The sequence below is a fragment of the Leucoraja erinacea genome, chromosome 16 (genome assembly GCF_028641065.1).
Source record: "Leucoraja erinacea ecotype New England chromosome 16, Leri_hhj_1, whole genome shotgun sequence".
NCBI classification, from domain to species: Eukaryota; Metazoa; Chordata; class Chondrichthyes; order Rajiformes; family Rajidae; genus Leucoraja; species Leucoraja erinaceus.
The window spans coordinates 27777599-27893202 of record NC_073392.1 but is presented as its reverse complement, the minus strand read 5'-3'; the positions used below and the strand labels follow the sequence as shown (position 1 = coordinate 27893202).

Sequence of the window (115604 nt, the reverse complement as noted above, 5' to 3'; positions counted from 1 at the left end):
CCCACTCCTCTGATGGTCCTCCCATTCTTCTCTTAGTCCCTCCACCCCACTAATAATTCTCCCACTTCACAAATGGTCCCCCACTCCGATAGCCCTTCCATACCCAATACAACCCCCCTGCTCCTCTATTGGTCCTCCTACTCCTCTAATGGTTCTTCCACTGCTCTGATGGTCTGCTCACTCATCTCTTGGTCTCCCCACTGTTGGTCTCCCTATTTCCACGAAGGTCCTCCCACTCCTCTAATGGTCTTCGATGGTTCGCCCACTCCTCTAATGATCTCCCCACTGACAGCCATTCCATACCAATGATGGTCCTCTCACTCTTCTGATGGTCCTTCTACATCTCTATTCTCTGATGATCCTCCTACTCCTCCGATGGTCCTCCCACTCATCTGATGGTCTTGATAGCAAGCCCTGCCCTCTCTCCAACAACCCCGCCCCCTCCATAGACCCCGCCCCCTCCACCACACGCCCCGCCCCCTCCACACGCCCCGCCCCCTGCCGCCCGTTGACTGACGCCTTGTGAGCACGTGGGCAGGGCGACGCGATGACGTGAGGACACGGCGCTGGCTGGCCGTGCGTCGCGAGCCGGGTTTGAAAGTAACGGCAGGCCAGGAGTAGGGAGGGGGCGGGGCCGCCATGGCTCAGAAAGACAGTGTGTGCTCGCGCTCCTACTTCGTGGTCGTCATGGTGTTCGTGCATGTTTACATCCTCAACGTCTTGGCCCTGCTGTTCTACGTGTACTACACCAGCGACAGCGCGCACACAGCTCCGGATGGCGGCGGAGGAGGCGCGTCCACGACGCCTGGGCAGGACGCGAGTGCGCGGCAGGAGGTGGCGGAGCCGGAGCGCACTGCTGCCAAGCTGCAGCAAGAGGCGTTCACCCGCCTGCACCGCCTGGAGGGCATCAAGGTGAGGGGCGGGGCTTGTAATGGTGGCGAGGGGCTTGTAGGGGCGGGGCTTGTAGTGAATGGATGGGAATTAGGACGGGGCGTCTGGCGGGGCGGGGCTTGCAGTGCTGTGGGCGGGGCAGTTGGGTATCTGGGCGGGACTTATGTTGGTGGGCGGGACCTGTGGCGTTGGGGGGGGGGTGGTTTCCTGCAAGGGGAGGGGCTTGCAGCTGGGTGGCACTTCATTTATTTATTTATTTGATTCTTTATTTCAAGCAGAATAAAAGAATAAAAAGCAAGTGTGAAACAGCATACAAAAAACAAAACAAGAATATTTATAAAGTGTCATAAACAATATATATAAATAAATGAAATCGTATGTGTCCGATCATAATGGTAAGGGAGAGGCTTGTGTGGCGGGGGGACAGGGCAAGTGGGGACTGGGGCGGTGCTTGTAATGGTGGGGGATGGCCTAGTAATGGTGGAAGCAGGGCTAGCTGCGTGGGGCGGGATTGTGGCTTATATTGGTTTGGAGGGGCATGTTGCAGCAAGGACAGGGCCTGTGCATTTCGTTGTCTCTGTACTGTACACTGACAATGACAATTAAAATTGAATCTGAATCTGAATCTGATCTGAATCTGTGGGGGTTGGGGCAGGGTGAAATAGTTGCCCCTTAGGTTCCTATTAAATCTTTCCTCTTTTGCCTTAGACATATAGTCTGGTTCTTGATTCCCCTACCCTGGGTAAAAGACTGTGCATTCCACCTATCTATTCCCCTCATGAGAGAGAGAAAATAAATGAGAGGAGAGAGATAAACAACGAGAAAACAAGAGGAAAAGAGAGAGAGAGAGTCATTAGGGGAAACCGGTCTGAGGGTAATTATTCATCCATAAGACACGAATAGGGTGATTTCACGAAAGGTCACTGGAGCGTAGATCCGCACCCATGTGACCGAAAATCTGAAGTGGAGTACATGCTATACATCTGGTACATGTTAGTGAATGGGAAAACACGCACTTTCACACCTGTTAAAAACATCGAAAACAGCCAGTTTTTGAGCTGCAATTTACTGTGCCAGTCGGGGTGACCGTGAGGCACAGCTACCTAAATTTACAGTCCAAAAAAAAGATAGAAACTAAGGTAAATTCAAAAGGGAGCTGAAGGTGCAAACCCAGCGGAAATAACGAGCGGACATTTGCCGTGGAGATTTAACGATCTAAAATATCGGGAATTATCGCGTTTGCTCGCTGCATTTCATCAAAAGTAAGGCATTATTGACTTTTTTATCTTTATTCATTTGTTATATGAAAAGTTTTAAAAGTGAAAAATCCCTCAGTAAAATTGCAAAATCGCCCATGGTTCTCAGGTGGGTTTTAACATGCAAAATGAAAACGCATTGATAGTTTACGATTATTTAAATGGTAAATGTAGCTTCAGAAGCGTTTTCATTTTGGCGTCTTTACTTCACTGAGGACACCCAAAGCCTGCTTCCACGCTATTGCCGCAGAGGGAGGGTGGGGAGAGGGGTGCGTGATGAGGGAGAAAGAGAGAGACCGGACCACAGCCTCCACTGAATCCCCACCCCCTCCCGAGGCCGCCGCCGGTGGTGGGGGACACGATGGACAGTTACTGTGAGGAGGGGAGAGAGGAATTTGTGCGTGAGATGGGAGAGGTTGCTGCCGGTGGGGCAGGAAGAGGCAGAGACCAACCTGCGCGGCGCTGACTGAAGGAATCTGCGCATGCACGGTTTATAAGATTTTTAAACCTTGATAACTTTTACAACATACCACCAATCTGAACGAAACTTGGTGCACTTGCAGCACAGAAGAACGGCGAGTAAACTGGCAATAAAAATCGTAGCGCTATCACATACCGTTTTTGCGCAAATAAAAAATCCCCGCAAACCGGAAAAGCACAAGATCAGAGTTTTAGTTATATACTAGACCAAGTGCAGACCCGTTGGGTCTGCTCCCCCAATTGTGTGATCCCCCAACCCAATATTCCGCCATGCACCCGTCTCCTCCATTGGAACTGAGCCCGTTCCCAAATGTAAGATTGCAGCCCTCCCCTGCCTGCTGCAGCAGTGAAAAGTTCAGTGTTCCTCTCTTGCAACGTTGTTTCGAAGTGTGTTGGAAGCTGATGTAAATGGAGAAGCCTGTTTATTTTTGAAATACTTGGGGGGGGGGGGGGGAGAGGATTTGATTAAAAACAGTACTTCAACACGACAAAATGAAATGAGGAGCGGATACTTAGAAAGAAAAGCGAAATCTCTACTGAAAGGGAAAATATCTCGGAGATTGAGCGTCCGGTTTCGGAGTTGCGGAGCGTCAAAGGAAGAAACGCGGCGGACGCCGTACGGCGGCAGGCGGACTGATTTGAGTTTTATATATATATAAAGATAGATAGATTGTTATCTGAGATTTCATTTGGTTCAGTATTTTTTAGATTTGTCACATTTTATATTTTCTGTTAAGTAAGGTTGTTTTTCTTTCCTTCAGGTTGGCCATGTGCAAAAAGTAGATCTTGTCCCAAACAAAGTACACTACATGAAAACGCTGAGCTTAAAACCACTTCTCTTTGGTAAGGATTTGCACAATGTTTTGGATCATTTCAGATAAATAGAATCTGAATCCTTTTCTTAGTGTATGTGAAGCCAATCTGATCTCTTATAGTTGTGTCAAATTATGTAGGAAGGAACTGCAGATGCTGGTTTATACCGAAGATTGACACAAAATGCTGGAGTAACTCAGTGGGTTAGGTGGGAACCCTTCTTCAGACTCGGTGTCTGAAGAAGAGTTCCAACCCAAAACGTCATCTCTTCCTATTCTCCAGAGATGCTGCCTTTCGTGTCTATCCTCAGATGTGTCAAGAACTATGTGTGCGGACGTGGCGCCGACGGACGTGAGGCCGAAGCAAAGAAGTCGAAGCCAAAGTACCGAATTGAAACGAGGCCGAAACGCCAATAAACCGAAAGAGTCCGAAGACGAAACGCCCACTAACCGAAAGGATGGGGCGCCTAAATGCAAACTAACCGAAAGGGCGGGACTTGTCAGCGATTGGTCCAGACCCCCCTCATCCATCACATCACTGTGAAGGCATGAACATTGTCCCACACCTCCGCTCCACCCGACCCGCAGCCCGCGGAGGGTGGCCGTGGGAGAGTGGGGGCTGTACACCTTCAGCCGCTTTCAACTTGGTGCTTGGGTACAGATTGCCCAGTCACCTATGGCTTGTGTGGGAAAATGAACCCCAATCACTGACAAGTCCCGCCCCCCCCGGCAACATCATGTCCGTTATTGGACTTTTCAGTTGAGCGGCAGTCGGTCCTTTGGCTTGTAGACGACGACGCCTTTCGGGTAGGTGGCGTTTCGACAGAGCGGCCATTCGGTAAGTTTGCTTTTAGGCGACGCAGCTTTTCGGTTTGTTGGCTTTTAGGCGTCCCGCCCTTTCGGTTAGTTTGCATTTAGGTGTCCCATCCTTTCGGTTAGTAGGCGTTTCGTCTTCGGACTCTTTCGGTTTATTGGCGTTTCGGCCTCGTTTCCATTTGGTTCTTTGGCTTCGACTTCTTTGCCTCGGCTTCTTGTCTGTCAGCGCCACGTCCGGGTACCCAAAAACTAAGCCCAGAAGGGTCTCGACCTGAAATGTCACCCATTCCTTCTCTCCAGAAATGCCGCCTGTCCCGCTGAGTTACTCCAGCTTTTTGTGTCTCCTTCGATTTAAACCAGCAACTGCAGTTCTTTCCTACACATTGCTGCAGAGTTGTTGCCTTGAAAATCCAGAATTTTGGTGTCTGTTCCTGCAGGCTCAAAATACCAATATCCTTTATATCGTCTGCCAGCACCTTTTCCATGCTCCTGTCTGTATTCTCTGCTGTCTGTGAATTTCAATCTGTCTTCGAAATGGGGGAAAACAGAGAAAGTTGTTGCAGGAATGGGGAAAGTATTGAAATATATCAATTTCAACTGAAGCTTTTGTGCTTCAGGTATGACATTTATCAGTTGCAAATCTTACTGCACAGCACTTTTGCTTTTCGTTTTTAAACTTTGTTTTCTCTCCCATACTGAAAAACAAGAGTGGTACTAAATTGGTTAATTCGTTTAAAAACTCAGCACAGCCTAGAAATTCTCTCATGTGTGCATCAAACATGTAAAGCAGTATTACTATCAGTGCAATTGTATTTATCCAAATTCTGCTTCCATAGGAAATGGAGTAGAGTACAACACATAGCTGCTTCTATATAACACGTTTTAATCTGTGGTCACTTGCGCTGAGGTTGGTGTGGAATAATCATATTTCTTTTGCAGTAAATTCAGGAGTACGTATACAACAGCGGGTTCACCACGTAACCCGTTACAGTACTGGCGCTTTTATCTGCACTTTCTCTGCAGCTGTAACACTGTATTGTGCATGGTTAGATTGTAATCATGCATGGATGATTGACCTGGAAAGGACACAAAGGTTTTTCATTGTATTTCATTGTATTTCAGGGCACAAGATAACAATAAACCAAGGGTCAAGTGAGTCAGGAATGTTTTATTGTCATATGCACCAAAACGGAACGGTGACATTCTTACTTGTAGCAGCACAACAGATATATAAACATAGAGCAATATGTAACCAATACCACCATAATCTTCGCAGAACATTGTCCACCATACTTGTTGGTTTTGGGCATCTTATTATTGATGCGAAGGAAAGGGCACAGTGAAGATTCTATTAAGTTTAACCAGGAATAAGGGGCTAGGGTTATGAAGAATGGCTTGAAAATTAATCTTTAGGATGTAGAAATAAGGAACGGCAGATGCTGATTTACAAAAAGAGACATAGAGTTCTGGAGTAACTCAGCAGGTCAGGCAACGTCCTTGGAGAACATGGGTAGGACCCAGTTTGAAGAAAGGTCCTGACCCAAAACATCACCTATCCATGCTCTCCAGGGATGCTGCCTGACCCGCTGAGTTACTCCAGCATTTTGTGTCTTTTAATCTATAGGATAATATGAATAGCAACAATGTTAAAACAATGTGAAATTTGTGAAGATAAAATAGTTACGGCCTTTGAATATAAGCAATTTAACCAAATTATATGTTAGTTTGATCAACGTCTTTTCTACATCTGCTTGCCTCAATCTAGGTGCTGCAAAAATGCAAGTTTTGGATATGAATTGCACAGTAGAGGAAATACTACTTAGTGCCCATGTAGAAATATGCCACTGTTAATGAGGATAGGAGTTTGGCTCACTTATACATTTCTGATTTGAATTTGCTGTAAAGAATAGATATTGATACTGCAAAAAATAAAGTTTTTTTAATAGGATTTTTACACTTGCCTAAAAATACAAATATTTACAAATATATAAATATACATTTTAATATTGTGAACGGCATCTATAATATTTCCATTTTCTGGCAGCAAGCATGAGATTTTTGTCACGCCTTTGCCATAAGTACACCTTATTCACCATAATTTTGCCATTCTGGATTCTACCCACAATCACAAATGTCCCGGCGTGCCTTCCTTGTGTCATGTTCTGGACGCATGTGGCATCCAAATCAAGCCAGCGCTGAAGTTTGGGATGAATCTCTGTCATGAGGAGGGGCCCATGTTTGAAGACCTCAAACTTGCTATCAAGCTCAAAATCCGAGATCCGGGAGAAACTCGTGTTTCTCTTTGAGATTCTGATTTTCACGGCTGTGGAAGATGAAATAATATTGTAGATAAGTTTCCAGTGTAATCAGTCACAAGGGTTTACTTGCAAAAGCATGGACTTAGAGATAGTCAACATGGCTTTGCTACATAGAACACAGAACATTACAGCACAGGAACAGGCCTTTTGGCCCACAATGTCCATGCTGTACATAATGCCAACAAACTAATCTCCACTGCCTGCACTTGATCCATACCTCATCGAAAAGCCTCTTAAATGCCATGATCGTATCTGCCTATACTAATACTCTTGGTAGCACTGTCCAAGCACCCACCTCTCTCTAAAATACTCATCCCTTTGTAGGGAGAGGTCCTAGCGCACAAATTCAATTGAGTTCCTTGAAAAAGTGATGAAGATGATTGATGAGAGTAGGTCAGTGGCCATTCTCTACAAGGACTTTACTAAGGCATTTGACAAGGTGCCTCTTGGTTGGCTTGTCTAGAAGATTAAGTCACATGGCGTCCATGGGGTAAATTAATAAAATGAGGGATTAATTCAACAGATGTACTCATATCCTTAAATTAGTAAGAAATGTCCAGCAGGGTATTTGGGTAGAACAATTATTGACTTATTTACTGATTGCCTTTAATTCTAACTCTACTGAAATGCATTTGCCTCTGAAAAATAAGATAGTGCTGAAAACATTCTGTATCTAGCAATCTAATTTGCTCTGCCAAACATGTCGTCTCAATTTCATTACCAGTTCAGCTGATTCAGCCAAAAGAAAGAATGCTTGAACTGATTGCAGTTTAGAAGATTAGCGATGAGTTTATTGAAACACATAAGATTCAGAAAAGGCTTGACATAACGGATGCTGAGAGGATGTTTCTCCTCTTTGAGGAATCTGGAACTAGGAAGCAGGTTCAGAATCAGGGATTCCCCATTTGATAGAGATTAAATGTATTTATTCATATTGTGTATCGTTGGCATTCTCCACCTCATAGCTGTGGAGTTCATAAGTTATAGGAGCAGAATTAGGCCATTCGGCCCATCAAGCCTACTCCATTCAATTATTGCCAATCTATCTATCTCTCTCAACCCCATTCTCCCGCCTTCTCACCATTACACCATGCCACCCTTACTAATACCCAATAATGGCCTCCACAGCCACAGATTCACCACCACCCTCTGACTAAAAATATTCCTCCTTATCTCCTTTCTAAAGGTACATCCTTTCATTCTGAGGCTGTGGCCACCTGGTCCTAGACTCTCCTACTAGTAGAAACATAATCTCTACATCCACATGGAGTCAGTCAATGACTCATTTCAAGATTAGGATAGTCAGATTTTTGTGCTGAGGGAGAGCCAAGAGTTATGGGGAACAGGCAAGCAGGCGGATATAGGGCGAAAATCAGCTTGGGCCTTATTGAATGGTGGAACTGCTTTGATGAGCCATACAGCCTAGTTTTGCTCCCATTTCTTTTTTTCTTGAAATCTGCAAACCGCATTCTTTGTGTGTCGCTCACACAAAGTTGCAAAAATATTTCTAATAAAATATTTCGATATAAGAGGCAATTTTCAACATTTCCCTGACCTGTACTTACCAAAATCATGCGAACAAAACGTATTGAGTATTTCTTTTGATGAGGTAGTTTCTTCCAATTCACAATCTCGACAGCTTGCTTGGGGCACTGCTGTGTAATGGGTGGAAATGCAGATTTATAATTAGATACAGGAAGCACATGTACCAAGCTCTACAATGAATTGCTACTGCCATTTCTCTAGGTTTGAGGAAGAGCAGTAGATACTGGCTTTCTTTAAGATCTTTGATTTTTCTGTTAATCCATCTACCTATATTGTTGAATAGCATAGAGGGGATTGTTTTTCTTTTGAAACTTGCTACAATACCATTTTATAAATAATTCATAGATAAATTACATGGAGAAGAAGGCCATTCGGCCCTTCATGTCTGTGCCATCCAAAATGAGGCATCCAGTCGGATGCAACTTTCTTGCACGTGGTTTGTTGGCCTGAAGATTGTGGCTCTACAATTGCATTTGAATAATTTAAAAATGCAATCAGGGTTACTTTCTCGACCACTCCTTTGAGTACTGAGCTCTTATCACTGCCAGTTATTTCTTGGTGAGAAACAGATTCCATCTCTCCCCTCTGATCCATCAACAGTTACTTTAAATCTATGTCAAATGGTTTTTGACTCGTATGCAAAGGGAAATGGGTTATTCCTATATATCTATCTACACCCTTCATTACATATGATGGAGCTAATAGTTAAATCTAATAGTCCAATCTAAATTTGGAGTATTTCTTTTCCAAAAGCATGGTCCAGTAGAACAAAAGAATGGCTCGGTGACAAGACTGAATGACTTTGCAAATTATACGGAACACAATATGGAGGACAGGTTGTCTTTTCAATAAAGACATTAAGATGGCAGCCTGCGTGTGTTTCTTTTCAAGGCCATATGTGCTTCTTTTCAAGGCCATAAAGAAGCCAAGATTGAAAAAAATAGCTGACGCTCCAGAGATAAGTAATAATTTGTTATTGGATGAGTTTGATTTTGACCCAGCTTTCCTATATTCTGAAAGGCTGCAGAATCTTTCAGTCATGCCATATTCAGACTTGGTAGGAGTGTTTTACTGATAAGAAAAATGTATAATTGTGCTAACTTTCCTTTGTTCTGTGAGTGGAGCCCGAGAAGCACTGAGCAACGTTTGTGCTCATTGTAGATCTTGCCACTCCCGTCTGAAGAATCAATTAAAGATTGCCATGGTTTACCTTTAACATTTGTTGCTATCTGCTTTTTAAGAAACAAACTTTGACACATAAGTCTTCACTCAGCCTTACCTGTCCTACAGACCAAAACCCAGCTGTTCCAAGCTCTCTTCATAGCTAAAACTTTCTAGTCCTCGCAGCTCTTTTACAATCATATATTTCCTGTAATATGATGATCAGAACACATGCTAAATGCAGTTCTAGCATAAATTATCTCCTCTTATTCTAGGTCTTGACTAATAAAACAAAGCATTCCTTATGTACTTTAACCATCTTTATTGACCACACCCATAATATTTTAATAGTATGTGGATAGGCACTGCAAGGTTTCCCCAGTTCTGCCAGATTACGCAGTAGCCTCCATTTATTGTTTATTCTCTTTGCTTGTAATGTAATACATTTGGAAAGGTACGCCATTTTGCTAGATTGCTACTTTTCCTCTCTCAAAACAGTAATCTAAAACATTCCTGCTCACAACAAACCACGTTCTATTTAAAAAAATGATTAAATAAGTATTTTCCCTACACTTGCATCTAATTCATTAATATATAAAACAAAAGGAATGACCAAATATCTGACCTCTGTGACCCTGTCGGAAAAGCATTCAAACACTATGCTTTGCGTACTGACACCGCATGCAGTTTCCATGGATATATACGCTTTTACTTTTCAGATCAGTCTGTTTTTAATTGAATTGAATTGAATTCCTTTATTTCATACCTGCAGTCATACATACAATCATACAATAATAAACAACACTAAACACAAATTAACATCCACCACAGTGTATCCTCCAAGCACCTCCTCACTGTGGTGGAGGCAAAAATCTTAGGGCTGCAGTCTCTTCCCTCCTCTTCTCCCTCTGCACTGAGGCGATTCCCCACCGGGCGATGGCACAAACAGTCCCGCGGCTCACCGAACCCCGCAAACGGGCCGGCTCAAACACCGCGGCCCGGGGTGGTCGAAGTTGCCGCCCTCCAGTCCAGCAGACGCAGCCGCTGGCCCGCAGCTGAACCCCGGACTCAGGTCATAGCCGCCAGAACGCCGTCCCAGCCACCCGAGCACCGTTCCAGCCCCGAGCCGGATCGCCCTCACGTGAGGGCCGTTCCTCCCTCGAGCTGGGCTGCTCCGACGGGAGTGCCGTTCCTCCCTCGAGCTGGGCCGCTCCGACGGGAGTGCCGTTCCTCCCTCGAGCTGGGCCGCTCAGACGGGAGCGCCATTCCACCTCGGGCTGGGCCGCTCCCGACGGGAGCGCCACAGTCCCACACGGGAGAGTCTCAGCCCCTCGCCAGACCGCCCTCACGGGAGCGTCACAGCCCCTCACGGGAGCGCTGTTCCAGCCCCGAGCCGGGCCGCCCTCACGGGAGTGAGCCCAGGGTGAGTCCTGACTGGCTGCCTCCGGAGTCTCGAGGTCGCCAGCTCCGCCATTAGGCCTCAGCACAGACGGAGGCAGAGAAGGGGGATACGACAAAAAAGTCACATTCCCCCGAAGGGAGAGACAGCAAGCCCCGTTTCAAACCCCCTTTGTCAACCCTCTGGCTTGTAGAGAGATAAATACTTTTTTGCATATCTTTCATTAATTGTTCTTTATCTTTCTACATCATTGTCTATATCTTTCGTTCCCTTTTCCCTAACTAGTCTGAAGAAGGATCTCAACCCGAAACATCACCCATTCCTTCTCTCCAGAGATGCTGCCTGTCCCGCTGAGTTACTCCAGCTCTTTGTGTCTTTCTTCTGATTAGTGATTACGTGCAATGAGCATTGTAGATGCCATGTATTGTATTTTATTGTATTTGCCTTCCAAATGATCAAGCCGAACAAACCTTTTCATATTTTATGTTTCCTCATCGTAACCATGATACTGCAAGCACTCATTTCAAATATTTTAATGGCTACAGTTGGAATTGGAAGCTGATTAGAATATGTTGTGTCTGTTTTATTTTCTCTGCAATATACCATTAATTGAAATCATTCAGTTCATTCATGACTACTTACTCTTTTTGTGAGATGCTGTCCTGTTGTTGATCAAGGATAAGCACATGCCATGGTCAGTGGGGAACCGATCACAATTCAATATGTCAGGCCATGGGTAGCCATAACAAGCCATGATGGGAGCACAGCTGTTCCTCACGGCCACACAGAGACTGTGGCAAGGGTATATAAGCCTTAAGGGGACAAAAAGGAAAAAAGTGAAGATTAATTATTTGTTGCATTACCCTTTCACCACGTTCTCTTCCTTCAAATGCCAATGTTTGTGGCAGTTAAGACTGCACAATTGCTTCTTCCGTCCCTTCGTACATTATTAATTTGCTTAATTAATCCAATAGATATGCACGGTATATTAGGTGAATTCCACAGCAAATGACAGCCATGAGATCATAAAACAGTTTTTATCTTAACAATACTAGATTCTTATTAATCTTATTTCAAGTATAACAATTACAGTAAAGCAAAGTATTTCACTTGGTATACTGAAAGCTAATACCAGCAAGTTTATGTTCTTAAATGTAGCTTTAAGAAAAAACAGGAATGGTGAAGTACTGTGATCTTGGAAAAATGTTCCATAGCAGATGGAGTGGTTGTAAGTTTGGTCTATAATGCAGAGTGGAAAGTAGAGGACTCCTGCAGAGACTAAGGTGAAAGGTGTAGAGGGAAGGAGCACAAGGTCACTGATCAAATAGGCATTGCATGCAGACTTGTAGTGGAAACCTGTGGATATGGTCAGTCTGAAGAAGGGTCCTGACGCAAGACATGCTCTCCGGGGATGCTGCCTGGCCCATTGAGTTACTCCAGTATGTTGTGTCTTTTCTTTGTATATGGTCAGCATTTGTTTGGAAGAGGGGAGGAGAGAGGCCGAGCTTGGAAATTCTAGGTTTTCAGTGGAGGAGATGTAAGTGAGCATCATTGGACTATTGTTTTGCGTTGGATTGGGAGTCCAATGAGATGTACAATTTTAGCTAAAGACATCATTAGACCATGTTCTCATTGAACTTGATTGGAAATTGGGAGTGGTTGGTGAAACTAAACTGAATGCTAATAGAGAAAATGTAAAAACAAGGAACTGCAGATGCTGGTTTACAAAAAACGACACAAAATACTGGAGCAAGTTAGCGGGTCAGACACCATGGAGAACATGGATAGGTGATGTCTCTGGTTGGGAACCTTCTTCAGTCTGAAGAAGGGTCCTGACTTGGGACATCACATATCCATGTTCTTCAGAGATGCTGCCTGAACTGCCGAGTCACTCCAGTACTTTGTGTCTTTAAATGCTAATAGATCCCGTGTATAGCTTTTCTGAAGGAAATTGTCATTTTTGCAGCTGTTATCTTTGTATGTTATCTTTTACTTAGTAACATGTTCCATACATGGCTGCTAATTAGTGATTTTAATATTGAACCTTGTAAAGAAAAAACATTTTAACCCAGAGCTTTATGTCAGATATTTATGCTTGACGGATGCTATGCTCGTATTAACTTTACCAGAACAAATCAATGATTAATCACAAGAAAGATGTAGGTCAGATATTCGGGATAATGCAATTGTCACATCGGGGAGCTTAGAAATCAGCTATTCATTGTACAAGCTTTGTAAATGTAATTTCTGTTACACGGATCAAAGGGAATAAGTGTCTCTGAAATGTTTTGTAGACACTAAAGTACATTTACAAAAATAAAGTTTATGAATGAGCCCTTGGTGATTTTCTGCAGAGCTATCCCGGGTTATTGACAGATTTGTGTAGAGGACGTACCATAAATTTGATTGGATGAAGGATGTTGTTGAAAGAGGGGGGGGGGGAATCTCCCCAAAATGTCTATTCGGAGAATGCTTAAAAATCAGCTGAAAATTATCAGTTGCATAATGGCGTAATTAGTGGACCATTATGCAACCTCTCAGCACAAATGGTTCTGGTTCAAACCTGACCTTGGGTGCTGCCAATGCGATTTTGCTGTGTGGGCTTCCTCCAGGTGCTCCGTTTCCTCCCACATACCAAAGACATAATGATTAGTTGGTTAATTGTGCACTGCAAATTGCTCCCTAGTGTGTGGGTGATGGGTGGAATTTGGGGTTGTTGATAGAATGTAGGGAGAATAGGATTAATGTAGGATTGATGTAAATAGATGGTTGGCACAGATTTGATGGGCCAAATGGCTCATGTGACTGTTTCAGTGACTTTATAACTGAAATATTGTTGCTAAATTTGATTATTCCATAAATACATGAAAGTTAAGAACAGGAGGCAGTTATTGTTTTTTTGAACCTGTAAGACCATAGAACATAGAACAGTACAACACAGAAACAGGCCCTTCAGCCCACAATGCCTGTACCAAACACGATGCCATTAAATAACTATCTCCTGCAAGTGATCCATATCCCTCCATTCCCAAATGCCAATGTAAAAGCCTCTTAAACGCCAGTCATGTCTGCCTCTACCACTACTCCTGGGAGCGCATTTCACGCACCCACCACCCTCTGTGTAAAAAAACTTGCCCCATGTATCTCCTTTGCCCCTCTCACCTAAAGGCTATACCCTCTAGTCCATGACATTTCCTCCCTGGAAAAAAGGTTCTGACGGCCTATCCTATTTATGCCCCAGTATTTTCTATGGTTCTATCAGGTCTCCCCTCAAATTCTGATGCTCCAGCGAAAACAATCCAAGGTTATCCAACCTCTCTATTAGCTGATGCACTCTAATTTAGGTTGTATTCTGGTAAACCACTTCTGTACCCTTAAACATCTTTCCTGTAAGAGGCTGAGCAAAACTACACACAATATTCCAAATGCAGCCTAACCAAAGTTTTATTATGATGCACCCGTATATATGGCCATTTAAATAATTAACCTTCCTGTTGTGTCAAAGTGGATAATCCTACATTGCTCAACATTATACTGTGTCCGCCATGGACAATCCACTCACTCAATGTTTTTTAAGCAGCAAGGATAGTTCTGTAAGCTTAAATGAAAGCATTGAACCTTTCTTAACTGTTTCTCAGTTTGAGTCAGACCATGCAAGTTTCACTCGCCACCAGTTTAAACACTTCCTCTCACTCTGTAGTAAAATTGTTCAAGGTGCCATCATGAAACGCGACAGGATTTAAAACACTGCATAAGACAACTTTGTTCTGCCTGTTTCTAGCTATTATTTCACAATGTTTGGTTTTGGTGTGTTCAGACGTTAATAGGTGAAAGTTGCACGAGGCTATCTGTTGAAATGCCACCATCAATTGGTGCTAAATGCTGGAGTAACTCAGTGGGACAGGCAGCACCTCTGGAGAGAAGAAATGGGTGATGTTTCGGGTCGAGTCTGAAGAAGGGTCTTGACCAGAAATGTCACTCATTCCTTCTCTCTAGTGATGCTGTCTATCCCGCTGAGTTACTCCAGCATTTTGTGTCTATCTTCAGTTTAAACCAGAATCTGCAGTTCCTTCCTACATATCAATAGGCGCTGATCAGTTGCTTTAATGCTTCTTACCTGTCCAGGCACACGGGCGCGATGAGAGAACAGAGGAAGATCCTGGCATCAGGGTGGCACTCTCTGGCTAACAAGGGTAACCAGCTGGATGATTGCTGGATCACCTCGGCCATCGTTTCATGCTCCAGAATGTTTGGGATCCTCATCTTCGAATAGCCAATGTCATGGCATAGAGCCATGGCCTTAGGGATGGGCACACATCGGGTGGAGGTGGCAAGGGCAACAAACAAGCCATGAGAAGTCACAAGCAGCAGAGAGGTCACAAGCAGTTTGCTTTCCATTTTGTTCACTTTCCCCCCAATCCCAGCTCTCCCTGAATCTTGAACAAAGCCAAAGAAGCAGCAGCAGCTTTGTGGGTCAGGGTCTAGTGGCCAAGTGTTCTCAACACTGCTCGGGCCATTTTATAGAAGAGGATCTCTGCCTAATCCCTGCTCATTAGGTTGAACAAGGACAATGCCATAGTTTTATTTACCAATTGTTTTGTGTTTTTCAGTGGTGGAGACAAGCTGGGATCAGCAGGTAACCTTAATGGGAGCAGGTGGGGGCTGCCATTGTACAAGGCTTCGAATTATTAACTTGGTTTTATTCATTATGTGGAAGCAATCGGTGGTGACTGTTTGCCTCCACACGCTTCCCGATAATTACCCGGAAGTGAAATGTCACATCTGGGGATGGATTGTGACTACTTCAAATTAGATGCGCTTCTTGTTTATTTTGTGCAGCGAACCACACATGTAACACCATCGCGTTTAGACGAGTTCAAATCCTAGTTACTGTGTGGCACCTTTTCTGGGTAAACCCATTCGTGTCACTTTCTGCTCGGAATTCTTTTGCAGGCAACGTACGACTTCTCATGGTTGCAGAATTTTGAAATACGTACTTTTGGTTATATGCAGACTATTGATCTCGAGACGGGCCCAAGATGTGACGGCGTCAGAGAAAGTTAAACGTTTAAACATATCAACAATTTACAATTTATTAAAGATTTCACTGGGACTATAGATCCATATTTTTGGGGGGAGAGGTGATCAATTCTGCAATTAATAAAAACATTGCTGTTTTAGTAGGTAATATTAAAATACCACCCAGCTAAATGAGCTTGCAGGATTCAAAATCTTCTTATTTGGTATTTTCTTGAAGCAAGTTGACTCCGGTAGTTATTTTAACACTTCATTATTGGGTTATTGATAGGGGACGATCAGCCATGATCACAATGAATGGCGGTGCTGGCTCGAACGGACGAATGGCCTCCTCCTGTACCTATTTTCTATGTTTCTATTAAATATTTTTTATGTGGTTTTAAAATACGCAATAAAATATGCAAAATACTTTCTGCAAATAATGTGGATTTTGCGAATTAGATTCCCATAACTATTATAAATCTGATCAGATTGAAATTCAATACAGAGTAACCATATATTCCCGTTGCGATTGAACTGTGTAATGGTTCTTTCGTGGTTGGGAATCCTCGGGAGAATTGTGTTCAATACTATCACTGTTGCAACATTTTGACTTCACTGAAATTGCTTTGTTACCATTGAATGTGTTTTGACAATAAAACTAATGTTTGCTACAAAGCGAGCTCAATCCCTGGGGAATTTGACGTTACATTGGATATCGTCGCGGGGATCGGGGATGAATGTAGAGAACAGGGGTTCTTTCCTGTTCGCTGCATTCATCCTCAATGTCCGCGAAGCTCAAGATTTGTTCCGGAAAGTGCATATCCCGCTTTCTGACCACACCGAACTACGCCAAGTTTTTTTAATTTAACAAGCACGGCAGTGTAAATTAAAAACTCTTTTGTCATTTTAATTTTATGAGGACTGTAGCTGAACATTTATTTCCCGCTGACCTGACTACCGAACAAAAGAGGACCTGCCAGGAAATTCCAGAAGGAATATTGAAAATGTTTCAATATAGAATTTTGGTTAGACTGCATTTGGAATATTGCATACAGTTCTGGTTGCCCCCATACAGGAGAATGTGGAGGTTTTGGAGAAGGTGCAGAAAGATGTGGAGGGTTTGGAGAAGTTGCAGAAAAGGTTTACCAAGTTGCTGCCTGGATTAAAAGATATCAACAATAAGGAGAGGTCGGACAAACTTAGATTGTTTTCTCTGGACCGTTGTAGGCTGAGGGGACATAAAAGTATGAAAGGCACAGATATGGTTGACTTTTTTCCCAGGGTGTACATGCCAAATACTGTACGATGGCATCACTATCAAGTAAAAGTGGTAAAGTGTAAAAGAGAATTATATTTTTTTTCGCATGTGGTGGTGGGTACCTGGAACACATTGCCGGAGCTGATGGTGGAAGCAGATATGATAGTGGCATTTAAAGGGCCTGTCCCACGGGCGTCATTTGCGCGTCACGCAGGTGGAGCGCGAGGATTTTGAGAATCCCAAAATCCTGGGGCGCCGCGCGCTACCGCTCGTCACTGCATACTCCACCACGCCTCACCACACGCCATGCACGTGTAATGCACGTCATGCACGCGTCACGCGCGCGTTGTGCGCCATGACGCGTAAATGAAGTCTCGTAAATGACGCCCGTGGGACAGACCCTTAAGAGGTTTTTAATATACACATGAATATGCAGGGGATGGATCACGTGCCGTCAGAAGGGGTTAGTTTAAGTAGGTGTCAAGTTTTGTACAGATATTGCAGGCAGAATTGTAGTTCGGTATAGATATTGCAGGCTTTACTTTTCTATGTTTTATGTTCCATAATGTGAATTTCTGAAAGCAAATTGGTTTTGAATTTAAAATCAGACGATTGGACCTGAAATGTTAACTGTTTCCCCTTCCACAGAGCATTTTGGAATTAACATCTGTTTTGAATGTAATTCAACTTCTTTTCCTTGGGTTGTAGAAACCTTTAATGACTAATGTTAAATTGGATAGTTGTCTGAACTGGTGAATGTCCTTCTGAAGTCCAGTACAAGTACAAGTAGGAGATAGGTGCCCTGCTCAATCATTTGTATTGAAAGCTCCATTGACACCCAGGTGTTGGCATCATTGCATCAGGAAAACGTTTGGACATTATCTCCCTTTGGATATCTATCATGAATACATTTGCCCCAGATTTCTCATGTGGGTCAAAGCAAGACAGCATCTTTCATTGATGGTTTTGTTCAGCGTTGAGTGTTCGCTGAGCTCCAAAATATCAAGGTGGCCAATTCACTGCGGGTCATCACATCATTGGTGTGATATTGAGAAGATTTTAAGTGGCATGGTTAGCATTGCCTTTGAATGTTAATGGGATGTGTCTAAACTCTTGCTGGAGATGATCAGTACATGTGTAGGAGGGAACTGCAGATGGTGGTTTACACCGAAGATAGATACAAAATGCTGGAGTAACAGCGGGTCAGGCAGCATCTCTGGAGAAAAGGAATAGGTGACGTATCTGGTCGAGACCCTTCTTGAGACTTCAGTCTGAAGAAGGTACTCTACCTGAAATGTCACCTATTCCTTTTCCGCACAGGTCAATACTTGTGCCGTCTGAAGAAATGTCCTGACCCGAATCATCAGTTTTCCATGTTCTCCAAGGAGTTAGTCCAGCATTTGACCCACTGAGTTACGCCAGCATTCTGTGTCTTTCCTCTAGTACTTGGCATTTGCTTGGCTTTGAATATTATTTGTTATTCATCATGTGGGATGATTCTAAATGGGAATACCAAAATCTGTTATTGACAGTAATGAGATTTGTGCAAATTACATTAATGTTAAATTTAAACATCATCCAGTCACCCAAGTCTCCACTGCAATATGTAATAACAAATCGTGGATGATGTAAACCATGCTGTTTTAGCCAATAGCCACGCGGGGTCACTTAAGCATTTCCCAAGTGTGTACGGTCACACTCCTTTCTTTGTTATAAAAGTGTCTGGCCAAATCGTTGGCCACTCTCTAGGTTTTATAAAGAAGTAAATGTAAATTCCATGTATCACTTTTCATAATCTCAGACATTGCTAAACTGTTCCGCAGCCAAGTGCACTCATTATTACAATGTGCACGATACTTTATTGAAGCGTCTTGACAGGTTGACGTGGCTGAAGTGATATTTGAACCAAAGATCTTAATGAATGAAGCCTAGTCATTGGTTGGTATATTGATTTTGTTTTTGCATTCTGTAAGGTTGGAGTTTTAAATCATAGAAGCTATTTGTTTCTTACTTTCCCCTCAGAGATCGCAAACTTCCTTTCAGAGGAAGAATGTAAACTGGTTATCCACCTCGCAAAGTTAAAGGGACTTCAGGAAAGCCAGATTATGCCATCTGACCTTCAACAGGAGGCCATCGATGAGATGGACATTAGCAAAGAGGAAATCTTCAACCTGCTTGACTACAACCAAGATGGGCAGCTACAGATGACAGAGGTACATTGGATTGCATGAGAGTATTTCCTAGGGATTGTGGTTCTTGTGATTGAAAAATAATTATGTAACTTCTTGTTCATTGTGTTTGATTATTACTACTGGTGCGAATTAAACACTTCCTACTTGAATAATCTGTCACCATTATGTATTGTGATCAGGCACAGCACTGATTAGGTTCAGACCAAAGCTAACTGCATACTATCCATGTATCTTATGCAAAATGATTGCCAGCTGTTCTAATTTCTCATGAATCTGGGTAACTTTGCCAATTCAGTCGCTTCGGAACTGATATGAGGCGTGACACAACCTATTGTCAGAGGGGACTGCAGTGGTAGTCGCACACTGAAGACCTTTCTCATTCAATCCAGCCTGTATCTATCTATATTACTAAATCTCTGATCTTGACCGCTTTTGGCCCATTGTGCTGCGATTTCCGACAGAACGCCGCGACCTACGGCCGTCATTTTTGGCCACCTCGCTCAGAGCCCCTCTCCGCCTTATGGGTGCGGAGGATTTTTCCCATCGATGAAAAAATCAGAGAGATATTAATATATTTTTTTAATTCACCATTCCCTCTGCTGCCCCTGCTGGAGGGAGGGGGAGGGACTATAAAACCAGGAAGTGGTGTGCCTCACTTAGTCTCTGCAAGATGGATGAAGCCAAGGGTCACGTCTCTCTGAGCTCTGAATAACACTGAACAAATGTCTACACAACTGTGAGTACCCTTAATGTGGTTTGAAAATGAAAATATGGTTTGTTTGAAGTAAAAAGGCACTGCCTGCAAATAGTTGTTTGGGTGCTTTGGCTTGAAGTTGAAAGGCACTCCTTACTGCAGGTGAAATGGTGGCTTGGGAGCTTTGGCTTGAAGTTGAAAGGCATTACTTACTGCAAATGGTGGCTTGGGTGTTTTGGCTTAAAGTTGAAAGTTGAAAGGCACTTCTTACTACAAATGGGTGCTTTGGCTTGGTTGAAAGGCACTACTTACTGTAAATGGTGGCTTGGGTGCTTTAGCTTGAAGTTGAAAGGCACTACTTACTGCAAATGGTGGCTTGGGTGCTTTGGCTTGGTTGAAATGCACTATTTACTGCAAAAGGTGGCTTGGGAGCTTTGGTTTAAAGTTGAAAGGCACTACTTAGTGCAAATTGTGGCTTGGGAGCTTTGGTTAGGAGATTTAAAAAAATCACCATTCTCTCTGCTGCACCTGCTGGAATGAGGGGGAGGGACTATAAAACCAGGAAGTGGTGTGCCTCACTCACTCTCTGCAAGATGGATGAAGCCAAGGATCACGTCTCTATGTGCTCTGAATAACTGAACAAATGTCTACACAACTGTGAGTACCCTTAATGTGGTTTGAAAATGAAAATATGGTTTGTTTGAAGTAAAAGGCACTACCTGCAAATGGTTGTTTGGGTGCTTTGGCTTGAAGTTGAAAGGCACTACTTCCTGCAAATGGTGGCTTGGGTGCTTTGGCTTGAAGTTGAAAGGCACCACTTACTGCAAATGGTGGCTTGGGTGCTTTGCTTGAAATTGAAAGGCACTACTTACTACAAATGGTGGCTTGGGTGCTTTGGCTTGAAGTTGAAAGGCACTTCTTACTGCAAATGGTGGCTTTGGGTGTTTTGGCTTGAAGTTAAAGGCATTACTGCAAATGCAGTTACTTCCTGTTTGCACTGTATATTAATTTAAGATAAAATGCTACCACTTACTGCTGTGATTTATGGCCATCTTACTCAGTCCCCCCCTCCGCTGAGCAGGTGCAGAGAATTCTTCCGATCAATGAAAAATAAAAGTGTTATTAGTGTTTAAAAAATGTTGAGAATCTCTCTCCTGTCAATCACGCCCTGAAAGCCACACCTTTTCCGGTGGGAGGGGGAGGAGTTATAAAACCCGGAAGTGTGGGTGTGGCTCAGTCTCTGCATGATGGGGGAGGGAGAGGTCATGACTCACTCTGAGCTGTGAATCAACTGAACACACTGAATGTCTACTGAACTGTGAGTTTGGTGTTTTGTGTGGTTTTATGGTGGTTTCACCCTGCATGAAATGGTATGAAGCTGCACTTGAATTTTGTGGCCTTCGACCCTGCTTGAAGTGGAATGAAACTGCACTTGAATTTGGCGGCCTTGCATCCTGCTTGAAAGTGGGTGGCTTTGCACCCTGCTGAAAGTGAAACTGCACTTGAATTTGGTGGCCATGGATCCAGCTTGAAGTGGTATGAAACTGCACTTGAATTTGGTGGCCTTGCACCCTGCTCATGAAATGGTAGGAACATGGATTTGAATTTGGTGGCCTTGCACCCTGCTTGAAATGGAATTTCAAGGAATAGTCATGAGTCAACTGCCAGCCCACCAGCCGTGAGTTAGCTGCCAGCAGATCAAGCTTGAGGGACTGAGCTGCCACCCCAAGAACCCGTACCAGCACTCCAGAAAGCCCCCCCACTGGCCACCAACATTGGAATTGGTGGAGAGGTGGAATATTGTGTCGGGGGACCAGCCCTCCCGTGTGAACATGGGACCCAACGGGTCCCACTTACTCTAGTATTAACTAAAGCCTAAGGAATGACTGCTTGGTTTTAAGATTTCCAGCAGCTGCTGTTTTTCTTTGACACTTTATCTTGGTTTTAATATTTTCATTAAAGATGTGTACGAGTGAATTAAACTTCAGCCCAGAAATGTAAATCTTACATATATGGTGCAAACATAGAAACCGAAAGCCTAGGGACCAGACACAGGTAGTCAGGCCATTCGGCCCTTCGAGCCTGCAGCGTAGATTTTAATATGGCTCAGTGCTGATCATCCAACTCAGTATCCGCAAGTACCTGCGCCTTCTCTCCAGTTACTCCCTGATCCCCTTAGCCTTCAATGGGCCATCTAACTTCCTCTTAGGAGATAATAGGGAGGGTTAGGCTGGCCTCGAGATGACCCTAGTGGCAGAGAGTGTAGAGATTCACCACTACTGACTGTGTGGGCAGAACTTTCTTCTGATTGCCCGGTTTTCAAAAGGATTGTCCCCCTTATCCTTCCAACTGTGACCCCTTGTCCTCCCCGACTTCCGCTAACATCGGCGACAAGTGGCAGTCGCCCCTGCATCTAGCCTGTCCAACCCGAGAATTTTGCGCCCCTATAATCCCCTCTCAATCTCCTAAATTCTAGAGAGTATAAACCAAGTCTATCCAGAGTTTCTGCATAAGACTGTCCTGACATCCCAGGGATCTCCGTGCTGGTGCAACCGTCTCTGTCTCGTCACCTGACGTCTCCGGTCACCCCCCTGGAATGGAGCTGAGACTGGGAACTCTACCAAAACTGTACCCCCTACCTCTGCAACTGCAAACAACCCCACAGTTCCAAGTCTCAGCTCCTGTACAGGGGGTGGCCGGAGACGTCACAGCCTGCCATCCTAGCTTCTGTCCCTACGGGACAGCGGAGAGGTCGTGTTCCATCTGGAATTCCCAATGGGCTGGGCTGCTGCTGGCTGTGGGTCTCTGGGTTCTCCGTGCTTGCAGTGGGCCTGGGGGTCGGTGTCCCGTTGGTCCTGACGTCTCCGGTGACTGGCACTGGCTCCAACGTGAAGACAGTGCAAAGCCCCCGCGCCGGTGCAATGCGTGGGGAGCTGGAGAGGGGAGGGAAGGGGTCACACACATGGCGGGGAAGCAGTGGGGTGTAGGTGGGGTGAAACTGAATGGAGCGACAATTTGCTGCTGCCTGCCCGCTGAGTTTAAAAAGTTCCCACGCAAGACTCACGATACACTGTGTATCGTGAGTCTACCGTGGGAACTTTTTAACTCAGCGGGCAGGCAGCAGCAGATTGTCAATTATTAACCCTCCCGCGCAATATACCCTCGCCTTCGCTTTTATGAATGGGGATTTAGTTCCCCTTTCTTCGAGGACCGACCAGAGGTTCGGCTGTCACCTCTGCGGGCCGCCCTCGGTGAACGTTTTCAAGGACCTTTCTTCAAGGACTGAAAAAATTTCGCTATTCGGAGATTTTCGTTATTTGGATCTTCGGATAAAAGGTTGTGCACCTGTATGATAATAATGCTCCCTGAAGTGGATCATACCATATAATAATTCAGAGAGTGGTGAGTATATGGGATGTGCTACCAGAGGAGGTTGTTGAGGCAGATACAATAACAACATTTAAAAGACTTTTGGACAGGTTCATGGATAGAAATGGTTTAGAGGGATATGGACCTAATGTAGGCAATCGGACTAGCTTAGATCAGGCACCTTGGTTGGTATGGACGAATTGGGCCGAATGGCCTATTTCCATGCTGTATGACTAATAATGTCAGTGGTTAAGCATCACAAGGTCTAGGATTAACAAATAATTAACAATAAAGTTTTCCCAATGGCTCATCAGTCAGTTTATGTGTGAATAATAACATATTTTTCAGTATTTTTAATCTTTGAAAACATTCCAAATTTTGAAGACTAATCCTGAAAATAATTATGAGACCCAATTGAAGATGCATTAAATCTTGACATGATGTTAAAACAAATGGATATGTGGGTTTGTGTATGACTCACACCAGCCAATTCTATTCTTTTTGTGTTGATGTTACTGGTGCAAGCAACCAGAAACATTGCTCTCTTTTCAATGCACATGAATATGAGGTGAGGGTGCTTTTCAAAATAATATGACTATTATTTGGATAAAATAGAAACCACAGCTTTTGGTTATTGGATCCCGCTAAGTTTGGGAATTTCCTCCCTAAACCTCTTTGCTTCTTCATCTTTGGAATCCTCATTACGATCTGCTATTATTATTGACCTGTTCGTCAGTCACCCTTTGGACCCTTCATCATCTCTGTGGTAAAAGTGCTATATAAATCCAGTTTATTGTCACGTATAATTTAGGCAATAAAGTGGTAGCCAGAAAAGAAGCTCGTTTTGGATGCATCTTTCCCCATATTGCTGGATCTTATTTCCATCCCAGTCAGCATTTGCAAGATTTTGCCACCCTCCCAACTTCTAAATGGTTTACAATCACCCTTTGAGTCATACAACAATACACCATGGTGTTAAACATCTATTATCTTCATAAATAAATAAAAACTAAATGTTGGAAATGTTCAATGGGTCAGGTAGTATCTGTGGGAAAAGAAACAGGTTAACATTTCAAGAATGGGATCATAGGTCATAGGAGCAGAATTAGGCAATTCAGCCCATCAAGTCTGCTCCACCATTTGATCATGGCTGATCTATTTTTTCTTTTCAACCTCATTCTCCTGCCGTCGCCCCTTAACCTTTGATGCCCTTACTAATCAAGAGCCTATCAATCTCCGCTTTAAAAATACTCAATGGCATTTGGCTTCCCCAGCCATTTGTGGCAATGATATCCACATATTCATTATCCTCTGGCTAAAGAAATTCCTCCTCATCTCCATTCTAAAGGTACATGCTTTTATTCTGAGGCTGTGCCTTTATGTCCCTTCCTTCATTGTATCTCAGTGTATGTGACAATAATAAACCAATACCTTCATGTTTCAACATCATCTGTTATTATTTTGGATTTCCAGCAACCATAGATTTTTTTGAATTTCATTATGTCCATATGGTTTGCTATATTAAGTGAACTTTCATTACTGTTGTTGTTCACTGAGGATCTCATTGAATTCCACTTTTGAACATGAGGACAACAGAGAGACATGACAGAAGAAAAAAATCAGCATAAAGTATTTGGCTGGCATGTTGGCAAGTTGAAGCCAAATTTAGCCAGATTTATTATGTGAATTCATTCTGGTGTTTGGTGGCTACTGACAAGAATACATCAGGTTATTTGAAAAACATTATACAATAATTTATGATATTTCAGTCAAAGTTGCATTTACTAACCACACTAATCCTACACCATTTACCTTTCTAGAAAATGCAATTATTTAGTATCGAACACTGTTTTTAAAGATTGTATTATTTTTAATAACAGGTTTTGACGCACACACGATTTGGTGATGGTGTCTGGATTACTCCTGAAAATATTCGCGAAATCTACACAGGACTTGAAGCTGACCCTGATGGGAATGGTGAGAAACCGTAATGCAGGTAGAGAGACAAAAGATGCCAAGGTCATTATTCTTGGAACAGAGGAAATTTAATATTACTCAAAATAATGCAGAATTTTTATTGAGTAGATAAGCGGACATTATTTTTACTTGGAGAAGGATGGGTCACTAGAGGCACAGACTTAAGTAGCAAAAGAAACGTTAAAAGAAATTAGCAATATTTTGTAAGCTGTGACTGACTTTTGATCTCTAATTCTTTAAAGTTAAAGCTTATTAATTTCTACATGTGTATAAAAAATGGATGATGTTATCAGGTAAAGTTATGACAGTCCTAAAGCAGTGTAAACCAGGTTGTGAGGAACTCTGCTTCATTTTTAATGCTGCTGCAGCAGTGTAGCCAGGACATGGCTGAAAATCACAGTCTAAACATCTTTTCTCTGGATACCTGGATTGTGCTGATTTGAATTGCTCTCAAAGCGCCCAACCAATTTCAAGAGAAGAACAAGCAGCTAGGGAAGATCATCATAACTGTAAATGGCCTTTTCAATTAAGACACAAGGAACTGCAGAAGTAGTCTGAAGACTTGGTCTGCAGAAAGATCCTGACCAGAAATGTCACCATGTCCTCGAGAGATGCTGCCTGAAACTACGAGTTACTCCAGCACTTTGTTCCTTTCCATCTGGGCTTGTGCATAAATAATGACCAACTACTAGAACAGAGAACAGTAGAGCACAGGAATGGGCCTTTCGACCCACTATGTTTGTGCCGAACATGATGCCTACTAGTGAACTTAATACTATCGCATCTAAGTACAGAACGACCAATTTCAAAATTTGTGAGCTTCAATTCAATCATGGCAGATTATTAAATTCATTAATTTTGATCATCTGAAAAATTGACATGTCAGTGGTTAGCCTGTTATGACAACTCAACAAGTTTGCTCTTCCCCTTAAAGGAATGGAGCTTGGCATACCCACTAGGTCTGATCATTGAACACAGAACAGTAGTATAGCATGGGTATGGGCCCTTCAGCCCACAATGCCAAACATGAGGCCAACATAAACTGATCTCACCTGCCTGTACATGATCCATATCCCTCTGGTGGGGCTTCGCCCGAAGGTTTGGCGGTCGATGGGGTCTGGATCCACCCGAAAGCTTGCGAGACGGCGTAAATGGGAGGGAGCTGGAGAAGTCGGATGTAAGGAGCAAGGACCGGGGTAATGCCTCGGGTAGGCTGCAGGAGGCGCCCCCAGGACACAAAGATGGCGGGGAGAGGAGAGGGATGTTGGTTCACGGGAACTGCTCCAGTACATCGAGCGGGCGGGCCGACAGAACTTTGAACTTTGAATAATGGCGCCAAAAATGCCGGTGCCCGCAGGTGTAATATATTTTTACCGTAAAGGTCAGGGAGAAGCAACAGTCAGAAGCAGCAAGAGCGAGTATTGGCTGAAAGAAGGTGAGTCGGAGGAAACAAAGATTTAAAAAGAGTCAAAAACCAGGTTTGAGTGTTTACCGTGAAGGTCGTAGAGAAGCAGCAGCCAGAAGCAGCGAGAGCGAGTATTGGCTGAAAGAAGGTGAGTCAGAAGGAACAAAGATGTAAAAGGTGCACCAAAGGCCCAGGTTCGAATCATTTACAAATTAGCCCTAAAGTAGTTGATTATGAAGGAGATAGAAATAAGTGCAGCTGTAGCGGAGCGGCCTTGTTGAGGTGAAGTGCCTTGGTGAGTAAAGTGCAAGTCTTTGGCTCGAGAGTCTTCGGCGAGGAAGCTGAAGACGTCTTGGACCGATTGCTGGGCATCCTCAAGGGGGAAAGGGAGCAACCGGAAGTGGTTGTGCATGTCGGCACAAACAACGTCGGGAAGAAGAGGAAGGAGGTTCTGCCACGTGAGTTTAGAGATTTAGGAGGAAGGCTGAAAATCAGGACCTCGAGGGTGGCTATCTCTGGTTTGCATCCAGTACCTCTTGCTGATGGGGGCAGGAACAGTGAGATAGGGGATCTGAAAGTGTGGCTGTGGAACTGGTGCAGGGGATAGGGATTTAGATTTATAGACCACTGGGATCTCTTCTTGGGTAGGGGTGACTTGTATAAATGGGACAGAGGTTGTACCTTAACTGGAGGGGGACCAACATTCTGGCAGGCATGTTTGCTAGTGCTACATGGGTGGGCTTAAACTAAATAGCAGGGGGAGGGGTCGACAAATTGGAAGTATAAGAATGGAGTTAAAGGGAAAGACGTCCAAGACGTTCAATCGGTCCAAGACATCTTGGACCCTGGCACCAGGGAGGCAACACACCATCCTCGAGTCTCGCCTGTTTCCACAGAATCTCCTATCGGTATCTGACGTTGGTCTCTCCAGTTGAGCCACAGTACCAGGATTTGATTGAAAGACCTGTCCGTCGCTCGGACTGGAAGTATCGTCCGTCCCGACAGCTTCCAAGAGGGTGTCCCTGTTTTCAACAGGTGCAGCCACCGGGGTCTCAGGCACTCCACACTTACATCTCTTCCTCATCGTCACCCACCTTCACTCTTCTTGTATCCTTGGTGTAACAATGTCATTGTAGGTCTGTCCAGGAAGCTCTCGGTTTCCCAGATGGTCCTGAGATCATCCAGCTGCTGTTCCAGTTCTCTAACACGGTCCTTCAGGAGCTGCACCTGGACACAATTTCCACAGGTGTAGTTGTCAGAGGCACCAACAGTGTCCCTGACTTGAGTAGGGGTGACCTGTACAAATGGGGCGGGTTGTACCTTAACTGGAGGGGGACCAACATTCTGGCAGGCAGGTTTGCTAGTGCTACATGGGTGGGTTTAAATTAAATAGCGGGAGGAGGGATCGACAAATTTGAAGTATAAGGATGGAGTTAAAGGGAAAGAGTACAGGAAAAGTTGCGAAAGACACCCGAATTAATGGGACGGAAAGTTCAAGAAGGGATAAGAGAGTGAAGTCGGGTGAAATAGGAACCAGTGTGAGAGGGGAAGTGAATACCGAATTAATGACTGCGCAAAGTATAAGGAATAAAAGTGGATGAACTTGGGGCTCAGTTAAAGATTGGTAGGTTGTGGGAATTACGGAGACTTGGCTGCAAGGGGATCGGAGCTGGGAACTGAAAATTCAGGGTTATACATCCTATATACAGGAGCATAGTCAAAGCTTCTTTAGGTATGTGAAAAGGAAAAGATTAGTTAACTTTTTTAAAGCAAGGCGGGAGAGAGAAAGCAGGGAATTATAGACCAGTTAGCCTGACATCGGTGGGGAAGATGCTGGTGGGGAAGATGCTGGAGTAAATTATTAAAGATGTAATAGCGGCGCATTTGAATAGCAGTAACAGGATCGGTTCAAGTCAGCATGGATTTACGAAGGGGAAATCTTGCTTGACTAATCTTCTGGAAATGTTTTGTAACAAATAAGATGGATAAGGGAGTGCCAGTGGATGTAATGTATCTGGACTTTCAGAAAGCCTTTGATAAGGTCCCACACAGGAGATAAGTGGGCAGAATTGGAGCACATGGTATTGGGGGTAGGGTATTGACATGGATAGAAAATTGGTTGACAGACAGGAAACAAAGAGTAGGAATTAAAGAGTCCCTTTCAGAATGGCAGGTGGTGATTAGTGGGGTGGCGCAAGGCTCAGTGCTGGGACCTCTGCCTCAGAAGGCAATGGAGGCCGATTCACTGGATGCATTCCAAAGAGAGTTAGATAGAGCTCTTAGGGCTAACGGAATCAAGGGATATGGGGAGAAGGCATGACCGGGGTACTGATTGGGGCACTTCCATGTGCCTGTCTAGGGCTCTGCTCCAAATAGAGAAAGTTACGTTAAGGTAGGGCTGTTCTTTTTTTATCTGGCACAAAATGATGGACCAAACAGCCCACTTCTGTATCATAAATGTTCTGCAATTATATGATTACTGCATGTTTAAAGTTCCAAATGGCCTATGCTGAATAAGGGGGATGAATGGGTAAGCTCTCTTTTTCTTTTGAGATGCAGTGGCTCCATTTCTGATTGTAGCTTTTAATTCCAGATTGTTTCAGTAACTGAATTTAAACTCCTCAGTCGTCAGTTCCAGATTAAAACTCATCTCCAAATCTTAGCACAGACCACGGGGTGACCAGTCAAGTGACAAATGTATTAGGTTACCATATTCCCAATGAAAAAATTGCAACTTGGAAAGCGTGAGAGTAGGGGTGAGGATGAGTTTGGGAGTCCAGGGATGCTGAAAAATAGAGGTTGATTACAAGAAAGCTTGCTTTGTGTTGTTACACATCTGACCAAAATCTGACCATTGACTTTATGGTTTAATAAGGCTTAGATTAGAGTGGACACTTCTACAGTTTTATAATCTATTAGATTTACTTCATTTGATTTTGAGTAAATGGAGCATACTTGTGTGCAATCGGGCTTCATGAAATTATTGTACTGCCTGGGGTCTACAGAAATATAGATTCAATAATTGATGCTGTCATTTCTGCTCACTAATTGAAGATGAGAACTCTGAAGGGGGTTGTTTGAATAGGGCCACAATGTATCCTGGTGTTACTACCCTGCTATTACCGAGAATGACACTATTGTCAACTAAACACAGCTGTGTTTAATACAAATTTCCTGTTTCAGTTATTCAGCAGAGAAAATAGTTCTGAAGTAAGTTTAGATGTAAACAACCACTTAGGAAGTTGCATTAATTACATTGTCTTCATTTGTAACATTCTCATCCACACTTTCCCACATCAGTCCTTCTATTGTTATAGAGTCATACAGCATGGATCCAGGCCCTTCAGCCCAATATGCTAATGCCGACCAAGATGCCCCATCTACACTACTTCCACCTGCCCGCGTTGGCCCATATCGCTCTAAACTTTTCCTATCCATGTTCCTGTCCAAGTGTCTTTTAAATGTTGTTGTAGTCGGCAGCTCGTTTCCAATGCCCCCACCACCCTTTGTGAGGAAAAAGGTGCTTCTCAACTTCCTATTAAATCTTACCCCTCACTTTAAACCAATGTCCTCTAGGTCTTGATTCTCCTGCTGTACAAAAGAGTTTGTGCATCTGCTCTGTCTATTCCCCTCATGATCTTATACACCTCTATAAGATCATACCTCCTGTGTTCCAAGGAATAAAGTCCGTGCCTGCCCAACTCCTCTCTCTAGCTCGGGGTCCTCGAGTCCTGGCAACATAATTCTTAATTCTTCTCTGCACTCTTTCTGGCTTAACATCTTTCCTGTAGCAATGTGACCAAAACAGAACACAGTACCCCAAATGTGGCCTTACTCCAAGTTGGCCAGTTATTTAAAGTTTATTATTTTGTTCTCCAGATTAAAAGCCGGTCCTCTTGTTGAGATGGAATCCTTTCATCAAATTTGGACGTTTTCAAATTTCAATGCGTTTTGGTTTTATTTGACCTGACTATATCATTTTTTAGTTTTTGTCTCTATTTTGAGAACCAAGGACGGGAAATGTATAAGAATATGGCAATGGGGTCATGACTTTGACTTTAATGACTTTGTCATGACTTTAATGAATGGTGGAAAATACACTGATTATGTGATGTGATTTTCAAACACCCAGTGTTTTCCTTTTGTATTTTTTCAAATTTCCAAATATGTCCATATAATATATGCCACACATTCATTGATGCATCATAATTATTGAACTAATATCTTATAAAACACAATAGATGTCTCCATATAATAATGTATAGTATTTATTTAGCATATATTGAACTATTATATTTTAAGTAACAATAGTTGTCCAAGAAGTGCCTGCTGTGTGGAGGAGGTCTTTGAGGTGAGGAGATTTGGTTCTACATGTCATCAGATTTTTTTTTTCCCTACAATTTCGAAATTCCTAAATTTCTAATGCATTATAATAAACAAAAGTTGTTTTTTGCTATTTTTCTCTGAAGAACATCTTCGGAAGTTAGGACAGGGTGGCACAATTCAAGTGGGGCAATATTTGCAAGTGGTTCAGCACTCAAACTAGTTTGAATATTTATATCCTATTCAGCGTTAATCATCCTCATCCCAACCGAATAGTTATGCAGGGAGCTTAATGTAAATAAGGTATTAGGTGGAATCGGTAGTCCATGTTAAGCTTTCAGGCCCCATGGTGAGTTTCAGCCATAGGAGGCACCACATCTATTGTGGCATTTAGAGGGTCCACTTCATTTCACCGAGGGAGGGCGTACATCCCAGTGGCACGTTGCCTTAATCCTCTGCTGCAAATTCTTTCCTGCTGGGTTACAGATAATCACTGATTATCTCTTTTTTAGGGTTTGCAATGTGCAGATAAATTTTGCCAATTCTTTTCAATCATGAACACTATCCCCTCTCCCTGACGTGTTCGGGGAGTTTTTTAAGAAAGAACAACATAACATACAGCTGCTTGTTATTACTTCACATCCTGCCCGTTCTAGATTTGCAAGTGTCGGAAATGAATGGCACCAGGCTGTTGGTTTGGAATTGGAAGGAGCCCACTTTTGGGTAATCTGGCTCAGAAGAGCACATTGCACCCTAAGCGACAGATAGTAAAATAACCAGGTTTCCTGGAATACGATAACTTATCAGAGCAGACATTAATGTAAACAGAAGATAGACACAAGTGCCGACTTAATTTAGCGGTATCATCTCCGGAGAACATGGATAGGTGGCATTTCGGGTTGGAATTAACCCAAAACATCACCTATCCATTTTCTCCAAAGATGCTGCCTGATGTTGAGTTACTCCAGCACTTTGTGCCTATCTTTGGTATAAACCAGCTTCTGTAGTTCCTTCTTATTACATTAGTGTAAACAGTATTGTGCTCACTTGTGATTCCCTTTACCATTGTAAACGCTTCAATGCTTGCTGTCATTTCACTTCAGGCAGAGCGGTTGAAAGGGTGTAATGAAGTGTTAGAAGGATTGGTGGGAAGGGGTGTGGGGAGGCATGGGAGTTGAAATTGGTCAGGAAGGCATTGCAAATGGACTTTTAATAATATTGAAACTCCAGAAACTTGAGCACACATACTAGCCTCTGCAGCACATTCCACTTACGCGATTTTTTCGGCGACTTGCCGGCACCCGTCATAATCGCAGCAGGTCGCTGAAAACTTTCAACGTTAAAATCCAGTGGCGACCAGAAAAAGGTACGAGCATACTGGCGTCACATGTCGACATGTCACGGGGTGACACCTATATTGCCGTGAGTAGTCGCCCAAAGAGTCGTACCTTTTTCTGGTCACCGCTGGATTTTCAACATGTTGAAGATTTTCATCGACCTACTGCGACTATGACGGGTGCCGGGAAGTTGCCGAATAAATTGCGTAAGTGGGACAGGCCCTTAAGAAAGCGTTAAGAAGTGCAATCTTTAAGATAACACGTTAAACTGTGGCATTTCCCACCCTTTCAGATGGCATAAATATCCCACAAAACCCTTTGAAATGCAGCAAGATTGTTATCTTTAAGAACTGCAGATGCTGGAAAAATCGAAGGTAGACAAAAATGCTGGAGAAACTCAGCGGGTGAGGCAGCATCTATGGAGCGAAGAAATAAGCGACGTTTCGTGTCGAGACCCTTCTTCAGACTGATGTGGGGGGGGGGGGGCGGGCAAAAGAAAGGAAGAGGCGAAAACAGTAGGTTGTGGGAGAGCTGGGAAGGGGAGGGGAAGGAGGGAGAAAGCAAGGACTACCTGAAATTATAGAATTCAATGTTTATACCGCTGGGGTGTTAAATACCCAAACGAAATATGAGGAGGGACACACTCTGGCCATGGAAGAGGCCCAGGACAGAAAGGTCAGAGTTATCCAGTATCTTAATCAATACTTCCCCCCGACCACCAATGCATTATGGCTGGATTTGTCCAACATTGCAATCCTTGGCTCTCACCACCACCTGCACTTGTATGTGCTGGGACATAAATTAAACTTTTTTTGTGGAGTTAAAGAAAATCAGCTAAGATCTTACATGGTAAGAGATATTGTACTAATTTTAAAAAGTGTATCATTCGATAATTTTATATCTATTTGAAAATAGTTACTGAACAAACATACTTGGAACCTAGATCAGCACAGCTCGTCGGCCTACAATGCCTGTGCCGAACATGATGCCAAGACCAATGCTTAACTGCCTGCACATAATCCATATTCCTCTATTCCCTGCATTTCCATGTGCCTATCCAAAAGTTCTTAAATGCCACTATTGTATCTGCCTCAACCACCACCCCCGGCAGTGGGTTGCAAGTATTGTCTACAAAATACACTGCAGTTACATACTAAATTCACCGTGACTGCACTTCCCAAGCCTGTGACCTCTGCCATCAAGACCCAAGAGAACATACCACCCACACATTGCTTATCATCCTGACTTATAATTCTCTCACCAGTCCTTCGCTGGGCTAAATCCCGGAAACTAACAGCACTGCGTGAATATTTGCATCTGAAAGGCCACATCGGTTCAAAATGTGGTTCATGACCATCTTCTTGTGAACAGTTAGGGTTAGCTAATAAATGTTGGCCTCACCATCAAGCTGATTGTAAAAAAATATAAAGAATTATCTGTCCTTTAATTCATTACAGTTTGTCTGATCTACTTGTCCATAGATTGTTTGCTCTTTTCTTGCAATACGATTGTGTCTACAATTCAGAGTCGGCTGTAAAATGCTTTGGGCTATCATGTAATTGTGGAAAGTGCTGTATCATTGCAAGTTCTTTCTTTACTGATTGATTTTTTTGCTAAGTCTGTTAAGTGGTGTGGAATAGAGGGAAGGAGGCAACCAAATCAAGGGGCAGGACTAATAGAATAGTAAAACAGGTTAGGAGGCAAAATAGTCTGCTTTTGTCCCTAATTGGCCTATATAATGTAGCTCTGTATAAACTGACACAAAGTGCTGGAACAATTCAGCATCTCTGCAGAATGTGGATAGGTAACGCGAGTCTGAAGAAGGGTCCCGACTTGAAACATCACCTATCCATGTTCTCCAGACTAGCTGCCTCATCGGCTGAGTTACTCCAGCACTTTTTGTCTTCTTTTGTAAACCAGCATCTGCATTTCCATGTGTGCACATCTCAGCATAAGTTGCTGTTTCTTAACGGAAGGGTAGATAAATGTAAGGACTAAAAACGATCTGTGTTTCAGGTTTGCTAAGCCTGGAGGAATTTAAGCAACTTAACACAAATGCTTTCCAATCATTTTTACGGCACCGTGGGGTGCAAAAGACCGAGCTGGTTCGCAACAGCAAGCACACGTGGCTGTACCAGGGCGAAGGGGCACACCGGATCCTGAGGACCATTCGGCATAGGTGAGATTCCAACCATGGGTTCTGTTGCATTTGGCAAGATTGCTGTTCATATTGAAGTGATTTGCAAGCCAGGAAATTGTGCAGTCGGCCATTTTTCTAGAATATCAGTCGCAAATGGCTGAGTGCAACTGGTGTTTTTTTGACAGCTTACAGTAATGCTTTTCATTTTAGTTTAGTTTAAAGACACACAATGGAAACGGGCCTGTCAGCCCAATGAGTCCAGACCGACCATCGACCACCCTCGTTCATGCGTATCCCACTTTCTTATCCACTCCCTACACACTAGTGGCAATTTTACAGAGGGTAATAAACCTACAATCCCGCAAGTGTTTTGGATATTGGAGGTAGCTGGTGCACCCAGAGGAATCCCAAGTGATCACAAGCACCACAGAGACTGCACCCGTGTTCAGGATCGATCCTGGGTCTCTGGCGCTGTGAGCTTTCCCTGCTGTGCCACTGTGCAAGAATTGAATTGGCTTGAATAATACCCACACTGCAGCAATAATGCTAAAGCACTGATGTCCATGCTGGTGAGGCCAAGCTTATGCCTTTAACAGAAATAACTCGCATCAAAAGTGCTGTACTAATGCAAGTCTCTTATTTGTTAATTATATTATGCTAATTAAAGCGACATAGAATGAAGGGAATGTTGAAGGCGGTGGAAGGACAGAAGGCAAATAGAATTGATGTGCAGATCTAATTGAATATGTATTTTGCAAGCTGCTGACATGAGTGTTATTGAGTTCCATTCAAGGCAATGGAATAGTGTTGCTCTTCCAACTTTTCTGCAATCTTGTAGGGATCTGATGAGGGTGTGTTTTATCTCCAAGAAGTGGCAAAAAAGCAGGCTGATAGCTGATTGATTGATGAATACAGCTCTAACTCTGAATAAAGCTGAATTAACTCTAGAAATTAATAACTTCACAGATGGCATGGACCCATTGTCCACATTTACTACCCATGGTTACAGCGCCCTCCATAATGTTTAGAACAAAGACCCATCATTTATTTATTTGCCTCTGTACTCTACAATTTGATATTTGTAATGGAAAAAAATCACATGTGGCTAAAGTGCACATTGTCAGATTTTAATAGAGGCCATTTTTATACATTTTGGTTTCACCATGTACAAATTACAACTGTGTTTATACACAGTCCCCCCATTTCAGGGCACCATAATGTTTGGGACACAGCAGTGTCATGTAAATGAAAGTAGACATGTTTAGTATTTTGTTGCATATCCTTTGCATGCAATGAATGCTTGAAGTCTGCAATTCATGGACAGCACCAGTTGCTGGGTTTCTTCTCTGATGATGCTCTGCCAGGCCTCTATTGTAGCCATCTTTAGTAGTGAATGACAATAAATAGCATTCCATTCCATTTCCATCTTCAGCTTATGCTTATTTTGGTGGCTAGTCCCCTTCAGTTTGCTCTTCATATAAAAGGCATGCTCAATTGGGTTCAGATTGGGTGATTGACTTGGCCACACAGGAATTAACCATTTTTTAGATTTGAAAAACTCCTTTGTTGCTTTAGCAGTATGTTTGTGATCATTGTCTTGCTGTAGAATGAACTGCCGACCAATGAGTTTGGAGGCATTTGTTTGAACTTGAGCAGATAGGATGCGTCTATACACTTCAGAATTAATTATGCTACTACCATCAGCAGTTGTATCATCAATGAAAATAAGTGAGCCAATACCTTCAGCAGCCATACATGCCCAGGCCATAACACCCCCACCACTATGTTTCACAGATGAGGTGGTATGCTTTGGATCTTAGGCAGTTCCTTCTCTCCTCCATACTTTGCTCTTGCCGTCACTCTGATACAAGTTAATCTCCCTCTCATCTGTCCACAAGACCTTTTACCAGAACTGTGGTTGCTCTTTTAAGTACTTCTTGGCAAATTGTAACCTGGCCATCCTATTTTTGCGGCTAACCAGTGGTTTACATGTTCCAGTGTAGCCTCTGTATTTCTGTTCATGAAGTCCTCTGCAGACAGTGGTCATTGACAAATCCACACCTGATCCTTGAAGAGTGTTTCTGATCTGTCGGAGAGCTATTTGGGGATTTTTCTTTATTATATAGAGAATTCCTTTGTCATCGGCTGCCTTCCTTGGCCTGCCAGTCCCTTTGCGAGTAGTAAGCTCACCAGTGTTCTCTTTCTTTTTAATGATGTTCCAAATAGTTGATTTTGGTAAGCCTAAGGTTTGGCTGATGTCTCTACCAGTGTTATTCTTGTTTCTCAGTCTCACAATGGCTTATTTGACTTTCATTGGCACAACTTTGGTCCTCATGTTGAGAAACAGCAATAAAAGTTTCCAAAGATGATGGAAAGACTGGAGGAAAGACTAGGTGCTGAGAGCTCTCCTATACCTGCATTAAGGAGGCATTTAAACAAAGCTGAGTAATTACAAACACCTATGAAGCCATATGTCCCAAACATTATGGTGCCCTGAAATGGGGTGACTATGTATAAACTGTAATTTCTACATGGTGAAATCAAAATGTATTAAAATGGCCTTTATTAAAATCTGACAATGTGCACTTTAACCACGCGATTTTTCTTTCTATTACAAATCTCAAATTGTGTAGTACAGAGGCAAATAAATAACTGATGGGTCTTTGTCTCAACCATTATGGAGCGCACTGTATATTAAGCCCGAGCTTGCATGGCCCGGAATAGCAGTGCCTCATTTACTGGCTCAAAGCATCCAAACACCAGAGATGAGGCTTGTGTTGTGGTAGGATCTCTTGCATTGCATTGAAGAAGCCCTATTCCTGAAACACTTCCAGAGGTCAGGGCAGGAAAAAGCTACCAGGTTTTATGAATATTTTTTGCAGCAAATAAGCAATGAATATTCACATATTTATCTTTTAGAACATAGAACAGTACCGCACAAGAACAGACCCATCAGTCCACGATGTCCGTGCCGAACATGATGTCAAGACCAACTCTTACCTGCTTGCACATAATAAATATCCCTCCATTCCCCGCATATCCATGTGCCCATCTGAACGTGTCTTAAATGCCACTATTATATCTGCCTCAACCACCACCCCCTGGTAGCACGTTCCTGGCACTCGCCACTCTCTGTGTAAAAATAAATTTGTCCTGCACATTTCTTTTATACTTTGACCCTCTCACCTTAAAGCAATGCCCTCTAGTATTTGATTTTTCCACCCTTGGGAAAATAGTTCTAACTGTCTACTCTATCCACACCTCTCATATTGACATATTGTCCAGCTGGCAGTCTTTTAAACAAGGATTGTCAGCTGGATTATGAAACTATAAATAGTTGAATGAATAATAACATTCTAAAGCTATAAATGAAACAAAGTAGAGATATCGGACTGGTGAGAGGTCATTGTTACAGCGTGTGACAGTTATTGGAGACCAGTCATAGCCCCAGCAATAGCATCTTACATAGGACAGCACAGCAAAGGAACAGTCCCTTTGGTGCACCATGTCTGTGTCAAACATGATGCCAAATCAACCTCTTCTGCCTGCACATGATCCATATCCCTCTATTCCTTGCACATCAGAAAGTGTTGGCTGTTTGACTTGGGATTAAGGAGCTGCAGACACTGTAAAACGTCATGAATGGAGAAGATGCACAGAGGCAGTCACTGCTATAGTCTAAGAAGGAACTGCAGATGCTGGTTTAAACTGAAGATAGATACAAAAAGCTGGAGTAACTCAGCGGGATAGTCAGCATCTCCAGAAAGAAGATATGTGTGACGTTTTGATCGAGACCCTTCTTCAAACTAGATTAGTTTAGAGATACAGTGTGGAAACAGGCTCTGCGGCCCACTGTGGTGGTGACCAGTGATCGCCCGGACACTAGTTCTATTCTACAGACTAGGGAAAATTTAACTTTAGAGACATTAGAGATACAATGAGGAAACAGGCCTTTCAGCCCACTGAGTCTGTGCCCACCAGCGATCACTCTGTACACTAACCTACACACACTAGGGACAATTTTTACAACTTACCAAACCTAATTAACCTACAAACCTGTACATCTTTGGAGTGTGGGAGGAAACCGGAGCACCTGGAGAAAACCCACGTGGTCACAGGGAGAACATACAAATTCTGTACAGACAGCACCCATAGTCGAGATCGAACCCGGGTCTCTGGTGCTGTAAGGCAGCAACTCTACTGCTGCGCCACTGTGCTGCCCTGTCGTTGGTCAAAGAAAGGAGGGTATAATCAAATCAGGCTCATGTGATTACTCAAGACTTTGTGGTTGAGGAGCTTCAGCTCTGGCATTTGTCCAGCAGTCAATAAGGATAGTGCAGCCTGCAGATATAGAGAGACTGCAAGGGCGGGATGAGCAAAGTGACCACATCGACGTGGTAGAGAGACAGGTATGTGGTAGCTGTATGGTACAGTGTACTCAGGGGTTACTTACTGTTTTCTGCATCCACTAGTGTGAGTTGTTAAACCTGTGAAGCCTTCACTACGCCATGGCATAGGACATCTCTTGGGGCTGGAGGGGAATGGAATTTAATGTACAGTTCAGGGTGATGCAAGAGAAAAAGATTTTGACTGATTGGGTATGGGCGTCAGTCCTAGGGAAGGATAGAGCTGCTCAGTTGGGACACAATTAAATTGACTTGTGTGCTGACATTAAATATATTTGGATTTGAGAAGTGGATTTTTGGACCATTTTTGGGTTGAGGGCAAAGATCAAAAACAGCTGTGATTTTGTTGAATAGCTGAACAGGGAAAAGGACTTTACATTTTCTTTGTGTTCCGAACTTATCACGAATGTGAGATGCATTTGCACATTTGCAAATTCAGGACCTCTGTTGGTTCTATTCCTCCACTTCTTGGCAGTCCCTTGAGGGTGACCTGCTTTCAGTCCAGTTTTCTGAATTTGGGGTAAGTGATGTGGTCATTGAGGAAACTGCAGATGCTTCCACAGCAGGGTATGAGATATCTGTTGAGGGTGGGTAGGTAGGTGTGCCTTTTTCTCTGTTTATGTAGGATTTGTTTGTGACCCATTGCATAACCAAGGCTTGCAATACCATTCTAATCGCAGCTACATCACTGAAAGACTATGGGCCAGAAATTCCCAAAAGTCAAATTAGAATGAGGCATTTCTTTCAAGGTGAGTTTGAACATTGAGTCACAGAGTTATAGAGTCGGACAGTTCAAAACAGGCCCTTCAGCTCTATGCCACCCAAGATACCCATCTTCATTGGTTCCATTTAACCTAAATCCCACTAAACCTATCCTATCCATGTACCTGTCCAAATGTATCTAAAATGTTGTTATTGTACCTGCCTCAACCACTTCCTTTGGCAGCTCACTCCATATACATTTCATCCTCTTTAAATTAAAAAAAAAAAAGTTGCCTCAGTTTAAATCTTTCCCCTCTCACCTTAAATGTCTGCCCTCTAGTTCTTGACTGCCCTACCGTGGCTGAAATACTATGTTCATGTATCCTTTCTATGATTTCATACACTTCTATCAACCCTTTGTCTTGTATGCTCCAAGGAATAAACAAATGCCTTCCCAATGGATTCAGTTATTCCTGATGGATCTGGTCTGATAACGAGAGGCTCAAGGCAGTGTATAATGGCCTGGGCAAAGCTGCCAGTGGTTGTTTATTGTTCCTGTTAATTTTGAGTTTTTTTAATTGAGGTGGTGGTGTTGGTGTTATATATGCCATGCCTTGAGATGTCTGCTCTGACTCGTCCAGGTCTCAGAAGTAGATATTAGGGCAGGATTCTATTCTGTCACATATACCTTTTTGGAGGAATCCATATCTTCCAGAGATACCGCCTGACCTGCTGAGTTACTCCAGCACTTTGTGTTCTGGGCAAGATCTGCAGTTGCTTATGTTTCAACCTATTTGTCTTTCTGGTCATATTCCAAAGTGCATTCTAAACCCAGTGTAAGGTAGAATAGAAGCTTTCCCTTAAAATGGTCTGTAAAGCAAAAGTAAGATTAATATTATACTCACACTACAGAACTTTACAAATGCAAACATCTCTGCAGCTCCAATTGATAATGGGGTGTGAACAGAATAGTCACAATGCATTGAATTGACCACTGGAAATGCATTGAAAGGGAGTCCATGGTTATGCAAAGTAATTATTCGTTGTTTGCTCTGTGACTCCTTATGAGATTACAGGTACTTATTTGACACTCAAACAGTATCACGTTATTTTCCTGAAGAAAGTGTTTAATTATTTAAATGTATGTACCAAGATGCTAGAAAGGCAGTACCTGTATGATGTAGAAACTGCAGATGCTGGTTTATACCTAAGATGGACACAAAATGCTGGAGTAACTCATTGGGTCAGGCAGCATCTCTGGAGAAAAAGGAATGGGTGATGTTTCGGGCTGGGACCATTCTTCAGACCGAAGGTAGGGGGTTGGGGGGGGGGGGGGGGGGGGGATTGACAGTCCTGAAGTAAAAATAGCCATGGCCTCAAATGGAGGTGACGTGGAGGTTCTTTTCTGAAAATATATTTTATTCATGACATTTATGAGACTTTGCATTTACTGTACCAAAGATATTACATCTACTAACCATATTTAGATTATATCAACATAACATCAATGTTTCATTCCCAAATATTCCATCAGTGACAGGTTTGAGAGATTTTTAAATGAGGACCTGCTCCTTTGTATTCATTGGAAGAGAACATTATTAGGTTAGGTATTATTAGATTAGATTAGAGATACACTAAATCCATGTCACCCATCGATCACCTGTTCAAACTAGCTCGATGTTATCCCACTTTCTCATCCACTCCCTACTGGATAACTGGAGACACACGGAATTGCAAATGCTGGAATCTTAAGCAAAAGTACTTGAGGAATTCAGCAGGTCAAGCAGTATCTGTGGAGTGAATGGAGAGAAAGGTCCTGATACAAAATGTCATTTCCCCCACAGATGCTGCCTGATCCATTGAGTTATTCCAGCACTTATTCCAGCTTTTTGATGTTGGCGATAACTCAAGAGTCAAATCAAGAGTGCTTAATTGTCATATGTACTGAAAACAGAACAATGAAATTCTCACTTGCAGCAGCATGATAGGTTTGTAAACACACTCATAGACGACAAAATAAAATACAGTTAATTAAAAATCCTAATATTAGTGCAAAAAAATCCCCAAGTCCTTGGGAGTTCATAGTTTAGTTGGTGTTTGTAGCGTTCAAGGGCCTGATGATTGTTGGGAAGAAGCTGTTCTTGAACCTGGAGGTCACAGTTTTACTGTACCTTTCTCTCGATGGGAGGAGCAAAATGCTGCTGCCATCGAGAAGAACTCCTGCTTTACTTCAAAATAATTGCATGGGATCATTTATATTAATCCAAAATAATTGTTCATACTTTTGCACCTCTGACAGTGAAGCCTTCCCTCAGCACTGCACTGGAGTGGTCAGCGCAGATGACCGAGGTGTGAGAGTATTATCCACTGATCAGGGGCGGCATGGTGGCACAATGATAGAGTTGCTGTCTTATAGTGCCAGAGACACAGGTTTGATCTTAACTGTACGGAGTTTGTACGTTCTACCCCATGACCACATAGGTGCTCCGATTTCCTCACACATTCCAGAAACATACAGATTTGTAGGTTAATTTGGCTTTGGTAAAAATTGTAAATTGTCCCTAGTGTGTAGGATAGTGTTAGTGTGCGAGGATCGCTGGTCTGAGAGGACTCGGTGGGCTGAAGGGCCTGTTTCAGTGCTGTATCTCTAAACTAAACTGATCTCAGGTGATGTGTCTAATCATCTTTAAATGTTATCTTTTGTTAGAGTGATCAGGTTGACGCAGTTACCTCCGGAGATAGTGGAGCACAGTGAGCCACTACAGGTGGTGAAGTATGATCAAGGCGGGCACTACCATGCTCATCATGACAGTGGTCCAATCTACGCAGAGACCAGCTGCTTCCATACAAAGCTAGTAACCAATGGATCCACTCCATTAGAAACCTCCTGTCGGTTAGTGACCACTTCTAGCAAGTTTATGCTTTGTTCCTCTGCAGAATGCTTTCTGTGTTTTCCTTTCAAAGCTACTGCCATCCCATTCATGAGCAAAGTACAAAGTCCTTTAATAACTCGGCAGGTCAGGCACCATCTATGAAGTTCAAAAGTAATTGGAACAGAATTAGGCCATTCGGCCCATCTATGCCATTCATTCACGGCTGATCTATCTTTCCCGCTTAACCCCATTTCCTGCCTTCTCCCCATGACCCATGACACCCTTTTTAATCAAGAATCTGTTAATCTCTGCCTTAAAAATTATCACAAAAAAAATAAAAAATTATCCAATGACTTGGCCTCCACCACCATCTGGGACAATGAACTTCCTCAAGAGGGTGTGGATATGCAACGTTTCAGGTCAAGACTCTTCTCCAGACTCTTCAACATTGTTAGCTTCAAAGTGCTCATAAGTGATAGGTCTATTCCTCCTTTTACTCTCCAGTCTTTTCTTAAGGGGCTGACCAAATCTGAAGAAGGGTTCCAACCCAAAACATCGCTTATCCATTCCCTGCACAGGCACTGCCTGACCTTCTGCGTTACTCCAGCATTATGGATTTTACTCAAGATATCAGCAACTGCATTTTCATGTGTCATCATCCAATTCATGTTAGCTTTGAGAGGCTAAGATCAGATAGGAGCCTTTATTTCTTTGTTGCCCTGCAGTTTTTCTTCTTCCATTGCGTCATGGACAATTCGATAAGTCAGCATTTCACTTTGTGCTGTAACATTATTGACTTCAAAGTGCACATAAGTGACAGGTCTAACTCTCCTTTTTATCTTCAGTCTTTTCTTAACCTGTTGAAGTTAAGCTTTATGAAAACCCACTCCCCACCCCCCTGCCCCCTATCAAATTATCATTGACATGCCAAGGGCAAACTCTCAGTGCAAAGAATGTATGTGCTTAATGTGTCCCTCTAAAAGCTGTCAAAGTTAAGCCATGCACCTCTTACCAAACTGAAAAAGAAAACTTGAGGATGTTGTACATCAGTTTATGGTTTTTCAAAGCATAAACCTTTACTCCTTCCGCTTTACACTTTTTTAAAGGTAGATTGGGGGTTGTTGGGGCTCCTTAGACTTTGTCAAATTATATGTCTGGAGGTCATTGAGTTGTTCAGCAGGGAAACAGGCCCTTCGGCCCAACTCATCCGTGCCCAGTATGGTACTTAACTGAGGTGTTCCAATTTGGCAGTCTGTGGTCCAGATCCCTCCAAACCTTTTCATAGCTAGGGGATCAAAACAGCACATAATACTCCAAGTGCAGTACCATCATGAATCATGATGCCCCATTCTTGCAGTCTATGGAAACACAAGAGACTGCAGATTCTGGGATCTGGAGCAAAATACAAGTTGCTGGAGGTACTCAGCAGGTCAGGCAGCATCTGTGGAGGCAAAGGGATAGTCGATGTTTAGGGTTGAACTGTATCAGTCTTCCATTTTATACTTAATTATGTAATTTATTTTATACAATTAAGGAAGTCAAATTATTTTTTAAGCCTTTTTGACTTTTACCTCTTACAATATTTAAGAAAATGATGTCTCACTCTGTGCATAACCCTCATCCCCACTCCTGCTGCAGATATGTGACAGTGCTGTTTTATTTGAACAATGTTTCTGAAGGAGGGGAGACGGCATTTCCTGTGGCAGACAACAGGACGTATGAAGAACTGGTAAAAGAAAAACTTGTTTTCCTGAAAGCTATTATACAATCAGAGAACAATTGGCATTTAACTTTATTTCTGGTATGTTAGCCCCAGGATTTGCAGACTAGGTTTAGGGTGTTGGCTACCTGATTTGTTGGGCTGGCCATTTTTGATTTTATCTAAGTATTCAAAAGTCAAGAGAGATTAATATATATCAATAACAGAACACTGAAATTCTTACTTGCGACAGCTTAACAGGCTCGTAAGTGCAATAACATGCAGGAAGTATATAATGAAAGGTTAGTATCGTGTAGTGCTCAAGAGCTTGATCGTTGCTGTTCTTGAACCTGGTGGTCATGATTTTCAGGCACCTGTACCGCGATTTCATCCTGCCCTAAATGAACGCCATGACAAATTGATTTATTTTCCATTTCTGCCCAGTTTCCTGGAACTCTGGCCTCGTTAGTGGGGTACTTGCATTCAATGTACTTGTAGATGCCATTGTTTGCATGTGTTTTGACAACAAACTTTTAGATAATAGAGGTCAGAGCAGATCAGATCAGCCCAGCCATCAATTATCTAACCAACACCCATATATGTGATTCCAAGTCATGGTGATAAAATTATTGGACAAGACAATATAAAGTGCTGTTGATTAGAAGCCAGATTGTGAAAGTACTGCCCTGTTGTTTGGAAGCAGAGCCTTTTTCCTGAGTGATATTATCTAGTGTGGGGGAGGAATTGACAAGAATGTAGAGGGATTAAAAAATGGGATTAATGTGGGGTTAGTGTAAATGAGTGATTGATGGTCAACGTGGACTCTGGGCTGAAGGGCCTGTTTCTTATTGCATCTCTCTACGACTCTATAACAGCTGCACCACTGTGTCACCCCTAGAAGCCCCGATAACCTTCTCAAAGTGCGTTCACTGACACATGGCTGACCTTTAATATAGTGCAGCCCATGGTATGATAAGTATACTTGGAGGGGGAGGTGTATGCAGAATAGTGAAGGTAATAAATAAATGAAGAGAGTTCAGACGGATACCAGTAATAGCATTAATGTAAATAACCCAAAAGAACTCCAGACTCCTATGATAATAATTAAATACAAAACCATGCATTCAATTGATTATTGAAACAGCAGCACATTGTGTTGCCTTCATAATCTTCAAATTCGACGGTAGCTGAAATCAGTCTGCTGAGGCTTTACCGTGATTTTTTTAAGCCCAAGAGGGTGATATCATTGTGGTGGCATCTTTTATTGGCAGCGGCCCACATTGTTTGGCGCCACTATGACTTAGAGCATCTATTTACACAATGTCCATCTCCCACTTTTGGCACAGAGGAAACGTTCCAGGCTGACGTGGTATTCAAAGTGCTTCACGGTGCTGATTGGCTTTCAATCCCTGCTGCATTCACTTAATTATAGCTCTTACCGTACATTAAATAGCAGTTCATATTATCAGTGAGGAGAAGCTTCTAACAGTATTCTGTAAATTAACATGATGTATTGCATTTTAGCAGATGTATTTGTGGCAGGGCGAGCTGCTATTTTTGTGAATCCCTTATCACTTTGGCTTTGATTATATTGGAAAGGCACATGCCCGATTTAGAACACATCAGGTCAGGAAGTTCCCAGTGCTCTCTGGGCTCGGGAAGTGAAAGCAAGCCAATTGTGTCTTGCTCTGATCACTCTCCAGTGACGCCTGATGGAAAGACTTCTGTGAGACATTCGGTGCAGACGGGATTGTGCTCAGCTATACTTTTGCCTTTTCCCCCCCCATCGCAGAACGTGTTGACATTCAATGTCTGCACATGTGGAATAGCTGCAGAGGGATGAGGTGGCAGGCCTCTCGAAACCATTCTCTATCATTAATCATCGCTCTTATTTACAGGGACGGTGAGAGGAAGCCCTTGATAGTATGGGGTGAACTTTAAATATATCATTCCACCAGTGAAGGATTAGTGGTCGACTTGTTGTCAGTGCTAAGTTTGGATAGCACTCCAACAAGCTAATCCGCAGATAGTCAGTGCAGATAATTTATGTCAGATTCCATAAATAGACAGACTAGAAAATAATATTGAATGAGATCTCTTGACATGCACTGCAATCTTGTCTCTGGTTCCTTCCGCAGTCTTTAATGCACAATGATGTGGATCTACGAGATACACGGCAAAACTGTAACCGAGCAAACCTGCTGGTGAAGCCTGTGCAAGGCACCGCTCTCTTCTGGTACAACTACCTCTCCAACGGCGAAGGTACTTGCTCCAGTTTGGAGTTACAGTATTTTACAGTCTCGCTGCTTGAGAAGTAAGGTGCCCCTTGTGTTTGCTAACTGAATTTACCTCCTAAAAAAGACACAAAATGCTGGGAGTAACTCAGTGAGTCAGGCAGCATCTCTGGACAAGAGATGGAATCTGACTGAAGAAGGGTATCGACCCAAAATGTCGACCCTATCCATGTTCTCCACAGATGCTGCCTGATCCATTGAAGGGTTCCGATTCAGAACGTCACTTATCCATGCGCACCAGCGTTGTTGCCTGACTGTCTGAGTTACTCTAACACTTTGTGTCTTTGTTTGTAACCCATTAACTGCAGTTCCTCCTGAATTTCCCTCCTGCTCTATTTGTCATTTCAAATTAACCTGGATAGAGGAGATGGAAATCACTGCTGCTGTTTTATTCAGAAATTGTTTTTTCTTCTGAAAATTGCATTTATTCAATTGGGAAGTATCATTTGGGAGTCTCTCCTGACTTCGACGATGGTTGCTCTGCCTGTGGCATATACATTGGCACAGCTAGAAGAGCTGCCATCGCACAGAGTCAGATATCCAGATTCAATCCTGTCCTCGGGTGCCTGACTGTATGGATTTCCTCCAGTTGCTCGGGTTAACCCAATCCCAATGATGTGCGGGTTTGTAAGTTAATTGGCCTATGTAAATTGCCCCTAGAGTGTAGGGAGTGGAAAAGTGGGATAACATAGAATTAGTGTGCATGTGTGATCGATGGTCAGCGTGGACTCGGTGGGCCGAAGGGCCTGTTACCATGTTGTATCTCGAAACTAAATAGGGAGTCATTGCCACTGGGTATTGTTTTCTTTGGAGCGTTGGAGGCTATGGGGAGACCTGAGAGTAGTATATAAAATTATGTGAGGCATAGATAGCTAAGGCAGTCAAATCCTTTCAATGTCAAAGACCAGAGGGCATAGCTTCAGGTGAGAGGGGCCCACAATGTCTGTGCCAAACATGATGCCAAGATAAACAAATCTCCTCTGCCTGCATATGATCCATATCCTTCCATTCCCTGCATATCTTTGTGCCTATGTAAAAGCCTCCGAAATGCCATTATTACATCTGCCTCCACTTCCACCCCTGACAGCGTGTTCCAGGAGCCCACCACTCTCTGTATAAATAAACTTGCTCCGCACATCTCCTTTAAACTTTGCTTCTCTGAACTAAACCTGTGTCCTCTATATTTTGACATTTCCACACTGGGGGAAAAAGGTTCTGATTGTCTACCCTATCTATGACCCCTTACCTTATCGATTACTCTACGGCAAAGTTATTTATCTATGGCTCTGACTTTCTCCTGTTCTAATCAGTTGTTATTCTATAACCAGCCATAGGGTGCATTGGGGAGCCAAGCTGATTGTATCTCCTCTGATTTAGTTCCTCCCCTTCCGCCTGCTTGTTTGCAGATCCTCTCACCGCAACCTCCAGTCAATAAGCTGGAACTTGCCTTGCAAGCATAATCATTGACGACGGTCATTAAGGCATCCTGTCGCAATGTTCATAAGTTGTAGGAGCAGAAATAAAACATTCCGCCCATCAAGTCAACCACCATTCAATCATGGCTGAACTGTCTTCCCCTCCCAACCCCATTCTCTTGTCTTCTCCGCATAAGCCCCTGACACCCGTACTAATCAAGAATCTATCAATCTCAACCATAAAAATATCTATTGACTTGGCCTCCATAGCCTTCTGTGGCAATGAATTCCACAGATTCATCACCCTCCGAATAAAGAAATTCCTCCTTATCTCCTTTCTAAAGGTACGTCCTTTTATTCTGAGGCTATGGCCACTGGTCCTAGACTCACCCACCAGTGGAAACATCCTCTCCCCATTCCACTATCCAGATCTTTCACGATTCAGTAAGTTTCAATGAGGTCCCCTCTCATCCCCTCAATCATCCCTGGGATCATTCTCGTAAACCTCCTCTGTACTCTCTCCAACGCCAGCATATCCTTCCTCAGATATGGGGCCCAAAACTGCTCACAAAGCTCCAAATGGGGTCTGACCAGTGCCTTCTAAAGCCTCAGCATTACATACCTGTTTTTAAATTCTAGTCCTCGCAAAATAAATGCTAGTGCAGTCTGCCCTGTGGGACTCGCTGTGTGAAGCCAACATTTCAATCTATCAGATCAGCGTGAGAAGCCTGGTAAATGTGTTCCTCATTGTTCTCTCTGGACTCCTGCAGGCTGGGTGGGAGAGCAAGACGAATACTCCCTGCACGGCGGCTGCATTGTCATCCGGGGGACCAAATGGATTGCCAACAACTGGATCAACATCGACCCCGACATCCAGCGGCAGCTGCGATTCCAGCAGGCAATCTCCAGATACGCCAGTGACGATGCTCCTGCCGAGTGGGCTGTCGACACCATTTTCCGGGATCTGCATGTGGAGCTGTGAATCCGTTCCAGAATAACGAATGGCGTTGAATGCTTTGCAAGGACAAACTGCCCCATTTATATTCATCCCATCCTCAAATCAGGGTTCAGAAGGAAAAGAGAACGTCGGGGTGGATACTGTTTGTTCACCAACACTTCATTCCTCTGTCAGCTTTTGTCTGCAAGTGCTGGCAGGCTATCTGGCAGCACAGATCACCTCAGCTGCGCCAGGTCCAGCCAGGATGTCTGTTCGGAAGTTGGATCAGTGGCTAGTGATTAGGAAGGGCAATCTTCAACTTTGTATTCTCCGTGTTATTTACCCCTTTATTTGACCTACCTGCTCAGCTACAGGGTAAGAGGCAGGAACGACAACTCCTAGTCTTCTTGCTTGAAGAGGGGCCATAAGAGTGAGCTTGTTTATGTGTGATCACACCCAAATTGTTAACACCCTTCACCCACTCTGCATTCCAGCATTTTTGTTTTTATTTTAGATTTCCAGATCCTGGTCATTTTTAAAATTATTTTTTCTTCCTACTTTTCCCAGTCAGTGTTCCCAGGCACTAACGCAGCTCTGACAAGTGAGGTACCAGCTTTACACTATACTATGTTGTTATTCATTGGTCTTGTCGGAGTGATTTGAGAATAACTACCACTGGCCTTGGAATAAGCATCTTTTACAGGAGAAATCTGGTAAGTTTCCTACACTTCATGGTAACGCATTGGGGAGACGTGTTAGTGTGGAGATTGAGCAAGGATCAAACGAGGCAGCAGGGCCTTTGGTTGTTGAGCAAAACACAAAGTGCTGGAGTAACTCGGCAAGTCAGGCAGCATCTGTGGAGTGTTGGTGATGGTACGGGTCCCGACTTGAAATGTCACCCATCCTTTTTCTCCAGAGCTGCTGCCTGCCCCTCTGAATTACTTCAGCACTTTGTATCTATCTCTGGAGATCATGGATTGGTGATGTTTCAGGTCGGGACCCTTCTTCAGTCCCAGAACGTAAATGGGTCCGGAGGGGTCCCGATCGGAAATGTCACCTATCCTTGTCCTCCAGAGATGCTCCTTGACCTGCTGAGTTACTCCAGCATTTTGTGTTTTGCTCAAGATTCTAGCATCTGCAGTTACTTGTTTCTCCTTTGGTTGTTGAGCTGCCTACACATCCTGTACTTGGATAAAGACTATCTGCTTGTATGAGATACTTAAAGGAGAGTAGTGCTTGTGGAACTGCACTCAAGGTCAAGGAGGGGTAGACGATGCTAGGAGGAGACTTTTTATGCTATTTTTGTTTAATATCATAGTCTTGCTAGAAGCTGCCAGATATCTTCTGATGTCTTGTTTACGCAGTCCAGTGGGTTATTAAAGCAAGGTTAATATGCTGAATATGTTTTGGTCCTGACTGATGTCTGTAAACAAGGCACACTGTGTAAAAAACAGGACTGGAAACTTGAGCAGAAAACAAACTGCTGGAGGAACTTTGCGGGTCAGACAGCATCTGTGGAGTGATTGGACATACAGAATTTTGGGTCGAGACCGTATGGTCTGTCCATTCCCTCCACAGATGTTGCCTGACCTGCTGAGTTCTTCCAGCATTTCGTGTTTTCTTCAAGTTCCTTGTGTCTCCAGTCTTTAAAATAATATTTATTTGTCCAAAATGCATATTAATTGCGCAAGGTACATTCAATAATCTGCATGCAGCAAATTTTCTGCACAAGAATTTGTAGATTGTTTTGTAGATTGGGTTGGAAATTCACTCCTTCCAGTTCCCTTCCAATGGTACAGCTAGGCAGCGCCAGAGACTGGGTTCAATAATGTCCTTGGGTGCCAGCTGTGCGGAAATTCTTCTCCCTGTGACTGCGTAGATTTCCTCTCGGTGCTCCGGTTTCCTCCCACATCCCGAAGACATGTAGGCTAATTGGCCGTTGTAAATTTCAATAGTGTGTAGGGAGTGGATGCAAAAGTGCGATAATATGGAACCAATGTGAACGGGTGATCGATGGTTGCCCTGGGCCGAGGGGCCTGTTTCCATGCTGTATCTCTAAATTAAACTAAACTACAGGTTCACATCCACTAAATGGCAATCTGGGGCTGAGAGGCTGCTCCTGACATTTCTACAGAAGTCATTCTGCTTGAAGTCATTCCTTGGTATCAATTGATGGACATCTCCAGAGTTATTGCTGCTGCTGCTGCTGCGGGATTCGCATGGTCAGTGCACTCTTGCATTGCTCAGTCTTCTCCTCTTCACTTCCTTGCATTGTTCCAGGAATAGGTTGACTACGTGTCTGCTTCCTACGGCCACTTTACATTCTCCCACCCATTCTCCCAGCCCTTCACTTCCAAGTGGACCTCTGTGGCCAAATACAAGTCCAAGTGACCGGTAGTCATTCCTAGCCAGTGTTTTATAAGACCATAAGGCACAGGAGCAGAATTAGGCCAATCGGCCCATCGAGTCTACTCCACCATTCAATCATGGCTGATCTATTTTTTCCTTTTCCATTCTCCTGTCGCCTTCCCATAACCTTTGATGCCCTTACAAATCAAGAGCCTATTATCTCCGCTTTAAACGTACCCAATGCAATTCCACAGATTCACCACCCTCTGGCTAAAATTAATTCTTCTCATCTGCCCTCTGGCTCTATTGTCCTAGACTCTCCCACTCCCCCATCCACTCTATCTAGGCCTTTCATTATTCGGTAGGTTTCAATGAGATTCGCCCCCTCATCCTAAACCCCAGTGAATACAGGCCCAGAGCCATCAAAAGCTCTTTATAGGTTAACCCAATCAGCCCCCGGATCATTCTCGTAAATATTTATTATTCATAATGAAAGTTGAAAGGTTTCTGCAGAGGACTTTGGAACATGATACCTGTTGTTTTGTGAATAGCTGGAACCTTCAAGGTAACTGAAGCTGTCACATAGAAGCGTTATTGTTCAACATAATCGGTTCTTTGTGCTGCTTCATATGTTCTGTATTTAAATGGATACAACAATAGTGTACAGTGGAGAATGACACAAAATGCTGGAGTAACTCAGTGAGTCAGGCAGCATCTTTGGAGAAAAGGAATAGGTGACGTTTAAGGTCGAGACCAGTCTTCAGTCTGAAGAAGGGTCTTGACCCGAAACGCCGCCTATTCCTTTTCTCCAGAAATGTTGCCTGACTTGCAGAGTTACTCCAGCTTTTTGTGTCTGTCTTCAGTGTAAACTCGCATCTGCAGTTCCTTCCTACACAGTAGTGTATAGTGGATCAGATAACCAACTGCCTGGGTACATGGGGACAGGATACAACGTTCAACCTGATCAAATAAAAGGCAAGAGACTATAGGTATTTTATCAGTGTCTCTTCCCGCTGTTCACACTCCTTGACTTTATTGATTTACCTTTTATATTATTTAATTCAAATAGTAATTTATCCGATGTATTCCTGGGCTGTTTCGCAACATACTCGTGGTTGAATCTTTCCCTTTTATAAATTTATCGCCTGGTTTCTCGTAGTCATGTTTAAGAACCACTGCAGATTACGTTACTCTCTTCTGTTCATTCTCCCACTCAAGCCCAAGGGCATTAGTTGCTGGCCTGACTATATTTTACTGAGCCTGGGAACGAAATCATGGGCATTCTATTTGCTTCTCTCAACACATAACATGATGGATTTGCCCACTGAGCCCTGGATGAGTTTGCATGTTTTTTTTGTTAACTGGAAAAGTGGTCAGTGAATATGTCTGGTTTACTGTACAGTGGTAATTTGGTGTCAAAGCAGCGGTGACCCAGACACTGGTTTCATCTGCATCATGGCAAACTCCTGCATTTAGCATGCAGCCACTCCTTCGTACTGTAGCATGCAAACAAAAGAGCAGTTAGCAGTTTTAATGCTGTGTCTCAATTTGCAATTGAATCATGAGCAGTGAGCAAGGTTGGACCATTATTGCCTGTGCCAGCTCAGTGGAAGTTTTGCTGAGGGATATGCTCCCTTATTTTTATAGCTAGACAATTTTTCCCCCTTTAGATATCTACAATTTACTCTGCGTGCAAAATAAGTACTATTTTTCACCTTTGTTCCCGTTCTTTTGACAAATACCTTGTATCTGTAACCTCTGGTTACTGATCCTCCTACCTGTAAAAACAGTTACTCCCTATTATCAAATCCCCTCATCATTTTGAACGTCCAAATCTTCTTAATAGACACATAATGCTAGAGTAACTCAGCGGGTCAGGCAGCATCTCTGGAGAAAAGGAATAGGTGACGTTTTGGGTCAAGACCCTTCTTCAGACTCGACCCGAAACGTCACCTTTTCCTTTTGCCCCGAGATGCTGCCTGACCTGCTGAATTAATCAGTAACTCCAGCATTTTGTGTCTACTGTGTAAACCAGCATCTGCAGTTCCTTCCTAAACATCCTATCCAAATCCCCTTGACCTTCTCCGCTCTACATTCATCAACCAAAATTTTGCAAATAATTAAAATCATAGGTTTTTTGACATTTAAAAAAAAATTATATTTAAAAACAAATGATTCTATTTAATAGCTGTTGTCCACGCTGTGATAGATTGTTTATTTATGAACGACATCTTAAAAACTTCATATCTTTTATATTTTGAATTGGTTTGTCATATCTATTATATTTAATATTGTTTTAAAGAAGTTAGTTCTAATTGTAAATTATTGTACCCTGAAGTTTAATTATTTATTAAAGTGCGTCATTGATTTCTTCATTTCTATTTAATTTGTGTTCTTCAGGAATGTGTTTTATAGCTGGCTGTCTCCCAAAGCCTTTATTATTTAATTGTAGATCTTGCACTCAATTCCCCCAAGATCCTCTTGGGTTACTCAGGTAACATGTGTCAGCTTGGTCTGAATAAAGAGCACCATGTTTCTTCTTCATAGTGCATGTGTATTGTATTCTGTCTGCCTGTCTCTGTGTTGATTTGAGAACTGCTGTGAAATCCTCACAAACTATAATCAAAATAAATTTTTCAAACTGTAGTTGCTTGGATTAATGCACTTTTTTTTTAAATGCACAAGCACCTTTCTGGTTTTGAGCCCAAATTCTAGACCATGCCATAAATGGCACTCTTGCATGTAAAACACAAAGTGCAGGTCAATGATTTAATGTTACTTTATTGTCTACTTAGGTACAGTGAAATTCTTTGTTACAGCCCGATAAAATCATACAGACCTCACCTAGGCAGCAGACAGAGTTACCACCATGTTTCTGGCGGCAACAAAGTTATAAAAGTTCATAAACAGTCTTATCTACAACCAGGCCTGCAGTAGCACGTGGCCATAGGCAGCTCCCCCACCGAGTCCCCCGTCCCTTCTCAGCGGGCTCCCCCACTGGGTCCCCCTTTGTTCATGGCACCCTGTCTGGTAACTCATCTCTGGTCAGCCGGCAACTCTGGAGGAATCATTGATGAGACCACTCTCCATCGCTGTGTAACGTTCACTAAGATGGTTCACTTCCATCTTCTCAAGATACAAGTCTGGATCTGCAAGAAATTGTTGTCAGTGACATCCACAAACTCATAAACAATTATTTCAGCACAAACCTGGAGCAGGATTTCCACTTTGCCCACCTAGGCCCATATTCACATAGTGAACTTACACCGTCATAATATAGGCAACTCCATTTACTGGGACAAGCAAAAAGCAAATTAATGAAGGAACTCAATTTTATTTAGTTGGCGGCACGGTGGTGCAGCGGTAGAATTGCTGCCTTACGGCATCAGAGACCCGTGTTTGATCCTGACTACAGGAATTTGTACATTCTCCCTGTGACCGCGTGGGTTTTCTCCGTAAACACCGGGTTTCTCCCACACTCCAGACATACAAGTTTGTAGGTTAATTGGTATCTGTAAATTGTAAATTGTTCCTAGTGTGTAGGATAGAGCTAGTGTAGAGTGATCGTTTGGCAGCGCGGACTAGGTGAGTCGAAGGGCCTGTTTCCGCGCTGTAACTCTAAACAAAACTAAACTCAGCGGGTCAGGCTGCATTGCTGGAGGCAGAGAGCTGGTCGATATTTCGGGTTGGGACCCTCAAACAGGACTCCAGGACTCTGGTAATTCTTTGGGCGTCAGCAAGTGAATTGGGAGGCACAAGGAACTGTAGATGCTGGAATCGTGCCTGGAACACCAAGTGCTGGAGTAACTCAACAAGTCAGGCAGCATCTCTTGAGGACACGCCATTGGAGTACTGTGTTCAGGTTTGGTCACTCTGCTAAAGGAAGGATGTCATTAAACTGGAAAGAATGCAGAAAAGATTTACAAGGATGTTGCCTGGAACTTGAGGGGCTCAGCTACAGGGAAAGATTGGGCAGGCTAGGACTTTCTTCCTTGGAGCACAGGAGGCTGAAGTGTGATCTTATGGAGGGTATAAAATCAGGAGAGAAATAGATAGGATGAATGCGGTCTTTTACTAGGGAGGGGAATCAAAAACCAGGACATAAGAGGGGCAAGATTTAATCGGATCCCGAGGGGCATCCTTTTCACTTGGGGTGGTGCGTATAGGGAACGAGCTGCCAGAGGAGGTAGTTGAGGCAGATACTTTGACGGCATTTAAAAATACACTCTGACAGGTACATGGATTAGAGGGATTAGAGGGAACTGGGCCACATGTGGGCAAATGGGACTACCTTAGATGGTGCATCTTGATCGGCATGGACTGGATGGGCCGAATGGCCTGTTTCCGTGCTGAATGATTCTAACTCTACGACTTGGATCGGCGACGTTTCGGGTAGAGGGCCCTTCAGACTGGGATGTTGATTTAACCATTTGCTCTGTTCACAGATTACTGAAACCAAAAACTGGAAAGCCTACCACATGGGAGATTGATTTTCCATTAAGTGCTGCCCTGTCAAGACTCTCCTTAAATACGAGTTCTATATTAAAGAAAATCAGACACTGGATTCAGAGCCCATCTAGTGTCCACAGGCTGCCACTACATTGTGACTTTTGACTCCCAATAATAGGAAATCATGATCCAAAATGATCACTGTTGGAAATATTCCCACCAGTAACATCTGACTCCTCTCTTGAAATCTGTTGAGGATGGAGGCTTGTGCTGGAAGGCTTTTGTTATGAGAGATTGGATAGGCGTGGACTGTTTTTCCCTGAAGCAAAGGAGATGAATGGTGACTTTCTAGAGGTTTATAAAATCCTGAGGGCATGATGGGATGAATGGTCACCGACAGGGGAGTCTGAGGCACGTATTTCGCACAGAGGGTGGGTGAGTATGTGGAGCTGCCAGCGCAAGTGGTAGCGCTGGGTACAATTACAATTTGTAAAATACATTTGGACAGGTACACGGATAGGAAATATTTAGAGGGACGTGGGCCAAATGAGGGCAAACAGACAGGATGAGCCCTGGAGTCACCCAGGTCCGCATGGACGAAAGGTCCCATTTCTGTGCTGTATAACACTATTTGCAGCAACAGCAATTTTGCTTACTGTTACACGGAGATGGGTGGATGCAAAGTTTAAAGCACAGTGCAGAGGGTCATTCTCTCCTCATTCTTGGGACGAGACATTACTGGAGGGCAAACTATAAACCCGAGGCATCCAAACCTCTGCTGCTGTGTCCCAGTTCACACTGAACTGCTCGCTCGAACTACATGCTCGCAGAGGCAGGCCTACAAATAGTATCTTAGAAGCTATTAAATCGTTCATCCTTGTCCTCAAATCCCTTCCTGGCTTTGCCCGTCTCTGTAACCTTCTCCCTCCCAAACCCCTCTAAAATCTATCCACTCCTCCAAAAGTGATGTTCCAATGGTTGAAGGTTCCCGACTGTCTGTCTGTCTGTCCATTCACTCCGCAGATGCTGCCTGACCCGCTGAGTTACTCCAGCACTTCGTGTCCTATTTCTTTTGCTGGTTTGTTTTGAGTTGCTTTGTGGAGCCGCGAACTCTCGCCTTGTGCAATGTAGCAACGTTTGTAGCGATGCAGCCACCAATGAGTGCAGGGTTTATTTGGAAAGGCCTGTCTTCCGGTTGCAATTGCAGTATCGCGCGGTGTAATTGGTCTGAAACAGAGACAGATGCAGAGCGAGACTGCAGATGAAAGATCCAGGAGTCGGTGCACACCAAAGATCTTGGAGCGGTGCATGCAAGAAACTGCAGCAACAATGCAGTGCGAGTCCCTCTCGTTGCAGTCGCCCATCACTGCCTTGCAATTTGTGGGAGATTTTATCCTCTCAGGTAACCATTCAAGTGTTCTGCACTTTAAACAATCTGAATGCAATAATTCATTTAATTTCTTTCATCGAACAAACGGTCCAGTCTTATTCTAAAGATAGACACCAAATGCTGGAGTAACTCAGCAGGACGCTGAGTTACTCCAGCATTTTGTGTCTATCTTCGGTTTAAACCAGCATCTGCAGTTCCTTCCTTCCTGCAGACTTATTTTAACCAAAGATACTTTAACCCTGAAGAAGGGTTTCGGCCCGAAACGTTGCCTATCTCCTTCGCTCCATAGATGCTGCTGCACCCGCTGAGTTTCTCCAGCTTTTTTGTGTAACCTTCGATTCTCCAGCATCTGCAGTTCCCTCTTAAATACTTTAACCCTGTTTGGAAAGGCTGCTTGCTCTAATGACACTATAAACAGAATGATGTTAGTTTAAACAAAGTTTGTTTGAACAAAGTTACAGCGGATAGCGTTTTCAAGTCAGAAAGTTGTGGTAATGGCTTATTATTGTCACGTGTACTGAAATACAGTGAAAAGCTTTGCATGCTGTCCAGTCAAATCATGCTATACACGAGCACAATCAAGTCATACAAGCACAATTAATACAAAGAGAAAACGACCTCCATGCGGAATATATAGTATTTATAGTTGAGATAGTGCAAATAAAATAAAATGCAAGGGCCACAATGAGGTAGGTTGGGAGATTGGATTGTACTCTAGTAATGGGAGGTCCATTCAGTAGTCTGTGGGAAGAAGTTGTTCCTGTATCTGGTAGCACATGCTTTCAAGCTTTTGTATCTTCTGCCCGATGGGAGAGGGGAGAAGGGGGAACATCTAGGGTGTAAATGTGATTTATGTTGGTTACTCTAGGGAGGCAACGTGAAGTGTTGATGAAGGAGAGGCTGGTTTGTGTGATGCTCTACATCCACAACTGTCTACAATTTCTACTCCAGATACTTGAGTGTATTAATATCCCGTTAATATAAAATGTTATATAATCATTATTATGCTGCCGAGTTGGAGGTGCTCTCTGTTTGCCCAAGGCCTTTGCTAATGTCTCACGGGGAAATAAAAGAAACCGTGGCACGTTGAGTGCTTCTCGGTGTCGAAAACAATATTTGTATGTCAACCATTCCAGAGAATCCAAGATCATCTAGTCGTTTTTCTCTATTGGAGACACAAGATGCTGGAATCTGGAGCAAACAACAACCTGTTAGAGGAACGTAGCAGGCCAGGCAGCACCTGTTGAGGAAAATGCACAAATGTTGTTTTGGGTCCGGACCCTTGATTTAGATCGAAGTTGACTGAAGGGACCAAATACCATATTTGACAGGGTTTATGCAGGAAGAACTGTGGCCTGCAGGGCGAGAGCCGACGAGCCGGCCACTGGTCGGAGAACCCGGTGGACCGTGGCCTGCAGGGAGAGAGCTGCGGAGCCCGCCCCGGCTCATCCCCGAAGACCAGAGGGACTGGAAGGATGTAGTCAATGATGACGACAACGATGGACGTGACGGGCGAGGAGCGAGGCCTGTAGGAGAGGAGAGGGAACTGGGGTTTGGCCTCTCATGCCCTTGAAGTCGGCCGCGGGACGTGCCCCCGAGGCACAAAGGTGGACGGGCGAGGAGAGGGACGTGGCATCCAAGGTGAGCGATGATTGGATGCCCTGCAGCAAGCCTGGGGCTCGCCTGGAACGGAAGAACTAGAGCGTGGACTGGACTTTGAAAATGATGTCAAAACACGGTGCCACTTGCATGCAGGCTCAGTAGACTATATCTGTACACTTGCTAATCGAGACTGTGCTGAGGTATGGCTGTACAGTGCTAGACCGTTACAAATACAATATAAAAACCGTTATACAGAAGGAGTGGATCAGACCACTTCTGATGCCACGTTAACAAGCACCAGACACAGTATATGATTCAGATACATCTTTAATCTGCACTGAAACTTAACAGCATTAAGGACGGTTGGTTGTCAGTACATCCTAGCTGCTCAGACTGGCAGTGCCGGGAACGAGTGTTAGTATAAGTGTTATAGTGGGGTGGAATTAGTGATGCTGGCTTGTGTGTGATTGGTTCACATGCATCATTAATCTACATATATGTTTAGGTTTATTATTGTCACATGCACCAAGGCACAGTGGAAAACTTGGTTTTGCATGCCATCCATACAGATCAAATATGCCATATATGGATTGATGATAATACTAAACTAGGTGGGATTGTAAGATTATATTCTTGGAAGGATATTTGGTTCCTTCAAGGAGATGTAGACTGGTGGTAAGAACAAGACAGTGGTATGAGTCGGTGGTAATAACAAGACAGATGGAATATAATGTAAGATCATCCGTTTTATTGCAGTTAAGTAGAGTATTTCTCACATGAGGAGAGATTGGTTAGTGTGCACAAGTCAAAAACGTCACGCACTTATGCAGCAAGCGGTTTTGGAGGGTAATTAGCCTTTTGCAAAAGGGTTTGATTACAGTAAGGTAGACGTCCTGGAATTGTCTCATTGGGCTTTAAGACTAGGCATGGGAAATTTAATCTCCTTTTATAAGAAATTGAGGTGCTTGCCTTGGGGAGAATGCGGGAATAGTGGAATGGGGAATAGTCACTAGGCAGTACAGTGGCGCAGCGGTAGAACTATTGCCGTACAGCGCCAAAGACTCGGGTTCGATCCTGACTACGGGTGCTGTCTTTATGGAGTTTGTACATTCTCCCTGCGATGGTGTAGGTTTTCTCGGGATGCTCTGATTTTTTCCCACATTCCAAAGACCTACATGTTTGTAGGTTAAAGATCAACTCAGCAGGCCAGGCAGCATCTCTGTGGAGAAAAAGGATGGGTCTGTTTTGGGTTGGGACCTTTTTTCAGACCCGAAACGTCACCCATCCTGTATTGAAAGAGTTAATCGCTATTAGCTAGGGTTACCTTGCATGATGGGATACTTGGCCATTTCTGTATTCTTACTTAAATGCTTACGTCGCTTTAAAAATACTGACAGAGGAAATATACTGCTGACTCATGTGGTTGAAAATTGAAATACAGCTGGTGCCTCGTATGGGGGTAACTGAACAAATACTGCACTCGTGTGGATGTGAGCGAAACTTGCAATCCTTGGACGAACCACCAAACAGAATATGCCTGGGATAAGCAAGCTACAGAACGGCAGTTGACTGAACTGACGTACATAGATCACCGCTCCTCCGAAGATAAGAAAACAGTCACTGTCACAGAAAACGGATGTCAGCAGTTGTTTCTTGTAAATATTCCTTGGCAGTAGTTTTTGGAAGACTCTCAATGACTTTTAAGTGTATATAAGAAATTTTAAAACACTATCTTTGAGTGGCTGCTCAGGGAGCATTTAGTATATTGGTATACTCTCTGTACTAGTCCCCGCCACACCCGTCATGACGAAATGAGTAAAGCTTGGCATGGTTTACCTTTGACCCTTTGCGTTATTGTCGGTATTAAAAGGGAACTTTATCAGTATGTCCAGAGTTACTCAAGAATTTTGTGTCAACCTTTGTCATAAACTGTGGTTTGTAATCATGTTTTGTCTTTCCCCTAACTGGTTAACACGCAACAAAAAGCTTTTCACTGTACCTCGGTGCACGTGACACTAAACTAGCATCTGCAGTTTCTTGCTTCGACATGTTTGTAGGTTAATTGGCTTCTGTAAATTGTCCCTAGTGTGTAGGATAGTGCTGGTGTATGGGGTGATCGCTGGTAGGTGTGGACTTGGTGGGACGAAGGGCCTGTTTCCACGCTGTATCTGTAAAGTATTTACCAGTTGATTTGTTGCCTTCTCTGTTGACAGGTGAAGGTGCCGGAGTCTCGCTCCACTTCTTGAACTCAACGAGCGGTCGCGGCGAGAAACGCATTGGCGACGTGTTGAAGAACTACCGCGTCCACGGCATCGAGACACGAGGCGGCAGCGACGGGTCGGAGCCCACCGTGCTGGCAGTGTACGGCGGGAAGGGAGTGGCCGTGATCGAGCTGGACGCTGGGGGCGGGGAGCCGGAGCTGCGGCGGGTGGGACCGCTGTACGAGCTCCACGACTGGATCTGGGACCTGCGGTGGCTGCGGTCTGACGAGCAGCCTGCCGGGCACTTGGCCCTGGCACTCGGGCACAACTCAGTGGTACTGTGTGACTACTGGGAACAGAGGAGCCTGCGGGAGGTCCACTGCGAGGAGAAGTGCATCCTCTACTCTGCCCACTTTGTGGGAGGCTGCTGGGACGAGCTGGTGCTGGTGTCGGGCACCGTCTTCAACCAGCTGGTGCTGTGGCAGATGGATGGGCCACTGGACGGGCAGGGCAGGGTGCGGGCGGGCAGGAGGATCAGTGGCCACAGCGGGGTCATCTTCAGCATCGACTACAGGCAGGAGAGTGGCGTGCTGGCCTCGGCCTCTGACGACAGGAGTGTGGGACTGTGGAGGGTCGGGGATCTCGGCCGGGGAGCGGAGGGAGAGACGCAGTGCCTGCTGCGGATGTACGGCCACCAGTCCAGGGTGTGGCGGGTGCGGCTGCTGGAGGACTTTGTGGTCAGCGCCGGCGAAGACTCTGCCTGTCTGCTGTGGACTTACAGCGGGGAGGTGGCGCGCAGCTTTCGGGGGCACCGAGGCAGCCTGAGAGCGCTGGCGGTCAGTGAAGACCAGCAATGGGTGGCAACAGGAGGCGAGGACTCAGCCATCAGGCTGTGGAAGATCGGGGACGAGGAGCCAGAGGATGTGACCATAATTCGACTGCAGTTGGGCGATGCCGAGGGTGTGGGCAGCCCTAAGGCATTGGCATCGGTCGACCCGACCCTAGTGTTGGTCATGACTGATTCTGGCGGCGTCTACAGTTGCTGCCTGGTCTCTGGCAGGTGGAAGCTCCTGTTGGAAGACCAGGCCTACCGATCCTACGGCCTGCTCTCCGCCGCCGCGCTGCCAAGTGGCTCGGTTCTCTGCGCCTTGGGTAATATCCAAGGCTGCCTCAAGATCTTCCCAGTTTTCCGTCCGGAGCTGGCAGTGGAGCGGCGGGAGCACCGGGGGAAGGTGCATAGTCTGAGCTGGGCCTCGCTGGACGGGCAAGGCCCGGACCAGTGCAACCTGTTCTCCTCTGGGCCCGAGGGGGAGATGTTGTGGTGGGAGGTGAGCTGGGCCCAGGACAGGCTGAGCTGGGTGGGCAGAGGGCGTTTCGTCCTGCCCGCCTGCAAGCACCGGTGGCACACTTGTGCCGCCTTCGCGCCGGGCTTGCCCTACCTGGCGTGCGGCAACCGCCGGGGCTCGCTGCTGCTCTACTCGACCGACGAAGGCCCGGAGCCCGTCTCCGAGCTGCCGGGGCTGCACGGCAAGTCGGGGGTGACCTCGGTGCTGTTCCACGGCGGCTTGTTGCACAGCAGCGGGCGGGACGGCTTCTGCCGCCAACTGAGGGTGGAGGCTGGGCGGCTGGGCCTACTGCGGTGCCAGCGGGCCTGCGGCTGGGTGGAGCGCCTGCTGCCCTTGGAGCCCAGCGACCGCGACGGACCCCTCCTAGGCATCGGGTTCCGAGCTGCCGACTTCGTGGCCTGGGGGCTGGAGTCGGAGCAGCGGCCCGTATTACGAGTGCCCTGTGGCGGCGGGCACCGCTCCTGGTGCTTCAGCGGCTCAGTATCCCCCGCCGGCCTCGGCCTCTTCGCCTACATCAAGTCGGGCGGAGTGTACGCCTGCCAGTGGCGGGGGAGGAGGGAGGCCGGGGCGATGGTGAAGGAGGGGGCGCACGGCCGGGACATCACCAGCGTCAGGCTGCTGGGCAGGCTTGAGGCCTACACCAGCGTGCTGGCAACCGCCAGCGAGGACACCTCTGTCAACGTGCTGGCCCTCCACCAGGCCTCGGGCCGGCTGACCAAGCTGGCCGACATCTCCGACCACCTCTCCAGCGTCAGGGCCATGGCCGTGGTCAGAGGCCCAGGCCCCTCGGCCTTGCTCTTCACCGCCGGAGGCCGGGCCCAGCTACGGTGCAGCCGCCTGCTCTTCGGGCCCGAGGACACCAACAGCGGCCTGAGGTGCCGGGTGGAGCAGTTGGGATCCCACAGGCTGTCTGAGGATTGGGAGCGGAGGAAGAACCGGCACAGGATGCTGAAGATGGACCCAGAGACCAGGTAAATCTCTCTTCTCCTCTCTGTTGGCCTCTACTTTGGCTGCGCTCAAAGTCATGCAGTATGTTGCAGCAGTCCCACCATGTTTATTTCACTAATACTATATCGGACGGTGATGTTATTTCTTTGGGCGCACAGCGGCGCAGTGGTAAAGTTCATGTGATGGGAGCAGAATTAGGCCATTCAGCCCATCAATTCTACTCAGCCTGTCAATCATAGCTGATCTATCTCTCCATCCTAACTCCATTTTCCTGCCAATAACCCCTGACACCTGTACTAATCAAGAATCTATCAATCTCTGCTGTAGAAATATCCATTGACTCGGCCGTCTACAGCCTTCTGTGGCAATAAATTCCACAGATTCCACCACCATCTGACTAAAGAAATTTCTCCTCAGCTACTCCCTAAAGGAACGTCCTCTAATTTTGAGGCTATTATCTCTGGCCCTAGACTCCTAATAGTGGAAACATCCTCTCCTCATCCATCCTATCCATGCCTTTCACTACTCGTCCAGTTGCTGCCTTACAGTACCAGAGACCCGAGTTCGATCTTGACTACCGGTGCTGTCTTTATGGAGTTTGTACGCTCTCCCCGTGACCGCGTGTGATTCCTCCTCTGGGAAGTGCATGCCAAGATTTGCCGCGCTCCTGTGCCATTTTGGGTGGGTTTTGAACCAGTCTCTACAGTTAATGGATTTGTGGGATATCCTGCCTGCTCTGTCACCTTTCACATCTCTCCTTCAGGTACATGTCCATTGTGGTGGTGGACGGCGGGATGGATTCTGAAGGGAACCCTCACTCCTCATGGCATTACCTGGCGGCAGCTTGCAGTGACGGAGCCGTGAGGTGAGCCGTCTCTTCATCAGGGCAAAACTCACAGTGCTGGAGAAACTCAGCGGGTCAGGCAGCATCCGTGGAGCGACTGGGCAAGTGACATCTGAGTTAGGAGCCTATTTCAGACTTCTGAAGAAGTTTATGAGTTCCTCCAGCACTATTGTGTTTTGTAACTGCAGCACTTGTGTCTCCTCTTTAACTGGGCACCTCGTTTACATTGTAATGGGCCTCTGCAAATTGCCCCTAGCGTGTACCTTGTGGATGCAAAAGAGGGCCAAAGGGCCTGTTCCCACACTGCATCTTTAAACTACATTTCTGACAGGACGAGACCAAATGGATAAATGTAGCAGTCAGAGAGAGAGAGGGAGGGAGGGTTCTCCTATGCTGCTAATAACAGTGCTGTGGGCCACAACCCAGCAGGATGAGCTGTACTAATGGCAATTCAACTGATGTCAAACCATTACTGCATCCTGTTATTTGTCCCGTTGTACCTTTGATAGAGTTCCCCCTCCAGCTCCCTATGCAATCTTCTGTTCTCCCTCCACAGACCTGCATAATTTTCATGTGGAATATTTAGTCTTTTGAAAATTAATTTCAAATATGCTACCATTTAATTAAAAAAAAAAAATAGTTTCTCCTCCATTGCCCTCTTGTGTTATTGCTGGGAAGGAGATTCAGTGACTATACAGTGGACATTACGGTAGAAGTCCGTTATCTATCTAAGAGGCAGACTAAATAGCAATGGTCCGTCTAAGGCGGCTCCCTGGTCCGATCCTGAGCTCAAGATGCTCAGTTAGTTTGCACGTTCGCCCTGTAACCCACATCTCCCACATCCTAAAGACATGCAGGTTTGTAGGTTAATTGGCCTCTATAAAATTGGCCCCAGTGTGTAGGGAGTGGATGACAAAGTGAGATAACATAGAACTAGTATGAACGGGTGATCGATACTCGGCATGGACTCCGTGGGCCAAAAGGCCCGTTTCCATGCTGTACCTCTAAACTTAAATATAAAGTGTGAGGATAGAAGTCTGTCTAATATCCTGCCCACACGTAAATGGTTTGTCTAAAGCTTATTAATGTCCTTAACTGAAAAGGCAGTCGAGAGCCAGGCCATCTTGCTGATCCGTTCCATTTGTAACGTTTAGTGCAATTGTTTTTGCTGCGTAGACTCTTTATCATCGATGAGAGTGAGAAGAATATCCTGCTGCTTGCCGAGTCCTTTTACCACCAGCGGTGTGTGCTGAAGCTGCAAACGTTCACACACCAGCCGGCCTCCGGAAGCCAGTAAGTGTCTTATTGGAGAGTTTAGATGCTTAGTTTAGTTTAACTTGGTTTATTATTATTGTCACGTGTGAAAAGCTTTATTGTTGTGTGCTATCAAATCAGTGAAAATGTTACAAATGATTAGTGGCAGCACAGTGGCACAGCAGTAGAGTTGCAGCTTCATAGCAGCAGAGACCCGGGTTGGATCCAGGCTGCGGGTGCTGTCTGTATGGAGTTTGTACATTCTCCCTGTGGCCGTGTGGGTTTTCTCTGGGTGCACTAGTTTCTTCTCACACTCCAAAGACGTACAGGTTTGTAGGTTAATTGGCTTTGGTAAAATTGTAAATTGTCCCTAGTGTGTAGGATAATGCTAGTGTACGGGGTGATTATTGGTTGGTGCAGACTCAGTGGGCTGAAGGGCCTGTTTTCACACTGCATCTCCAAAGTCTAAAATCTAAAGATTACAATCAAGCCATCCAGAGTTTACAAATACAGAATGAAGGGAATAACATTTAGTGCAAGATAAAGTCCACTAATGTCCGATTCAAGATAGATTGTAGGTTTCCAATCGGGTAGATGATTGTTCAGAACACCTCTCTGGTTGGTAATAGGCTGGTTAGTTGCCTGATAACAACTTTGGCCCACAATGTCTGTGCTGAACTTGTAGCCTAGATAAACAAATCCATGCAATCCATATCCCCCCTCATTCCCAGCATTTCCACGTGCCCATCTAAAAGCCTCATAAACGTCACCATCATTTCTACCTCCTCCACTACCCATGGCAGCGTGTTCCAGGCACGGTGGCACAGCGGTAAAACTCGCCCCATACATCTCCTTTAAACTTTGCCCCTCACACCTTAAAACGATGTTTTCTAGTCTTTGACATTTTCCACAATGAGAAAAAGGTTGTGACTGTCTACCCTTCTTCTGTTTCTCTCCCTGCCACATTGTATGCTGAAGGGCCTGTTCATGTGCAGTACTCTTCCAAGCCCTACCTTCCAACGGCATTCCTTCTATCCCCCTCTCTGTACTTCCAATGCTCTTCTCTCTCACCTCCCTTCTCATTCATTCTCAGTTGAACACCTTACTCACACAGGTTTGCAGAAGAATATATATTTTGGCAAAGCTGTTAGAACGTGACCGGGAATTGGTATTCATAAGTTGGAACAAGTAAATCACATGCTGTCTCGTTGCCTGTAGGGTGGTGTTCCTGTGCAGCGCTGCCACAGATGGAAGGATTGCACTTTGGAACATCTCGGGGATAATTGAGACGGCCAAAGCTGCAGATATTCGCCAGGAGAGAACTCGCCCACCTTTAGGTACGTCCCGCAGAGCTCGGTAAAGCTCCAGGCCCTTGGCAGAGTGTCACACTGGCCTTGCTACATTACGCCTGATCCAGGCCTTTACGACACACAGCTCAGCAGAGCCTCAGTCCATGACATGATACATAGAACAGTACAGCACAGGAACAGTCCCTTCGGCCCACAACGTCTGTGCCAGAACATGATGCCAGGATAAACTAATCTCCTCTGCCTGCACAGATGGTTATGTTAGCAGACAGATAAGAAAGTCACTACTGCAGATGTAGAAGTTATGTGCTTCATTTTAAGATCTCACCAATGTTAATGCACAGATTATGGAATGGGAGGCTGCAAACATTATTTCATGATCTCAGGATGTGCCATAGTGCTTTGTAGCCAACAAACTACAAGTCCATCATCAATTTTCCGGCACCTTTGGTTCCAGAGCCTTTCTGGATTATCCGTTTTGACGGACTAACAGTGGTCACGCCTTCTGAGAGGAGGCAAACGGTACCGGAACAGTCCGCCTGGGCCGCTGAAGGACCCAGATAGTCGGCCTCGGAAGTCGGCTGTGGCAATCGATCTGCCGGAGTTCCAATGGCCTGGGCGCAGGGGGCATATTCCACCTGCTGATTGGCCGCAGGAGTCCCGCTTAGGTAGGGATCTGGCACTTCACACGGCCTAGGCGGCACATTACATGGCACACGTGAGAATTATAAGCTAAACAATGTTTCTCTCTCTGTGGTTGCTGCCCGACCTGCTGAGTATCTCCAGCATTTTCTAGTTTTATTTTTGTTATGAATCAGAGGACAAGGTACACAATAGGCACCAGGTTACAGTCGGAGAACCTAGACCAGTGCAGCACAGGAACAGGTTGTTTGGCCCACCGTGGAGAGCTGGATGGTACTTGTGTATAGTTTTGTTTTTTAATTTAGAGATACAGCGCGGAAACAATCCCTTCAGCCCACCGACTGGGCACTGACCACCAATCCCCGTACATTAACACCATCCCACAGACTAGCGACAATTTACTATTTCTAACGAAGCCAAAATAACTTACAAACCTCTACGTCTTTGGAGTGTGGGAGGAAACCGGAGCAGCAAGAGGTCCCAGTGAGTGTGTACAAACTCCATACAGACAACGCCCGTAGTCAGGATTGAACCCGGCTCTCTAACCCTGTAAGGCAGCGGTTCCACTGCTGTGCCACCATGCTGCCCCATAGTCTTTCTGCTGACTGGACAGCTTACAACAAAAACTTTTTTCACCGTACCTTGTTACACATAACAAAAATAAACTAAACTATAGAAATATCGAAAATAGGTGCAGAGGAGGAGGCCATTCGGCCCTTCGAGCCAGCACCGCCATTCATTGTGATCATGGCTGATCGTCCCCTATTAATAACCCGTGCCTGCCTTCTCCCCATATCCCTTGATTCCACTAGCCCCTAGAGCTCTATCTAACTCTCTCTTAAATCCATCCACTGATTTGGCCTCCACTGCCCTCTGTGGCAGGGAATTCTGGGTGGAAAAGTTTTTTCTCACCTCAGTCTTAAATGGCCTCCCCTTTATTCTGAAGAATGTTGACTGGGACTCCTCCTGTGTTTCTTGCAGAGCTGGGATCTCCCTGCCTGGTGTTTGTGGCCCATCAGTGCGGCGTGAATGGGCTGGACGTCAGGTCCCTGGACGATGGACGATTCCTCCTGGCCAGCGGTGGTGATGACAACGCTGTCCGTATCTGGGTGATCTGCATTACTCCACGGGCGGGGTCTGACAGCGCGCTGTCCCCCAGCTCGAGCGAACGGCAGGAGGAGGCGGGAAGCGGGAGCCGCGAGGATCGAGGGGACGTGGCTGCCGAGGACTCGAGGGGCTGGAGTGATCTGGGGGTGGTGGCCGACGGCTGGAGCTTGGACGGCGGACTTGCCCTGCGGGTGCTGAAGGGGCCCGGCGCGGAGAGCGCCCACGCAGCCCACGTGACCGGCCTGAGGTTCCTGGGCTCGCGGATGCTGGTCTCTGCCTCCATCGACCAGCGACTGAGCCATTGGGCCCTGAGCAGCCGCTGCCTGACACTGATACACAGCAGGTGGTGCCAGGTGGCTGATATCGCCGAGCTGGAGAGCTGGGAGGGGCACCCCGCGGGCACACACCTCTTCGCTCTCTGTGGTGACGGCCTGCAAGTCCTGAAGAGCTGGCAAACGGGAACTGACGGCCTGGCCCCAGAGACGGACAGCACAGACGCCAGAGGTCCGAGATAAAATGCATAATGCTTAACATGCAGCAGGTCGGGCAGCATCTGCGGGGAAGGGAACAGAGCTGACGATTCTGAATGCTACAACAAGGCTCTAGTGATTTACCAGCGCCCTGATTACCAAAAAAAAATACTGCTGATGCTGGACATCAGAAATAATGACAGAAGATGCTGGAAAGTCTCAGCAGGTCAGGCAGCTTGTGCTAAATCCATTACCGATTTAACAGTTTGTGTGTAATGTATGCTGCTCTCAATATTCAGTGTGCGGTATATTGGGCCAAATGTGGGCAAGTGGGATTAGTTTGTTTGGGGTATCTTAGACGAGTTGGGCAGTAGGGCCTGTTTATATGCTGTATGATTCTACCCATTTATCCAGTAGTCAACTATTAAAGGAGGTGTGCTGGTTAGTTTAAATCTCAATTTGGTGACCTATCACATGGGTCCTCACTCCATGCTGGTAGGTGTTCCTCACTAGCCTCTTCCCACCCCTTCATCCTTGTCCCTAACAGAATAGGCTGCACATTGGCACAACGGTAGAGTTTGCTGTCTTGCAGAGCCAGAGATCCGAGTTCGATCCTGACTACGGGTGCTGTCTGTATCGAGTTTGCACGTTGTCCCTGTGACCCTGTGGGTTTTCTCCGGATGCTCTGCTTTCCTCTCGCATCCCAGATGTGCAGGTTTGTGGGTTAATTGGCTTCTGTAAATTGTCCCGAGTGTATAGGATAGAAATAATATCACGGTTATAGCTGAACTTGGTGGACTGAAGGGCCTATTTCCATGCTATAACTCTAAACTAAACTAAACTAATATCCTCTAGCCCATCCCCTTCCACTCGGCAGCTATTGAACTGCCCATTAAATCACTTTCTTTGATATTTCCTCTCTACCTTTTGTGGTTTTATTATTGCAACTTCTTCCCATTGTGACTGGATTTATTTTTCACCTTGTCTTTGTAGCCACTGCTTTGATCCCTTGGTCATAGACTCATCATCATAGAACTGTACAGCATGGAACTAGGTCCCATGGCCCGCCTTGTCCATGCTGAGCAAATTGGCATATTGGACAAGACCCATTTGCCTGTATTTCATCCAAATCTCTCTAAACCCAATCCATATTATCTATCCGAATGTCTTATAAAGTCACAATTTTATCTGCCTCTAAAACCTCCTCTGGCAGCTTCTTCCAGACATGTACTACCCTATGAGTGAAAAGGTTTCCCCCTGAGATCCCTCTTAAATATCTTCCCCTCTTACCTTAATCCTATGCACTTTAGTTTTAGAATCCTCTACCTTAGGAGAAAGACTGTGAGTTTTCACTTTATCCATATCCCTCATGATCTCGTACACCTCAAGTCTGTAACATCCTAGTGAATCTCTTCCACACCATTTCCAGCTTAATGACTTTCTTCCTTTAGATGAGTGACCAGAATTGCAAACAATATAATTGTGGTCTTCGTTTTAGTTCTTAGTTTTAGAGATACAGCGTGGAAACAGGCCCTTTTAGCTCACCGAGTCCATGCCGAGCAACGATCACCAGTTCACACCAGTTCTATCTTATATACCAGGGACAATTCACAGAAGTCAATTAACCTACAAACCGACATGTCTTTGGGATGTTACAGGAGCACCCAGAGAAAACCCACGCGGTCACAGGGAGAAAGTGCAAACTCCGTACAGACAGCGCCCAACGCTGTAAGGCAGCAACTCTACCGCTGCGCCAACATGCCGCCAGCATGGCACAGAAATAGCCCAGTCTCTGCTCGTATGCCAGGGCTGGGGCCAGTTAGCTAAGCCCAGTCTGGGTGATGGTGCAGCACTTTTACAACATTTGTTGGCTGTAAAGTACTTTAAAAACTTCAAGAATTGCTCTGTTGGCATTTTAACCCCGGGTTATTTGCAGAAAACGGCAGGCGATTTTTCATTTGGAAAGTGATTGATTGGTTCCTCAACATTACTTAACAGATAGATCTTTACACGTGGAAGGGCTCTTATAAAATATTTAATGTTGAATGCTATCATGTCAACAATTAAGAACTTTTGAGACAATCACTAAATTGCCCAGCCGCTGTAGGTCATGAGTGGCACGGTGCTGCAGCGGTAGAGTTGCTGCCTTGCAGCGCTAGGGACCCGGGTTTGATCCTGACTACAGGTGCTGTCTTTACAGAGTTAGTGCGCTCTCCCTGTAACCACGTGGGTTTTCTCCAGGTGCTCCGGTTTCCTCCCACATTCCAATGACGTGCGGGTTTGTAGGTTAATTGGTTTCTGTAAATTGTCCCTCCTGTAGAATACTGTCAGTGTGTGGGGTGATCGGTCGCAGGTCGGCGCGGACTCGGTGGGCCAAAGGGCCTGCTTCTGCAATGTGTCTCTAAAAGCTAAAGTAAGGCCAAGTGCTGGCAAATGTGGTCAATAGGAATTGGTTGGCATAGATGTGGTGAATGGCCAGTCTCCCTTCTGAATGACTATGAAGATGTGTAAATGACTCCTTGTGCAAGAAATTATTACTACTGCTATTTGCACTTCAAGTGGTTTTTATATGGAAAATAAGGAAACATTGTGCCTTCAAATAATCAACACATACACATGGTACAAATTGTTAGAGATGCAGGAAAATGTATTAATATTTTACTGTTTGCCAGGTGGGCTTTCTGTCTGGAGTGTCATGAATGTTTAATGCCATCCTGCTCGTCAATATTGTAGCCAGCTCCTGCTCCAGCTCTGAATGACAGCTGTTCACTCCGCACCTGACTGCCTCTGTCCGTGCAGCCTGGTGACTCAGTATTATGACCCTGTTGTGCAGGTAAACCTAGGAGACAATTGCAAGGGCTGCAAACAGGACGATGGTAATCGTCGCGATCGCATGGGACGTGATGTCGACTGTGAGCAAGAAATAAAATGTCGAGGGTCCGCTGGTGATTTTGAAGAAAAGAATGCAATTTCCCTGACTAGGTATGTCTAGGATTGTGGTGGAAGAGAACTGTATCAACTTCATTTCCATCTGCAGGAATAAATACATGAAGAGACAGTTGGATACTGGATGTCCAGTTTAATTTCATTCAGTTTAACTCAAACTTGTGTACGGAGGTTCAGTGCAAAGCCTTTTTTGTTGTTGTTGCGTACTATCCAGCCAGCAGAATGACAATACATGATAACAATCAGCCACTCAGAAAAAAGAGAATAAAGTTTAGTGCAAGATAAAGTCCGATTAAAGATAGTCTGAGGGTCTCCAATGAGGTAGATGGGAGGTCAGGGCTGCTCTCTGGTTGGTGATCGAATGTTTCAGTTGCCTGATAACAGCTGGGAGGGAACTGTTCCTGAATCTGGAGGTGTGTGATTGCGAATTTCTGTATTGCTTGCCTGATGGGAGATTGGAGAAGAGGGGAAATGCTGTTGATTCTCGAGGTTCTGAACACCGCTTGTCACTTGATGTCCTGCGGAGGTAAGAATGGTGAGGATTGTGGTTGGGTTGGTCATGGCATTGGGCAGTGCCTTGGTTAGTGCGAGTTGAACGTTGAGCCCCAGCTCAGAATAAGGGGGACTCAGCTGGTCAGGGAGCATCTCTGAAGAACATGGATGGGTGATGTTTCGGGTTGGGATCCTCCTTCAGACTGATAGGTAATGTTTCTGTTTAGTCACTCATCCAAGCCAAACTGGGTAAGGGTGCTAGTTATAGTGAACCAGCATGTTTTTTTCATGGCAAATCTGGTAGTTAATAAGATTAGTGTTTTTTTCCAGATTCTTTTCAGAATTTAAATTGCACTCAGAGGGTGGTGGGTATATGGAACAAACTGCCAGAGCAGGTAGATGAGGCAGGTACTATAACGACATTTACAAGTTATTTGGACAGATGCATGGATACGAATGGTCTTTAGCGGGAATGGGCCAAATGCAGGCAGGTGGCACTAGCATAGAAGGGGCATCTTGCCTGGTATAGGCAAGTTGGGCCAAAGGGCCTGTTCCCGTGTTCTAAGACTACACGACTCTAACATAGAAAATAGTTGCAGGAGTAGGCCATTCGGCCATTCGAGCCTGCACCACCATTCAATATGATCATGGCTGATCATCCAACTCGGTATCCTGTACCTGCCTCCTCCATACCCCCTGATCCCTTTAGCCACAAGGGCCATATCTAACTCTGTCTTAAACATAGCCAATGAACTGGCCTCAACTACCTTCTGTGGCAGATAATTCCAGAGATTCACCATTCTCTGTGTGAAAAATGTTTTCTCCTCATCTCGGTCCTAAAAGATTTCCCCCTTATCCTTAAACTGTGATCCCTTGTTCTGGACTTCCCCAACATCGGGAACAATCTTCCTGCATCTAGCCTGTCCAACCCCTTAAGAATTTTGTATGTTTTTATAAGATCCCCCCTCAATCTTCTAAATTCTAGCGAGTACAAACCGAGTCCATCCAGTCTTTCTTCATATGAAAGTCCTGACATACCAGGAATCAGTCTGGTGAACCTTCTCTGTACTCCCTCTATGGCAAGAATGTCTTTCCTCAGATTAAGAGACCAAAACTGTATGCAATACCCCAGGTGTGGTCTCACCAAGACCATGTACAACTGCAGTAGAACCTCCCTGCTCCTAAACTCTGGTAGTATCATGGTAAGATTTGAGGTAGGATCTCTAGATAGTAACCTGATAATGTAATGGTTGCATCAATTGCTGCAATTAGGCCATCTTCTTTTCTCCCCTACATACCTTGATGTTTTTTTTTTCTTTTCAGTTATTTGCATGCTTTTTTGCAAAGTTATCGTTGTATTTGTTTATGTGATTCTCTCAGGCTATGTATTCTAGGCCAATATCCCACACTGATCCACGACAGATGGTGCAATGGGCTAAGTGTTCGGCTGGCAACCGGAAGGTAGCCGGTTCGAATCCCGCTTGGAGTGCATACTGTCGTTGTGTCCTTGGGGCAAGACACTTCACCCACCTTTGCCTGTGTGTAAATGTAATGTAATTATGTGAAGCACTTTGGGGTCAATGCAAGTTGACTAAAAATGTGCTATATAAATAAGGTTATTATTATTATTATTATTATTACTTAGTACACTGTTCTAATTTCCCATCTGGTCCTGCAAACTTCCTGGCAATGGGGATAAAGTATTATTTGTATAAACCCACTGGTTTCAAAAGACATTCATTAAATTCCTTATGGTTGTCCACAAAGAACAATTCCAGCTTTCATTGTTTTTCTGTGTCATCGAAATCCCCTGTTCCTCTTGCTAAACTTTGAGTAAATCTCTACAGAAGCTAATCTTCTCCACTTTCAACCTTGCTGGATTGAGTGTCGGAATTGGGCACAACGTTTCTCTCTCTGGGAAATAAGGCAACTGATAAATAAACGCGTATTAACAATGATCATCACCAGTTAACATCCTATTAAAAGTTTAGAGTAGTTTATTGCCATGTGTACTGACAAAAACTTTTTGTTGCATGCTAACCAGTCAGCGGAAAGACTGTACATGATTACAGTTGAGCCGTCCACAGTGTACAGAAACGTGAACAAAGTAATAATGTTTAGTGCATTTTAAAGTCCCAGTAAAATCTGATTAAAGATAAACAGAGGATCTTCAATAAGGTAGATAGAAGCTCAGGACCGCTCTCTAGTTGTTGGTAGTCGCCTGATAACAGCTGGGAAGAAACTGTAATATTTCTGTAATGAGAGAGGGTGGAACTCGGGGAAAGTTGCAATAACTGTGATACGGCACTAAGCTGCAGTGTGATGAGTTCCTGGATCGTGACATAGTTACAGGTCGTTCTGCTATAACATGACAGTGTTTTTCTAAGAAACCTCGTTTAATAGAAAATTGAGTTATAAAAAATAATTGTGTCAATGAGGAAAAGAAAGTTGGGGCTAAAAGGTTTCAGACCCGCAATAACAAAAGTTATTTTTCCGACAGAATTCTTTAAAAGGTCCTTTTAATAGCTTTAAGTTTCTTTGTTACTGCAAGCTATAAACATTAAAGGCCACACAAAAAAGCTGGAGAAACTCAGCGGGTGCAGCAGCATCTATGGAGCGAAGGAAATAGGCAACGTTTCGGCCCGAAACGTTGCCTATTTCCTTCGCTCCATAGATGCTGCTGCACCCGCTGAGTTTCTCCAGCTTTTTCGTGTAACCTTCGATTCTCCAGCATCTGCAGTTCCTTCTTAAACATTAAAGGCCGTTTGTTACATTGTTTAATAGAGTATCATTTTAAAAGTGTGGATAGAAGCGATTATTTGTCAATGTTAATGGCCACCCATGGTGAAACTGACATTGTTTTCTTAAAAAATAATGGTGTGTGATTACTACAGGGAGATTTTATCCCCCACACACTGTTTACATCCAAGAGGGCCTTTTCTGTTTACTTATTTCCAAAGTAACTTTTAAGTGGTTCTCTAATTGCCAACTGTAAAGGTATTATAACCATTTTGTCTTGGGTAATACAAATAATGTTACTCAATTCATCAATCACTATCTATGTCCAATTTGTGTTGTGGAAACACACTTTATAGCAGGACTTCATCCTCCGATATTAAGAGGTCCTCAATGAGAGATTTGATATGTTGGTGTTCATTTTCCAAAATTCCCTAGTTTAGGCAAAGGTTCTGTAAAAAATAGCAACTGTACTCCTTTAATTCAAAAAGTGAGTTACAAAGCGTAATGATGTTGGTAGTTTAGATTAGAGATACAGCGCTGAAACAGGCCTATCGGCCCACTTAGTCCGTGCCGACAAGTGATCCCTGTACACTAGCCCTATCCTACACTCTAGGGAACAATTTACAATTTTTACCAAAGTCAATTAACCTACAAACCCGCATGTCTTTGGAATGTGGGAGGAAACCGGAGCATCTGGGGAAAACCCACGTGATTACGGGAAGAGAATACAAATTCAGTACAGACAGTACCCGTAGTCAGGATCAAACCCGGGTGTCTGGCGCTGTAAGGCAGCAACTCTACCACTGCGCCGCCCCTAAAGTAGAAGTTAATATTAAAGATGTTACTGGAAAGCATGTTGAAAAATTAAAGGTAATTGGACAAAGTCAAGATATCCGTGTAAGAATAACATTTATTCAGTTTACAGCCACCTACCTGTAGTCCTAGCCCATGTAAGATGAAGTTCATGGGTTGAGGAGAATCTCTACCCTTTGCATTATATTGCTTTCCTGTTTGGTGTCTCTGTCAGGCAGGAAATTACCACAGGAAGAAATGGATCGATGTTACCCACAAAAACTGGAGAGAGGCGTCTTGCCTTCCATTGATAAAAACAAAGCTACTGATTTCGGTAAGAGTGAATTTAAAAAAAAAAATGTTTGCAATGTCTGAACACAGGGAAAAATAAAACAGCTCCATTTTATTTTGTGCAAACGATCCCTACCACTACTTTCTGCTCTTCCATTGTCTCTGTGATCAATGGTTTAATGGTCCTTTATTGTCACATCCTAGGTGCAGTAATATTCCTTTTTTTTTGCATAGAGTGGTGTTAAAATCCTACTATAGATGGCATGATCGCACTTAAGTACAAGAGTGTAAGAATGTTAGATTACACTGAGACCAGGTGATCTTCCAAAAAATGAGGACAATGTCCACTGCGATGTATGAGGCGTTCCACATTTATTTTTCTCTATATGGAAGTGTGTCTTCTAGAACCCCCAATCCACATTGCTTACTTTAGACTTTTTCACTCGGAGGATGGTGTTCTGTGCTCTATTTTGTGTTCTAGATCACAGCATTTCTATATGTGCCTCTTTTTTTTCCAATTGATAGAAAAATAGCGTGGAAACACGTCCTTCGGCCCAGCAAGTTTACACCGACCACCAATCACCCGTACACACTGGTTCAGTTACCTACTTTCGCATCCACTCCCTACACACACACACACACACACACACACACACACAGGCCAATTGACCTACAAACCCGCACGTCTTTGGGATGTGGGAGGATGCTGCGGCACTTGTTTTTATTTCATTCCTTTTCATTTATTCGTTCACTTTACTCTGTCAGATCCAGTCCCTTGGAAGAAACAACCGGTGAAACCACCTCCACGATCAGCACCGTGTAAAAAGGTGGGCAGAGGGGACATCACACCGTGGGTGGGGGATTCGCCCCTGGACTCTCGGTTTGATGCCATTCCACAGTCACTGGAACTGCACCACACTCACGCTGGGTCTCGCTGCTGTCTGCTCTGCAGCGATTCCATTGATCCCAAGGAAGAGAGCAACATTGGTGGAAGTGGGCAGGTAGGAATGGGAAGCAGTGGTCCCAAGGAGGTCGAGGCACGGCTGACTCAGAGAAGTGGGAGGGAAGACCAGAGTCGCAGGAAGCCCTTCGGCAAAGTGCGGGCAGGCGGGAAGCTGCCTCCGGTCCAGAGCATCTCCAACCTCAACTTCAGCCGCAACTTCACCTTCTCTTTCTACCAGCTGCCTCCGCACCAACTGCAGCGTTACCAAGCTCGCAGCACCCACGTGAGATGAAGTATCTTCTCCACCGGTCCTACATGCTGAACTGCAGCAAAGGAGTTCTGCTACAGCTACAAGGAAACAAGATGCAATGATCAATGAATAACCATCCACCCTTAAATGAACAGACCCAAGAGGAAGGTAGTTGAATGGGGTTTCCTGTGCTGCTTGATCAGAATTTCCATCCACACGGTAAACATTCTCTCCATCACCAACACGGCTTGGTTGAACCATCTATAAAATGCCTCACCCACATTACTCTCACAGCAGTTGCCAAACCCATGGCTTTTACCATCAAGGACAAGGCTGGCAGGTGATTGGGAATTGCCACCTACTGGTTCCCCTCCAAGATGAACACAATCTTGATTTGGAAATAAGTTACTCTTCCCTGTGATCTGAAATGTCACATCCATGTCCTCCAGAGATGCTGCTTGACTCGCTGAATTACTCCAGCACTTTGTGTTCTACGCAGGATTTTAGCTTCAGCAGCTCCTCGTGTCTCTCTGTTCCATCATCATTGGGTTTAAGTCTTGGAATCCTTTACCAAAAAACACTGTTGGTGAAATGTTGTAGTTTGGGACAATTTGTGTCTTGCCACTGTTGACCATGCCCTGAAAACTGTAATTAAGATGTGATATATAGTAAAGAGGGCAGATCTCTGGTGGCTGTGGTTTAAAATTCAATTCTGAGACTTGAACACACAGCATTCGCTCATAAGTGTAGTACTAAATGAGCACTATTTATAGATGAAATGTTCAACTGATTTTCCATCCTCTTTCTTGAATGAACACCAAGGAGTGTCCTGGTACCTTGCTTATATTTAATCCTTATGCATTATTTTAGAATTAAATGCAAGTCATGAAACCAGGGTGAACTGAGTGGTGTCCATTCAAGAAAGAGAATGAGTAATCATCATCTGGTCTTGTTGTGATGCAGTTTGTGGGAGAATAGCTGTTCACAAATTCGATGCCATGATTTCTACATTATTAGCTATCCCTATCTTTCCAAAGCATTTAATGTAATAAAAATGAACTGCAGATGCTAATGTATACCAAAGATAAGACACAGAATGCTAGAGTCACTCAGTGGATCAGGCAGCATCTCTGGAGATGTTTTGGGTGAGGACCTTTCTTCAGTCTGAAGAAGGGTTCCGACCCGAAAAGTCACATTCCTTTCCTCCAGAGATGCTGCCTGATCCGCTGAGTTACTCCAGCATTTTGTGTCTACTTTTCCAAAGCACTTCAATCGGCAGAAAAGTGTTTTGTGACACCCAAGGCTGTGAAAGCTGTCATGGGAACAAATGTGCAAATCTTTTTCCTGCTTGCCTGAAACCGAAGCATAAATTTTAAAGGCATTTAATGTGGCACTAAAATATTAAAGCCCTTACCCCAGGTAACATTCAATGACTTGTCTTGTTTAAAGCAAAAAGTAATAGGATAGCTTCATTCATATTTCAAAGAATTGTAGGTGAATTGACTAAAGCAGTGTACCATCATGTACCGAACCCAAATACCACCAACCCTGGTCGTGTGGCAAATAAAGATTCTATCTTGTAGAAAGATTGTTGAATGGTTTGCAGTAACATTTCATTTTAATTAAAAATGTCCTAACCAATTTGGAGACCTTACAAATGTAATTTTTTTTCAATGAGACTCGCATGCATACCATTGTTTACACTGACTGGAGATGCTCTGGCTCACTTCAAAAAATAGCACATCTCCGCTGAGGACCAGAGTAAGGGGCCTGTCGCACTATAGGAGTTTACCCAAGAGCTCTCCCTAGTTTAAAAATAAATCAAACTTGTGTTAAGCACGTAGAATGTAGGTTGCGGGTATGTCGGAGCTCGGGACGTCTCTTAGCGGCTCTTAACGCTAACGGCAGGTACTCGGGAAACGCGGTAAGCTGGTGAAGACTCGTGAGATTTTTCAACGTTGAAAAATGTCCACGAGAGCCCTGAGTACCCACGAGGTGTTACCGTAATTCTCCAAGTTCGAATCAGGAGAAACTCGGGAGAACATTTGAATTAGCTCGTACAGTGGGACAGCCCCATAACTGTTGAGGATCTCTTCCGAGTCACACTAATCTCATTGCTCAGGTGAACAATTGGTCAGTTCCACTGACAACCTATGCTATAAAAAATACAGCAAGTAGTAATTTGTGTGTTTGTTGATGGATTCCAACCAAAATTCAATCTTTAAAAAAAAAAAAAAAAAGTTAATTTTAAGATACAGCAGAGATAAATTAGTACAGAGGAAATGGAATTTGTTCAGATCAAGAGAGGGTCACAGGGGGCCAGAACCGGTTTCATGGAAGATGAAGAACTGTGGATGTCCCTCGGTTATCCTTCTTGTCAAACCAGAGATCAGTTTCATGTTTGGGTAAGTAGACCCTTAGGATGATGTGCAGAGGGTGACAGCTAACAGGAAAGGTGAATGAAGCAGTTCTATCATCCGTCTGCCAGGCGTATGACATTCCCGTAGTCACATCTGATCATCTGGAGAAGCCCCAGGCTGAGATATTGCACTGACAAAGAAACTTCGCAGTTGCTCCATTTCAGTCGATGGATCTGTTGCTGATAAAGGTGGGAGAAGTCCATGTTATTCTAGGTTCCTTCAACCCGGTGGTGTGGAATGGAGTACTGGGCGTGCTGGATTCTCAGAGCTGGCTGGGCGGTAGGATGTGAAATGTACCCAGTGCTGTATGAAAAACCTCTCTCAGTCCTTTCATCAACTGCAGCCGAGTGAACATTTGGTTGAACAAGTGTTCCAGCGGTTCCTGTGGAGTCAAACATTCCCTTTAACACGGAGTAATCACTGTGACCTGGACCAGCCACCAGCATAATCAAGGACGAGTCTCACCCCAGTCACCCCCTCTTCTCTCCTCGCCCATCAGGTGAGAGTTATTGAAGTGTGAAAACGCACACCTCCAGATTCAGTGACAGTTTCTTCCCAGCTGCTATCAGGCAATTGAACCATCATATCACCAACTAGAATGGTCCTGAGCTAGTATCTACCTCATTGGAGACCCTCGGATTATCTTTAATTGGTGTTTACTAGACGTTACCTTGCACTATATGTTATTTCCATTATCATGTGTCTGTACACTAGGTTGATTGATTGTAATCATGTATTGTCTTTTTGCTGACTGGTTAGTATGCAACAAAAGCTTTTCACTGTACCTTGGTACATGTGACAATAAACTAAACTAACCAACTAACAGTACGAATGGCCTACACCATCCCAGACAAACCTTTCTTCTGCATTATACCTATTGCATGCCAGCAGTCTGCCTTTGATGAAAGTCACTCTCACATACTGCTTTCTCGCTTCCCCATCTCCTCTTGCCCCAACTATCTGGCCTTCACATGACAATGGTTTTACCCAATGTAATAAAAAAAAGGAACTGAGGATGCTGTTTTATTACCAAAGATAGCCACAAAATGCTGGAGTAGCTCAGTGGGTCAGCCAGCATCTCTGGAAATAAATGGATGGGACCTGAAACATCACCTATCCATTTTCTCCAGAGTTGCTGCCTCTGCTGAGTTAAAGCTGGACTTTGTGCCTCCTTTTGCACACCAGCATCTGCAGTTCCTTGTGTCTACATTTTAGCCATGGAACTTGATTCTTCCTGTCCAGCATTTTGTGTCTACCTTGTGTAAAAGAAAGGAAAGGAATTAAAAAAGGAGTTAGAGGCATTAAAGTTGGGTGGGGAATTAAAGAAAAGGATAATCCAAAACCTAGTCAGAGAAAGGATTAAAAATGGGAAGGAAAATTAGATCCTAACAGAGCCCTAATGGACCACAGTGGGATTACTATGTTTGTATTCATACAACAATACTTACTCCCAAGATGTGCACACGGTTGTAATAGGAGCTGAAATCCATGCTGAGGTTTACAAGGAATTTGCACAGCTACAAAACAAGTTACAACAGGAAGAGGGTGTTCAGTTAGTGAGAACTGTGGGTTTCACAACCAGTGTCCCAAAGCACATTACAGACAATGAAATATCTTTAAAGATTAGTCACTTATGTAATGGAGGAAAATGGCCAGTCACCTTGCAGGCAGTAGTCCCATCAAAGACCAGCATGACATGCTGTAATAAAAAGGGACTGCAGCTATTAGTCTACCCAAGGCATAAAATGCTGGAGTAGCTCAACAGGTCAGGCAGCATCTCTAGAGTGAATGGATAGGTGACGTTTCAGATTGTCCAACAATATGTGTTACAAAAATCCCCTTCACCTGTGTTCACCTATTGTTCTGTCCTTCTTGTTTTCTTTGCGTCCTCTCCCGCCCCCCTCCCCTTGCAATCAGACTGAAGAAGAGTCCCGACCCGAAACATCACCTATCCATGTTCTGCAGAGGTGCTGTCTGACCCACTGAGTCGCTCCAGCATTTTGTATCCTCCTTTAATGTGACATGTTTGTTTTAGGAGCTGCTTGATGAATAGTTATGATCCATGCCATTGAAAGAACCAAATTGCTTTTGGGACAATAGTGTGGATGTATTAATGTACCAAGATGTGGTCTTAGTTCAACCAGCTCATATGAAAGATGGCATCTCCAAGGAGGTCAGTCTTGAGCTGAAACTCATTCTCTGGAGTGGGACCCACGATGCCAGAACAACCATGGTCAATGAAAGGGAGTGAAACAATGTTACATTTATTTAGTCCTCCCCTATAGGAGATCATTAGGGAGATGAAAAACTGGGAGGAAGGGGAGAGGAATAAGAGAGCTTGTAAGAAGCTTTACAATGGGGGGAAAAAAGTAGTTGGGGGAAGGTATTTTAGGGAGAGCATTCCAGATAGGAAACACTTGTGAAAGAAATAATCAGTAAATCAATTGTAGAATTGCTGGAATTTATTTCTTTTTGTTGCTGTCATTATGCACTGAATTTTATTTTGTTCATTACATCTATGTATATAACAACTGTACTTAAAATCCATTGACTCCCTAAAATGGCTGAGGTACTTGGTGTTCTAACACAATTTGCTCTATTGGTGAAAATGTACGATTAGACTAGTCAAGATACTCAAGAGTGCTTTCTTGCTGCATGTCCTGAAACGGAGCAATGAAATTCTTACTTGTAGCAACACAACAGATATGTAAATGTAGTACTTTGAACACAATTGGCCACAAAGCAGCTACATTAAATAGAAAGACCTAGCTTGGACGCAAAGGATAGATGCCTTTTTTTAATTCGGTAAGATTCCCTGACAATAGGACCAAAGACATTTTTAAATTAAAAATCTTTCCTTATCCCTTATCAGTTCATCTTACCGTTTCTGAGTTGACATTCAGATGGATATCTTTTGTTGAACTCATGGAATGTGTAATCTGGGCAAACGCTTCTCGGAACGGAATAATGTAATTATATAACAACAGCCACTCCCCCTACAGATAAGAAAACTGGTTATTCTACCAAAAAAAAAAATCAATGTTAAACAAACAATGGGTCTTAAAATTAATGACTCTGGATTCATCTTGCTCAACTATCTCTCCTTACACTTTCAACCGTCTTGCTTTCCACTGTAAAAAAACATTGAAACAGTTAAACTTTATTGAAACTAAGGTGAATCCATGATGATCTGGCCTTTCATTTATTGTGTCGTACCGCATGGAAACAGGCCCTTCGGCCTAACTTGCCCATACCGACCGAGCTACCCCATTTACAGTGTTTGCACCTGCCCACATTTGGCCCACGTCCTTCTGAACCTTTCCTGCCCACGTACCTGTACAAATGTCTTTTAACTGTTATTTATTGGCAAGTAAAATCTCTAATGAATGATTTAATTGCACCACTCAAAACAAAAAAGAAGCTTCAAAGCCTTCATGGGCACAGTCCTTTGGCAATTTTTATGTAGGCTGAAAAATCCTGATGCTGGTCATGCACACTGTAAATCTCCACCATTCTGGCAATGCCCTTGAGAATATTAAGTTTGGAAGCAACCCTGTGTCCCAATGTACATTCGCTCCACTCCCACCACATCAAGAGTTAACATATGCATGTTAACCTCACATGGGCAAATGTCATAAACCATATACAGAATTTGGCCATTTGGCCCATCATGTTTGCTCCGCTATTCGATCATGGCTGATCTATTTTTCCCTCACATCTCTATTTTCTTGCCTTCTACCCTGTAACCATTGACACCCTTACTAATCAAGAACCTATCATAGTCTGCTTTAAAAATACCCAATGACGGCCTCCACTGCCATCTGTGGCAATGAATTCCACAGGTTCACCACCTTCTGGCTAAAGAAATTCTTCCTCATCTTCATTTTAAAGGTACATTGTGGACTAAGGAACAAGTTATCATAAGCAAGTCCTGACCCTTTTTTGCAACAATCTTTGTTCCTTTAACTACAGCGTCACCTATTAATCCTCCTGATAACAGAACAAGTCTCATTAATGATAGATTTTGTACCTCTTCCCGGAGTACAGGAAAATTCAACTGGGATATTTCTGGGAAACGTGGGTACAATCCTGAAAATAAGACAAAAAAAAAATCTATTTCACTATGGTCAACTTACATTCAATCTTTGGGGAATCTGTGTGTTCAGGTCGAAAGGGGTGAAGCATGTTACAACAAAATTCTATAATATGCTAGCATCTAAAGCCAAACAGAATTGTATTTCATTTTGGCACCAATCTATCCTAACTGATGCCCTGAATATATCCACGTGATCTTAATTTTTCTGAACTTTGCTGTTATCCCAGCATCTGAGGTGATGAGTAAAGGGAGAAGGATTATAAAAATGGCTAGGGTTAACTTGTCCCCAATCAGTCTGAAGAAGGGTCCAGACCTGACATATGTCACATATCCATGTCCTCCAGAGATGTTGCCTAACCCATTGAGTTACTCCAGTACTTTGTGTCCTTTTTTTGTAAACCATCGTCTGTAGTTTTTTGTAGCTACATTTTGCCAACAGAACTTATCCAATATTTGCAGTAGACCATAAGCTGATGCTCAGCGAATCAATTCAGTTATGTACCTTAGTAATACTTCCAAGGCATTACTGACAACTTGTCACCTAGTAATACCTTTAAGGTGAGAGGGACAAAGATTAGCGGTGAGAGTGGAGAAATCAGCACAAGATCTGCCAGAGTTCAGGAGAGGAGAGGAGATGGGCTGGGAAGTAAGGGGGGTGGGAAGGGGGCTGTCTGTAGGCTACTTACCTAAATTAAGCAAATTCAATTTTTATACCGTTGGGTTGCAATCAGTCTGAAGAAGGGCACCGACCCGTAACGCCACCTAAACATGTTCTGCAGAGATGCTGCCTGACCTGCTGAGTTACTCCAATATTTTATGTCTTTCTCTGGTAACCAGACTTTTGCAGTCCTTGTTATTATAATTCAATTTTGATTTCTTAGCTCAAGTCTCCGACTGTAACGGTGGCATGGTGGCGCAGTGGTAGAGTTGCTGCCTTAGTGCCAGAGACCTGGGAAGGATCCCGACTATGGGTGCTGTCTGTACGGAGTTTGTATGTTATCCCCGTGGCCATGTGGGTTTTTTCCTAGGTGCTTCGGTTTCCTTCAACACCCCAAAGAGGTACAGGTTTGCAGATTAATCGGCTTCAGTAAAAATTGTAAGATTGTCCCTCGACATACTTAAAGATGTAAACACTCCACATACAGACAGGACCCGACATCAGGATTAAACCAGGGACTCTCGCCCTGTGAGGCAATACTACCAGCTGCGCCACTGTGCCACCCATCACATGAATATCACATTGGAAATTCAGCAAAACTAATGGTAGAGCTCTCTCTCTCAAACAGTGCTTGGAGTCTCAGCTGTTGATGGTTTTCACTAAGTCAAACAAAAAAACCCAAACCATTTAAATATATTCAAGTATATTTCTTAATGCTATAGACATCCAGGGATGTGTGGAGAAAATGATCATGGTAGAATAGGCCAAAGGGCTGAGTGGCCTAGTCTTGCTCCTATTGTCTATGTTTCAATGTTTCAGATGTTCAATGTTTCTATCTTTCAGGTCTATCCCCTGCAAACATGCTATCAGAAAATTCCGTTTCCAAGTCAACCAACGATGGAGAATCGTTGCTGTCAGATTAACAATTCCTGCATTTTTAAATAGCTGAGGTTTGAGCCAGGTCCAATTTCTAATTGTCTAATTGTCAATTGTTAGTGGTGATGAGAGAAATCAGCCTCGGGATTCGACAGGCCACAAATCAGCATGAGTCTAAAACCTGGAATCACCCCCCACCTCGTTGAAACATTCTCGTTCAATGAGAAATGGCAGGCCTCAGTTTGGTAGCTTGCAACCCAACAGTATGAACATCGAGTAGAAATAAAAGATTGCTGATGCTGGTTTATACCAACTCTTCTTCAGCCAGACGGAAGGGTCCTGACCTTAAACATCATCCATCCTTTTTCCTTAGAGATGCTGCTTGACCTGTGGAGTTACTCCAGCACTCTTTGTCTTCCTTTAGTATGAACATAGAATTCTCCAATTTTAGGTAAACACCCATTTCTCTTCCCTGTTCCCCACCTGGATGCAGAAGGGTCTTGACCCGAAACGTCGTCTGCCCTGCCTGGAACGGGCACGCCTCATAAAAGAGCGTGGACTGGACTCTGAAAATGGTGCCAAAACATGGCGCCTCTTGCAGGCGGGATCAGTAGACAATTTCCATACACTTTGCTTATTGGGAACATGGTAATACTCCACTGGACTGTATGTGAAAAAATAATTTCACTGTACGCTTGCACTTTAAACATGTGACAATAAAAGCACTATTGAAGCATGATCCACTGAATTAGCCCAGCAGTTTATTTTTTCACTCAAGAATCCAGCATCTGCAGTTTCAAATGACTCCAACTTAATAGGAACAGGTGTCCATAGAGGAAAATTAACATGTGGCCTCCAAGTAATAATAAAACACTGATGTTACCTTTCTCCACGGAATTGTTGAAATGATCAAACAGTGTTGCAAGCCTTGCACAGTTGTACATTACAAATGCGCCACTCCTCGTTCCTTTGGTCGAGATATTGACACCTTGTGCCAAGTCCAAATTCAGCTAAAATTCATGGATTGGGGGGTTTGGGAAAGAAACATAGGGTGAGATTTTATTTTCCAACCTGATATCTGGCAGTTTCTTAACCTCAGTCGATTTGTAATCAAAGAGTTCCTCCAGTAATATAATTTGTTTTAAAAGGAAAATCAAATGGATGATATTCTGCTAAAGCAAAATAACCCAGTGATGCAATTGGTAGTGCCAGAGATCCGGGTTCAATCCTGACCTCGGGTGTTGTCTGCATGTGGAAGTTGCGTGTTCTCCCTGTGACCACGTGGGTTTCCTCCGGATGCTTTGGTTTCTGCCCACATCCAAAAGACCCATATGTTTCTGGGTGAAGTGGCCTTTGTAAAATCGCCCCTCGTGTGGAGGTAGTGGATGCAAAAGTGGCATAATATAGAACTGATCAATGATCAGTGTGGACTGGGTGGGCAGTGGGGTTTGTTTCAATCAATAACCACAGGAATAATCAATCAATAACCTCAGGAATAATGCAGGGAAATACTAGTCACTGGCCACCCTGTTAAAAAGTTTAAACCATTATGCAAAAGGACTGGGATGTGGAAAATGGACATTCAACTCATCTACCCTTCTGTCTGAAGGTCTCAAACCATAACATTTCAGTTTCAGGCGTGGCACAGTGATGCATCAGTAGAGCTGCTGCATTACAGCACCAGACACCCAGCTTCAATCATGACTACGGGTGCTGTACATAGCTTGTACGTTCCCACTGTGACAGCGTAGATTTTCTCTGGATGCTCCAGTTTTCCTCCCACACTCCACAAAAACATTAATTGGCTTCAGTAAAAGTATAAATTGTCCCTAGTGTGTAGGATAGTGCTAGTGTCCGGGGCGATCGCTGGTCGGTGTGCTCTTGGTGGGCCGAAAGGCCTGTTTCTGTAGTCATCTGTCAATTCCCTCCACACACCGCTGAGTTCCTCCAGCACTTTATGTTTTGCTCAAGATTCCAGCATCTGCAGTTTCATATGTCTACTACATTTTCTTGCCAGTCTCTGCTTTTGCTCCAGTCAGAATACATTGATTACTTACAGGATTGCGGTGTGAAGTTGCCAGTAGTTCAAACTTGATAACAGCTGAGGTCATGTTATTGATGATTTCAGCCCATGAATCACCTAGGAAAAAACGTCATCAATACTACATCATCAGAATTGTTCATACGCAGTAAAAAAATTCCTTTTGCAGTAAACAATTCAATATTGAATTCTCCAATTAACTCGTATTCTCCTTTCTTTCTGTCTGTGTCAGAAATAGCCATTTCTGCCAGTCATCATTTTATTTGCCCTCTTTCTAATAGCAGTCTGGCCTGCCGATCCAGTGCTATAGGAATGCACAAACCAGCCACGGCATAGTGTGCCTTTACGAGCCACATTAACCTGTTTGGTAGCACTCCCTTTGTTCATACCATTCCTCTCCCACCTTCTCTGCTACGGAAAACAAACTTGCTTTTTCTCTTGTAGAAACAGAGAACCCCAGATGCTGGTTTATACCAGAGATTGACACAAAGTGCTGGATTAACTCAAGTGGGTCAGGCAGCATCTCTGGGGAAAAAGCATAGGCGACGTTTCGGGACCCTATTCCAGTCTGAAGAAGGGACCCGACCTGAAACGTCACCTATTAATTTTTTCCAGAGATGCTGCCTGACCCACCCCAGTGCTTTTCTATTCCCCAGTTCTGATGAAGGTTCCCAGATCTGAAACATTATTTGTGTCTATTTCCAGCAGATGCTACCAGACCTGCTGAGGATTTCCAGCATTTTCTGTTTTTATTTCAGATTTTTTTTGATTTTGATACAAATTTTTGAACTTTCAACAAACAGCAAAATAGCAAGCCTTCAGACTCACTATCTGAACCTTCTTTGTCACCTTGGGTAGTGGTGGAATTTTGGCTGGCGGTCTATAACCTTCATCTGTATCAGATTGTATTTGGAAGACCTGTGCACAATAATCCAGGCTGGTGTTTGTTATGCCACATCGAGGATTGCTACAAAATATAGCGATTTCATTTAAGAATGTCATTAAATCAAAGAAACGACATAAGGTGTTGGAGTAACTCAACAGGTCAGGCAACATCTCTGGAGAACATGTACACGTTCTTAGGCCAAAACGTCATGTATCCATGTTCACTGGAGATGCTGCCTGCCCTGCTGAGTCACTCCAGCACTTTGTCTTTATTTTTGAAAACCAGCATCTGCTGTTCCTTGTTTCTCCTTATTAATTAACTAAATTCTACCTTTCCTTCCAACTGGATGTAAAAGTGACTATGACAATTATTAACAGCATTCTGACGAACATTTACCCCAAGACATTATGTAATTTTTTTAATGGAATGTCTTGTTTATATGCATTACAATATTGATTATACGTTGAAAGGTGTTATCATTGGCTGTAAATGAGACTTGTGAATAGTACTGAACTGAAATACTTCTCTTTGCACCCTGAACTAGCTATCTTCTTGAACCTTTTATAGTCACACGGCACGGAAACTGACCAAGATGCCCCATCTACGCTAGTCCCATCTTCCCGTGTTTGACTCATACCCCTATCTCAACCTTTCCTATTCATGTACATGCCCAAATGTTTTTTTTTAAATGTTGGTTTTTGTCCCTGTCTCAACTACGTCCTCTGGCAGCACGTTCCATATACCCATCACCCTCTGTGTGAAAACATTGCTCCTCAGGATTGTCGTGAATCTTTCCCCATCTCATATTACATTACGTCCTCTGGTTCTTCATTCCACTACTCTGGATAAAAGACTTTGTGAATTCACATCTATTCCTCGCACGATCTTACACACCTCAGCGCACAATCTCAGTATCGTTTTTATGCAACGATCACCTGTGGAAAAATGTTTATCTAATTTTCCTTTGAATAAAAATCATCTCGGTTTTAAACCCATCTCTAATGAGCACTTACCAACAATTTGTTAATTTCTCTCCAAAACAATGTTATTGATTATAGTCATATCACCTACAGCCTTAACTGGTTGAAGACTTGTGTTTTTAAACTAAACTACACTATCTCATTCATTCCCCGCTAACACATTTTGTGTTTGTTCCCAGTGGTAGTCTAGTAAGAACAAAGTTGAGACATCCTGTTGCCAAGGCCAGTGTGAACTAAAGGGACACATGACTAGATAACATACTTGTCCAGTGGATCTGTACCTTGCACTATGTTTCCATACTTCATTACAGATGCTTCGAGCATTTGAGATTTTCGAAATCTAGATCAAAAAAATTGTTTGTGATTAAAGGATAGTTCTAAAAAGTAAATTGGTTAATTTTATAATGTAATCTTACTTCAAAATATCAATAATTTTATCATTGAAGTAATTGAATTCTACTGGTCGAAAAAAAGGAATCTATGATTAAACAGTGCTAAATCTTCGTCATGTGAAGTAAATCAAGATGAGTGAAAATAAGTTTGGCACTGCTGGAAAGGACCAGTTTGGTTTAGATTAGAGATCCAACATGGAAACAGGCCCAATTGCCCCACCGAATCCATGCCCACCCTCAATTACCCGTTCACATTCGAAATTCTATGTATTAAATGGACACGATTTAATTAATCAAGAACAAAGGAAATAAGTTCATTCTTGCAATTCCATCCAAATAGAAAGGTCTGGGAAGCAATAATTTAGAAACCAGAAATGTCAATCACCTACAATGGGTGATGCAGTGATAGAGAAACTGTCTCACCACGCTAGAGACTCGGGTTCCACCCTGTCGAATGCAGACTGTGTGGAGTTTGCATGTTCTCCCTGTGACCTTGTGGGTTTCCTCTGGGGCTCTGATTTCCTCCCACACACTAGGAATGTGCGGGGTTTTAGGTTAATTGGCCCTCTGTAAATTATCCCCACTGCGCAGGGAGTGGATGAAAAAGTTGGATAACAGAACTAGAGTGAACGGGTGATCGATGATCAGCATGGACTCGGTAGGCCAAAGGACCTGTTTTCATGCCGTAGCTGTAAAAAAAAAAAATCCTATACACCCCTGGGCTATAAATAACGATCTATTCTCCTTCTCAGGCAGGTTGTGTGCCTGGTGGAGGAATTCAGGCAATAAACAATCACGGGGTTGGTCTTGTTTCCACAAATAGGACTGAGCCATGAAATGCTATAATGGTGTTGAGAGATATTGCACTGAAGTATTCAGTAGTTAATGGCTCACACAGTGGTTGGTTGTCTGAGATGCATTGTAGGCAAGGTCAAATTTTATTTTATCATGGAAAATATCTGTGTAAACATGAATTGTTTGAATTGATGACAAAATAAAAAGTATGAGGGAAGACAGTCTAAATTTTGGTAATTATTTGCACGGGTGACTTACTGAAAATACTGAACAGCACTGAGATGAGAGTGTTCACCTTTTGTTCTCACTGGGCCACACACAAGGTGTCTCTGCGAAGTACAAAACAAATACATAATAAATATTTCAATTAACTACAGTTAAAATTATATTATCAAACTACTTCTACACACCAGAGTAAAATACCAGAGTGCCGCATGATGCAGCTCTGTAAGGCTTGGGTTAGGACGTATTTGGAGAATTGCATGCAGTTCCGATTGCCCCATTACAGAAAGGATGTAGAGGCTTTGTAGAGTGTGCAAGGTACCAGAATACTATCTGGATTATGTGCTTTCCACTACAAGGAGAGGTTGGATAAACTTGGAATGTTTTCTCTGGAACGTCAGATGTTGAAGGGAGATTTGATAGAAGTATATAACATATTCAGAGGCATGACTATGGTAGACAGTCAGAAGCTTTTTCCCCCAGGGTGGAAAGGTCTAACACCAGAGGGCATAGCTATAAGGTGAAAAGGAAAAAAGTTTAATAGAGCTGTGCAGGACAAATAGTAGTGGAGGACTCAAATGCATTGATAGGGGTACTGGAGGTGGCAGATACGATAGTGGCATTTACAAGGCTTTTAGATAGGCACATGAAAGTGCAAGGAATAGAGGGATATAGTTCATGCACAGGCTGATTAGATCAGTTTAACATGGCATCATGTTTGGTACATACATTCTGAGCCGAAGGGCCTTGAAACTTGACAGGTAATGAGGTAGAAGCTTGATCTGCCCATCTGAATGCATCACTTTGTAATTACATTAGGCCAGGCAAAAGAAATGGCTTGGATCAAATAGTTGAAGTAAGCACGCAAAATGGTTATTGGTGAACATGCAAATGCTGAAATTACGGAATAAACCAAAAATGGTGGTAACATTCAGCAGGACAGGCATATTTAGTCTAGTGCAGCCCACTGAGTCCACGCCGACTGTCGATCACCCATTCACACTGGTTCTGTTATCCCACTTTCTCATCCACTCCCTGCAGACTTGGGATAATTTATGGAGGCCAATTAATCCAATCGATTTCAAAAGGAGAATTCCCACACAGGTGGATGAGCTCTTGAGTAAATGCTTGTATTCTTATAGAAACGCTAGAAATTAGGTGCAGGAGTAGGCCATTCGGCCCTTCGAGCCTGCACCGCCATTCAAAATGATCATTACTCGATCACCCACTCAGTATCCGCCAGAGAATCGATCCTTCTGCTCTCATACCCCCACGTGATCCCGTGCATTAGCCACAAGGGCTCAAAACATACTTTAATTACTCTTAAATAAATAGCCAATGAACAGGCCTCAACTACCCTCTGTGGCAGAGAGTTCCAGAGATTCACCACACTATACCAACGCTCTTAAATGTGTTACTTTCGTCGGGAACATTTGACTATTCACTGTCTCGACTTTGGTCCACCATTGCATTACTAATCCTGATATGTCAAAATAACCTGAGTTACTCGATCAGTCTCACTGCTGAGTATCCGCCAGAGAACATCGATCTTCTGCTGTTGAAACTCCTCCTCACAGCCCACCATGTGGATTGCCGTGCATTGGTCTGCTGCATCCACCTGAGACTCAAAACATACTTTAATTACTTTAAAACATGTTTATAAATTTGATTTCAGTTTAATCAGAGTAGAATATAACAGCAAAAAACATCCATAATGTTGTTATCAGAGTAGTACAACTCACCAGTCCCTAATATAAATTAAACACCACAACCTACAAATAGGCTCCGAATTATATAAACTTGAGGAAATTTTCTATTTATTTCTGTGTGATATATTTTTTGTTGTATATTATGGGTTTTACACCAGTAATATGTTTACCTATCTGTTGTACTACTGCAAGTAAGAATTTCATTGTTCTTTTTCGGGACATATGACAATAAAACACACTTGGCATAGTGCTGTAAACTCATCCCCGTCGAGTATTTCCATCAAGTAGTAGAAACAGGAACTGCAGATGCTGGTTTACACAATAGAATACAAAGTGCTAGAGTAAATCAGCGGGTCAGGCAGCATCTCAGGAGAACATAGACAGGTGTCGTTTTGTGTCAGTATTCTTCTTGAGACTGATTGGGGGAGGAGGAGGGATGAAAGCTGGCAGAGAGTAGAGGCAGGACAAATTGTGGCAGGTAATACGTGGGCACAGGCGATGGGGTGGGGGGTTTAGATACGCAGTTGGTTGGAACAAAATCCAGAGATAAAAACATACTGGTGCAAGACAGAATTTAGGAGCTGCGAATTGTGAAGTCAGAGGAAGGAATGTAGGAGGAGGGGGAGGGGAGAAATAGGTGGGAGTCCAGGAGGAGCAGTTGGGAGGGGAGGGCAAGGGGCGGTGATTAGAGGTTACTTAAAATTGGGCAATTCATCGTTCCTGCCTTTGGGTTGTTAGCTACCTATGCAAAATATGAGGTGCTGTTCCTTCAGTTTGAGTGTGGACTTACTCTGGCAATGGAGGAGGCCCAGGATAGAAAGGTCAGTATGGGAATTGGAAGGGGGGGGGGTCAAGGTGGTTAGCAACTAGGAGATCCTGTTGGCCTTGGTGGACCAAGTGCAAGTGTTCAGCAATCAAAAGTAATGGTTAACTTCAACATATCTATTCTGTTGGGCTAGAGTGCAAGGCATCCTGTCTAACTGAAGTTTTGGCAGATCTATCTTCTCCAACGTCACTTCATACTTGGTCATTGGTGCTCTCTTCGCCATGAAAAATTACCCAATGTTGGGCGAGTTCAGAACCAGGGGCCACAGTCTTAGAATAAAGGGGAGGCCATTTAAGACTGAGGTGAGAAAAAACTTATTCACTCAGAGAGTTGTGAATTTGTGGAATTTCCTGCCAGAGGGCAGTGGAGGCCAAATCACTGGGTGGATTTAAGAGATAGATAGAGGTCCAGGGGCTAGTGGAATCAAGGGATATGGGGAGAAGGCAGGCACGGGTTATTGATTGGGGACGATCAGCCATGATCACAATGAATGGCGGTGCTGGCTCGAAGGGCCGAATGGCCTCCTCCTGCACCTATTTTTCTATGTTTCTATGACAACCTGGCATACTATACCATGTTCAGATCTCAAATGGTTGGGAATCATCATCACCCAGTTTATTACAGGCTGGGTAAATTGGGTAAAACAGTGTGGATTTTCACGTGGAACTTTGAGCAAAAAACAAAGTGATGGAGGAACTTAGTGGGCCAGGCACATCTGTGGAAGGAATGGACAGATGATATTTCAGGTCGGGACCCTTCTTCAGACTCATCAGAAGTGGACTGCAAAAGGCAACACTAAGCTTAACTTAGTAATGAATGGCAGGGACACTCAGACCCCCAAAGAGACATTTGGTGTAGCATGAAGAAACAACAGTAGAAACAAAGAACTGCAGATACTGGTTAATACACAAAAGGCCATGTTCTCCAGAGATGCTGCCTGATCTTTTGAGTTAGTCCAGCACTTTGTGTCCTTCCGAGAAACAATACAGCTAGATGCCAAAATTGACCCACTGACTTCCATCACCCCTCAGATATCTAGGTTTAGATCAAGTCATTTTATTCTCATATGTCCCAGATAGAACAATGAAATTCTTACTTGCAGCAGCCCAACAGAATATGTAAACATAGTATACTGTAAACAATATAATAAATGAGAGAGAAAACAAAAGGCTTAGTGTGTGTGTGTACATATACACACTCACAAATACACACACATATACATATATACACGCACACATATGTACACACAAAAAAATCCAAACAATAATACCTGTAGTGCAATAATAACAATAATAATCTACGTAGTTCAGAGCTTATTTGAGGTTGTAGTGTTTAATAGCTGAATGGCTGTAGGCAAGAAGCTGTTCCTGAACCTGGGCATTACAGTTTTCAGGCTCATGTTACTTCTTCCCGATGGCAGGAGTGAAATGTGTGTGTGTCCAGCGGGGTGTGGGTCTCTGATTATGCTGGCTGTCTTTCTTGAGGCAGCAATTCTAGTAAATCCCTTCGATGATGGGGAGGTCAGAGCCATTGATGGACTTGGCAGTGTTCACGACTTTTTGCATCAGGTAAAAAGGGAAACATGTCACTTTGGAGCATGCCTTTTGGACCATGTCATTTGCAGGAAAGTAAGCTGACCTTACACTGACCTGTAAGACTGTGTTTTGAAGTTCTGCTACCTGTCTCAGGGTTTCCTCCTGCACTGTATAAAGCAGAATCAATTATTCTAGTTTACCATCTAAAAACACCAATCAGCAAATATCAATCCTCATTCCTAGAAAAAATGGTTTGCTTCAATTTGCTACTTTTAAATAATATTCAATTCAATATGCACCAACCTTGATTATAATTCTAAGGTGGACACAAAATGCTGGACCCGAAACGTCACCCAATCTCGACCCGAAACGTCACCCATTTCTTCTCTCAAGAGATGCTGCCTGTCCCACCGAGTTACTCCAGCATTTTGTGTCTACCTTCAATTTAAACCAGCATCTGCAATTCTTTCTTAAACATTGATTGGAATTCTATTTTACAAACAGACTTGATGTGTATTTATTCAGGATGTGGAGACTCATTGTCTTATTTCCACCACTGTGCCATCCTTTTTGAACTTAACATTCAAAGATATTTCCCCAGTCTTTCCATGCCATGAAACGTGAAAAAAATCACTCTCAGATACCGCACGGGTCACAGAACAACTACCAGCATAATAAAAGGCTCGTATGCCTGGCTTGTTAATTTTCATGGACCTACCCAAAGCCACATTCAAGTTTGTGTCATAACCTTCTAGTTCCTTCTCTTTTAGAAACAGTCTTAGATTCACTTTGTAGTCCACCCCTTTTGGCAGCGTGAGACAAGTCTGATTTGAAAGGGTATCCAACTGCCCACACTCTGTGTAAACTGACTCTGAGAGAATCTTCTTGAAGTCAGAAACGTTTCTGTCGTCTGACACGGTTTCCAGGGAGGATGTCCAGTTGACGCCGAATGATTTCAGGAACTTGCAGACTTCTGCATTTTGCTGAAGATTTGGCACTGCACGTACAACATAGCTGAGGACAAAAATGAAAAACAAACCATAACATTATTCGTAAATATACCCTAAATGCCCATTTGTTTAAATTGTTGCTCTTAGTAAGACAATAACCATCAGGTTAAAAACCTGTAATTTGTGTAAGTAAAACATACCCTTGTTGTCTTAACACTTCAGCAAGATGGTCTGCCAGGAGGATAGTTCGTAAATGATTAATTGTCATTGATTCGGGTCCCCTACTCCCTTGCAAAGGTGCGCAGTTCAGAATCACACATTTCCTCTTTGGCAATACAGACATCAGAGGTCGTGTGTAGAGAGGGAGATTGCTCAGCACCTGCTGAAAAAGGGCAGGATGGTCCAAGTGAATCACCAATCCAGCTCCTGTCTGGATGCAGCTGCGTATATACAGGCGGTGACCATACTCTGACAGCAGCCTTTCGATGAAATCTCCGGGAACCTAATACATAAAAAACATTAGAGTTTATAAACATAGAACTGCAGATGTTGGTTTACACAAAAGGATACATAGTGCTGGAGTAACTCAGTGGATCAGGCAGCATCTCTGGAGAACATGGAGAGGCGACGTTTCTGGTCGGAACCCCTTCAAACAATCAGTCTGAAGAAAATTCCCGACATGAAACATCACCTGTCCATGTTCTCCCGAGGTGTTGAATAGCCCGCTGAGTTACTCCAGCACTTTGTGTCTTTTGTCTACCCTGTTGATGCCTCATATCGATTGTATACTACTTGTCAGGTGTCCCCCCCCCCCCTTCCCCCTCTTCCCCTTCCCCCCTCCCCCTTCCCCTCTCCCCCCCCCCCCCATGCAATGACTTTGATGCTGAACCCGTCCCCGGTCCCCGCCGCCTCGCCCACCTGACCCTGCGGGTAGAGTTTGCTCAGAGCCCCTCTGGGTGCGATCCAGTCGCGGGACCTCAGGTTGCGCCCGCTGCTCTCCTTGAACCAGACACGGCCGTCCCTCCCGCCGCCCAGCGCCGCTTCCAGCGCGGCGGCGCAGCTGGCAAGACTAAACTCCGGGGCAGCGGCTGCAGCGACGGCGGCGCCTCCACCGGTACAGGGCTGCGCCATCTTGATGGCGACCCCGCTGCCCATCGTTTCCGGGTCAGCGTCGGATTTCCGGCTCTATAGATCACCATGGCAACGGGTATGCTGGACACGAGAAACTGCAGATGCCGGTGGACAATAAAATACACAACGTGCTGGAGTAACTCAGCGGGTCAGGCAGCATCTCTGGATAACATGGACAGGTGATATTTTGGGTCAGGACCCTTCTTCAGCCTCAACTCCCTGTGTGTAAAGATGGTTTGGAAAACCAGTTCCTGTGTGAGCAAAGATCTATGATAGAGCTTTGCTTGTGAGTGTGGTGAAGGTGCCGGAAATGTCTCCATCCCAAATACTAAGAGGTAATAGAATACACGTAGGCAAGGAAAACATGCACATCTGTAGGATATCTCTCTATCTTTTCAGAGAGATATTGTATAGGGAGGTTGCACATAAGGTCATCGGGTCAAAGGGCGTGACGCACGGAGCAGCTCAATCCATGCGGAGGACATGACAGCTTCACTGTTAACACATGGGACGCGTACCTTCTTACCTGTTAAAAAACGCCAAAATTGTCATTTTTTTGTGCTATAAATATTTGTAGGTGCTGTCATTGAAAGCGGGAAGGTTTGCTCTGAACCCGAGCACCAAGGTGTAAGCGGTCGAAGGAGCGCATCCGTCGGGACAGCCCCCGCTCCCCCCCCTGGGTCAGCGCTGTCCGGCCACAGCTGCCCTGCGCCCCGTCTCCCTCTGTGGGACAGACTGTCACGGGGCTGTGGGTCGGTAGCCCCCACACACGAGGCTGGGGTCGAGCGGGGCTGGGGTTGAGTAGGGCTGGGATGGAGTGGGACCGGGGCGGGGTCAGAGTGGGACCGGGGCCGAGGTCGGAGCAGTGATTGACGGCCCGGGGTCTGCGGGTGTAAAACCAGTCCGGATGCTGGGCTAGAAGAGGGCCCGCTGTGCTGGCAGCCATAGTAAATGCTTACCTGCAGTTCACCGCGTGTACTCCACTTGGCATTGCATGGCAACAGTACAGGTCACGGGTCGTGACCTCGACTGCGTGCAACCTCAAGGAACTGTCACCCAGCTGCTGGCTTATAAAACAAGACACAAAGTGCTGGAGTAACTCGGTGGGTCAGGCAGCATCTCTGGAGAACATGGATAGTTGACGTTTTAAGTTGGGTCCTTCTTGGAAAAAAACTCTTTGACCCACCAAGACTATGCAGACCATCAGGCATCCATTTACTCAAATGCTACGTTGTCCTCTCCATAATGCTATCAATGAAACTGTTGGCCTTTATGTATGTGAAAGTGGGATAACAGTGTTGATGGGCCTGTTTCCATGGTGTACCTTTAAAACTAAATTCCCTTCATATTCTACCACTGCCTACCAATTAACCTACCAACATATGTGTTGTTGTAGCAAAGTGGAGCACCCAGAGGAAACCCAACAAGAATGGGCAAACTCCACACAGGTAGCACCCGAGGTCAGGATTGAACCTGGGTTTCTGGCGCTGTGAGGTAATAGCTTTAGCAGTTGCACCACTGCAGAAGTGTGGCCAATGGTAGGAACCCAGCAACTACCTGCACAAGTTTCAACAAAAAGCATGACAAGGTAATAGTTCGATAATAAAGTTTAAATCATGTTGGCAGAAACATAAGCATCAACTTAATCAAGCACTACCCCCGATTATTTTCTCTTCTCTCCTCCCGTTGAACCACTAGATTCAAGAACAGGTTCTTCCCTGCTGTTATCAGTCTTGATCGGACCTTACATATGCTGGGTTGTGGAAATGTTATGACCCATTCTAGCTGACTGAAGTTTGCCACTCAGGAAGTCCTGAAGCCATTCACAGATGGAGGCTCCAAGGCCATGGCCGTGGTTTTAAGGCCAAGCTTATTTGGTACTGTGGTGTCGAAGGTTGAGCTGAAGTCAATGAATAGCATCCTGACATTTTGCTTTTCTTATTTTCAAGGTGATCCAGAGCTGAAACTAGTGCAAGAGAGATGGCTTTTTATTGTAGAGAGTCAGGATTGTCTGGAAAACTGGTTTAAATGTGGACCATTACCAACTTTCACAGCACTTCATTATGGTTGATGTTAGAGCTACTGGGCGGTAGTTGTTGAGACAGGTGTCTTTATTTTTCTTGGGAAATGGAATGGTGGAGGTTTCTTTGAAGCAGATGGGGCAGAAGAGTGCGGAAGTGAGAGTTTGAAGATGTTGGTGAAGACCTGTGGTAAGTTGATTGATGAACGATTTCAGAACTTGTCCAATGACCATCCAGGTAACCCGTTCTCTCTGAAAGTTTTTCTTTGTAAATTTGAGCAAATTTGACTTCTGCCAGTGAGATGTATGGGACAGAGCCAGCTGGGGATGAAGAAATTCGCTAAGCTTGAACCTTCTTTGCCTGTTCAAAACGGGCAAAAAAGACATTATGCTCATCTTGTAATGATATGCGTGTCTGAAATTGCCTTTAATTTTTGCTTGTAGTCCACGATGGTATTCAGGCATTGCTATTGTTGCTGGGCATTCACTTATTGAACATGCTAATGTTTCGGAAGTCTCTCGAGGCATTCAACAATTTTGAACTAGGATATTCATCCAGAAATTCTGGTCCTGATTCATAGTCATACAGCATGGAAACAGGCCCTTCACTCCAACTTGCCCATGCCAACAAAGATGCCTCTTTTTACACTATTTCCACCTGCCTGCATTTAGCCCATATCCTTTACTACATGCACCTGTCAAAATCAGATTACTTTGGATAAGCTGACTCGGGTGAATTATTGGCCTGAAGTTTTAACCTGGATTTAATTGTCTCAATGAATGGGTGGTAGTGGTAACTAAATTCAGTGGTAACTTTCAAAGGACAATTGAATACATCTTGGAGGACTTAATATTATCAGGAAATTTAGAAAGAGCTGTAAACTTTGGTTTATTAAATATATATTTCAAAAGAGCTGTCATGCATGCATGACGGATTGAATGGCCTCCTTCGGTGTGATACTCAGCGAAATGGCTAATTGGATAGGATTAAGTATCTGGGATGAAATTAATGTCCTGGTGTGAGCAAGAGGGAAGAAAAGAGTTAAGTAAATTCATATTTAAAAGAATGAAGAGGCTTGGGTCAGGAGAGGTAAAGAATTTGAGCATAGTTCTGTTGCAGGAATTTCTTCCAGGCAGATGGAGCCAAAAGTAAAATAAAGTGATTAAGTAACAAGTATTTAGGTGAAACCTGGGTGGAGATTTGTGTTAACTCAGAGTACATGTGATCAAAGCCAGGAGGCCAAGGGTATGAAGAATCAAAATGCAGAATGGTAAAGAGTTCAAGATGTGATTACGTTCAGTGGCAGTCAGGTTATTATACTTTGATCCTTCCAATATAAAGGTCAGTAGGTTAATACGAGAACTACAAAAAACCTCATGACCTCCAGAGATGCTGCTTGACCCGCTGAATTTCACCAACACTTTGTGCCTTTTTTGTAAACCAGCATCTGCCATTCCTGTGTCCACATCTTACATATTATTTGCCTTGCAGCAACACTCAGGGCAATCTGGAATACCATTGTATGTTAATCTTGTTTTAAATAACATTTGATTTATGCTGTCTTTTAAAACTGGCAAATCTAGCCTTTGTAAATATCATTTGTTGTTTTCTGCATTAAAAAAAAATAGTGTCTACATCCACAACCTGTCACGAGTCATAGGATTAAAATATAAGCATTGGTATTTTGATTTCCTTTTGTGACCTCATTCTCATATGATTTTGAGCTTCCGAGTTCCACCACATTCAAGCCTTTTTTACCTCCTAGCAACTATTTGAATGTTTCGCTAAATATTAGTTAATCTGGTAATTTACTCTTGTGTTATTCTGCATAAAGAAATGTTCCCTCTTCACGTGGTCCTTGCCAGTTTATATTAAGCCCTTCAGTGCCCATTAACTCTTTACATTTAATTTCTTTCAGTCACCTCACAATTGCAACCATTCTATCTCCACCAGCACTTGATGCCTCAATCACTTTTTATTCCTTTGAAGGTAGACACAAAATGCTGGAGTAATTCAGATCTAGCTTTAATAAGATCCCCCTTTCTCACTCCCACCACTAACAGTAATACCTGTACATAGCAAAGTACAGCACAGGAACAGGTCCTTCAGCCTGCAACGTGCTGAAAATAATCCCAAATTAAACTAATCTCATCTGCCTGTATGTGATCCATATCCCTCCATTCCCTGCATATCAGTGTGCTTATCCAAAAGTCTTTTAAATGCCACTATTGAATCTGCCTCCACCCCTGGCAAAATGTTTCAGGCACCCAGCACTCTGTGTAGAAAAACGTGCCCCGCCCACCTCCTTTAAATGTTTCCTCCTTTAAACTTTGTCCCTTCTTTTTAATTTAACTTGGTTTCTTTGCAGATTTAACCTACTCCTTTAACCTTAACATCTGAGACTCTAATATAATTTTAACGGTATGGCATTCAAATGTATGGCAGTGATATCTTTGGAAATTATCAATGCAACTTAATGGTGGGCCGTCATCACCTTCCATAGGATGTTTTATTGTAACAAAAAGCAAAAGGGTTAAGTGCCAAGGGACACTGACATTGTTGGCTTGACAGCTTGGAGCACTATGCTCTGTGGACCTCAGCATTAAAGGTAATTCAAGATGAAACCAATTTAACATAATGTTAAATCATCCATGGATAAAGTGACCTTGGCTGGGATGAGAAACTGACAGCCAATCTTTGAGAAGTTGATTTTGTACTGGAATAAACTTGTTACATTGGCAGGAGTTCAACCTATGATAGGAATCCAAGCGTACTTGAGCAACAGCAGTGAGCAGTAAAACCTGTTGTAATATGTGTACTTGTACAATGTTGAGTGGCTAATTTAAGAGATACTGGTTCTGGGTGGAATGCATGTATTTACAGGCATGCTGTATTTAGTTTCGTAGTTTTTAGTTTCACAGGTACAGCGTGGAAACAGGCCCTTCGGCTCACCAAGTTCACTCCAACCAACGATTACCCATACATTAGTTCTATGATACACACTAGGGACAATTTGCAGAAGCTAATTGATGTACAACCCTTCACATCTTTGGGATGTGGAGGAAATTGAACCACCTGGAAAAAACCCGTGCAGTTATAGGGAGAACGTGCAAACTCCGTACAGACAGCACCATAGTCAGGATCAAACCCGGGTCTCTGGTACTGTAAGGCAGCGAGCGCCCTGTCTGTCAGAAGTTGGGACAAAATTTGGTATCACTTTTTAGATGTGTATATTAAGGCAATTATGCTAAATTTGCAAATACTTGTACAGCATCCAACTGTCCCTGAGTATATTTAGTTACCCAGTTTGTAATATTTACCAAATGTAATACATTTAGGTCAGCTAATATAATAGTTTGGCATTAGTTGCATTCTGGTTACCTAATTCTGACACATCAAGAGGAATTTGGCACAATCCGTGAGCTTGATTGATCATGGCTGCTCTCATAGCTATGCATGTTAAAGCAGGAAACTAAACATCAAATGAACAGTATAAACTGCAAGCTGTCTAGCATATTTGTAAGAATGACTGCCCTTTCTATCATACTAACTATTCAACCTACCTACTGGTCATGAATTAATTGATTAAAATATTGTGCTTTTGGTAAACTCATTCCATTTTTATTTTACTAAACAAAGTTTGACCTGTTGGACCACATTCCCTCAACGTAATGATGACAATGAATGGCGGTGCTGGCTCGAAGGGCCGAATGGCCTCCTCCCGCACCTATTTTCTATGTTTCTATGTAATATTCCACCACTCACCCATTCCCCCAACGCAACCCATTTCCACCACTCACCCATTCCCTCAACGCAATATTGCACCATTCACCCATAGCCCCCAATTGTGGAGGAGCGGCTCATTTACTCACATCCCCCAGCACAACCTCCTCTCCTCTTCACCCTCCATCTTCTTTCCCCGCTCCTCTCCTCCCCTCCCCCACTTTCTCCCTCACATCTCCCTCCCTCTCCTTTCCCCTTGCCTCAGTTACTCCCTCTTTCCATAACCCCTCTCCCCTCCCTACCCTCCTCCTCTCCCTCTGTTTAAATGACATTAAACGATAATCCTCTCCTCGTCCCCTCCCCCACACCCTCCCTCTCCTTACAACAATGTAACAAATCTCTCATTGCGCTGGCAGTCCTCTCTTTGTTAAAATTGTAACAGTGGAGCACTGCTGACAGGCAGTTTATGTAAATGAGATCCCATTGTGACATCATAACTGTAACTGCCACTGCAACTTCAAGTCATTTTTTCCTCAAACTGCATTTTGTAAAGTTGAAAATGTGCATAACTTGTACAATATAACATTAATCTGAACGGAACTTGATACTCCACACCACAGGACAATGGTGAGTAAGGTGGTCCAAAAATTGTAGCGCTATCCTGTACCGTTTTTGCATCATTCAAGGCATGCACGCACACTCACACACAGACAAGATGAGAGTTTTAGTAAGATACTAGACTAGGTGGGACCCGTTGTGTGCCACGTCCACACGGGAGGGCTGGTCCCCCAAAGCAATACTCCACCTCTCCACTAATTCCAATATTGGTGGCCAGTGGGGGGGGGGGGGGGGGCTTTCTGCAGCGCTATTATGGGTGTTGTGGGCTGAATGGACTGGTTTCTAGAGGGCTAGTATGGATATTGTGGGCTGAATGGATTCTTGGGCTGGTGGCTCAGTTACTCAAGCCTGTTGTGCTGGCAGCTCACTCACTCACGGCTGGTGGGCTGGCAGTTGGCTCAAGGCTATCCCTTGAAATTCCATTTCAAGCAGGGTGCAAGGCCACCAAATTCAAATGCAGTTTCATACCACTTCAAGCAGGGTGCAAGGCCACCAAATTCAAGTGCAGTTTCACACCATTTCAAGCAGGGTGCAAGGCTACTAAAGACAGCGAGTCTTGACCTCTCCCTCCTCCATCTTGCAGAGACGGAGCCACGCTCATACTTCTGGGTTTTATAGTCCCTCTCCCCCCACCAAAAGGGCATGGCCTTCATGGCGTGATGGACAGGAGAGCAAATCTCAACATTTTTTAAACACTAATAACTTTTTTATTTTTCATCGATGGGCAACATCCTCGGCACCTGATGAGCGGAGGGGGACTCTGAGTAAGATGGCCAAACATACAGCCAATTGTAGCATTCTTTCTACAATTAATATAAAGCGCAGGAAGTGGTCAAGATTAGACTTTTAATTATATAGAGAGCAAGGCAACTTTAATTAGGCAAGGCAACGTTAATTAGGCAAGGCAACTTTAATTAGACAACACAGCTTTAGCATTTCCAAACCAAAGGCAACACAGCTTTAGCAATTCCAAACCAAAGGCAACACAGAGTTAGCATTTCCAAACCAAGGCAACACAGCTTCAGCATTTCCAAACCAAAGGCAACACAGCTTTAGCATTTCCAAGCATTTGTGCCTGTGTGTGGGAACACTCTTTGTGGAATGCAACCAAATAGGATTGAATAATAAAGATCACAATGTTAGATTCACTGTGGATTTACCTTATATTTGCCATCTGACATTTAACCACTAGCCGGTCTTGCAGTTATTTTATCCACACAGCTCAAGTTATGGCTGATCCTTTCCTTTCAGAGAGGACTGATGGGTACATCTATTTTTTTGCCTTGGGGCAGACTTGGCCCAAGGTGCAATTAATGATCTTTGCAAGGTATTTGATTCTTCTCAGGTAAAACTCTTATGCACCCATTCCAAATCCTCCACATCCTTCCTATAATAATGAAGCATCACTCATAGGATCTAACCCACAGGTCTCTAAAGCATCATTCTAGTTCTGACAATTCACCAAAATAACCCAATCTGAGTTGGAAGTAGGGCCCTGACCCAAAATGTCACCTACCCATTATCTCCAGGAGTGCTGACTGACCCACTGAGTTACTCCTGCACTTTGTGTCGTTCTTTGGTAAACCAGCATCTGCAGTTCCTTGTCACATACTAACTCTATCCTCTTTGCAGTTCAAGTGGCAAGCGGGTGTAATTGTCATATGTACCGAAATGAAACAATTAAATTCTTAATTGCAGCAGCATAACAGGTCTGTAAACGTCAGTACCCAACAGATAACTTAATAAACAAACAAAAAATAAATAAACAAAAATACCCAATATTAGTGCAAAACCAAAAGCCATAAGTCAGCCAATCTTCTGATCAAACATAAAAATATCACATCCTACACCCTCAGGTAATAACCTCTGGTATAGCACTTTATCAAATGTCATTTAGAAATCTAAGTATATGCTTACACTAATTTCCATATATCAACTTCAAAAAACTATAATACATTGGTTGAACATGATTTCCTCTTTACAAAACCAAGTTGATTTTACTTAATTACCTTTATTATTTCTAAGTACTCTGCTGTGACATGTTTAATAATGAGTTCTAATATTTAGGAGGTGGAATGGCACAATTAGTCACTGCCTTGCAGCAGGTTCTGTCTTGACTTTGGGTGCTGTCTGTGTGGAGTTTGAAGTTCTCCTTGTGACATAGAACATACAACAGTACAGCACAGGAGCAGGTCATTTGACCTACAATATCTGTGCTGAATATGATGCCAAGACCCACATAGGCTTACTCACGTAGTCTATATGTGTAACCCATAAATCCCATGTGTGACTATATTACATCCATACAGATCAAAATAATAAAGGAAAGGGGCAGCACTCTATTATATATCATAAAATGTAATTAGAAACCAACGGTACATAACACAATGCTTACACAAGAAATTAAATATGGCATGCCCAAGCAATTGTAGATCAACCTACAGGACAAGACGTATTTGGCAGACTTGCTTTCATTGGTTAGGGCATTGAGTATATGAGTTGGGACATTATATTACAACTGTACAAGTCCTTGTTTGACCATACCTGAAGTACTGCATGTAGTTCTGGTCACTCAGCTGTAAGCAGTATGTCAGTAAGTGGGGTACACAGATTCTCTATGGAGGGACTGGATAGGCTGGGGCTTTATCACCCCTGGAGTATCAAAAGTTGAGGGATAGCCTTACAGAGATGAGTAGAAAGAAGCTGTTACCAACAGCAGAAAGACCAAAGAGCAAAGGGATATTGCTAAAAGATAATTGGCAATAGAACCAAATATGATGGTGAAAAATTGTACATTACAAACCTGTTATTTGCTGCTTAATGTCAAGCGTAGATTCGATTATCATTGTTCAGAATAGAATTGGATATGTTTCTGCAAATAATTAATTTATACGGCCACAGGGAGAGCACGGTGGAGTGTGTGTGTGTGTGTGTGTGTGTGTCTGTCTGTCTGTCTGTGACAGTTGCTGTTCCAGTTGCCGGTTTTTCAGGTCACTGAAAAATCATCAGCTACTTCTATGTTGTTACCAGAATAGTCATTACCATTCTGCCTGTAATCAATTTTCTTGCATTCAAAACATTAGACCTAGAGTCATAGAGCTATGCAGTATGGAAATGAATCCCCCAGCCCAACTTCTTCACGCTGACTAAGTTGGTATTCTGTGCTCATCCCATTTGCCTGCATTTGGCCCATATCCCTCTAAACCTTTCCTATCCAGATTTCCACACAACAGAGCCATCTAACCAAGCAAGTCATTGAAAACCCTCTAAAATGGGAACAAACAGAAAAAAAACTTTATTTAATACAGTGGCAAGAAGCTGTGCTCATTCCCAATGTTCACAAAATCTGATTGTTTCATCTTTTCTATGGTCATTGTCTTCAAACAGCTTTCCCACAATGGATAAACTTTATCTTCTCGGAAGCTACTTGAGATGTATCCCAAGAATCGCTGGAGGAGCTGGGAAGCCCTCTTGGCTGACACGAGTTTCCCGGTAAGTACTTATTTAGGCTTAACCAGGAGTGATCGTGTCATTCCAGAGAACTCTACCGGTGTCTTTAGATCAGCAAGAGGCTCTTGTCACCAAATCAGAAGGCTGTAGGTTCAAATTCCTTTTATTTAATTGCAAACTACAGTCATAACAAAATAATCAAAATTATGTAATATAGGGTATTCAATTCAACATTTTCATAACTTATCAGGCTACTTAATGTTAGCTTGTTATCAGCTATCGTTAATTTAGGAAACAAAAGCAAATATTTCATAAGGTTTTAAAACTCAGATTTAAAGTAATTTATTCTCACAGCTCCTGCAGTGACTGCATTAAGCTTCTGTACATCCTTTGATATGTAGTCCTGAACCTTTGAGTGTGCTTGTTAGTTGTCAATTCTGGTTAACAACCAATCATTGGCAATGACTACTATGATGATTTCCCAACAGCAGGTGATATTTGTCCCCATGCATTCTTGGAAACAGTAAATTCAGAGCCGTGTGTTATGCAGCTGGTCAGGACAAATAGCTACATATTTCCACTGACTTCCTCAGCAAAGCCACATTCGCCAAGGAGCTGGGCAACAATTTTATTTCCAGAATAGCTGTCATGAGAGCAGCATACGGTATGGCCAATATTATGACCACACACAAATGATCTGATTGGGAGGGCATGGAACTTGTTTCAATGCTATGAAGATGAGGCAGTTTGTCAAAATTCAGTGATAGTCTGAACAGGGACCACCTCAACTGATCCACCATCTTCTTTACCAGCAGGATTTTAATGACACTTCATGCAGCCTGCTGTTTAATGGTAAAAAAAATGTTTAAGAAGGGTCTCGACCTGAAAAAACACCTATTCCATTTCTCCATAGAAGTTGCCTGACCCGCTGTTATTCCATTATTTTGTCTCTATCTACTGTTTAATGGATTTGTGATTTTTTTGTGTAAAGGTTTTGGTGACAAACATGTAGGGTAAAAGGAGCATTTTGAGGGAAAATGAAGATCATTCTTCACAACTCTGGGGACAGATAGAATCCTAGCATGTAATGATACTTGGTGTTTGCATACCTGGACAATGCTGGTGTGTTTTAAATCAGATGTGGGAAAATTATGGGATAAGATTCTGTGAGATGGGATATACTCCCATCTGGATAAGCATGTACTTATAATTGATAGTCAGCATAGCTTTGTATGGGTGAGTTTAATGTCTTACAAACACAATTGAGTTTTTTTGAGGAGATAACAAAGATGAATGATGTGGGTAGAACAGTGGAAGATTAAAGCACAATTGTGTTTGTTGTATTATGGGAATCATGTAGAAGCTTTGAACACGGTGCAAGAGATACTGCCAGGATACTGCCTAGATTAGAGAGCATTAGCTGCAAAGTTATGGTTGGGCAAACGTGAATTGTTTTCTGTGGAGCTACAGAGGCTAAGTGGTGACTTAATAGAAGTATATAAAATTATTGTCATTTCGACAATTACTTGAACAGACAATGAATTGAATGATATAGGCCACTTGCAAGTAGATGTGCAGTTTAAATTGCCATCAGGGTCAGCACAGATATCATTGGGCTGAAGGCCCAGTTCCTGTGCTGTAGGATTCTATATTCTAAGAGTGAGGGCCATATTGCTGAGAAATAACTACTCGTGTACCACTGGCATTTGACAAAATGCATTCTTGATCATTATCTAAATGCTCAAAAAATCTAGGTACTCCAATTAGAACAAAAATTATTTCTCAATTTTTCTAGAGGCAGTAACCCTCACTTTACCTAAGACACATGGCCTTTTCTTCAAGAATGAGCTTGAAGGGTCTACACCAGCAATATGAGGGTATTTTGCACACATAGTAATCAGGTGGGTCAGTCATAGAGATATACAGCACAGAAATAGGCTGTTCGGCTAAACTTGCCCACTTCGACCAAGATACCCTGTCTGCGCTAATCCCACTTGCCCACGTTTGACCCATATTCCTCGAAATCTTTTCTATCCATGCAACTGTCCAAATGTCTTTTAAATGTTGTTATGCTCATATTATAGTACCTGCTGATAGTTTCCACCTCTTCCCCACGTTAATCCAGAAACTGCAATTATCAGGCCAGGAATCAACTTGGGTGAATGAACACATGGGTGATAGAGCAAGGGCAGTTAAATCTTAGATTACCTCAAATTTAGTCAAGACAAATTATTTAGTGCTTTCTCCCCAGGCGAACAGGTTGACCAGGAGCTCTTAAATAAATTGGTGGAGGGGAGATAAAATAACCACAGTGGCGAGGAATTGTTGGTTGGCATACCAAATGTGGGTAACTAAATGTTTAGATTGAAGTTAGTGATTAAGATGAATCTATCTATGTATAAATAACTTAAAACACTGATCTTGTTATCTTTCGGTTTGGCGGTCTTTCTATTTGCGCAAAAACGGTTCGCGATAGCGCTACGATTTTTCGCCAGGACACTCACCGTTCTCCTGTGCTGTGTGTGCACCAAGTTTTGTTCCAATCGGTTGAATGTCGTAAAATTTAGCGAGATTTACAAATCTTAAAAACCGCGCGTGTGCAGATCGATCTCTTCTGCCAGTCAGTGCCACGTGGATTAGTCTCTTCCCCTGTCACTCCCCGGGACGGTCCGCCCCTTCCTGCGCCGTCTTTACTGGAGCTGAGAATGGCCGGCTGAGGTTTCCAACTTTCGGAGGGACCCGAAGCAGCTCAGCCCAGCCCCAAGCAGCAGCCCAGCCCCAAGCAGCCTCCCAGCCCCAAGCAGCAGCCCAGCCCCAAGCAGCAGCCCAGCCCCAAGCAGCCTCCCAGCCCCAAGCAGCCTCCCAGCCCCAAGCAGCCTCCCAGCCCAGCGTCGGAGACCCGACCCAACCCAGTCGGAGATGTCGCCGATGTCGCCAAACGGAAAGCAGAGATTCTGATCCTGGCGGAGGAGAACGACCAGCGACCAGTGACCAATGCCCCCTGTGAGTCCCTATCACACTGCCAATTCCAGCCACAACCCCTCTGGTCCCTCTCGCCTCCCACCTCGACAACCTCTCCGCCCCAACAACCCCCCACACTTCCATCCCCATCTCCCCTCCCACACAGGAAGAGGAGGGGGAGGGAGTGCTCGGGGATGAAGGGAAATGAGCCGTGCCTGCGCAGTTAGGGGGTATGGGTGAGTGGTGGAATAGTGCTTTGGGGGAAGGGATGGGTTGCGTTGGGGAATGGGTTGCGTTGGGGGACCATTAATCCCATGTCACTGGGACCCAATGGGTCCCACTTAGTCTAGTTACATTATCAATATAAACATAAGGCTTATTAAAGTTATGCAAGAACATTCATCTCAGTATTGCCAAAATAAAAATATATTGACTATAATTGAATTTTAAAATGTTTTGTAACTGAGACTCAATAGTTCCTTTGACTCCACAACTCACATAGCTGTTGAACTGAGGAATATTTAGGCAGTCTGTCCATGACTAGCAGGAACGGAACCCAACAGTAGCTGATTACGGATCCACAGCTACTTTTGGGGTTCCGTTTGTGCTACCCATGCAAAGCATTCCTATCGACTTTCTTCTTCTCTGTTCTTCAGAGGATACTTGTGTTTTCTCTCTCACCATATATGATCTGTAACAAACAAAAAAATATTGTTTTTTATCTTGTTAGACATTGAGGAAATTGTTATTATATTCCCTCCACTTCCTTATGTTTAAAATGGCCCTACCCAAGCACAATTATTTTTTGTTGCTTTCAGATTTGGAGCACATGCAGACAGAGGAGATTAGTTTAACTTGGTATGGCGTTCAGCATGGATATTATGGGCTGAAGAGCCTGTTCCTGTTCCTCCTAAACTGTTTAGTTTAGTTTAGTGATATAGTACGGAAACAGGCCCTTGGGACCACCAGGTCCGCACCGACCAGCGATCCCTGCACATTAACCTGTCGTACACTAGGGACAATTTTACACATACCAAGCCAATTAACTACAAACCTGTACGTCTTTGGAGTGTGGGAGGAAACCGATGTTCTCGGAAGAAAACCCATGCAGGTCACAGGGAGAACATAGAAACATAGAAAATAGGTGCAGGAGTAGGCCATTCGGCCCTTCGAGCCTGCATCGCCATTCAATATGATCATGGCTGATCATTCAACTCAGTATCCTGTACCTGCCTTCTCTCCATACCCCCTGATCCCTTTAGCCACAAGGGCCACATCTAACTCCCTCTTAAATATAGCCAATGAACTGACCTCAACTACCTTTTGCGGGAGAGAATTCCAGAGATTCACCACTCTCTGTGTGAAAAATGTTTTCCTCATCTCGGTCCTAAAAGATTTCCCCTTATCCTTAAATTGTGACCCCTTGTTCTGGACTTCCCCAACATCAGGAACAATCTTCCTGCATCCAGCCTGTCCAACCCCTTAAGAATTTTGTGCTTGGCTGTACAAACTCCGTACAGCCAAGCACCTGTAGCCAGGATCGAACCCGGGTCTCTGGCGATGTACGGCAACAATTCTACCACTGCGCCACTGTGCTGTTCTATGTTTTATGAAATCAATTCATACAGGAAATTTAGAAAGAATCTGAAATTAAGAATGTATCATACTCATATATGCAGTTTTAAAATTCTCATCCTTGGATTATTTTCTCTGGAGCGTCAAAAGTTGAGAGGAGAACTAATGGACGGAGATAAAGCACAGACGAAATTACTTTAATTTGGCAAAATGTTCAATAAATGGAATATGTTGAAGTTGTTGCAGCTTAGTACTTGGATTCCTTCTGCTCTACGCACTCACCAGGCTTTGTCCTGCCCCTCCTCTCCTCTAGCTTTCTATCTCCACCCCCTTACAATCAGTCTGAAAAAGGGCCCCGACTCAAAATGTCATGTATCCATGTTCTCCAGAAATGCTGCCAGACCTGCTAAGTTACACCAGCAATGTGTCTTTTTTTGTTGTTATAAACAGTCTTCTGCAGTCTCTTTCATTCTGTTCTTTGAACCAGTTCAATCTTTCCCGTCTTTCCGACACAAAATCCCCAGTACCCATTCTCACTCCAACAACAATCTGCTGGGGGAAATCAGCAGGTTATAAGTTCATAAGTCAAAGGAACAGAATTAGGCCATTCAGCCCAATGAGTCTACTCTGTCATTCATTCATGGCTGATCTTTCCCTTTCAACCCCATTCTTCTGCCTCCTCCCCATAATCATTGATGCCCTTGCCAATTATGAATCTGTCAATCGATTTTGGATCATTTCCATAAATCTCCCGTGGGCTCTCTCCAATGCCAGCACATCCATCCTCGAATATGGGGCCCAAAACTGCTCACAATACTCCAAATCTGGTCTGACCATTGTATTATAAAGCCTCAGCATTACATCTCTGTTTTTATATTCCAGCCTTCTCAAAATGAATGTTAACATTGCATTTGCCTTCTTTCTATAGATTCAAGTTGCAAATTAACCTTTTGGGAATCCTGCACCAGATCTCCCCAAGTCCGTTTGAATCCTCTCTCCATTTAGAAAATAGTCTATGCTTAATTTCTACTACCAAAGTGCATGACTCCACACTTTTCTATGCTGTATTCTATCTACCATTTCTTTGCCCACTCTCCCAATCTGTCCACATCCTTCTGCAGACTCCCTGTTTCCTTTACACTCTCTGCCCCTCCACCTATTTTCGCAAACGTGGTCACAAAACCATCAATTCCATCATCCAAATCATTGATGCACAGCGTGACGAGTAGTGGCCCCAACGCCGACCCCTGCGGAACACCACAAGTCGCCTGTACCCAAGCAGAAACAGTCTCCTTTATTCTCCCCCTAAAACCTTTGGCTCTCATCTTGTTTAGCAGTATCATGTGTGGCATCTTATCCAATGCCTTCTGAAAATCCAGGTAAACAACATCCATTGAATGTTTACCCTGCTATTTACTTCCTCAAAGAATTTCAACAGATTTGTTAGGCAAGATCTCTCCTTCAAAAAACTACGCTGACTTTGGCCTATTTTATCATGTGCTTCTAAGTACTCAGAAACCACCTCCTTAATAACGGTTGAGCAATACGTATGGGAAGGGAAAGAAATTGTCACATTTTGGGTTGGAAACCCACATCAAGAATCAGTTTATCTTACTTTTACTCTGATTATTAATTGAAATATAAGAGTGGCCACAGAAGTACAACAGGTAATGAAGTATACTGGACTGATCTTATAGATAGCATAATAGAGGCCCTAGATTTGCTTAAGGAACAACAAAATGGTGTAAAGAATTATACGGTGATGGGTACCTCTCATTTATGGATATCTAACAGTCACTCAAACACTAAGAATAAGCCATCGAGACTCCAGCTAGGTTTAAAAGAGCAGGAGAAAAATCTATGTAGATCAATTCAAAACACTTCGTTAGGTGATGACGAACAATAACGTTTTACAAGTCTTTTGATCTTGCGAGGTAAAGTCTATCAATAGTAGGGTTCATGCATTGGGAAAAATATTAAATAGAAAAGGAAAGTAATGAACCCGGATTCAATCCCAACTACGGGTTCTGTCTGTACGGAGTGTGTGTGTTCTCCCTGCGACTGTGTGGGTTTTCTCTGGGTGCTCCGGTTTCCTCCCACACTCCAAAGATGTACAGGTGTGTAGGTTCATTGGTTTTGGTAAAATTGTAATTTGTCCCTAGTGTGTAGGATAGTGTTAGAGTGCGGGGATTACTAGTCAGCGTGGACTCAATGGGCTGAAGGGTCTGTTTCAGTGCTGCATTTCTAAAGTCTAAAGAGGTCATAAGGAATAGGAACAGAATTAGACCATTTAGCCCATAAAGTCAACTCTGCCATTCAATCATGGCTGATCTATCTCTCCCTCCTAACCCCGTTCTCCTGCCTTCTCCCCATAACCTCTGACACCTGTACTAATCAAGAATCTATATATCTGCCTTAAAAATATCCATTGACTTGGCCTCCAAAAGAATTCCACAGATTTACCACCCTCTGACTAAATACATTTCTCCTCATCGCCTTCCTAAAAGAACGTCCTTTAATTCTGGGGCTATGACCTCCAGTCCTAGACTCTCCCATTAGTGGAAACATCCTCTCCACATCCACTCTATCCAAGTCTTTCATTATGTTTCAATGAGGCCCCCCCCTCATTCTTCTAAACTCCAGCTAATACAGGTCCATTGCCGACTATTGCTCATCATTGGTTAACCTACTCATTCCTGGGGTCATTCTTGTAAACCTCCTCTGGACCCTCTCCGGAGCCAGCACAGCCTCACCTCAGATATGGTGCCCAAAATTGCTCACAATATTCCAATTGCAACCTTATCAGCGCTTTATAGAGACTCAACATTACATCCCAGTTGTTGTATACAAGCCTTCTTGAAATAAATGCTAGCATTGCATTTGATTTACTACATATTCGAGTTGCAGACTAACTTTTTGGGAATCCTGCATCAGCACTCTCAAGTCTCTTCACACCCCCAATTTCTGGATTCTCACCCCACTTACAAAATAGTCTATGCCTTTATTCCTACTACCAAAATGCATGATTCCACATTTTGCAACACCATATAAAGAGGATGAGGAAATAATTATTCAGAAGAACAGTAAACATGAAAGATTATTACGACTGCTAAGGAAATTGTTGTCTCAAGTCTGAAGAATTTGGGTTCAAATTTCCAACCTACAGCAGTTTACAGTAGAATAAAATCTAGGTTGCCACTCAAGTGCAGTGAAGAAGTAATGCTGCACTGCAGAAACTCAGCTGAAATTAGAGCACACCAGTATAGAGTCAGAGTCATAGAATCATTCATCATGGAAACAGGCCCTTTGGCCCAACTTGGCCACAACATGTCTCATCTACACTAGTATGGGCCAGGCACCTGCCTATGTTTGGCCCATACCCCTCCAAACCTGTCCGATCCATGTACTTGTCCATAGACACAAAACGTTGGAGTAGCTCAGCAGGACAGGCAGCATCTCAAGAGAGAAATGAGTGACGTTTCGGGTCGAGATCCTTCTTCAGACTGATGTTAGGAGAGAGGGAGATAAGGAAGTCTAATTTGTGATAACCGGAAAAAAGGAATGGAGATCAGGGATAATATAGAGCGAATCATTGTTAGCTGGGTGAAGTTAACAACAAAGCAAACAGATAAAATGTAGTCAGACAGTAAAACTGGTTGGAGAACTGGGAAGGGGGAGGGATGGAGAGAGAGGGAAAGCAAGGGTTACTTGAAGTTAGAAAAGTCAATGTTCATTCCGCTGGGGTGTAAGCTGCCCAAGCAAAATATGCCGTCTCTGACTACATTTTATCCTTGTTTGCTTTGTTGCTACCTTCTCCCAGCTAACCTTACCTTAATTTTCCTTAATCTCCTTTCCCGTTGTCCTGTTTAATACTTATACTTCCTTATCTATGTATCTCCCTCTTGCTTGACATCAGTTTGGAAGAAGGGTCTTGACCCGAAATGTCACCCATTCCATCTCCAGAGATACTGCCTGTCCCACTGAGTTACTCCAGCATTTTGTGTCCATTTTCGATTTAAACCAGCATCTGCCATTCCTTCCGCCACATGTACTTGTCCAAATGTTTCTTAAATGTTGGTATAATACCTGCCACAATTACATCCTCTGGCAGCTTGATTCATACCCCCACTACCCTTTGTGTGAAAATGTTGCCCCTCAAGTTCCTATTACATTTTTACCCCTTCACCTTAAACCTATGTCCTCTGGTTCTTGATTTCCCCTACTTTTGTATCTTCCCCTTCACACTGAAATAAAAGGTCATCAGCACTATTATAAATAACAGTATTGGAGTTTATCTCTGTATCTTGCGTAACTCCTAATGGAACTCAAAGTAGGTTATTTGATGATCTCGTTGTGGAAGGTTGCTGGGTTTTTATAAATTGTCTGTTTCAGATCTCAGATTATCACAGGAACTAAACTGTACAAAAATGTTCATTTGTCTTTAAAATGCTTTTGGAAACCCACAAATTCCAAAATGTGCTATAGAAAAGTGCCTTCATTAATTGAATCATTGAAAGATAGTGTGGAAACAGGCTCTTTGGCCCACCGAGTCCACGTCCCCCCTCTATTTTGAGAGGTGCGGGACGATCCCCCCCATATTTTGTAATCCGGATTTTAAAACCTGGTGAAATCTCCGCTTTCCGCGAGACAGTGGTGGTG

The 115604-nt window shown here is 43.8% G+C and overlaps 3 protein-coding genes across 8 annotated transcripts; 2 read left to right on the top strand and 1 right to left on the bottom strand.

Moving 5' to 3' along the window:
- Positions 1 to 552: 552 nt before the first annotated feature.
- p4htmb (prolyl 4-hydroxylase, transmembrane b) lies at positions 553 to 53713 on the top strand. Its single transcript, XM_055647995.1, has 9 exons — positions 553 to 912; positions 3389 to 3470; positions 18978 to 19168; positions 25091 to 25187; positions 34269 to 34431; positions 42208 to 42393; positions 44012 to 44102; positions 46211 to 46334; positions 48552 to 53713. The coding sequence occupies exons 1-9, from the start codon at positions 640 to 642 to the stop codon at positions 48761 to 48763; spliced, it is 1419 nt and encodes a 472-aa protein (XP_055503970.1). The 5' UTR covers positions 553 to 639; the 3' UTR covers positions 48764 to 53713.
- Positions 53714 to 56703: 2990 nt separating this feature from the next.
- Positions 56704 to 78717, top strand: wdr6 (WD repeat domain 6). Of its 3 annotated transcripts, XM_055647990.1 has the most exons (9): positions 56704 to 56918; positions 60722 to 63026; positions 63767 to 63868; positions 65024 to 65140; positions 66320 to 66438; positions 68032 to 68853; positions 71461 to 71609; positions 75832 to 75930; positions 76653 to 78717. In XM_055647990.1, exons 1-6 carry the CDS (start codon positions 56759 to 56761, stop codon positions 68670 to 68672), a joined length of 3444 nt encoding a protein of 1147 aa, XP_055503965.1. In that variant the 5' UTR covers positions 56704 to 56758; the 3' UTR covers positions 68673 to 68853; positions 71461 to 71609; positions 75832 to 75930; positions 76653 to 78717. The 3 variants fall into 3 exon arrangements, with proteins under 3 accessions (XP_055503965.1, XP_055503966.1, XP_055503964.1); XM_055647991.1 differs by lacking the exon at positions 71461 to 71609; XM_055647989.1 differs by having other exon boundaries at positions 68032 to 71609.
- Positions 78718 to 79323: 606 nt separating this feature from the next.
- On the bottom strand, positions 79324 to 96636 carry dalrd3 (DALR anticodon binding domain containing 3). Of its 4 annotated transcripts, none has more exons than XM_055647993.1 (13): positions 96385 to 96632; positions 95667 to 95968; positions 95235 to 95530; positions 94631 to 94683; positions 91954 to 92064; positions 90483 to 90553; positions 89319 to 89377; positions 87188 to 87270; positions 86014 to 86140; positions 83531 to 83589; positions 82383 to 82496; positions 80949 to 81017; positions 79324 to 79882 (listed from the first exon to the last, which is right to left on the bottom strand). In XM_055647993.1, the coding sequence occupies exons 1-13, from the start codon at positions 96619 to 96621 to the stop codon at positions 79763 to 79765; spliced, it is 1701 nt and encodes a 566-aa protein (XP_055503968.1). In that variant the 5' UTR covers positions 96622 to 96632; the 3' UTR covers positions 79324 to 79762. The 4 variants fall into 4 exon arrangements, 3 of the variants coding, with proteins under 3 accessions (XP_055503968.1, XP_055503969.1, XP_055503967.1); XM_055647992.1 differs by having other exon boundaries at positions 79325 to 79882; positions 91945 to 92064; positions 96385 to 96636; XM_055647994.1 differs by lacking the exon at positions 94631 to 94683 and having other exon boundaries at positions 91945 to 92081; positions 96385 to 96631.
- Between the last annotated feature and the right edge of the window lie 18968 nt (positions 96637 to 115604).

What these genes read in the sequence shown, in the direction of transcription:
- p4htmb (XM_055647995.1), top strand. Translation starts at nt 640, where the DNA reads ATGGCTCAGAAAGACAGTGTGTGCTCGCGCTCCTACTTCGTGGTCGTC. An exon ending in CTTAAAACCACTTCTCTTTG is followed by an intron (nt 3,471 to 18,977) that starts GTAAGGATTTGC and finishes CTTTCCCCTCAG; the next exon opens with AGATCGCAAACTTCCTTTCA. An exon ending in GGCAGCTACAGATGACAGAG is followed by an intron (nt 19,169 to 25,090) that starts GTACATTGGATT and finishes TTTTAATAACAG; the next exon opens with GTTTTGACGCACACACGATT.
- dalrd3 (XM_055647992.1), bottom strand. Translation starts at nt 96,621, where the DNA reads ATGGGCAGCGGGGTCGCCATCAAGATGGCGCAGCCCTGTACCGGTGGA. An exon ending in GAAGTGTTAAGACAACAAGG is followed by an intron (nt 95,531 to 95,666) that starts GTATGTTTTACT and finishes TTTTGTCCTCAG; the next exon opens with CTATGTTGTACGTGCAGTGC. An exon ending in CAACTTCACACCGCAATCCT is followed by an intron (nt 86,141 to 87,187) that starts GTAAGTAATCAA and finishes CATGAATTTTAG; the next exon opens with CTGAATTTGGACTTGGCACA.
- wdr6 (XM_055647991.1), top strand. Translation starts at nt 56,759, where the DNA reads ATGCAGAGCGAGACTGCAGATGAAAGATCCAGGAGTCGGTGCACACCA. An exon ending in AAGATGGACCCAGAGACCAG is followed by an intron (nt 63,027 to 63,766) that starts GTAAATCTCTCT and finishes TCTCTCCTTCAG; the next exon opens with GTACATGTCCATTGTGGTGG. An exon ending in CAGCCGGCCTCCGGAAGCCA is followed by an intron (nt 65,141 to 66,319) that starts GTAAGTGTCTTA and finishes CGTTGCCTGTAG; the next exon opens with GGTGGTGTTCCTGTGCAGCG.